This window comes from Oncorhynchus keta, chromosome 25 (genome assembly GCF_023373465.1).
Source record: "Oncorhynchus keta strain PuntledgeMale-10-30-2019 chromosome 25, Oket_V2, whole genome shotgun sequence".
NCBI lineage: Eukaryota > Metazoa > Chordata > Actinopteri > Salmoniformes > Salmonidae > Oncorhynchus > Oncorhynchus keta.
In genome coordinates, this window is record NC_068445.1 from 31,760,649 (window position 1) to 31,904,827 (window position 144,179).

At 43.9% G+C, this 144,179-nt stretch overlaps 4 protein-coding genes and 1 long non-coding RNA gene across 11 annotated transcripts; 2 read left to right on the forward strand and 3 right to left on the reverse strand.

The window, feature by feature from the left end:
• Positions 1-16,886: 16,886 nt before the first annotated feature.
• On the forward strand, positions 16,887-29,977 carry LOC118373261 (synaptobrevin homolog YKT6). 2 transcript variants are annotated; one of them, XM_052479117.1, is made up of 12 exons: positions 16,887-17,055; positions 17,504-17,713; positions 17,993-18,075; positions 18,701-18,801; positions 19,106-19,210; positions 19,337-19,402; positions 19,709-19,810; positions 20,693-24,527; positions 25,476-26,607; positions 26,658-27,246; positions 28,060-28,144; positions 28,564-29,977. In XM_052479117.1, the coding sequence occupies exons 2-8, from the start codon at positions 17,610-17,612 to the stop codon at positions 20,726-20,728; spliced, it is 597 nt and encodes a 198-aa protein (XP_052335077.1). In that variant the 5' UTR covers positions 16,887-17,055; positions 17,504-17,609; the 3' UTR covers positions 20,729-24,527; positions 25,476-26,607; positions 26,658-27,246; positions 28,060-28,144; positions 28,564-29,977. The 2 variants fall into 2 exon arrangements, with proteins under 2 accessions (XP_052335077.1, XP_052335078.1); XM_052479118.1 differs by having other exon boundaries at positions 16,890-17,055; positions 17,508-17,713.
• Positions 29,978-35,552: 5,575 nt separating this feature from the next.
• Positions 35,553-51,329, forward strand: pold2 (polymerase (DNA directed), delta 2, regulatory subunit). Its single transcript, XM_052479116.1, has 11 exons — positions 35,553-35,714; positions 36,057-36,297; positions 36,398-36,519; positions 36,639-36,762; positions 40,369-40,483; positions 40,843-41,041; positions 41,221-41,301; positions 41,422-41,579; positions 41,857-41,984; positions 47,249-47,350; positions 50,603-51,329. The coding sequence occupies exons 2-11, from the start codon at positions 36,063-36,065 to the stop codon at positions 50,761-50,763; spliced, it is 1,425 nt and encodes a 474-aa protein (XP_052335076.1). The 5' UTR covers positions 35,553-35,714; positions 36,057-36,062; the 3' UTR covers positions 50,764-51,329.
• On the reverse strand, positions 45,371-47,237 carry LOC127911723 (uncharacterized). Its single transcript, XR_008079104.1, has 3 exons — positions 46,426-47,237; positions 45,569-45,726; positions 45,371-45,525 (listed from the first exon to the last, which is right to left on the reverse strand). It is a non-coding gene; the product is annotated as an uncharacterized LOC127911723 (long non-coding RNA).
• LOC118373265 (inactive carboxypeptidase-like protein X2) lies at positions 51,127-90,693 on the reverse strand. 6 transcript variants are annotated; one of them, XM_052479115.1, is made up of 22 exons: positions 89,834-90,693; positions 74,418-74,618; positions 73,128-73,343; positions 70,523-70,606; positions 69,072-69,149; positions 68,433-68,498; positions 57,915-57,992; positions 57,593-57,702; positions 57,302-57,441; positions 57,139-57,223; positions 56,629-56,773; positions 56,469-56,560; positions 56,155-56,278; positions 55,848-56,044; positions 55,374-55,550; positions 55,026-55,198; positions 53,563-54,027; positions 53,328-53,458; positions 52,927-53,066; positions 52,728-52,827; positions 52,344-52,510; positions 51,127-52,254 (listed from the first exon to the last, which is right to left on the reverse strand). In XM_052479115.1, exons 1-22 carry the CDS (start codon positions 90,105-90,107, stop codon positions 51,883-51,885), a joined length of 3,615 nt encoding a protein of 1,204 aa, XP_052335075.1. In that variant the 5' UTR covers positions 90,108-90,693; the 3' UTR covers positions 51,127-51,882. The 6 variants fall into 6 exon arrangements, with proteins under 6 accessions (XP_052335075.1, XP_052335074.1, XP_052335073.1 ...); XM_052479114.1 differs by having other exon boundaries at positions 73,128-73,400; XM_052479113.1 differs by having other exon boundaries at positions 73,128-73,457.
• A 15,199-nt stretch (positions 90,694-105,892) lies between these two features.
• LOC118373259 (ELMO domain-containing protein 3-like) lies at positions 105,893-120,787 on the reverse strand. The gene is made up of 13 exons (XM_035759344.2): positions 120,655-120,787; positions 119,423-119,918; positions 118,598-118,672; positions 117,928-118,002; positions 117,721-117,790; positions 117,316-117,378; positions 114,961-115,049; positions 114,706-114,829; positions 114,476-114,598; positions 111,544-111,674; positions 111,332-111,408; positions 110,995-111,122; positions 105,893-110,895 (listed from the first exon to the last, which is right to left on the reverse strand). Exons 2-13 carry the CDS (start codon positions 119,456-119,458, stop codon positions 110,678-110,680), a joined length of 1,209 nt encoding a protein of 402 aa, XP_035615237.1. The 5' UTR covers positions 119,459-119,918; positions 120,655-120,787; the 3' UTR covers positions 105,893-110,677.
• Between the last annotated feature and the right edge of the window lie 23,392 nt (positions 120,788-144,179).

The following is a 144,179-nucleotide window of genomic DNA, read 5'->3' on the forward strand; positions in this document are numbered from 1 at the left end:
GACAACAATAGCACATTGGTAATAGTCAGTGACAAATATCAAAGCTAAGCAGGGCTTGGTTAAAACCTTGGATAGGAGACCAAAGGGATAGCTGTAGGTAGATTATTCAGTAGGAGGTGCTACCCACCACTTTTTTTCTGGTAGTGGATATAACATTGAAGATCTGACGTTGTTTTAAAGGCACAAATTTAAATTCTATGTTGAAAATCTGTAACCATGATGGCATAATCCTGTGGTTCAAATTTCATTCTCAAAACAACTTTTAGCAAATCCAATGTATTTTACATATAGATTCCACGTCACAATATGTTGACAAATTACGTTGAAACCAGGGGCGTCATGCATCAAGGGGCATGAAGTAGATGAGGATCGAGGGGGGAGGTACGAATTTATTTGAATCTTACATTTTTAAAACACTGGAAACAATTTTTTCTTGCAATCTAGAGCCATAATCATTATGCCTAATTCTATGTACAAATCTGTATATTTTTCTACGTAGGTTATCTAAGCATACTGTATATTTATAGAGAAAGACTGAACAGGCTACAAAGCTTGACCAAATTCATTTACAAACATAAAGGCCTGGGTTTTCTGCATGTTAACACTAGAAGCATATTACCTCAAATTGATCAATTGAAAGTGTGGGTTCACAGCTCCTATCCAGATGTGTTGGTCATTACTGAGACGTGGTTAAGTAAGAGTGTTTTGAACACTGATGTTAACCTTTCTGGTTATAACCTTGTTCAGCAAGCAGATCTTCCGAAAGTCCTAAAGCAACGGGACTCCCTCAATCTTTCTCAGATTATTACCAATCCCACAAGGTTTGAGTCCAAACATCCAGAAAAGGCTACTCTCCTTGATGTTATCCTCACAAATAATCCTGATAGGTATCAGTCTGATGTTTTCTTTACAGCCTGCGTTCGTAATGGTTGCTCAATTAAACAACCTGTCCTGATTTGTCATAGACGCTTGCTAAAAAACTTTAATGAGCAAGCCTTCCTTCAAGACCTGGCCTCTGTAAATTGGTATAGAGTCATATTGTCCCCTCTGTCAAAGACACTTGGACCTTCTTTTTTTATATTTTCACTGGTATTGTTATTAACAAGAAAATTACAATTAAAATGATAATTAAAAACAGGTTCAGCCCCTGGTTTGACCGTGATCTGGCAGAGTTACTCCACCTCAAGAATTCCATTTGGCGAAAGGCTCGGCACACTCATACTCAGGTTAACTGGCTCTCATTCAGGCAAATGAGAAACAAGTGCACTCAGGCTCTCTGGAAGGCCAAAGTTAGTTCGTTTAAGGAGCAGTTCTCTCTCTGTGGGTCTAACCCAAGACATTCTGGAAAACAGTTAAAGACCTGGAGAATAATCCCTCCTCCTCAAAGCTGCCCATGTCCCTTAATTTGGATGATGTGGTTATGACTGACAAGGAGCACATGGCTAAGCTCTTTAATCACCACTTCATTAAGTCATGATTCCTATTTGACTCAGCAGTGCCTCCTTGCCCGTCCAAACTTTCCTCATCTCCCACCCCTTCTAGTGTGACTAGCCCAGTTGCTCCTCCCTCTTTTCCCCCTGCCCCGCTACAAAGTTTCTCCCTGCAGGCAGTCACTGAGTCTAAGGTACTGAAGGACTTTCTTAAACTGACTGGATTTCTTGATGTCTATTGTATTCTCTCTGATATGCAGTCCAGAATCCACTGAGTTTAAACATTTTTTAAACTATGTAAGTCAGTTAAGAACAAATTCTTAATTACAATGACAGCCTACAAACAGTGGGTTAACTGCCTTGTTCAGGGGCAGAACAACATATTTTTACCTTGTCAGCTCAGGAATTTGATCTTGCAAACTTACAGTTACTGGCCCAACGCTCTAACCACTAGGCTACCTGCCATTATGGATGTGTTGCTGCAAACTTAAAGGTCCTAAATGATGTCACCATTGCCCTAAGCAATGTGCTGCTATTTTTATTGACATGGCCAAAGCTTTTGAAACGGTAGACCATTCCATTTTTGTGGGCCGGCTAAGGAGTATTGGTGTCTCTGAGGTGTCTTTGGCCTCTCAACGAATGCAGTGTATAAAGTCAGAACATCTGCTGTCTTAACCACTGCCTGTCATAAAGGGAGTACCCAAATGCTCAATCCTAGGTCCCACGCTCTTCTCAATTTACATCAACAACATAGCTCAGACAGTAGGAAGTTCTCTCATCCATTTATATGCAGATGATACAGTCTTATACTCAGCTGGCCCCCACCCGGATTTTGTGATACGCTTTACAACAAATCTTTCTTAGTGTCCAACAAGATTTTATGCCCTTAACCTTGTTCTGGACACCTCCAAAGCAAAGGTCATGTGATTCGGTAAGAAGAATGCCCCTCTCCCCACCGGTGTGATTACTACCTATGAGCATTTAGAGCTTGAGGTTTTCACCTCATACAAGTACTTGGGAATATGGTTAGACACTACACTGTCCTTCTCTCAGCACATATCCAAGCTGTATTCTAAGATTAAATCTACACTTGGTTTCCTCTATCGTAATCGCTCCTCTTTCACCCCAGCTGCCAAACGAACCTTGATTCAGATGACCATCCTACCCATGCTAGATTACAGAGGCGTAATTTATAGATCATCAGGTAAGGGTGCTCTCGAGCGGCTAGATGTTCTTTACTATTCGGCCATCTTATAGGACCCATCACTGCACTCTATTCTCCTCTTTAAATGGGTCATTTCTGTATACCCATCGCAAAAACCACTGGTTGATGCTTATTTATAAAACAATTTTAGGCCTCACTCCCCCCCATCTGAGATACCTACTGCAGCCCTCATCCTCCACATACAACATGTTTTTGTCATGTTGTGTGTTGCTGCCATGCTGTGTTGTTGTCTTAGGTCTCTCTTTATGTAGTGTTGTGGTGTCTCTCTTGTTGTGATGTTTGTTTTGTCCTACATATTTATTTCTAATCCCAGCCCACTTTTGGAAGGCCGTCATTGTAAGTAAATAAGGATTTGTTCTTAACTGACTTGCCTAGTTAAATAAAAGTTCAATTAAAAAAACATTAAAAAAGGGATATTCAACGTCTGCTTTTTTACTCATCTAACAATAAGTGCACTTCTTTGCGAGGCATTGGAAAACCTCCCTGGTCTTTGTTGTTTAATCTGTGTTTGAAATGCACTTCTCGACTGAGGGACCTTACAGATAATTGTATGTGGGGTAGAGAGATGAAGTAGTCATTCAAAAATCATGTCAAACACTTATTGCACACAGAGTGAGTCCATGAAACGTATTATGTGACTAGTTAAGCATATTTTTACTCCTGAATTTATTTAGGCTTGACATAACAAAGGGGTTGAATATTGACTCAAGACATTTCAGATTTTTGACATTATGGAGTATTGTGTGTAGACCAGTGACAAATACATCTCAATGTAATCCATTTTAAATTCAGGCTGTAACACAACAAAATGTGGAAAAAGTCAAGGGGTATCAATACTTTTTGATGGCATTGTATAACCCAAAGTATACAAGGATGTACCCTTATTCTCTTGGGACATTCATTTGGGACTTCTTCATCTGCAGACAGGGTTTCACAGCTCTCTGAATCTGATATGTTGAAACCCTACATCCCAACCGGAGCACTCCGTTCTATTACCTACGGTCTCTTGGAGGGCAGCTCCCGCTCAGCCCAGTCAAAGCTCTTCTCAGTCCTGGCACCCCAATGGTGGTACAAGCTTCCCTCTAGCCCTTGATAATGACTCTCAGTTCCATTACGTTACACATAAGAGTCTTTCGATAAAGATGTCTTTTGTACAGGGGAGTTTTGTTAAGAGCCCCGATGCTCGGTCTAAACATCAACAAGCATTGCTTGTGGTACGGTTTTGGAAGCATAATGATCTTATCTTTTAAATCAGCGCAAAATTATTATTTTTAAACACAAGGTTGATATGAACCTTTATAGGGTTAGGGTTCCCACATGACCATATTTCCATGTTACTGCGCTTGTTTACAGAAAACAGCCTGAAGACTGAATGTACTATCTGTATTAATTAGCTATCTGCGTCTCCGAAACACCCGTGTGTAAAAGGAAGATGGATGCCACAAACGTGTTGTCACTGAAAAATACTGTTGACTGCAACTGTGTTAAAACTGGTTAAGGATTAGCCCCTTTTTTCAATTTTCGTCTAAAATGACATACCTAAATATCACTGCTATTCAGCTCAGGCCCTAAAGCAGGGATATGCATATTCTTGGTACCATTTGAAAGGAAACACTTTGAAGGTTATGGAAATGTGAAAGGAATGTAGTAGAATATAACACAATAGATCTGGTAAAAGATAATACAAAGACAAAACCAACTGCTCTTTTGTATTTTGTTTGTGCCATCATCTTTGACATGCAAGAGAAAGGCCATAATGTATTATTCCAACCCAGGTGCAATTTAGGTTTTGGCCACTAGATGGCATAAGTATATGTGTAAAGTTGTAGACTGATCCAATGAACCATTTAATTTCTGTTCAAAAGTTTGTATCAAGACTGCCTAAATATGGCTAATTTGTTTGTTAATAACTTTTCACGTTCAAAATTGTGCACTCTCCTCAAACAATAGCATGGTATTCTTTCACTATAATAGTTACTGTAAATTCCACAGTGCAGTTAGATTAACAAGAATTTAAGCTTTCTGCCAATATCAGATATGTTTATGTCCTTGGAAATGTTCTTGTTACTTACAACCTCATGCTAATCACATTAGCCTGCGTTAGCTCAACTGTCCTGTGGAAGGGACACTAATACCGAAGAAGTTAAAACGGTGTACAGTTGTGTATTTTGTGTTTGTGAAATAATTTTGTTGTGATATGAAAGTAGAGGGATCTAGGTTTCTAGAACTGTACCCGCAATTGAGAATCGATTAACGATTAGATGGAGTATTTGGCTGTTTTGGCTTCCAGAGCCAATTCGCCTTTAAACAGAACATGTCAGGTCCTGGGACAATAAGGAGTAATATTAGGCTCCTTTAGTCCATTATTGGGCTAGCTTCCCTCTAAAGTCAGAACAGCAGAGTCCCTGCCCATCTTTCAAAAACGTCTGAAACCCTACCTCTTTGACGTGCAGTCGTGCACCAGACCCCTCCCCCACCCCCCCAAAAAGGCACTTCTCTTTTCCCAACTTGCACTTACTTTGCTGATAAATACTTTTTGAAGGGAAAATGTACTTGAATAAGATGTGTTGTTCCACCTAGCTATCTTAAGATGAATGGAATAATTGTATGTCGCTCTGGATAAGAATTCTGCTAAATGACAAAAATTTTAAAATGTAAAATGTAGGACAGAAAACATCACAAAGAAACAGGCTTGATTATACTCAAATGAGACAGGATTGAATATGGTGTTGCCATATCTCTCTGTTCTCATAGTTTTCCTTGCTGACTAGAACTGGAAAATATTTTCACATAGGTACCTGCCCTATCCAGAGTAATGTTAGCCTACCCTATTCTCTCCCTTCTCTGACAGCTGGAGCTGCTAATCTTTTCACCCTCTTCCATGGTTGTCAATCAGCTAGCTACAAATGCATTTGGAGTTTGTGTTTTTAGTTACCAATGATATATACATCAAGATATCTAGCTAATATGATGCTTGCTATGAAATTTAATTCACTAAAAGGTGTGACACCTAGAATTTCTACGAAATCCTCCCCTGTGTGGAAGCTAGGTTAATTGCAACAGCAGGAGGCTGCTTTCAAAACCAATCTCCCCCTCCCCCACGTCCCATTTACCTGTAACATGGCCAATACTCCCGCTTGAGCCTTTTACTTTCATTTCTGTCCACCAGCTTCAAACACCTGTAAAAACAGTGTTCTATGTTTGTGAAAATATATTTCACAGCGACTTAGATGTCACAATCATTCCCTACACTAGTGATTGTTTTACCACATAAACTCAAGTAGAGCGAACAGAGTAGAATCTTATCAACCAGGTGGAGTGATTTCTACATTGGCCGCCTGACCCGATTTCCACTAGATTAATACTAGATTAATAAAATACAATTGTATTTGGCACATGCACATGCAATTCTTACATCATGCTCTGATCCAAACAGAGCATGATATCAATTGCACATCACAAATAGCCTACAGCACTTCGGACAAAACGTTTTCAATACCTGGTTTGCCTACCCATTGTTGCCTTAGTTAGCATTTACTGTTAGATATCATAGATTGAAAGTCTTTCCTACTCTACCGGCTACATTCTTACGTGAGCTGCTCCATGCTAAGGATCAAGACAAGAGACCGAGGACAACCATCATCCGGTTCACCAACAGATCTACAAGGGATCTTCTTTGGAGGCGAGCGAAGAATTGTGAATTCCCCATCAAGCAATAATTGAGGTTCACGGAGGATCTGACCTCAGCAGACAATGTGACAAGAAAGAAACTGTGGGCGATGGTGGCTGCAGCTAGAAAGGCAGGGTAAACTGTATTTTTTATCAGTGCAAGAGTGATCATCGTCGGGGAAGAAATGCGGCCAAATCAGAAGATTTGAGTGAGAGCCAGAGTCTAACTTGGACAGAACTGTCAGGCCAAAAAACTGATTACCAGGTGAAAAGCAGCCTTTTATTATAAAAATGTACACAAACACTTGAATAAGAAAAGGCTGACCTGAGAACTGGTACACTAAACACTAACTATAGGTGAATAACTGCTTATTGTAAAGTCTACACAATGTCTCCCCCTTGTGGGAGTAAGAATACTTTGGTAACTTTATGACCAATATTAGATTTTTGTTGGAGAGGTTAATAATGGGATGGAAATCCTTTTGAGTTACATATCCTTAGGAAAAGCTTATATTAGCATAACAAGGTTGTTGGTTGAAGTTTGTCTTTATCTCTTTGTTCAATTAATGTCAGGGGTATTCGTAATTTACTCGAGTGTAAGGCTATTTTCCTGTATTGAAAACGGTTTAATGCAGACTTTTACTTTTTACAAGAGACTGCTTGTTCTTCCGATCTATCTTTTTAGGAAAATCTATGGGGTAACGATATCTGGTTATCATATGGCAACAACCACTCTGCAGGTGTAGCAATTTTAAGAGGTGCATTTAATTAAAGGGACGGTCATCAGTAGTAAGACTCACCACTCGGGACGTTTTGTTCATTTTAACAGTAAATTTTGACAGTGAAATGTTTTTATTCGGGAATATTTATGCATCCAACAACAAACAAAACAACTGGATATTATTTAAAGAATTTGAAGAAGAAATTATTAGAGTTATAGGTGTATTTCAGGTTATCAAAATTATCTTAGGTGGAGATTTTAATTCTGTATCTAATGTGATGATTGACAGATATCCCCCTCCTAACAGATCCAGCATAGTTCATCCTGAGTTTAATAACCGCCGTCTTGGTCTTGGATTAGTCGATATTTGGAGATGTAAATATCCTGATAAAAAGGAATTCACTTGGAGTAACAAGGACGTGTCCAGACAGTCAAAAATTGACATCTGGTTGATTTCTAATTCATTAGATAATTCTGTAGTCGAGGTATCAATTGAACCATCAATAAAGTTAATAAAGTTATAGTCTTATCTTTAAATATTAATGGATCTGAAGTTAAACTGAATCGGAGGTATTGGAAACTCAATAGTAGACTGTTGGAAGATGATCATTTCAAGATGGATGCCAAAGATATTATACAAGACAATTGGAGGAAAGCCCAACTATTTAAGTCTTATGGGAAATATTGGGAATTAATGAAGTATGAAATAAGACAAACAGCCATGAAGAGAGGTAAAGAAATCGCTGAACTTAAAAGACTGAAGGAAGATAAACTTGTTAAGGAAATACTTTCTCTAATCTCTATAGAGGACCTTGATGAAGAAAGAAAGGCTCAGTTATTCTCTTTACAACTAGAAATGGACCGGATGTATGAAGTGAGAGCAAAAGGGGCATTTGTAAGATAAAGAAGGAGATGGTTGGAGGAAGGTGAAAAACATACAAAATACTTTTACAATTTAGAAAGAAAGAATTCTGAATTTACATCAATTCATAAGTTGTCCTACTAGTGACATATCTGCCTTTCTGTCAAAGACTGTGCAATATTGATAGATGAAGACTTCCAAAAGTAAATAAATAAATAAATAACAAAAGTCTTGTGAGGAAATAATCTATTAATGAAATAATAAAAATGTATCGGCAAGTTAAAAGAGAACAAATCTCCAGGGAATAATGGCATTATCAGTGAATTCTATAAATATTTTCAGGAGGATATTATTGAATTTATATTTAATGTTTTTTATTATTATTTTTTTTTTTACCCCAATTTCATGGTATCCAATTGTTTAGGAGCTACTATCTTGTCTCATCACTACAACTCCCGTACGGGCTCGGGAGAGACAAAGGTCAACCCAACCAAGCCACACTGCTTAACACAGTGCGCATCCAACCTGGAAGCCAGCCGCACCAATGTGTCGGAGGAAACACTGTGCACCTGGCAACCTCAGTTAGTGTGCACTGCACCCAGCCACAGGAGTCGCTGGTGAGACAAAGATTTCCCTACCGGCCAAACCATCCCTAAACCAGACAACGCTAGGCCAATTGTGCATCATCCCACTGACCTCCCGGTCAGGGCCAGTTATGACAGAGCCTGGGCGTGAACCCAGAGTCTCTGGTAGCACAGCTGGCGCTGCAGTACAGCACCCTTAACCACTGTGCCACCCAGGAGGTATATTTCTGTAATACCCAAACCAAACAAAGATTCTATGATGTTAGAGAATTGGAGACCAATCACATTAATGAACAATTATGGAAAGATACTTGCATCCATCTTTGCAGAAAGACTTAAAAAAGGTATTGACCAAATCATTGGCGATACCCAGTCTGGTTTTATGAAAGGCAGACATATATGTAATAATATTCGACTAGTATTGGACTTGATAGACAACAATGAGCACATTATGGAAGATAGCTTTATTCTATTTGTATACTTTTACAAGGCATTTGATACAGTTGAACATTATTTTATTTGTAGAATTTTACAAGGCATTTGACACAGTTTTTTTTGAGAGAGATTCTTCGATTTTTTTTGGTTTTGGTCAATATTTTCAAAGTGTAATTAAGACACTTTACAATAATAGTAACAACTCTGTTAAATTATCCCATGGAACTTCACAAAGATTTGACATTAGACATGGAATTAAACAAGGATGCCCAATTTCTCCTTTCTTATTTTTATTGGTGACACAAGGTATGGCACTTCATATAAGTAAGGATAGTTTTAGGGGTATTCAGATACAAGACAAAGGGATAAAATGTTCACAATTGGCTGATGACACCAGCAATTTTTTGAAAGATCATAATGAAGTCAAGAAAGCTATTGAGTTTATTAATGCCTTCTCACATGTAGCAGGTTTATCTCTGAATATTAGGAAATGTGAATTACTTGCGTTGAAAAGATGTGACTTATTATGTAATATCCCTGTAACAGATGTGATCACATATCTTGGTATTACAGTTAGTGAAGATCAGAAAGAAAGGGCCAACTTAAATTTCTCTCCCATTGTAGAGAACATTGGAAAGAGGTTTAACTCCTGGTTATTAAGAGATCTTTCTTTATCTGGACGAGTACTTTTATCAATCTGAAGGTCCAGATGAGTTTATACCTCCCTTGCCTTGGATGTTCCTCTGTCAGTAACTAAAATGGTTGATACTAAATTATTTAACTTCATATGGAGGAATAAACCTCATTATTTTAGAAAAGCGGTAATATGTAGCACCCAAGGTGAGGGAGGGTTGAATGCTCTGGATTTTAAAACCTCTAATATAATATTAAGATTAAATGGATACAAAACTATTTAAGAAATAAGGATTGCATCTGGAATATCCTCCCTAATTTAATATTCCAACAAATTGGTGGTCTAGAATTCTTACTCAAATGCAACTTTGATATGGGTAAAATCCCTATTAAACTTGCAAACTTTCATAAACAAGTACTTCTAACTTGGAACCTCATGTACAAACACAATTTTCCCCGACATAGATATACAATCTGGAATAATAAAGACATAAGATACAAAAACACATCTTTGTTTTTCCAGAACTGGTTTGACAACAACAGTATTTGGGTTAAACAATTATTGAATAATGATGGACAACTATATGATTATCCAAAACTTATTAGAACACACAATGTTACATTCACTCCTGAGGAGTATCAAATTGTTGTTAGAGCTGTTCCCAAAGGTGCTATTCTTCTTTTAGGAGAATATAACAATACTCCAAGTGCAACTGTTGAGGATTTTGTAACCTCAATACAACTAGAAGGAATTTACATTTTAAACTATAAATGTAATAACATGTATATAAGGAAACTATGTCAATATGTTACTATTTTCTCTGTTAAAATGTACTGGAATGCAGCCCTAGGACAAGTGAAATGGAACAAAGTTTCGTTGTTATCTGGTAAATATTATATCTAATAAGGTGAAAGAATTATCATACAAACTCATTCATAGAATCTACCCTGTAAAGACCTTTATTATACATAGATTTAAAATAGCTATTGATAACAAGTGTATATTTTGTGATTGTGACCCAGAGACTCTTGACCATTTATTTTGGGACTGTTCTTATATGATTTTGCTGTGAGTTAGAAGATTTTATTTTAAAATAAACAACTATTAATGTTAATTTGAAAGACTGTCATGCCCTGGCCATAGAGGGGCTTTTATTCTCTATTTTGATTAGACCAGGGTGTGACTAGGGTGGGCATTCTATGTTAATTTTCTATGTTTTGGATTTCTTTGTTGTTTGGCCGGGTGTGGTTCTCAATCAGAGGCAGCTGTCTATCGTTGTCTCTGATTGAGAGCCATACTTAGGTAGCCTTGTCCCACATGGGTTTTGTGGGTTGTTGTTTTGTGTTGAGTGTTTGTACGCCTGGCAGAACTATTTCGGTTATTCCCTTTGTTATTTTGTATTTAGTGTTCAGTTTCTAATAAATAATATGAACACGTACCACGCTGCACCTTGGTCCTCACCTTCTTCCTCTAAATGCCTTTACAGAACTACCCACCACCAAAGGACCGAGCAGCGTGGAGAAGAGGACTGGACATGGGAACAGGCGGAGGCAGCAGGAGAAGGGAACCGGAGATGCGAGGGAAGCCCGAGAGGCAGCCCCCCCGGCCCGGTCTATCCTGTGCCTCCTCCAAGGACCAGGCTCTCTCCGTCTCCTCCCTCCAGGTTCGCCCGCCTGTCCAGCGCTGCCAGAGTCGCCCGCTGCAAGGGCCCCCAGTCCGGGGACTCTGATATTATGTTTTATTTTGAACCAAATGATATGGACCTTGATTTAACTTTCATTGTTAATTTGTTTATCTTTCATGGAAGATTCTTTGTCCATAAAATGTAGTGGGCAGAGAACAAACCATTTTCACATTATTTAAATATTATTTTGAAATGATCAGTAAATGTAAAAACAAAAAAGCAATACGCAACATGAAAGTATTTAACAAATGGAAAATGAATGTTGATATGTAATACCCCTCCTGTCTGTTAGGTTTATGTCCTCTTGTTTGTATATTTCTGTTTTGTATTTGTTGTGTTCATAATAAAATAAATAATAATACAAAATAAAAAAAAATATTTTTTTAAAGACTGACTCTGGTCTTCCAACATGGGACCTGGTGATTTGTGACGCAACTGCAACCCCTCTACACAGATTGTGATGAGCTGTACTGTCTCTGATAAGGCGGTGTGTGGCAAGGGAGGGAAAGATGGCGGAAGTGGATGCTGAGTTAGAATCAAGCAGCGCGTCGACAAGTTGGTGAGGACAAATGTTCTGAATGGACAACAGTGGTATCGAAAACTGGAGTGGATGATACATGTATGAAAAATGAATCGCTTCTTGTTGGGATGCATTTGTTGAGTAAGGATGCATATGTGGGAGACCTGTTTGAGATGTCAAAATTGAAGTATGCACTGGGACAAGTGGAGTCTGTCAGTGACCACTAGTGGTCTTATTTTGATTAATTGTATTTCTGAAGAACATAGGAAGATTGCAGTGAGCCTCAAAAGAATCCGAACAACAGAAGTTTTAAACTTCGGAGTAGATCAACTGTCAAAGGAGTCTCAGGGGTGACTATGGATGTTCAGGTTGAATCCCTGAAGAGTATTCCTGGTGTGGTTGGTGCCCCTGTGTCTTACCCGATGGGTGAATGGAGAAAAATAAAAAAGTCTGTCGGTCCTGTTGTGTTTTGATAAATAGCAAATACCTACGCATGTGAAGCTTGGTTAAGCAAGATACGCTGTTAGAGCTTTCATCCCCAAACCATTGCAGTGTAAGAATTGCAGAGCATTTGGCCATGTTTCAAGTGTTTGCAGACGGACATAATATACTGAAAAACGGTGTGTAGAAGGACTTTGGTGTTGCAATTGTGGTGGGGATCATGATCCCGAGTTCCTGGAGTGCCCTGTAAGGGTGAAAGAGATTGAGGTGGCAAAGGTTAGAAAGGTCATATGAATCTCCTATTCAGAAGGCGATTAAAATAATTGAGAAGACAAGTGATGCTTGTGAAGATATGGTAGTGGACACACCACAGCCTGTAGTTTTAGTTTGATTTATTTCACCTTCATTTAACCAGGTAGGCGGTGACCTGGCCAAGAATAAAGCAAAGCAGTTCGACACATACAACAACACAGAGTTAGACATGGAATAAACAAACATACAGTCAATAATACAGTATTAAAAGTCTATATACAGTTTGTGCAAATGAGGTAAGATAAGGGAGGTAAATGCAATAAATAGGCCATAGTGGCGAAGTAATTACAATATACCAATTAAACACTGGAGTGACAGATGTGCAGAAGGTGAATGTGCAAGTAGAGATACTGGGGTGCAAAGAAGCAAGATAAATATATAAATACAGTATGGAGATGAGGTAGTTGGATGGGCTATTTCCAGATGGGCTGTGTACAGGTGCAGTGATCTGTGAGCTGCTCTGACAACTGGTGCTTAAAGCTAGTGAGGGAGATATGAGTCTCCAGCTTCAGTGATTTTTGATATTCATTCCAGTCATTGGCAGCAGAGAACTGGAAGGAGAGGCGGTCAAAGGAGGAATTGGCTTTGGGGGTGACTGGGGAGATACACCTGCTGGAGCGCTTGCTACGTGTAGGTGCTGCTATGGTTACCAGTGAGCTGAGAAAAGGCAGGGATTTACCTAGCAGAGACTTGTAAATGACCTGGAGCCAGTGGGTTTGGGGACGGATATGAAGCAAGGGCCAGCCAACGGGAGTGTACAGGTCGCAATTGTGGGTAGTACATCGCCTAAGGATCGGCAGGATGGTCAGTTTTACGAGGGTATGTTTGGCAGCGTGAGTGAAGGATGCTTTGTTGCGAAAAAGGAAGCCATTTCTAGATTGAATTTTGGATTGGAGATGCTTAATATGGGTCTGGAAGGAGAGTTTACAGTCTAACCAGACACCTAGGTATTTTGTAGCTGTCCACATATTTTAAGTCAGAACAGTCCAGAGTAGTGATGCTGGACAGGGGGGCAGGTGCAGGCAGCGATCGGTTGAAGAGCATGCATTTAGTTTTACTTGCATTTAAGAGCAGTTGGAGGCAACGGAGGGAGAGTTGTATGGCATTGAAGCTCGTCTGGAGGTTAGTTAACACAATGTCCCAAGAAGGGCCAGAAGTATACAGAATAGTGTCATCTGCGTAGAGGTGGATCAGAGAATCACCAGCAGCAAGAGCGACATCATTGATGTGTACAGAGAAGAGAGTCAGCCCGAGAATTGAACCCTGTGGCACCCCCATAGAGAGTGCCACAGGTCCAGACAACAGGCCAATTTGACACACTGAACTTTAACAGAGAAGTAGTTGGTGAACCATGCGAGGCAGTCATTTGAGAAACCAAGGCTGTTAAGTCTGCCAATAAGAATGTGGTGATTGACAGAGTCGAAAGCCTTGGGCAGGTCGATGAATACGGCTGCACAGTACTGTCTCTTATTAATGGCGGTTATGATATCATTTAGGACCTTAAGCGTGGCTGAGGTGCACCCGTGACCAGCTCTGAAACTGGATTGCATAGCGTTGAAGGTACGGTGGGATTCAAAATGGTTGGTAATCTGTTTGTTAATTTGGCTTTTGAATACCTTAGAAAGGCAGGGTAGGATAGATATAGGTCTGTAGCAGTTTGAGTCTAGAGTGTCTCCCCCTTTTGAGGTGGGGGATGATCGCAGCAGCTTTCCAATCTTTGGGAATCTCAGACGATACGAAAGAGAGATTTAATAGGCTAGTGATAGGGGTTGCAACAATTTTGGCAGATCATTTTAGAAAGAGAAGGTCCAGATTATCTAGCTCGGCTGATTTGTAGGGGTTCAGATTTTGCATATCTTTCAGAACATCAGCTATCTGGATTTGGGTGAAGGAGAAATGGGGGGGGGCTTGAGTAAGTTGCTGTGGGGGGTGCCAGGCAGTTGACCAGGGTAGGAGTAGCCAGATGGATAGCATGGCCAGCCGTAGAAAAATGCTTATTAAAATTCTCAATTATAGTGGATTTATCGGTGGTGACAGTATTTACTAGCCTCAGTGCAGTGGGCAGCTGGGAGGATGTGCTCTTATTCTCAATGGACTTTAAAGTGTCCCAGAACGTTTTTGAGTTTGTGCTACAGGATGCAAATTTGTGTTTGAAAAAGCTAGCCTTAGCTTTCCTAACTGCCTGTGTATATTTGTTCATAACTTCCCTGAAAAGTTGCACGGGGGGCGATTCAATGCTAATGAGGTACACCACAGGATGTTTTTGTGCTGTTCAAGGGCAGTCAGGTCTGGAGAGAACCAAGGGCTATATCTGTTCCTGGTTCTACATTTTTTGAATGGAGCATGCTTATTTAAGATGGTGAGGAAGGCATTCTTAAAGAATAATAAGAATGTTTGTTGCCAGTAAAAAGATACTTTGTGTATTAAAAAGGATTTTGCTGCGTTCTTTGCCACAGTTATAAACTGTATGACACAAGTCTCAAAGAAGTCTTAGAAACTGGATGTTATTGTGGCTGCGGCAGAAAGGTTTTAGGGACCTAAGGATTTTACATCTGAAGACTTGCAAGGGGTACTGACACCAGAGGACCCATCCTGCCAGGTTCCTTCCCCTTGAGCCTGTGTAGGGATTAGATGTTTTATTTTTTTAACAGAAAAGTTGTTTGATTTAAAAATGTATTTATTTTTGGAAGTTTGTTCAGTTTTTTGGGAATCCTGATTCCATCCCGCACAGTAGGTGGCAGGTTGGACATTAAATTGTGCGATCGCCAATATACCATAGAAGAAGAAGATGAGGCGGTAGAGCAATCACTCCGTTGATGTTCTTCTCATAGCACCACCTTACCATTCTTAAATCTCTGATTTATGCATGTGTGGAAAAAAGAGTGCATTTTTCTAACAGGGAGAAGGTGGATCAGCAGTGCAGGTCACCGATTGTTTGACCACAAGTGAGAGTTGTTTGATATCGTTGAAACTTGTTTTGCTATTGCAGAAATGTGGTAAGAGGTTAATGGGAAATGACGGCGAGTAGTGTGGACTAAATGGAGAAAAAGTTTGAGAAGCAACAGCTGTGCTGGAATGCGAACAACATGGGTGTCCGTTCTGATGGTATGGAGCGGGAGGATGAGGGTCAAGGGCCGATCATTGTAGGAAGCAAGAGTAGTGATTGTTGGAGTGGAAAGTGGTGATAGTGTTTGATGAGACCACAGAGCCTCACACCCTGTCCGACTAACTAATGCTGTAGAGAAAGAGGTAGGTGAAGTGAAATTAGCCGGGTTCATTGGAAATGGTAGATTGTTAATATTTTGTGGTTGCCAGGCTCAGCAAGAGAATATTTTGAACATGGAAAAGCTTAATGGGAAGAAGATTAAAAGCCATTTCCCTGGTGCTTATGCTAGGTTGAGGGGAGTCATCACTGGTGTCCCAATATCTATGTCCACAGATGATATTAAAGAAAATGTGAAGGGAGGCAGAGAGATTGAGGCCAAAAGGTTGATCGGTAGGAAAGAGGGTCAAATAAGTGAAAGCTTATCAGTGATGCTGAGGTTTGAGAGTTTTGCTGGGAAAAGTAGAGAAAGGATTCCTTAGTTTCAACATTAGAGAATTTGTATTATTTGCAGTGCAGTGTTTTAAATCCCAAAGAATGGGACATGCAGCTGCTCAATGTAAAGGAAAGAAAATGTGTGCCAAGTATGGAGGGGCACATGATTACAGTGAATGTGGAAGCAATGTGAAGGTTAAGTACACTAATTGTGAGGAGAACACAGTGCAGAATTTGGTGGATGCCAGGTACCGAGGGAGGCTCAGCGATATAGGATCAATCATGATGTGTCGTATGCAGAGGCCATAAAACATGTTGGTAGAACTACACTGGGGACTGATGGAGCTTAAATGAATGTACCTGTAGTAAGTGGACCTACTGTCAGGACTGGTGCTTCTGTTGGTCCTGGCAGGGTTTTGAGGCCTGTTCAGAAATCTTATACTCATGAATGTGCGGTGTCAAATGACACTTTAATAATGAATAAAGTTTACTTCATAGGTTTTATTGGTAAGGTTATCAATGTAACTTTGGTTGTGGAAAGCAGAAATGCCAGGTTGAAGGTTATTGTGGAGACTCCAAAAGAGATATTGTGGGTAACATAAGTTACTGTTGAAATGGTTGACATGCTGAACAATCCTTAGGGTGGAGTGTTTCAACATGATATAGATCTAGTTCTATGGGGTTGGGGAGGGTGTGGTAGAAGTTATGATTTATTTGGTTTTGAATTTTATTTTCATGGTAGTACATAATTGGGCAGATCATTCCAGCACAGTAGGTGACGGCATGCACTTTAACGATTGTTTGCGGACTGCCATGATATCATAGAAGAAGAAGATGAGGCGGTGTTGCATTCCGGAACAATTATCCTGTGGGACATAGCTGATATCGTGACGTGGTTGGAGTGATAGAAATAAACTACATTAGTGAACGATCTGTAGTTATGGACTAATTCAGTTGGTATTTTACTCTCAACATATGTCAAACAGTGCAGTCTTGTCTGGTAAGTACGACAAATTAACTTTAGCTAACTCCGTCGTCGAAAGAACACGAGTTGTTGTTGTAACGTCAGCCAGCTCTCTATGAAGTGGGATCGCATTTAGATTCATTCATCCAGTGTCAAATTGCTCTTCATCTCGCCAGGAAACTAAAATAAATAATTTAGCTATCGAGCTAGCAATCGGTGTGAGCTAACTAACTAACCAGCAATATTGATGAAAATCCAGTATATGACAAAGCGGTGCATGTCGACTTATTTCAAAGATATGTTTAACTAACCCTTGTTCCGTCTGTGATTCTATCGTGGTAATGTTCACTAGTTTAGCAGTCGTTTAGATTGTAGAATATGTGGCACTGTGTGTAGTAGGCTATCTTACAGAGTATGTCCTTTGTGGCTATATGCTTGGTTTGCTTTGGCTCATGTGATTTGAATTGTTTCCCTTTCTTGGCAGGCAGGCATTGAGACCTCTTGGCATTGTGGTTGTTGTTGATTTGAGGCTTCTGCGCGGGGACACGCCTTTCATCCCTAGCGCGGTGACTCTCTGTCCCTGCGTCATCATGAAGCTGTACAGCCTCAGCGTCCTCCACAAAGGAGCGACAAAATCCAACCTCCTTAAATCTGCCTATGACCTATCCTCCTTTAGCTTCTTCCAACGCTCCAGGTGGGTCTTCCTCTTGGCACCTGGGTGCATTTTAATAGTCTAAAGGGGATTCCCCTCAATCTCCACTGATCTGAAGACAGGATATATGAAAGCACTGTGCGATGGACTCCGACTGGGAATATTCTGTCACCTGTCCAGTTCTTGTACATCAGTGCAGATGAAGGAGGAGATGACTTCCCTGTCATTAATAGTATCCTGTCATGGTTTAACAGAATTCATTAGAATTGACAAGAACACCAACACTGTTTTCACCATTGTCTGTGTGTTTGGTTTTGGCAGTGTCCAAGAGTTCATGACCTTCACCAGCGCCTTGATTGTGGAGCGTTCTGCACACGGCAGCCGAGCCTCAGTCAAAGAACAAGGTGAACTCCTGACACACTGGGCCATAGCATTTGGCGGTGTTCTGATTTTTTTAATTTAATAAATGTATTTAACATTAATTTAACTAGGCAAGTCAGTTAAGAACAAATTCTTATTTACAATGATGGCCTACCAAAAGGCAAAAGGCCTCATGCGGGGCTGGGATTGAAAATAAAATAAAATATATAGGACAAAACACACATCACTACAATAGAGACAACACAACACTACACAAAGAGAGACCTAAGACAACAACATAGCAAGGTAGCAACACATGACAACAACATGGCAGCAGCACAACATGGTACAAACATTGTTGGGCAAAGGGCAAGAAGGTAGAGACAACAATACATCACACAAAGCAACCACAACTGTCAGTAAGAGTATCCATGACTGAGTCTTTGAATGAAGAGATTGAGATAAAACTGACCAGTTAGAAGTTTCTTCTACTTGTTGCTGAAGCGATTGTTCTGCACTTGGGCTGTGGAAGAACCCCGCGTCCATGTTATAAGTTAAGAAAGATGTAAAAGTGGGTGATGGTGGAGCCTGGAGAAAAACCTGCTCACAGTGCTGTCTTCGACCTGCTCACAGGAGGTTATTCCTATAATTCCTACCCTCTCCCTCCAGAGTACCTGTGCCACGTGTATGTGAGGAATGACAGTCTGAGTGCAGTGGTGATAGCAGACAGCGAGTACCCTCAAAGGGTCGCCTTCACACTACTAGACAAGGTGGGTAGAGATGATGTGCAGAGAGATACATTATTCCCTTAGCAACAAGTGGAGAATATTACTCTCTGGTCTGGGTCTTGTTCGTCTCAAGTTGTCTTCCAGAGTTATTGTTCCTCACCAGGCCCTTTCGGTATCTGTTACAGCATTTAATGCAGGGATCCTCCGAACTAAGAAGAAATGGTGTATGATTATAGATGTATTTTCAAAATTTGCAACCCACCTCTCACTTGACCAGGACCCACTTTGGGTCTCGACCCATAGTTTAAGAAATCCTGATTGAATGGTTTGATGTTTGATCATGCAGGTGCTAGAGGAGTTCTCCAGACAAGTGGACAGCATAGACTGGCCATCTGGAAGCCCTGAAACCATCAACTACAAAGCTCTGGACATCCACCTGGCCAAGTACCAGGTACACATGGCATCCTGTCTCTAAAATGACACACAACAAACATTACACATACAATTAAATAACTTTGAAGAACACTTGAATATCCACGATTGTGATAGTTTGACGGAGTCTGTGTTTTCTCCTCAGAACCCCAGAGAGGCAGATGCTATGACCAAAGTGCAGGCTGAACTGGACGAGACAAAGATCATTCTGGTAAGTCTCTTCAGTCGACACTCCCTGACATAACCACATCTCTGAGAATCTCTCACATAATGGGCAAACTTGAGATAAGCTAATATAATTGCCTCTAGCGTAAATCAACTGTTTATGCCAGTTGGAGATTTGTGTGAAAAACTGTCTCTATTCTGGATTCTCAACCTTACTTTCTTTTGCTATGGACTCTTAACATGATTTTCCCCATATAGGACACTGAAACGTGCACTACTGCATGTCTAACACTGCTAGTGCCTGTGGTTGGTGTGATGCTGTATATGAAGTGTGGTGTGATTGTCTTTGCAGCACAACACCATGGAGTCTCTGTTGGAAAGAGGGGAGAAGCTGGATGATCTGGTGCAGAAGTCTGAACACCTGGGGAACCAGTCTAAAGCCTTTTATAAGACTGTAAGTACTGTAGTGACTGTGGACTGAGCTCTCCGGTTCAAACTGTCATTGCATTTTAGATGAAACTTGGGCTATTTTTAGGCTTTATAAAAACGGAGTGGCTGCTGGTCCGACTTTTCTTGACAGTTTAGAAGCTTCTGCATGTGAAGGATTCTCTACTCTACTTTCTACTGATCTATTCGTTCGGTAGCTCAGAGAACATGCTACTCTAACGAATGGTGCGCTGTTAATAGTTATATCAAAGCGGAATCAATGTCTACAAGATCACAATGATAGTATCCTACATAACAGAACCAAATATAATTGCATAGTATAACATTACTGTAACAACGCCTCATTTCTTTGGATTTTAGGATGATTGTGCGAATCGTTGCATTTTTCTCTCGTGGCCTAAAACTCAAGGCAAAGTTTTAGGCCACGAGGCAAAGTAGGTGCGCTGATTGAAACTAAACACAGGTATGCTACAGTTGAATACCATTTGCTCTAATATTTGCTCACTGTACATAATTCAAAACAACAATCTAGGCTAATTTGAAACAACACTGTGGAACTCAAGATCTAAATTAATTTCCTTATGAAACTGATTGTGATCAAATAGTTGGTGTGCAGAAGCTGAATGGATGTTTCACCTGTAAAACTTGAAAAATTATAATTCCAGATCGACAGTCAGAAATGTGAAGGGAGGGTGACCACAAATTTGTGTGCGCAGAACGTGATTCGGATCGTCAGCTGTGATGAAAAGTGATCCGGGACGGGGTTACTTACAGATCTGCCTTTTTAAAACTCTTTATTAAGACTCATTTTCTTCACGGCGGTAGCCGCCTCAGTGTGCAATTGATGTAGTAATTGCTAATCAATCACTCTCTGTTTTCTATCCCACAGGCACGGAAGCAGAACTCATGCTGCGAGGTCATGTAATGACTGTGAACTGTCCTCTTAAACACAGCTCTTGGCCTTTCTGCTCATCCTACAACTCCCATCATGCCCCAGCCTCCAGGAGATAGAATGGCCTCCGCTCAGTCACTGGGAGGGCACAGAGGCAGTTGAGTGGGGGGGTTGGCAGGGGAAATTATTATATTTATTTGCTTCATTGTAACCTCTCAAAAGGCATTGAGGTGGTTCATAGCCAGCCAGGATGTGGTCCATCAATAACGTGTTGTTTGTATCTTTGGTGGTTTGTTCTTTGAAAAAAGTCTTAAAGCGTTTCCTGAATTTCAGACTGTATCAGAATCTTGTGTTTTGAAGGAGGAGAGATTAAGTTCTCATGCTTGGCTTTAAAGCAACCCTGACAATCTCGCTCTGTTCTATGTAGTAACTCACAGCTAACTTTAAAACAAGAGATTTCTGGAACCCAGGATCTGCTGGTGTTCTCGTAAAGGTCTTGTAGTGTCGTCATATTTTATTTTCCCACTAGATGGTGCTGTTTCCTCACATTCGTAGTTCAGGTATATTCAGTTACATATTTAAAGGGCCTCTGTATCCTGGAGGAATTATATTATATGTATTGTGATTTGGGGGAGCAGTGGCTGTTTGTAACTGGGACTGAGACATCAGAACTCCATGATCAAATTGCTCATTTCCACAGAATGTTTTACCGTAGTGATTTAATCGTATTGAATCATGTTTTTTTTTTGTGGAGGCATGTGAAAAATGTCTGAGTTTTTGATTGGTATTGCTCGTGCGGATGGGCTTGTTAAACTAAATTGGGTAGCCTGTACTTAGAAAGCAGTGTGTAGGGATGTCTATAGACTCGTCTTATTGAGCCTTATTGAATTATGGGTTACATTGAAGTCCTGCTGTGTATGTGGTATGAAAGGCAGGTCTTGCAGTGTCCTACTGGAGTTACGCTGTAATCCCTCCAAAGCTTTTTAAAATGTTGTGTTTCACAGAGTAGGCTAAAAAAAAGTGTTTGTTGTCCGGACCATTGATGTATATAAAAACTGGATTGTTGACACTATGTATTGACTATTGAGAGGTTTTGAAGCCACTGGTTGGCCATATTGGTACTCCCCAGTAGGAATAGTCCTCCATAGGAATTATTGAAATTCTACAGTATTTCAATTACATTTTTCAAGGACAAAGTTACATATATTGAAATGTTTTTGTTGTAAGATTAGTAATCTCTAAAAAATGATACTTTAAAGAAATGTTTGTTTTTTTTCATTTTGTATTTTTATGTTTTGCTCACATAATTTAAAAGTATGCATTTAAGGTGTCTGTAGTAGAATAAATGCGGCAAAAACAAATGTAGACATTAATAAATTAATTTCTATAGATTCCAAAATATTTTTTATAATGCTGGGTGGGGAGTGCCAAGATGGAGACATGCTGGCTTTAACACAGTGCCCCCTATTAGTCATGTAGTGTTTATCTAAATCATTGGTCTGTCTGGATGCAGTCTTAAGACGGCTCTCACAATGAATCAGCCATCACCCACCCACCAATGGGTTCTGATCATAGAGCTAGATATAGGACACCTTTTTTAGCTGTGCCATTATAGAGCATGTCACAGCATAGGCAGCGCCACTGAGGCTGCAACCCGTAGGAATACTCACCCAGTTGACTATTTTAAAATGGCGGAAGTATGGTGGAAGCCCTCAATGACGCTGCCAATGCTAAAATTGCATTTTGGCCACTAGAGGCCTTCATCATTCTCTATAGTTATGAGAGGTAATTTATGCTTGATCAGAAAGTGTGGTCGGAAACTCCGTATGGAGGTGTGACATAATTGCAGAGCATCCGGAGGCACGCTGAGGCCAAATTGAGTCCTGTACCACGTTGCTGTGGGCCTCCCAAATGTTTGAACAATGTGAAGGGGATTGAGGTGGCAGGTAGCCTAGTGGTTAGAGTGTTGGACCAGTAACTGAAAGGTTGCTAGATTGAATCCCTGAGCTGACAAGGTAAAAAGCTTTTGTTCTGCGCCTGAACAAGGCAGTTAACCACTGTTCCTAGGCCGTCATTGTAAATAAGAATTTGTTCTTAACTGACTTGCCTAGTTCAATAAGAATATCTCTGCATTGACATGATTGGTTGATGCTAGGTAGTGATGGAGGTCCTGTATAAACACAAACTCACTTCTTTCACAACCGCTCTGTGAAGCGCAAGTCTGAATTGCAAGGTTTCTGCAGAGGCTGTATCACTGTAAATGCTGCATGGCCTTTACAGATGACGGATTGACCATGCAGCGCCTTTTAAGCTCTGACCCGTTATAAGCGTACTTGCTCAGCTGTTACATTGTTGCAACTTGATTGACGAGGGACTATTTGTAAAGATCAGTATAGAACAGACAAGATTCCCCTTTCAGCATAACATAGGTGTGTTCAACAAACATTTCTATCAAAGAATTCTGTTTCTTTTAACTGGCTCAGTTTTGTGTGAAAAACACACTCCTCACAAGCCAACATCCCAGATAACACTCCTTGTAATCAGCACCGTAACACTTATTTGGCTTTGGATGGTTTTTCATTGTGTTCCCAGACTTCAGAGGACGAGTTGTTGGACAATGCGAGATGGAGAGAGGCCTTTGATATTTTAGATGTAGTTTATCTTGCTGCTTTGTTTTGTGTCTTATGACCTGATTGTGTGTGTGTGTTTGTGAACGTCTGTGTGCAAATACATAATTAGTCTGTGACCTGAACTGCTCTTATTGCTTTATGGCACAACTTCTGTGTAACTTGTAGAAGCTGACTACCCTCTCCATAATGTTCGATGTGGGGCAAACAGATAGTTAACTTGACACCAGTGTTTCCAATGAAGGACACTTTGATGACTCTTGTACACTTATGATCAACTCCCCAAATGAAGTAAGCCATGGGTGAACAAAAAAACATTTTCTCTGAGGAATTTTGTTCTGTAAATGTTTAAGTTGTGCTGAAAACTTAAATACTGTTACAAATGCTATTAAAGTTAAGCTGTAGCTATTTAGTGATTTGTTTCTCCACTTTAAATATCATGTCTTAATTAGGAGAGAGATGTTCTGTAATTTATTTAGTTAAATAGCACATCATGGAATTGGAAGCAAACATTGAAGATGTTGTATTAATACATATTTTGGACATTTATTTAGCTGAAACACTGTTTACAGAAGTTGTAATATTGCCTAGATAAAAAACAAAAGGCCTTGAACAGATGTGTCCTGTAAATTCATTGTTTTAAAGTGTAGTGTTATAACCAACCTGTGGGAATCATTTTGTAATAAACCAATCAAGCAAACCACCTAGACAAGATATATCAACTAATAGTAATGGTAATCATGATAGTATATTTAAAACCAAATACTTTTAGACTTTTACTCAAGTAGTATTCTACTGGGTGACTTTCACTTTTACTCAAGTATGACAATTGGGTAGTTTTTCCACCCGTGTGGATAGGGTACGCCTATTAATACAACAACTAGAGAAACAGAAATGATTAAATTATTTGTACACATCACAATAGGTATTTTTATCAGACGAATCAAGGCTGTACGTCCCATGAACCCTACTCTCTCCGCCCTCCTGAAGATCGCAGTCAGCTGATGTAAAGTGTGTTGTGAAAGTTCGCTGGTGGAGCAAAGCTACGAAGCGACAGAGGGTTTCCTGGTGAGCTCGCAACCGACCAGCGGCGAACGAGAGGAGCGTCATCACTCCCTTTAATTTCACAACACACGCGTGCAAAAATGTGGACGGAGGTGAAAAACCAGACCAAAATTGTATTTAGCGATGGAAACACCTCGGAGGTAAGCGTTAGACAAACTCATCGTAGGCGAATAAACAAATAAAAACAGGTGGGTCATCCAGTATATTTACATTCGATATTTTTAAAGAGACATTTGTTGCCTGCATGTTTTCGTGGACGTGCTTGCTCAGCTGTTACATTGTTGCAACTTGATTGACGAGGGAATATTTGTAAAGAATAAAAGTAATTTACTGAACCAATTTTTTTTTCCTACGAGCATCCCTGCATATATTAAAGTGTTTAGTATTGGTCTGCAAACTGCCTATGCGATTATTCGTATTTCTTGATGGGAGACTTTCATGCAGGCTGTGAAAAACCATACAGATGTTTTGGAAACTGTCGCTGGCTCAGTTCTTATCTTGGACAAACAATCATGGCGCGCCTTTGGCCTAGTTTAATTTTCCATTCTGCAAGACTTCCTCCAATGTTTTTGCTGAAACCCGATTTTATGTGTTTTACTGTGTCTTGTTATTAAAAAGAGGCCAAGGACAGTTTTTGTCATTTTTCTCCAGGGAAGGGGGAATGCAAGCTGACTCAAAATCACACATTTTTTAGTGTTACATGAGTTGAAGTAGGCCTCTGAGTTGGATCAGAGTGCAACTGTCAACAGGAGATGAGTCTGACGACATGCACAGACAAGCTGATGCTACTGAACGCCTCTGGCAGGATTTTTTTCCCCAGGAACTTTTGTCTCCAATCTCCAGCACAGGAGGCTGCTGAAGGGAGGACGGCTCATAATAATGGCCAGAACAGAGGTAATGGAATGGCATCAAACACCTGGAAACCATGTTTAATGTATTTGATACCATTCCACTGCTTCCGCTCCAGTCATTGTCTGGAGCCCGTTCTCCCCAATTAAGGTGCCACCAACCTCCTGTGCTCACCAGTACTGTGTTTTCGTTGGGATTGTGTGTGTCCTGTATGTTTTCAGTCTGTCTCTGTCTTTCAGAGAGCTGTTCCAATGCACACATGGGTCCTCGCTTCATATGAACAGCGCAATGGTGAGTGTGTATCAGTCAGGTTTGGGGTCAATTTAATTAAAATTCCAGTCAATTCAGAAGGTAAACCACATTTAAATTCCAATTTGTCCTAATTGAAAAGCTTTGACGAGACTTGGAATTTCAGTGTACTTCCTGAATTGACTAGAATTGGGACCAGGTGCGGTGTCAATCTCCAACACACACAGTAGAAATGTGCATGACCCGCCCACTTTGGAAACTGTCCCTTTCAGCTATCTATTTCCTGTGTCTGAGGGGTCCACAAAATCCACTTGTCACTTAAATATTGCTGGCTTGATTGCTTACGTTTTACTCCTGCGACTCATTCCTACTCTTATTGTGTCTAATTCTTTTTAAACGTTATGATCGCGTGAATGTTTGTAGGGACCTGTCGAACACCCTGGTAATGGCTGAAATGGGCTCAGTGGAAAACATTGGTTTTCCATTGCATCTATAAAAAACGCTAAGTCTTTGTCTGGGATTTAACACATCTTCTCGACACTTACATCACAAGAAAGATAACTTTATTTTGTTTGGTGTTCATTTTTTTGTGGAATTTAAATTAATTTAATACATTTTGAAATGAAAGTAACTTCCGAAAATAAACACTTGGATTATATTTATATGTCTGATCCCACAAATAATTTAAAGTACGTATAGATGGGTATAATCTAGAGCCAAGCGTGTTGATTTTAAATCTGAGGGTATCCTGCTATTGAAACACATGTTGAATTATGCAAGAGAACAGGACAACAGTCATTTAATGCAGTCAAGACGGCACAGGTGAGTGCAGGTGGGCCACGACACAGCAGGTGAGTGCAGGTGGGCCACGACACAGCAGGTGAGTGCAGGTGGGCCACGACACAGCAGGTGAGTGCAGGTGGGCCACGACACAGCAGGTGAGTGCAGGTGGGCCACGACACAGCAGGTGAGTGCAGGTGGGCCACGACACAGCAGGTGAGTGCAGGTGGGCCACGACACAGCAGGTGAGTGCAGGTGGGCCACGACACAGCAGGTGAGTGCAGGTGGGCCACGACACAGCAGGTGAGTGCAGGTGGGCCACGACACAGCAGGTGAGTGCAGGTGGGCCACGACACAGCAGGTGAGTGCAGGTGGGCACAGGGTGAGTGCAGGTGGGCCACGACACAGCAGGTGAGTGCAGGTGGGCCACGACACAGCAGGTGAGTGCAGGTGGGCCACGACACAGCAGGTGAGTGCAGGTGGGCCACGACACAGCAGGTGAGTGCAGGTGGGCCACGACACAGCAGGTGAGTGCAGGTGGGCCTAGAAGACAGAGTGTGTTTTTGGTGGTTACAGCCCTGTTCCACTCATTTATGTTAATGTATACATATATGCAAAGTAATTTAGCCATATGCAAATTAGGCACACACAATTAAACAAAATATGGCATTTTAAATTGAATAACTGAATTCCCACAAATCCCTGAATTCATTATTTGTCCGTGCCAGTAAAATGTTTCATGTGCTATAATTCTGTCAATATCTAAGGGATTTTACCAATTCTAAAAGTTCGGGGTATCTTCATCCCTTGTCCAACTGATACATTTATTAGAAACAAACAAACAACCTTTTAACAATTTTGATGACAGTTGCTACACACAGCAAATCTCATTCAAGAGTTGTTTTTTTTAAGAGTCAACGGCCATCCCTCGCCCCTCATACACAGAAGACCCCCAGGCCAGAGGCAGTGGCATCATCCCAGGTGAGACTCATCACTTGTTTGCATTGACAAAGGCTAGTCTGTTACCTTGGTACATTGATGTGTCAGGCAGATTAAATAAGCTGTAGCTCAGTTCACCTCTCCCTTCATCTCTTCTTTGGTATATCTGGATCCCTCTAGACATAGACGATCCAGATAAATGCCGGCCAAATGTAAACCTCTGACCAGTCAAATAACGACCAGGCTGAGGTGTCCTCATTGTCACCATGGCTCCTGGCTTTTTAACTGTGTTTTTATTCTAAATTGGGTAAAGTTTAGCATTCCTCTGTCTCTCTTTTCCTTTTTTGTTGTTGAGAAAAACATTATTTGGGGTGGGTCATGACATCATTCTCTTGCTATCCTCTTATCTGATTTTAAGGTTTCAGTTGGAACATGCTCAATGTTTGTTTCCATGGTGGAAAAGAAAAAGACTTAATCAGACACGTGTCAGGTGGCCAGACCCAGGCAGGCCAGAGGTTTGGAAGACAGCGTGACATTCCGCTAGCCACGGTAATGGTCAGTAATAGTTCATGGTCTGCCAAGGGGCAGTGCAGTTGGCATTGTACTGCTAAGTGTCGTCTCTGTACTGCTGCAAACAGTTACATGTCCTGTAGATGAGTTTGAGCAGCTCTGTTAAGACGCCTTTTCCGTTTGAAGTTGCAGGACGTGACAGGGTAGTGTGAGGGTAGCATATTGTATGTGATGGAATTTCACTGAATTTAGTTTATTGTTGACACTCAAAGTCTTCGGTGACAATGTGTATACTTCCTAAATGTGTGAACAATGATTTCTCTCCGTAAATCTGTCTGTGTGTAGGAGCCATTGCAGCTGCAGTATTCATTGGTTTCGTATTGGGTCTCTATGCAGTTCTGTGGAAGTGTATGGTCTCACCACCCCAAAGGTAAGGAGCAAGAAACCAATCCAAACAGCATTCTCATGTGACATTGGTTTGAAAAGGAATACTTGTCCAGGCTTGATAAGATCGTGATGTCACATCCTATCTCCAGTGGGTCAGGTTTTGGATCTAGTCCGACATTGCCACCATAATAATCTTTATTTCTCAAATAGTAACCAGTAATGTCAGTTTATTTGAAGTGAACTCTAATTACTCTGAGGTAATCATCTCTGTTTAAACACAGAATTGTTTATTTACGTATTTGGATACCATAGTTTAAGATTAAAGTGGATCATTTTACCCGAAATGACATGTATAATCATTTTTTTTCAATCTCAAGTGATTCAGAAATGATTAACATTTTATACTTAACCTATAGCGCATTATGAGTTAGTGACTAAGTAACAGCTGAACACTCAACATAGGAAGAAGAGGAGGGTGAGGGTTCGAGACAAGAGGAGCCAAGTATGCTGACTGACAATCAGGATCTCATCTAGGCCATCTGGCCAGAGGATCCAATGGATCCAACTCCTGCATCAAACGAACCCGAAAAGATCCACTCATACTGACTTGAGTCTCTCATCAGGATGTTCCTGGACATCAGAGAGGAAATGGAGATTCAGAAACATTTGCATGGAGCTAGGGGATGGCATAATTATGGATCTAGCTTATCATGGTCAGAGGATGGACCGGAATCTAAGGATCCGGTCAAATGGATCTAAAAGGATCTTCTAAATTGCCTTAAGAGGATCCACTCAAATGGCTAATGGATCCAACTGAAATGCATCAGAGAGCATGAACAAACAATCCAAATCAGTTAAGCTGGGGTCTGCAGACCCATCAAACTTGTAAACATTTTTGTATGTAAAAAAAAAATCTGAATATTACTAACCGGTCAAACACATTTTTGCCAAGAGATCTGTTGAATTAGTTTAGAGTGTAAATACAATAAAATGTCATATTATTAATATACAATTTATGTTCTTAAACCCTGGACAACGTGGGCCTGGGAGGCTCACAGGGATATTGGCATCTACACTACTCACCAATTTATATATTTTTCAACTCAATAACCCATAATGTGTGTATTTTAAACTGCAGTTTTCTTTCCGTCTCATGGGAAAATGTGTAGAATTGCAGAATATTAGTGCTAAAGCTGCAACAACACAAACTCTTTGCCCCATGACAAAATATCTCAAGAGGCTGGCCTTTTAAAATGTTCCTCCCCAGGACCGAGCCTTGGTTCGTCCGGTCATACACTGAAGTCATAGTAAAACACCGTGTATGCTATTTTTCTCACTCGAGTTGTTCTGATTGAGGGGGTCCCTTTATATATTTGCTATCACAAGAGGTGCCGGACCCCAATAGTTTGAGAGAGCCTGATTTAAATGATTCTAGGATCTACTGTATGCCACAGTGCTATGCCTGCGTGAGATGCTGACTTTAACTGAAGCGTAGCTATACTGTTGTCTGCGGGTCACTGACAGTTGACAGTGAAATCTGTACTACTGAGGAAGGAGGCAGCACAGGTCACTGTTCTTCCTATCGGTCAACAAGCCTACTGGCCTGGCAAACATGTGGGTATGTTTTTTTCTCTCTCTGGGTGAAAATGTGTGTAGATTTTGATTAGGTTTGACTACATGTGTTGCAAAGGAAAGTGATAATGAATGGGAAATTTGCTAATACTTCATATATTTGGTTGTGCATGTGATATGATGGCTTTAGGTGAATGATTGAGCTGGAGTTAATGGCCTTATGATATCCAGGTTTTGTCATGTTACTTTTCCTCAGGATGTGACTTACTGTTCCTTTCATTAAACTGTGATTTGTGTTCTTGTACTTTTACTGAGTTTTCCCTTTTTTTTTACCTTTATCAGAGTTAAATCTGAATTTACATCCAAGTTACTACTTAGTGTTGGGATGAATGTACATTCATCCTGATTAATGAACAATGCAAATTATGCAACAGAACACTAGGAAAGGAGGTTTAAAATGAGCTCAAAATTGGCTCTATCAAATACTAACAAAATTGCGTTATTGGGAGGTCTTGAAGTTATACAAAATTAGATTCTAAGGAATTCAGGTCTTAAGTCCTTTGGGTTTTATGTAACTAATAAACTTGTAAAATTTTCAAACTGTCCTGTTGTAATTTTAATGTAGCCTAGCCCTCGACCACAAAAAGGTCTATTTGATCTCTGCTGTGTTTAGTGCACGGGGTGAGAGGTTCCTGCAGGGCAGTGGGGGATTCATCATGGTCTGGTGTGGAATTTAGTGGTGTGGTGTTCTTGTTGCTCTCTCCTGTCCATCCAGACTCCGCTTCTGAAACAGACTAATAAAGAACAGGAAAAGCTCTATCTTGGCCAGACACATGCTAACCTAGGAATGACACACACCCTCTTTCAGTGAGATTAAGATTATCTGCAGAGAAGACCATGAATGCATCCCGCCTACTAAAGTGTCCCTCAGCATCCAGGAAGTGTTGTGGGTTGAAGATGTCTGGTGTCTCCCAGTCAGCCTGATCAAACAGCACTGAGTTCAGGGTAAGCATCAACGCTGTGCTCTAGACGCAACAACTATATGAACAGTAACACACGACTGCCCTACACACAACACTGAGAACACACACACCTTTGGTATGAGGTACCATCCAGCATAGTGTCTCTGTAGGCCATCCAGGGTGCGTTGAGAGATCGAATGATGACATCTTCCGTGTAGGGAATACTGGCTCTGGTAGACATGTTAGACAGTGTTGGGCTGGCAGGAGGGATCTATCTAAGCTGGACCTTGTGTCAGTGTGTCACAAGAGGGTTTAACACCAATTGTCAACAGATCCAATAATTGTTAACATTAACTCATCTTTCATGAGGGAGGCACATACTAGTTTTAAAATGCCTATCCATGTTGTCACAGGCTCACCGTGTGTGTGTGATTATGCAGAGCAGGGAGGTGGAGGTAGTATCAGAGCAGGTCTCAGAGCAGGGAGGTGGAGGTGGACTCAGAGCAGGGAGGTGGAGGTAGTCTCAGAGCAGAGTAGTGGAGGTAGTCTCAGAGCAGGTCTCAGAGCAGGGTAGTGGAGGTAGTCTCAGAGCAGGGAGGTGGAGGTAGTCTCAGAGCAGGGTAGTGGAGGTAGTCTCAGAGCAGGTCTCAGAGCAGGGTAGTGGAGGTAGTCTCAGAGCAGGGAGGTGGAGGTAGTCTCAGAGCAGGTCTCAGAGCAGGGTAGTGGAGGTGGTCTCAGAGCAGGGAGGGAGAGGTGGTCTCAGAGCAGGTCTCAGAGCAGGGTAGTCGAGGTGGTCTCAGAGCAGGTCTCAGAGCAGGGTAGTGGAGGTAGTCTCAGAGCAGGGTAGTGGAGGTAGTCTCAGAGCAGAGTAGTGGAGGTAGTCTCAGAGCAGAGTAGTGGAGGTAGTCTCAGAGCAGAGTAGTGGAGGTAGTCTCAGAGCAGAGTAGTGGAGGTAGTCTCAGAGCAGAGTAGTGGAGGTAGTCTCAGAGCAGAGTAGTGGAGGTAGTCTCAGAGCAGGTCTCAGAGCAGGGTAGTGGAGGTGGTCTCAGAGCAGGGAGGTGGAGGTAGTATCAGAGCAGGGTAGTGGAGGTAGTCTCAGAGCAGGTCTCAGAGCAGGGTAGTGGAGGTAGTCTCAGAGCAGGGTAGTGGAGGTAGTCTCAGAGCAGGGTAGTGGAGGTAGTCTCAGAGCAGGTCTCAGAGCAGGGTAGTGGAGGTGGTCTCAGAGCAGGGTAGTGGAGGTGGTCTCAGAGCAGGGTAGTGGAGGTGGTCTCAGAGCAGGGAGGTGGAGGTGGTCTCAGAGCAGGGAGGTGGAGGTAGTCTCAGAGCAGGGAGGTGGTCTCAGAGCAGGTCTCAGAGCATGGAGGTGGGGGTGGTCTCAGAGCAGGGAGGTGGTCTCAGAGCAGGTCTCAGAGCAGGCAGGTGGAGGTAGTCTCAGAGCAGGGTAGTGGAGGTAGTCTCAGAGCAGGGTAGTGGAGGTGGTTTCAGAGCAGGGTAGTGGTCTCAGAGCAGGTCTCAGAGCAGGGTAGTGGAGGTGGTCTCAGAGCAGGGTAGTGGAGGTGGTCTCAGAGCAGGGAGGTAGTCTCAGAGCAGGGAGGTGGTCTCAGAGCAGGTCTCAGAGCAGGGTAGTGGAGGTAGTCTCAGAGCAGAGTGGTGGAGGTAGTCTCAGAGCAGAGTGGTGGAGGTAGTCTCAGAGCAGGGAGGTGGAGGTGGTCTCAGAGCAGGGAGGTGGAGGTGGTCTCAGAGCAGGGAGGTGGAGGTGGTCTCAGAGCAGGGAGGTGGTCTCAGAGCAGGGAGGTGGTCTCAGAGCAGGTCTCAGAGCATGGAGGTGGGGGTGGTCTCAGAGCAGGGAGGTGGTCTCAGAGCAGGTCTCAGAGCAGGGTAGTGGAGGTAGTCTCAGAGCAGGGTAGTGGAGGTAGTCTCAGAGCAGGGTAGTGGAGGTAGTCTCAGAGCAGGGAGGTGGTCTCAGAGCAGGTCTCAGAGCAGGGTAGTGGAGGTGGTCTCAGAGCAGGGTAGTGGAGGTGGTCTCAGAGCAGGGAGGTGGTCTCAGAGCAGGTCTCAGAGCAGGGTAGTGGAGGTAGTCTCAGAGCAGGGAGGTGGAGGTAGTCTCAGAGCAGGGAGGTGGAGGTAGTCTCAGAGCAGGGAGGTGGAGGTAGTCTCAGAGCAGGGAGGTGGAGGTAGTCTCAGAGCAGGGAGGTGGAGGTAGTCTCAGAGCAGGGAGGTGGAGGTAGTCTCAGAGCAGGGAGGTGGAGGTAGTCTCAGAGCAGGGTGGTGGAGGTGGTCTCGGAGCAGGGTGGTGGAGGTGGTCTCGGAGCAGGGTGGTGGAGGTGGTCTCGGAGCAGGGTGGTGGAGGTGGTCTCGGAGCAGGGTGGTGGAGGTGGTCTCGGAGCAGGGTGGTGGAGGTGGTCTCGGAGCAGGGTGGTGGAGGTGGTCTCAGAGCAGGGTAGTGGAGGTGGTCTCAGAGCAGGGTAGTGGAGGTGGTCTCAGAGCAGGGTAGTGGAGGTGGTCTCAGAGCAGGGTAGTGGAGGTGGTCTCAGAGCAGGGTAGTGGAGGTGGTCTCAGAGCAGGTCTCAGCATGGAGGTGGTCTCAGAGCAGGGTAGTGGAGGTGGTCTCAGAGCAGGTCTCAGCATGGAGGTGGAGGTAGTCTCAGAGCAGGGTAGTGGAGGTAGTCTCAGAGCAGGTCTCAGAGCAGGGTAGTGGAGGTAGTCTCAGAGCAGGGTAGTGGAGCAGGTCTCAGAGCAGGGTAGTGGAGCAGGTCTCAGAGCAAGGAGGTGGAGGTGGTCTCAGAGCAGGGAGGTGGAGATGGTCTCAGAGCAGGGAGGTGGTCTCAGAGCAGGTCTCAGAGCAGGGAGGTGGAGGTGGTCTCAGAGCAAGTCTCAGAGCAGGGAGGTGGAGGTGGTCTCAGAGCAAGTCTCAGAGCAGGGAGGTGGAGGTGGTCTCAGAGCAAGTCTCAGAGCAGGGAGGTGGAGGTGGTCTCAGAGCAGGTCTCAGAGCATGAAGGTGGTCTCAGAGCAGGGAGGTGGACTCAGAGCAGGTCTCAGAGCAGGGAGGTGGAGGTGGTCTCAGAGCATGGAGGTGGAGGTGGTCTCAGAGCAGGGAGGTGGAGGTGGTCTCAGAGCAGGGAGGTGGAGGTGGTCTCAGAGCAGGGAGGTGGAGGTGGTCTCAGAGCAGGGAGGTGGAGGTGGTCTCAGAACAGGGAGGTGGAGGTGGTCTCAGAACAGGGAGGTGGAGGTGTTCTCAAAGCAGGGAGGTGGAGGTGGTCTCAGAGCAGGGAGGTGGTGGTCTCAGAGCAGGGAGGTAGAGGTGGTTTCAGAGCGTGGAGGTGGTCTCAGAACAGGGAGGTGGAGGTGGTCTCAGAGCAGGTCTCCGAGCAGGGTGGAGGAGGTGGTCTCAAAGCAGGGAGTTGGAGGTGGTCTCAAACCAGGGAGGTAGAGGTGGTCTCAGCAGGTCTCAGAGCAGGGTGGTGGAGGTGGTCTCAAAGCAGGTCTCAGAGCAGGGAGGTGGAGGTGGTCTCAGAGCAGGTCTCAGAGCAGAGAGGTGGAGGTGGTCTCAGAGCAGAGAGGTGGAGGTGGAGTCTCAGAGCAGGGCGGTGGAGGTGGTCTCAGAGCAGGGCGGTGGAGGTGGTCTCAGAGCAGGGTGGTGGAGGTGGTCTCAGAGCAGGGTGGTGGAGGTGGTCTCAGAGCAGGGCGGTGGAGGTGGTCTCAGAGCAGGGCGGTGGAGGTGGTCTCAGAGCAGGGTGGTGGAGGTGGTCTCAGAGCAGGGTGGTGGAGGTGGTCTCAGAGCAGGGCGGTGGAGGTGGTCTCAGAGCAGGGCGGTCTCAGAGCAGGGAGGTGGTCTCAGAACAGGGAGGTGGAGGTGGTCTCAGAGCAGGGCGGTCTCAGAGCAGGGAGGTGGTCTCAGAACAGGGAGGTGGAGGTGGTCTCAGAGCAGGGAGGTGGTCTCAGAGCAGGGAGGTGAGGGTGGTCTCAGAGCAGGGAGGTGGAGGTGGTCTCAGAGCAGGGAGGTGATCTCAGAGCAGGTCTCAGAGCAGGGATGTGGAGGTGGTCTCAGAGCAGGTCTCATAGCAGGGTGGTGGAGGTGGTCTCAGGTTGGCCAGGTCAAACCCTGTGCTGTCAGGGGAGGGGTTCATCAATCACAAATTAACATTTTCAAAACTCATTGGGGGTAAATAACGTCAGAGTAACAGAAAGAGCCGCTTACATTCTATGTCTCTGAGGAAGGTGCCTGGGGTCCAGGTCCTGCCTGTGTCCCTCCACCTCCTCCCTGATGAAGGCTTCCATGGCCTGGTAGTGGCTGAAGACGGCATTGTGAGGTCCTTGGAAGTGCTTCATCACGCCAGGGATTGTCTCATACAGCTACAGGGATTAACCATGGAGCTTCAGTGGGTTTGTACTGCTGGTGTCCTCCTGCTGGTGTCCTCCTGCTGGTGACTTACCTGGGTCTATAGGGATTCCTCTATCAGCATGGCCTCAGACAGGTAGCTCAACAGGGCCTGGAAGCTGGGGTCGCTATAGTCAAAACAGCTCCCAAACATCAGCTGGCAGATGATATTAAACAGAGCGTTGTTCAGTAGATGCAAATGCACAATCAAGAGCATCCTGCCGTGCTGTGTCACAGCCTGGTACAGCAACTGCACCGCCCTCAAACGCAACGCTCTCCAGCAAGTGGTGCGGTCTGCACTACGCATCACCGGGGGCAAACTACCTGCCCTCCAGGACACCTACACCACCCGAGGTCTACAGGAACAGGGTTGGAGTGAACACTTACAGGACAGTAGCTCTCCAGGAACAGGGTTGGAGTGAACACCTACAGGATGGTAGTTCTCTAGGAACAGGGTTGGAGAACCCTGGTTTAAGACGTCCAAGAACTCAAAACTCCGTTTTGACCTTACAAACATGTCTGACTGTTTTGTCTGTTACGTAAGATGTTGTGCAACGTCGACGTACGCGCCGGGTAACAGTCCAATTTCGCGGGAGATATCTAAGTAAGCTATGCTCTTTTGAAAGAACAAACTCCTCTCCAAAAGTAAACGTGCATTTCAACAAAATCGCATTTTTGTCACGAGTAAAAGGCCAATAAAGGTAATGTAAATACTTTATTTAACGCATTGACGTTTTTCTGTTTTCGCAGGACACTGCTTTTGTTGACAACAAGACGTTAGCAGCTAGCTTAGGTAGCTAACTAACGGAAGCTAAATTATTAGCGAGCTAACGTTAATAACCACACTCACATTTGCAGACCACGTTACAATCATTGTAACTATTTATGAGCTGAGTTGAGGTTTAGCTAGCAGTAGTGGAGATGGCATATGGACTGTGTTTAAGCACTGTTCAAATTACCTAAACTAGCAAGGATACCGTGTTCATTACAGCTGCAATGCAAGATCCCATATCATGTGTTTAACTTAATAACTGTCTCCCCAGGCAGCCATGTTCTCTGAGGTAAGCGCCCCTCAGGAGGGTTCCTGTTCTCTTCTGTTGTGTCGTCCTGGCTCAGAGGACCAGGAGCCCTCCGTGTTTGACAGGGTCAAGCCGGCATACTCACCCTGCTCTGAGCGTTTCAAGCTGGGGGAGCGCAGCTTCAACCGCCAGTATGCGCACATTTACGCCACACGACTCATGCAGATGAGCCCCCTGCTCACGGAGAGGGCCCAGCAGAAATGGGGTAAGTGCAGGGTTGACACCTAGCTCTCCAATTTGCTGCAACAGTTCATACACCAATACCTTGCTGAGAGTTAACTCTGTCCTGACTCCCTCCCTGTCAGGTGCAGATGTACGGATCAGGAAGTTGTGTGATCTGCAGATGGGTGAGCAGTGTTGCATTGTGGGGACCCTGTTCAAGCACATGGAACTGCAGCCATCCATTCTGAAGGAAATCAGTGAGGAAGTAAGAAGTTGCTAACATAAAATCAGACGTTGATTGTCATGAAACAAACAGGATCGTTTGCCAAAGTCTGTATACTGGTTCTGGTAGTTACTCTTCAACTACATCTCTCTCTCTCTTAGCACAATCTGCTGCCCCAGCCTCCGCGCACAAGGTACATCAGCGAATCAGATGAGTTGATACTGGAGGACGAGCTGCAGAGGATCAAACTAGAGGGCAATATTGATGTGGACAAGTTTGTCACAGGTTTCTGTCTCCTCTGTACCTTCTACCTAGTGTATCAGGATAGACAAGCTTGTAGCGGTATTTATTAGATGGGGGTAAAGAAAGATTTTGTTCGGGCGCCAGGCAGGTATTAACCATGCCGAAAGGAAAAGAGTAGAATAGAGAGACTACCACTACCAGACCCACACACATCAGCAGAAGAGACTGCCTAGAGTGTAGCCTGTTTACCAGATAGCCAGTGGAGAGAAAAGAGAATACACACCATATAAAACACACATCACAGCACAGGGGTAACCCAAACAAGAATACCTCATACAATAACACTAATACTAATGATGGCAGAGCAATTCAACAGCAACTTCATACAAGAACGAACCCAGTCATCAACATAGGATTTGCAATAATCTGTATTATTTTCTAGTGGATGATTGCAGAGGGTATGAATGTGGGGGGTGTTCATCGACACAAAGGCCTTAAAAATGCCCACAGTCTTCTCGGCCACATGTCATTAGTACACCCCACCTCAATACAGTTCACATAATATACAACTTGCAAGTAACCTACTAAAATGTCCATCCAAATACTTCTGGCAGGGAAATAATAGTCCAGCTCTAATGAACTTCAATGGGAAGTGCATTTAAAAAATAGAGAGTCTGTTGCAGGGTAAAGCACTGGAATGAGAGGGAAGAGAAAGAGAGAAAAATACATCTTAGCTGTGGTCTTCAGGCCTGCCGGTGTCTGACTGTCCGATGGTTTGTTTGTTAAAGCTTTGCAACAATGTTGCTACTAATCCATGCGATCCATAACGGGCGCGTTCCCAAACAAAAACAACCACGATCTAAAGCGATCACACCGATGATTGAGTTAAATACTTTATAAACTACAATACGCTGAAAACAAACAAAACTTCTACAGCACACACAATCAAACTGTCGCGCCACCCAAGAGTTCCTCCCCAAAGAGCTGAACGAGCTCTCTTTATTTCCTCCTTCCTTACTGCTCATGCGCTCTTAAAGTGGCAGCGCACGGTGAAGGCTCCGAGCAGATTTCGCCACACTCCTCCCCCCATGAAAAAACAATGCCTGTAGAAACAGAGAGGATGCAGGCTTTGACAGGTTCATGTTCCTGCTACACAAAACCAGGGAAGTCCTCCTCATCAGAGTCCTCCACGAAGAGGTCCTGCAGGTGTTGCTTTTGCCTGCGATCCAGCTCTTCTGCCGTAGGGTAGCAGGGCTTTAGGTCAACAACATGCACTGTCCTGACATCTTCCCCAGTGTCCTCCAAACAGACCAAGTAGTTCACTGGTCCCAACTGCTGCACTACATGGTATGGACCTTTCCATCTGGAAGCGAGCTTGGCAGTGAACTTCTTAGATGCCTTTGACAGATGATGTGAACGTACCCAGACACGAGACTGGGGTGGAAAACACACGTCTCGTCTATGTTTGTCATAGTTTCTCAGCTGTCGTTGTTTGGCTTTGGTTTTGCTGGCCTCCACTCTGGCTAGCAAGGTGTGGTGGTGTTGTACGGCATCAAACGCTGGGCAGTCAGGTGAAACATTCGAACTTTGCAAGATCCTGTCCATCGGACCTTTTCCCAAGTGGAGTTCGGCGGGAGTGACCCCAGAAGTCTCCTGCACGGCAGAGTTCAGTGCAAAGCGAAATTCAGGGAGATGCTGATCCCACCTTGTGTGCTGATCCTCCACGAATGAAGCAATCATCCCCTTCAGGGTTCGGTTTACCCTCTCGGTCAGGTTGGTCTGAGGATGATAGGCTGTGGTCAACTTGGCAATTACACCCCAGTAGGTACAGAGCTCTTGTGGATCGCCATGATGGCAGCATCCTTCTGCTGTGCTCTCCATACACTCTCATCATCCAGAGGAAAGGAATCATCCAGACATTTAGCGGTAGTATAAGTACTGCACAAGGGAGGACAAACATTGGCAGTCTGTAATCCGAGAAAGGGCATCTGGTACAACATTCAGTTTTCCTTTGCGATACTCAATGATGAAGTCAAACTTCTGCAGTCTGATAGACCAGCGAATAAGACGGCTGTTGGTCTTGCCTGATGCCAGAACCCACTGCAGAGAAGCATGGTCTGTGACAACGGTGAAGATCTTTGCCTCCAAGTAGTAGCTCCATTTCTCCAAAGCCCAGACCACAGCGAGGCACTCCCTTTCAGTCGTTGAATAATTCCTCTCGGCTGAATTAAGGGTGCGACTTGCATAGGCAAGAACTTCTTCTGTTCCAAGTCCTGTTTGTTGAGCCAAGGCTGCTCCAAGTCCTGTTTGACTTGCATCCGTGTACACAATGAAATGAGCATTCAGGTTAGGATGTCCAAGCACTGGAGGCGTAATTAGACTGTTTTTGAGTGCTTCAAATGCACCTTGGCATGCAGGGGTCCATTGGAATTTCACACCTTTCTTCTTAAGGTGGTTGAGGGGTTCAGCTACCTTTGAAAAATCAGGCACAAAACTGTGGTACCATCCAGCCATACCCAGAAACCGCTGAACAGCCTTGAGGGATGTGGGAATTGGGAATTCCTGCACGGCTGCAACTTTGGCTGGATCTGCATGGATACCTTCAGCATTAACCACATGACCAAGGAACTTGAGTTCTGGCAGACAGAAACGACACTTCTTCAAGTTCAAGGTCAAACCTGCAGCCTTTAGTCTGTCGAAGACGGACTGAATGTCTTGCAGATGATCCGCAACAGAGGAGGAGTAGATTATGATGTCATCCAGATACACAACACAATTTCTACCCCTCAGATCTCCCAGGACAGTCTCCATCAACCGTTGGAAGGTTGCTGGAGCATTCTTCAAACCAAAAGGCATGACTTTGAAGGAGTACAAACCAGCAGGGGTGACAAAGGCAGTCTTGTCCTGACTAGCGGGATCCATTGACATCTGCCAATAGCCACTGTTCAGATCCAGATTACTAAAGATGGATGCTCCTGCCAGAGATTCCAGTATGTCATTTATGTTTGGTAGAGGGTAGGCATCGCTTTCTGTTATGGCATTCGGCTTCCTGTAGTCCACACAGAATCAATGCCTACCCTCTACCAAACATAAATGTGATGTGGGTTTTATATGGTGTGTATTCTCTTTTCTCTCCACTGGCTATCTGGTAAACAGGCTACACTCTAGGCAGTCTCTTCTGCTGATGTGTGTGGGTCTGGTAGTGGTAGTCTCTCTATTCTACTCTTTTCCTTTCTGCATGGTTAATACCTGCCTGGCGCCTGAACAAAATCTTTTTTTACCCCTCTCTAATAAATACCGCTACAGAATTGGCACCCAAACAGGAACAACCACGATCTAAAGCGATCACACCGATGATTGAGTTAAATACTTTATAAACTACAATACGCTGAAAACAAACAAAACTTCTACAACACACACAATCAAACTGTCGCGCCACCCAAGAGTTCCTCCCCAAAGAGCTGAACGAGCTCTCTTTATTTCCTCCTTCCTTACTGCTCATGCGCTCTTAAAGTGGCAGCGCACGGTGGAGGCTCCGAGCAGATTTCGCCACAAGTTTGTCTCAGTTCTCATGTAGTAATTATGACCGCCTCCTTTGTTTTGTTGTTTTTATTATTTATGTTTCTCGCTCTCCTTTCTCACTCTTAGGTAGTGTTATTGCTATTTATGGTGCAGAAAAGAATGATGGGAAATTCACAGTGGATGATTTCTGTACTGCTGACCTCCCCCCGCAGGCCCCCAGAACCACTCTCAGCTCAGACAGGTACACACACACACACACACACACACACACACACACACACACACACACACACACACACACACACCATACCTAACCTTGTGAACTGTCAAACTTTAGAAGTGTACCAGTATCACAACACTGCAAAGGAAACTAAACAGGAAGCGGACCTAAATTCTAGAGGAAAACAGTCTTAATGTTGGATTAAACAGCCTTGTGTTGTCACCCAGAGTCACCCATTTGTTTATTTTACAAACTATAGCACACAATATTTAACAAAAGTAGGTTTTAAAGGACCAAAGCGTAGAGTCTGCTTTTTCTATTTTGCCATGGAAAATGTGGTATTGTGACAACACTAAACTAATATATTATGTTGTGTGTAGGTTTGTGCTGCTGTTGTCAGGTTTGGGTCTGGGCGGTAGACATGCAGACAGTATGCTGGCTTTACAGCTGCTTGTTGACATGGTAACGGGTCACCTAGGTGACCAGGGGGAGCAGAGTGGTGCATCAACAATCTCCAGGGTTCTACTGGCCGGGAACCTTCTGAGCCAAAGCACACAGGACAAGGACGCATCCACCAAGGTGAGGGGACTTATTTAGCTGTGACATCCATTCATTTCAGTTGATGAGAAAGTGAGCTATTACCGTAGCTTACACTTATCAAATCATTATAGTAGAATTGTCTTGACTTGATTTTGAACTGTCCAGTGTGTGCGGGTGCGTGCGTGCAATGTTTTCCTAACTGTGTATTGTCCCTCCAGGCTAAATACTTGACTAAGAAAACCCAGGCAGGCACTGTGGATGCCATGCGTCTGCTGGATGAGATGCTGATGCAGCTGGTGGTGAGTTCCAGAGATTCCTACCACCTACACCAGGGATGTCACAGCCTGGGCAGTATTTATCTAGTTTGCCATAGAATGTGCCATTCATTCAGTTATCTGAAGTGTGTCCTCCTCTCCTAGTCGTCAGTTCCAGTGGATGTGATGCCGGGCCAGTATGATCCTACTAACTATACCCTGCCCCAGCAGCCCCTACACCACTGTATGTTCCCCCTCTCCTCCTCCTACCCCACCCTGCAGTTGGCCTCCAACCCACACCAGGCCACCCTGGACGGGGTGAGGTGAGTCTCAACAACCCTGGGGCTTCTGGACTTAGGGCTTGGAAACATTTTGTTTGTTTTGACCAACTTCACAAAGCATTCTCTGTGGAAGAGTAATGTGGTCACTGTTTTCAAATGGGATTTTTTTATTGCCATAACCTTTTGCATTAAGCAAGCTAATGTATTTTCTGATGCCCTTTCTACTACAGATATGTGCTAGCTAGGTGTAAGTTGGGTTGTGTATGTCATGTGAAGTTGTCTGTAAGGAGCCAATGCAAAGGTCTTCCCTGTGTGCCAGGATCCTGGGGACGTCAGGGCAGAATGTGAAAGACATCCAGAAGTACAGCAGCATGGACAGTCACCTGGAGATACTGGAGAATACACTGAGGCTTAGACACCTCGCCCCTACTGCACCTGACACACTGGGTATGAACACACACCTCGCCCCTACTGCACCTGACACACTGGGTATGAACACACACCTCGCCCCTACTGCACCTGACACACTGGGTATGAACACACACCTCGCCCCTACTGCACCTGACACACTGGGTATGAACACACACCTCACCCCTACTGCATCTGATACACTGGGTATGAACACACACCTCACCCCTACTGCACCTGACACACTGGGTATGAACACACATCTCACACCTACTGCACCTGACACACTGGGTATGAAGACACACCTCGCCCCTACTGCACCTGATACACTGGGTATGAACACACACCTCACTCCTACTGTACCTGACACACTGGGTATGAACACACACCTCACCCCTACTGTACCTGACACACTGGGTATGAACACACACCTCGCCCCTACTGCACCTGATACACTGGGTATGAACACACACCTCACTCCTACTGTACCTGACACACTGGGTATGAACACACACCTCACCCCTACTGCACCTGATACACTGGGTATGAACACACACCTCACCCCTACTGTACCTGACACTGGGTATGAACACACACCTCACTCCTACTGTACCTGACACACTGGGTATGAACACACACCTCACCCCTACTGCACCTGATACACTGGGTATGAACACACACCTCACCCCTACTGTACCTGACACTGGGTATGAACACACACCTCACCCCTACTGTACCTGACACACTGGGTATGAACACACACCTCACTCCTACTGCACCTGATACACTGGGTATGAACACACACCTTGCCCCTACTGCACCTGACACACTGGGTATGAACACACACCTCGCCCCTACTGCACCTGACACACTGGGTATGAACACACACCTCACCCCTACTGCACCTGACACACTGGGTATGAACACACACCTCACTCCTACTGTACCTGACACTGGGTATGAACACACACCTCACTCCTACTGTACCTGACACTGGGTATGAACACAGACCTCGCCCCTACTGCACCTGATACACTGGGTATGAACACACACCTCACTCCTACTGTACCTGACACTGGGTATGAACACACACCTCACTCCTACTGTACCTGACACTGGGTATGAACACAGACCTCACCCCTACTGCACCTGACACACTGGGTATGAACACACACCTCACCCCTACTGTACCTGACACACTGGGTATGAACACACACCCTACTGTACCTGACACACTGGGTATGAACACACACCTCACCCCTACTGTACCTGACACACTGGGTATGAACACACACCTCACCCCTACTGCACCTGACACACTGGGTATGAACACACACCTCACCCCTACTGTACCTGACACACTGGGTATGAACACACACCTCACCCCTACTGCACCTGACACACTGGGTATGAACACACACCTCACCCCTACTGTACCTGATACACTGGGTATGAACACACACCTCACCCCTACTGTACCTGACACACTGGGTATGAACACACACCTCGCCCCTACTGCACCTGACACACTGGGTATGAACACACACCTCGCCCCTACTGCACCTGATACACTGGGTATGAACACACACCTCACCCCTACTGTACCTGACACTGGGTATGAACACACACCTCACTCCTACTGTACCTGACACTGGGTATGAACACACACCTCACCCCTACTGCACCTGACACTGGGTATGAACACACACCTCACTCCTACTGCACCTGACACACTGGGTATGAACACACACCTCACTCCTACTGTACCTGACACTGGGTATGAACACACACCTCACCCCTACTGCACCTGACACTGGGTATGAACACACACCTCACTCCTACTGCACCTGACACACTGGGTATGAACACACACCTCACTCCTACTGTACCTGACACACTGGGTATGAACACACACCTCACCCCTACTGTACCTGACACACTGGGTATGAACACACACCTCACCCCTACTGTACCTGACACACTGGGTATGAACACACACCTCACCCCTACTGTACCTGACACACTGGGTATGAACACACACCTCACCCCTACTGTACCTGACACACTGGGTATGAACACACACCTCACCCCTACTGCACCTGACACACTGGGTATGAACACACACCTCACCCCTACTGTACCTGACACTGGGTATGAACACACACCTCACCCCTACTGTACCTGACACACTGGGTATCAACACACATCTCACCCCTACTGCACCTGACACACTGGGTATGAACACACACCTCGCCCCCAGCTGCTCGGTGAAAAAAGTTTCTTCATAGTAGGTAACTTTGAAAGTATAAACCCAAACGGTCAAATTGACCCTGCCCTTCTGTTTATTTTCAACTGGTAAAATGTGTTTGAAGTACATATGATGCCTGCAGGGGAGTTGCATGAATGAAGCACAACAAATCGGTTGGGCATGACGGAGGGGGCAGATTGTGGGACAGAATTAGGGATACAAACAAAGAGGGCATTGCCACCTCGTGCGTGACCTGACCCACTGGATAAGAATACACACACACACCTCATACCTGACCCACTGGATAAGAATACACACACACACACACACACCTCATACCTGACCCACTGGATAAGAATACACACACACACACCTCATACCTGACCCACTGGATAAGAATACACACACACACACACCTCATACCTGACCCACTGGATAAGAACACACACACCTCATACCTGACCCACTGGATAAGAATACACACACACACACCTCATACCTGACCCACTGGATAAGAATACACACACACACACCTCATACCTGACCCACTGGATAAGAATACACACACACACACCTCATACCTGACCCACTGGATAAGAACACACACACACACACACACCTCATACCTGACCCACTGGATAAGAATACACACACACACACCTCATACCTGACCCACTGGATAAGAACACACACACACACACACACCTCATACCTGACCCACTGGATAAGAACACACACACACACACACACACACACACACACCTCATACCTGACCCACTGGATAAGAACACACACACACACACCTCATACCTGACCCACTGGATAAGAACACACACACACCTCATACCTGACCCACTGGATAAGAACACACACACACACCTCATACCTGACCCACTGGATAAGAACACACACACACACACCTCATACCTGACCCACTGGATGAGAACACACACACACACACCTCATACCTGACCCACTGGATGAGAACACACACACACACCTCATACCTGACCCACTGGATAAGAACACACACACACACACCTCATACCTGACCCACTGGATGAGAACACACACACACACCTCATACCTGACCCACTGGATAAGAACACACACACACACACCCTCATACCTGACCCACTGGATAAGAACACACACACACACACACACTCATACCTGACCCACTGGATAAGAGCACACACACACACACCTCATACCTGACCCACTGGGTAAGAACACACACACACACACAAACACCTCATACCTGACCCACTGGATAAGAACACACACACACACCTCATACCTGACCCACTGGATAAGAACACACACACACACCTCATACCTGACCCACTGGATAAGAACACACACACACACACACCTCATACCTGACCCACTGGATAAGAACACACACACACACACCTCATACCTGACCCACTGGATAAGAACACACACACACACCTCATACCTGACCCACTGGATAAGAACACACACACACACCTCATACCTGACCCACTGGATAAGAACACACACACACACCTCATACCTGACCCACTGGGTAAGAACACACACACCTCATACCTGACCCACTGGATAAGAACACACACACACACACCTCATACCTGACCCACTGGATAAGAACACACACACACACCTCATACCTGACCCACTGGATAAGAACACACACACACACACACACACCTCATACCTGACCCACTGGATAAGAACACACACACACACACCTCATACCTGACCCACTGGATAAGAACACACACACACCTCATACCTGACCCACTGGATAAGAACACACACACACACCTCATACCTGACCCACTGGATAAGAACACACACACACACACACACCTCATACCTGACCCACTGGATGAGAACACACACACACACACACCTCATACCTGACCCACTGGATGAGAACACACACACACACCTCATACCTGACCCACTGGATAAGAACACACACACACACACCTCATACCTGACCCACTGGATGAGAACACACACACACACCTCATACCTGACCCACTGGATAAGAACACACACACACACACACCTCATACCTGACCCACTGGATAAGAACACACACACACACACACACCTCATACCTGACCCACTGGATAAGAGCACACACACACACACCTCATACCTGACCCACTGGGTAAGAACACACACACACACACAAACACCTCATACCTGACCCACTGGATAAGAACACACACACACACCTCATACCTGACCCACTGGATAAGAACACACACACACACCTCATACCTGACCCACTGGATAAGAACACACACACACACACCTCATACCTGACCCACTGGATAAGAACACACACACACACCTCATACCTGACCCACTGGATAAGAACACACACACACACACCTCATACCTGACCCACTGGATAAGAACACACACACACACCTCATACCTGACCCACTGGGTAAGAACACACACACCTCATACATGACCCACTGGATAAGAACACACACACACACACCTCATACCTGACCCACTGGATAAGAACACACACACACACCTCATACCTGACCCACTGGATAAGAACACACACACACACACACACACACACACACACACACACACACACACCCTCATACCTGACCCACTGGATAAGAACACATACACACACACCTCATACCTGACCCACTGGATAAGAACACACACACACACACCTCATACCTGACCCATTGGGTAAGAACACACACACACACACACCTCATACCTGACCCACTGGGTAAGAACACACACACCTCATACCTGACCCATTGGGTAAGAACACACACACACACCTCATACCTGGCCCACTGGGTAAGAACACACACACCTCATACCTGACCCACTGGGTAAGAACACACACACACACCTCATACCTGACCCACTGGGTAAGAACACACACACACACCTCATACCTGACCCACTGGGTAAGAACACACACACCTCATACCTGACCCACTGGGTAAGAACACACACACATTCTCTCCGGTTGTGCAGACTAAGGTACATGTCTTATCTGGTGTTCTCTCAGGGTGTTATCCATTCTACCTGAAGGACCCTTTCATCCTGGAGGAATGTCCTCATGTCTACTTCAGTGGCAACGCCCCCTCCTACCAGGCCAAACGCATCACCGGTGAGTCCCCACTGTTACTGGAAACCTGACTGTTTATTCACATTGGAGCATTGCACTGTGCTGGTCCAGTATTACACACTGATAGTTGCCAGTCCTTTCTACACTGAACAAAAATATAAATGCAACATGCAACAATTTCAAAGATTTTACTGAGTTACAGTTAATATGAGGAAATCAGTCAATTGAAATAAGTAAATTAGTCCCTAATCTATGGATTTCAAATGACTGGGAATACAGATATGCATCTGTCGGTCACAGATAGGTTTTCTGATCCACGACCCAGTCAGTACCTGGTGTGACCACCATTTGCCTCATGAAGCACGACACATCGCCTTCACATAGAGTTGACCAGGCTGTTGATTGTGGCCTGTGAAATGTTGTCCCACATTAGGGCTGTGGCAGTCATCAAATTTTGTCAGCTGGTTATTGTCATGCAAAAGACTGCCCGTCTCACAGTAATTTACCGTGAATTAAGATAAGCACGTTCAGCATCTCCAGGCTTCCACACATACACGCCTGCTGATGCGTGCCTTAATAAAGTTGAATAAATTAGTTGAATGTTCACCATCACAATAAATCCTTGATTTATTTTGGTCAGGTCTAAAGAAACATTATGATATTATTATTATTTTTTACACTTTGGCATCCGCCAAACCAAGGTTAGTCCATCGGACTTCCAGTGTGTGATTTAAGTGTGATTTATCACTCAAACTTATTTTGACTGCTCCAGAGTCTAATGGTGGAAAGCTTTACCCCACTCCAGCCGACGCTTGGCATTGCGTATGGATGATCTTAGGCTTGTGTGCGGCTGCTCGGCAAAGGAAACCCATTTTATGAAGCTCCAGACGAACAGTTCTCGTGCTGACGTTGCTTCCAGAGGCAGTTTGGATCTCGGTAGTGAGTGTTACAACCGAGGACAGACTATTTTTACGCGCTTCTGCACTCAGCAGTCCTGCTCTGTAAGCTTGTGTGGCCTACCACTTCGCGGCCGAACCGTGGCCGAACATGTCAAAAATGTTATAAATTGATTAGTATTTTAATGAGGGAAATAAATATTTGACCCCTCTGCAAAACAGTCAAAACAGGTCAGACGTTTCTTGTAGTTGGCCACTAGGTTTGCACACATCTCAGGAGGGATTTTTGTCCCACTCCTATTTGCAGATCTTCTCCAAGTCATTAAGATTTTGAGGCTGACGTTTGGTCTTGGCCATGGTGGAGAGTTTGGAATCTGATTGATTGCTTCTGTGGACAGGTGTCTTTTATACAGGTAACAAGCTGAGATTAGGAGCACTCCCTTTTAGAGTGTGCTCCTAATCTCAGCTCGTTACCTGTATAAAAGACACCTGGGAGACAGAAACCTTTCTGGTTGAGAGGGGGTCAAATACTTATTTTCCTCATTAAAATGCAAGTCAAGTTATAACATTTTTGACATGTGTTTTTCTGGATTATTTTTGTTGTTATTCTGTCTCTCACTATTCAAATAAACCTCCCATTAAAATGATAGACTGATCATTTCTTTGTCAGTGGGCAAACGTACAAAATCAGCAGGGGATCAAATACTTTTTTCCCTCACTGTATGCTTGAATGTGTTTTGCATTAATCATCACCTTATAAAGCGCTGTCCATTTCGTTGAGTTTAGGCTTTGAAACAACATCCACAGCAACCATGTTTTTACAGTTTCAACCCCCTGTTGAACTTTTCTTCAAATTGATCATCATAGTGAGGTGAGTTTTAGAAGTATGATAGGCCTAAGTGTTGGATGTGATTTTTGATTGCATTTGCTTTGATGTGTGTGGTTCGAGGGACAATACAGTCCTGAGTACCAGGCCATTAAGACCTGATGGTAGTTAGCAGGTTGGGTACTACCAAAGCATGTCCAGAGTGCCTTAAAGGAGATTACCATGACTCAACGGGCACATGGAATTTTACTGCGGTCATGACTGGTAATACAGTCACTGCAACAGCCCATGTCCCACTGCTCTTCAATGGCTGTGTGAAGTTGCTGGACATTGGCGGGAACTGGAACATGCTGTTGTACATGTCAATCCAGAGCATCCCAAACAAGCTCAGTTGGTGACATGTCTGGTGAGTATGCAGGACATGAAAGGAACTGGTAAATGTTCCGTTTCCAGGAATTGTGTACAGATCCTTGCGACATGGGGCTGTGCATTATCATGCGAAACATGAGATGATGGCGGCAGATGAATGGCACGACAATGGGCCTCAGGATCTTATCATGGTATCTATGTAACTTCATTCAAATTGCCATCAATAAAATGAAATTGTTGTCCGTAGCTTAGGTCTGCCCATACCATAACCCCACCACCACCATGGGGAACACTGTTCACAACATTGATATCATTAACCGCTTGCCCACGCAACGCCATACATGTTGTTCTGCCATCTGCCCGGTACAGTTGAAACCGGGATTCACCTGTGAAGAGCACACTTCTCCAGCGTGCCAGTGACCATCGACGGTGAGCATTTGCCTACTGAAGTCGGTTACACCGCTGAACTGTAGTCAAGTCAAAACCCTGCTGAGGACGACGAGCATGCAGATGAGCTTCCCTGAGGCGGTTTCTGACAGTTTGTGCAACATTTCTTCAGTTGTTCAAACCCAGTTTCATCAGCTGTCCGGTTGGCTGGTCTCAGACACTCCCGCAGGTGAAGAAGCCGGATGTGGAGGTCCTGGACTGGTGTGGTTACATGTGGTCTGCGGTTGTGAGGCCGGTTGGACGTACTGCCAAATTCTCTAAAACATTGGAGATTGCTGGTTGATAGAGAAAAACATTAAATTATCAATTAGAAACAGCTCTGGGGGACATTCCTGCAGTCGGAATGCCAATTACACGCTCCCTCAAAACTTGACATCTGTGGCATTGTGTTGTGTGACACAACTGCACATTTTATAGGGGTATTTTATTGTCCCCAGCACAAGGTGCACCTGTGTAATGATCACGCCATTTAATCAGCTTCTTGATATGCCACACCTGTCAGATGGATGTATTATCTTGGTAAAGGAGAAAAGCTCACTAACAGGGACGTAAACGCTTTGTATGCAACATTTTCTGGCATCATTTATTTCAGCTCATGAAACATGGGAACAACACTTGTTCTGTTAACAAAATGTTCAGTGTACATTTTATGGGATCTTTTGCGATCTACATATGTTTTAGCAACTGGTGTACTGTAGTTGCATGGGTGACATGGGGTGTAATCTAATGACCAGTTACATGCCCCACCCTCCCTAGGTGCTGAAGGTCAGGAAGTCCTCCTGGTGGCTATTCCAGAGTTCAGCAGCACTCAGACAGCCTGCCTGGTCAACCTCCGGACTCTGGAGTGTGAGCCAATCCGCTTCTCTTCCTTCTCTGCTGGTGATGATGAGGAGAGTGAGATGAACATCAGCCACTGAAGGAGCAACACACAATCTTTGTCCTCAGCCCCTTCCCCTGGTCCTCAAATGGAATCAGGTTGTACACTATCAAACATGTTTTTAAAGTGTCTGCTGAAGTCTCATTGGTTTCTCTTGATCAGCAAAGATATCAGTCATTATATATATAGTAAATATGGAGGATCAATGATGCTGTGCAGTCATCCCAGTACTGTTTGAGTAGAAGGAAACATGTTGCTAATGAAAGGTGTGTGTGATGGAACGGACTGTCTAATGAAGTGCTTTGTTTGTGTACCGGTGCCCAGACTCCTGTATTTGTCAACACACATTGTTTCCATTTTAGTACGGTAGATGATGTCATGAAGAAGAACAAAACACAAATGCTGTACGTAAATGAGCCTTTATTCATTGAAAAAAGAACTTTCCTCAGCTACGTTATGAGGAACATTTCAGAAAATCTCTCGAGTTCTCTCAACCTTCAACTAACATTTTGTGAAGTTAACATTTTAATGTCTGTCGGTATTATGGTTTTGCTGTCATGGGTGAAAATAATGTAAATAAATCCTCACTTTTTTCAAAGAAATACATTTTGCTTCTTTGTTTTTACTCTTCAGGGGTGGAGGTGGTAAAAATACATGTAATTTACAACCAGCACATATACATGATCTCTGAAGCACATTCTCTAGGAAGGCCTTGAATTGGTGTAAAAGGACCTTCCCAGATATCGGTACTGACATTTTAATTTGTGTTGAACTTTGTATCAAACAACCTACTCAAGCAGTTATACAGAACACTTGACATTAGCGTGTGTGTCTGACTATTCAACATCATTGTTCCTTTTGAGTGTCTGTAAATATACCTAAACGCTTCTTGTGGCCCATTTGTAGATCTGAAAGAATGGATGGGTTCAGTAATATAGGAGGGAGAGAGTCAATCTATCCTATTTGAGATTAAGCCATATTGCTTAAACATATCCAGTCCACTCAGATTTTCAAGGGTTCACTTAATTGTCCAGGAATTGAGTTAACAGTCTGGGCTTGACTGACAAATTGGTCCTGTTCAACTTCGTCCTTCCCTACCTTGATTATTTTAAGGAAATGGGGAGAAAGGATGTATTGGAACACTGTCTTGGTGTTACCCTTAGTAATCGTCGATCTCGTAGTTGTAATCCAAGATGGAGTCTGTGAAACCTTCTGGCGCTGATGTTTGCCCCTCTCCTATGAGCCACGAGTCGTACCAGGCAGTGGTGGGCTCTGCCTCTGTTGTCGTGGGAACCGGCGTGGTTGTCGGGGGCAAAGTTGTTGTCGATCTCATCAGTTTCTGTTGTCGTAGACGACGGAGGCGGCCGAGCCTCCGATTTTGCTGGCGCATGCGACTCGTCTCAGGTTCATTGGCGGCAGCGCCATTGTTATGCACCACACGGCTGTTACCGTTGGAGGCGGTGTTCCGTCGTGTTCCACCGTTGCCGTGGCTGAGCAAGCGGATGGGCTTGTTGCCGTGCAGGGCCATGATCTGTTGATGAATTGATAGTATTTATATAGCGCTTCATTGGCTCTCAAAGGGCTAATGGGTAACCTCATTGTAGGTGTAGCAGTACCCACCTGTTTGATGCGGTCCCAGTTGGACTTGGCCAGGTTAAAGCTGCAGGTAGTTGCCCCTGGCTCGTAGCCCACCACACACAGCTTGGTCAGGGGGGTGAAGCCTTCTGCCCGCACCGTCACACGGTACTCACCTGGGTTCAACAAGCGCCAGTAGTCCCCTGTTACAGCTGTGGAGGGAGGAGAGGGGTTAGACTGCACATTCAGTGAGGATAGCAGGCTCCTGGAGTGCTTTCGGTTTGTTCAGGGGCAAAGGGACAGCAGGCTGTTACCAATAGTGCTCACCTGAGGTTTCATGAATCTGCCAATATGGCGGTGCATGGCAACACTGATTTGTTAAGCAGTAATGCAGGAGGCAGTATGGAGTATGGCTGACACTGTACCCACCTGTAGTGACATCATGGTTGACCCCCTCTACAGACACTGTGGCATTAGTGATGGGGTTCCCCTCATTGTCTTTCACCACGCCCCTGATCCCACGATGTACCTGGGTGAAGTGAAAACCAGGGGTCAAAGGGTCACGGTCACTATACAGCCACTCCATGACTAGGTGTGTTTGGTAAATTGTGCGTGTGTGTGTGATTACCTGCTCCATGAAGGTGAGCATGGCCTCTCTGTTCTTCTCCCACTCAATGACCAGCTCACTCTGATGGGGGAACTTATCACAGCCCAGGAACATTGACAGCTCCAGACAGTTAGTGTGCAGGTAGCTGAAATCATTCATACCTGAGGACGGAGGAGGATAGGGGGGAGGGAGAGATGGGAAGGAGAAAGGGGGGAGGGAGAGACAAAGGTAGCAATTATTGGCTACCAGAGAGTGGCATTGTCCTCAAAAGTGGGTACTTTACTCTGATGACTGATTCATGTTTCATTACACGGTTTAACCTTGTTGAACTACTGAATGTAATGTTGACTAACAAATTCCTTATTGAACAGCAGACAACAATGTAAGGGAAAGGGATGTTGTCGGTTTGACTGTGTACTCACTTCCTGTGATGGGCTTCCACTTGGCTCGGTTGATGATTCCGACGCCGCCAGTGATGTCATCGCCGTGACAGGAGCCGTGGGCAGTGTATGTCATGGACAGGTGAGTGGAGGCGTAGGAGATAGCCAACCACCTGATGGCCCCACACACACACACACACACACACACACACACTCAGATAGTCAGATATGTGGGATATTCTGATTGTTGACCTGTGGTTACCTTCAGGCTACACACCTGAAAAAGGAGGCGTCTGCCGTGGTCCTGGGTTCATCCTCAGGCTCTGCTTCCTGATGTCCCCCTCTGTCATCCTCTTCTTCCTCTTCTCTGTGGCCATAGCCATGCCCCCTCCACTCCTCCTCCAGCTCCCTGTTCTGCCGGTCCTCTTCCGGCTGCTGGTATCCCCTGTTCCAACGCTCCTCTTCTGGTTCCTGGTATCCCCTGTTCTGCCGGTCCTCTTCCGGCTGCTGGTATCCCCTGTTCCAACGCTCCTCTTCTGGTTCCTGGTATCCCCTGTTCCGCCGGTCCTCTTCTGGTTCCTGGTATCCCCTGTTCCGCCGGTCCTCTTCTGGATCCTGGTATCCCCTGTTCCAACGCTCTTCTTCTGGTTCCTGGTATCCCCTGTTTCTATCATCATCCTCTGGCTCCTCACGGTCGTAGCCTCTATCCCAATCTGCCCCTCTGTCATACTCATCCTCGAACCTTGAAGAATGATTTAGATTTCGTTGATAGTTTATTTGGTTTGCCATAAAGAGAGTGCAGGAAGAGAGATATTGGGAGAGAGCGAGAGAATGAGAGTGAGTGGGAGAGAGCGAGAGAATGAGAGTGAGTGGGAGAGAGCGAGAGAATGAGAGTGAGTGGGAGAGAGCGAGAGAGTGAGTGGGAGAGAGCGAGAGAGTGAGTGGGAGAGAGCGAGAGAGTGAGTGGGAGAGAGCGAGAGAGTGAGTGGGAGAGAGCGAGAGAATGAGAGTGAGTGGGAGAGAGCGAGAGAGAGAGTGAGTGGGAGAGAGCGAGAGAGTGAGTGGGAGAGAGCGAGAGAGTGAGTGGGAGAGAGCGAGAGAGAGCGAGAGAGTGAGTGGGAGAGAGCGAGAGAGTGAGTGGGAGAGAGCGAGAGAGTGAGTGGGAGAGAGCGAGAGAGTGAGTGGGAGAGCGAGAGAGTGAGTGGGAGAGAGCGAGAGAGTGAGAGTGAGTGGGAGAGAGCGAGAGAGTGAGAGTGAGTGGGAGAGAGCGAGAGAATGAGAGTGAGTGGGAGAGAGCGAGAGAATGAGAGTGAGTGGGAGAGAGCGAGAGAATGAGAGTGAGTGGGAGAGAGCGAGAGAATGAGAGTGAGTGGGAGAGAGCGAGAGAATGAGAGTGAGTGGGAGAGAGCGAGAGAATGAGAGTGAGTGGGAGAGAGCGAGAGAATGAGAGTGAGTGGGAGAGAGCGAGAGAATGAGAGTGAGTGGGAGAGAGCGAGAGAATGAGAGTGAGTGGGAGAGAGCGAGAGAATGAGAGTGAGTGGGAGAGAGCGAGAGAGTGAGAGTGAGTGGGAGAGAGCGAGAGAGTGAGTGGGAGAGAGCGAGAGAGTGAGTGGGAGAGAGCGAGAGAATGAGAGTGAGTGGGAGAGAGCGAGAGAATGAGAGTGAGTGGGAGAGAGAGAAAGAGGGAGAGAGAGAAAGAGGGTGGGAGTAGGCGAGAGAGGGAGAGTAAGTGCCTCGTACTGTCTCTTCTTGCGGCTGTGTGCCCGGTCTCTCTCGCTGGTGCTGGCGACCTTGGTTAGGCGGTGGTTGTCGTAGGGGTAGGCCACTACCCTCTCCCCTCCCTGGAAGTTGGCCCCCAGTACAAACGGGTGGCTCTCCATCCACGAGATGATGGCTTGAGTCTCCACAGCTATCTGCAGGACAAGAAAAACAAACAGCAGCTGTCATATTGAGGCGATAGACAGAGAAATAGGACTTACTCGTACTCTGCTCTTCACACATCTACATTTATTTTCTCCCTCCTCTCCTGTCTTCATCCCCTCTCTTCCGCCCCTTCCTCTTCCCCATCCCCTCCCTCCCTTCACACACCTTGTCGTCCCCCACTGTGTCAGCAGGGATCTTGACATGGTGATTGGGGGTCAGTTTGGGCACCATACCCTTGTCCTCTGCCTCCCACAGAACACTGTTCAGGTCGGGGAAGTTGTGGAAGATGTCATGGCCGTCCTCCGTCCAGTGGCCTGTGGTCCAACCACTCAACTCTGAACCCTGTGGTGGCAATGGGACACAATGTTATGGAGAGAACCTGAAAGAATATCCTTACAGAACGATTTGCTTGAATGTGTCTAGTATTGTCTTGTCTTGTTTAAAATATCTTCTCTTAGGAAAAATAAAGTTGGGTGCCAGACTGTTCCTGCATGCAACAATACTTGCCTACAGCAATTTGGCTAAATCAGAAACTGTCTGGCACCTAACTTTATTTTTCTTTAAAGAAAAAAACATTTGTACCCTGGAAGAGTAAAGGAGGTACAGCCGGTAATACCACGTATAGTGCCCAGTACTAACCACTATGAGGGCCTTCTCCTGTCCGTCAGGATTCAGAGAGGGCACCAGGTGGGTACGCATTCCCTCCACCAGGCGGCGCACTCTGGGGTTGCCGTCTCTGTACTCCTTACAAAGGTACTGCATCAGAAGAAGAACCATCTCCCGCCCTGTTGCCTCATTTCCATGGAGACCAGCCGTGTATCGGAACTCTGGCTCACCTAAGGGGGAAAAACCCAGATCGTCATAGTCTTTCCATACTAAAGAGGACACTAAAGAGGACACAAGTACAGAGCTTTCTGTGAAAAAGACAGTATTTTTTTCTTCCCACCTATCTCATGTTCTGTGGGGTTGCCTGATATCACCATGGCCACGATGTCTAGTCCATTGGAGCTGCGGCCCAGGCTGTACATACTGGTGATGTTGGGACACTCCTCAGACACAGACTTCATCAGCTACAGTAGAGACACAGTGGAAAGCAGAGGTCACCAACCCTGGTTCTGGAGACCTACAGTCTGTGCAGGACTTCGTTACAGTCAAACACATCTGATTTTAACCAATCATCAGTGTCAAGACCGTGTGGAAGTCATTTGTAACATTAGACCTGAATCCAGTTCATGAAGGTGGTAGTCATCACCATCTCACCGTGACCATATCTGAGTAGTTGTGATGTCTGAAGTCCAGGTACTGGACTGGAGTCACCTCATTCTGCAACCTCTGGTATGCACTGGTGGGGTCTGAGGAGACAGAAACACACAGCATGAGTGTTTGTGTGTGAGTGTGTTGGTGTGTGTGTGTGACTCACCAGGCAGTGGGCATCCCAGCACCTCCAGCCTCATACAGCAACTGCCGTTCCAGCTCTGAGGGATGACTCTGATGTAGCGAGCTAGTATGGGCTCAGCTAACTGATTCAGCACTGGGGTGTCCTTATCAGAGTTACCAAAGAACAACTGGAGAGAGAGAGAGAGAGAGAGGAGAAGAGAGAGATTGAGAGCGAGAGAAAGGAAGAGCGATAGCGAGAGGGAGAGGAGATAAGAGGTAAAGAGAGAAGAGAGAGTGGCGGTAAGAGATGGCGAGAGAGAGAAGGGAAGAGAGAGAGGGAGAGATAAGAAGAGAGAGAGAGGAGGTAAGAGGTAAAGGGAGAAGAGAGAGAGTGGCGGTAAGAGATGGAGAGAGAGAGAAATATAGGACTCAATGGCCAGACACAGTAAACATTTACACCCCATGAAGAGAGGATAAGAATGAACCCTGCATGGGAGCAAAGCTGACAAAAGCCTCATTTGAAACAGTGTAGCTGTGAGGCTAACAGACTCACCCAGTCAGAGTAACCGTCATTCATGGTTGTCCATTCTCTGCTGTCATTACTGAATTGCACATAGTACGATGTCACAAAGTCACTCCTGGAACACAAAGTTTAGTCACCATTTTATTTAAATCTCTGTAGATAAAACATGCGCTTACGTGTGTTTGTGTCTTACTCATTGCGTGAGTCTCGTCCTTGTGTTATGATCCCAGTAAACTCTGTTACTTTGCGAGCGTCAACCTCAAACCAGTGAATGTTGTCCTCTTGGTTAGGACACCATGCCCCACCATGCATGTCGTCCTCATCCTCTGAAGCCTGAAAACCATACCGTTTTAGAGATTAGGGGATGAGGGGTTACCCTCAGGTTTAATGTGTGAGGGGTTACCCTCAGGGTTAATGTGTGAGGGGCTACCCTCAGGGTTAATGTGTGAGGGGTTAGTGTGTATGGGTTAAGGATGAGGGTTACCTGCATGTTGAGCCGTGCCCTGCCCTGGCTGTAACGGTGGTGAGACATGGAGGAGGCCAGCAGCTGGTCTGATTCTATCCTGTGAGACTCCATACCCAGGGGAGGACACTCTGCCACCAGGGGAAAACATCTGTCACACACACTTCACAAACGTTCCTAACCACACTGGAAAACATCATGAGGTATGCTAATGGTTTCTGGAAACCGATTATCTCAAATAAATTGAAGTATTAAACTAGTCAGATTACAAAAACTGTGAATATGTAGATGACATTGAGATGATAAAGGTATTTTTGTAATTGGATGGTAGTAGTTGACTTACTTTTGGGCTCTTTGAATACGGGTGGTCTCTTCTTGGCTTTTTCCCTATCTTCCTCCTCCCTCCTCTGCTGAGCTCTCTCTGTTAAAGAGCACCCATAGTCAATCACTAACTACCATTCCAGTAATCGATTGTGTGTGTGTGTGCGTGCGTGCATGAGCTCGTTAAGAGTGTTGGGCCAGTAACTTAAAGGTTGCTTCTTCCCAGAGCCAAAGAAGCAACCTTTCAGTTAGGTAAATTCAGTATATCTGTCATCCCTTTACTGGTTAATCCCACACCCTGGAAATCCCACACTGAAAACACAGTATATCTGTCATCCCTTTACTGGTTAATCACACACCCTGGATATCCCACACTGAAAACACAGTATATCTGTCATTCCTTTACTGGTTAATCCCACACCCTGGATATCCCACACTGAAAACACAGTATATCTGTCATTCCTTTACTGGTTAATCCCACACCCTGGATATCCCACACTGAAAACACAGTATATCTGTCATCCCTTTACTGGTTAATCCCACACCCTGGATATCCCACACTGAAAACACAGTATATCTGTCATCCCTTTACTGGTTAATCCCTCCCTGGATATCCCACACTGAAAACGCAGTATATCTGTCATCCCTTTACTGGTTAATCCCACACCCTGGATATCCCACACTGAAAACGCAGTATATCTGTCATTCCTTTACTGGTTAATCCCACACCCTGGATATCCCACACTGAAAACACAGTATATCTGTCATCCCTTTACTGGTTAATCCCACACCCTGGATATCCCACACTGAAAACACAGTATATCTGTCATTGCTTTACTGGTTAATCCCACACCCTGGATATCCCACAATGAAAACACAGTATATTTGTCATTCCTTTACTGGTTAATCCCACACCCTGGATATCCCACACTGAAAACACAGTATATCTGTCATCCCTTTACTGGTTAATCCCACACTGAAAATGCAGTATATCTGTCATCCCTTTACTGGTTAATCCCACACTGAAAATGCAGTATATCTGTCATCCCTTTACTGGTTAATCCAACACTGAAAATGCAGTATATCTGTCATCCCTTTACTGGTTAATCCCACACTGAAACGCAGTATATCTGTCATCCCTTTACTGGTTAATCCCTCCCTGGATATCCCACACTGAAAACACAGTATATCTGGCATCCCTTTACTGGTTAATCCCTCCCTGGATATCCCACACTGAAAACGCAGTATATCTGTCATCACTTTACTGGTTAATCCCTCCCTGGATATCCCACACTGAAAACACAGTATATCTGGCATCCCTTTACTGGTTAATCCCACACTGAAAATGCAGTATATCTGTCATCCCTTTACTGGTTAATCCCACACTGAAAATGCAGTATATCTGTCATCCCTTTACTGGTTAATCCCACACTGAAACGCAGTATATCTGTCATCCCTTTACTGGTTAATCCCTCCCTGGATATACCACACTGAAAACACATTATATCTGTCATCCCTTTACTGGTTAATCCCTCCCTGGATATCCCACACTGAAAACACAGTATATCTGTCATTCCTTTACTGGTTAATCCCACACCCTGGATATCCCACACTGAAAACACAGTATATCTGTCATCCCTTTACTGGTTAATCCCACACTGAAAACGCAGTATATCTGTCATCCCTTTACTGGTTAATCCCTCCCTGGATATCCCACACTGAAAACACATTATATCTGTCATCCCTTTACTGGTTAATCCCTCCCTGGATATCCCACACTGAAAACACAGTATATCTGTCATCCCTTTACTGGTTAATCCCACACTGAAAATGCAGTATATCTGTCATCCCTTTACTGGTTACTCCCACACTGAAACGCAGTATATCTGTCATCCCTTTACTGGTTAATCCCTCCCTGGATATCCCACACTGAAAACACAGTATATCTGGCATCCCTTTACTGGTTAATCCCTCCCTGGATATCCCACACTGAAAACGCAGTATATCTGTCATCCCTTTACTGGTTAATCCCTCCCTGGATATCCCACACTGAAAACGCAGTATATCTGTCATCCCTTTACTGGTTAATCCCACACCCTGGATATCCCACACTGAAAACACAGTATATCTGTCATTCCTTTACTGGTTAATCCCACACCCTGGATATCCCACACTGAAAACACAGTATATCTGTCATTCCTTTACTGGTTAATCCCACACCCTGGATATCCCACACTGAAAACACAGTATATCTGTCATTCCTTTACTGGTTAATCCCACACCCTGGATATCCCACACTGAAAACACAGTATATCTGTCATCCCTTTACTGGTTAATCCCTCCCTGGATATCCCACACTGAAAACACATTATATCTGTCATCCCTTTACTGGTTAATCCCTCCCTGGATATCCCACACTGAAAACACAGTATATCTGTCATTCCTTTACTGGTTAATCCCACACCCTGGATATCCCACACTGAAAACACAGTATATCTGTCATTCCTTTACTGGTTAATCCCACACCCTGGATATCCCACACTGAAAACGCAGTATATCTGTCATCCCTTTACTGGTTAATCCCTCCCTGGATATCCCACACTGAAAACACATTATATCTGTCATCCCTTTACTGGTTAATCCCTCCCTGGATATCCCACACTGAAAACACAGTATATCTGTCATTCCTTTACTGGTTAATCCCACACCCTGGATATCCCACACTGAAAACACAGTATATCTGTCATCCCTTTACTGGTTAATCCCACACTGAAAATGCAGTATATCTGTCATCCCTTTACTGGTTACTCCCACACTGAAACGCAGTATATCTGTCATCCCTTTACTGGTTAATCCCTCCCTGGATATCCCACACTGAAAACACAGTATATCTGGCATCCCTTTACTGGTTAATCCCTCCCTGGATATCCCACACTGAAAACGCAGTATATCTGTCATCCCTTTACTGGTTAATCCCTCCCTGGATATCCCACACTGAAAACGCAGTATATCTGTCATCCCTTTACTGGTTAATCCCACACCCTGGATATCCCACACTGAAAACACAGTATATCTGTCATTCCTTTACTGGTTAATCCCACACCCTGGATATACTGTGTTTTCAGTGTGGGATATCCAGGGGTGGGGATTAACCAGTAAAGGAATGACAGATATACTGTGTTTTCAGTGTGGGATATCTGTCATTCCTTTACTGGTTAATCCCACACCCTGGATATCCCACACTGAAAACACAGTATATCTGTCATTCCTTTACTGGTTAATCCCACACCCTGGATATCCCACACTGAAAACACAGTATATCTGTCATCCCTTTACTGGTTAATCCCACACCCTGGATATCCCACACTGAAAACACAGTATATCTGTCATCCCTTTACTGGTTAATCCCTCCCTGGATATCCCACACTGAAAACGCAGTATATCTGTCATCCCTTTACTGGTTAATCCCACACCCTGGATATCCCACACTGAAAACGCAGTATATCTGTCATTCCTTTACTGGTTAATCCCACACCCTGGATATCCCACACTGAAAACACAGTATATCTGTCATCCCTTTACTGGTTAATCCCACACCCTGGATATCCCACACTGAAAACACAGTATATCTGTCATTGCTTTACTGGTTAATCCCACACTGAAAATGCAGTATATCTGTCATCCCTTTACTGGTTAATCCCACACTGAAAATGCAGTATATCTGTCATCCCTTTACTGGTTAATCCCACACTGAAACGCAGTATATCTGTCATCCCTTTACTGGTTAATCCCTCCCTGGATATACCACACTGAAAACACATTATATCTGTCATCCCTTTACTGGTTAATCCCACACTGAAAATGCAGTATATCTGTCATCCCTTTACTGGTTACTCCCACACTGAAACGCAGTATATCTGTCATCCCTTTACTGGTTAATCCCTCCCTGGATATCCCACACTGAAAACACAGTATATCTGGCATCCCTTTACTGGTTAATCCCTCCCTGGATATCCCACACTGAAAACGCAGTATATCTGTCATCCCTTTACTGGTTAATCCCTCCCTGGATATCCCACACTGAAAACGCAGTATATCTGTCATCCCTTTACTGGTTAATCCCACACCCTGGATATCCCACACTGAAAACACAGTATATCTGTCATTCCTTTACTGGTTAATCCCACACCCTGGATATCCCACACTGAAAACACAGTATATCTGTCATTCCTTTACTGGTTAATCCCACACCCTGGATATCCCACACTGAAAACACAGTATATCTGTCATTCCTTTACTGGTTAATCCCACACCCTGGATATCCCACACTGAAAACACAGTATATCTGTCATCCCTTTACTGGTTAATCCCTCCCTGGATATCCCACACTGAAAACACATTATATCTGTCATCCCTTTACTGGTTAATCCCTCCCTGGATATCCCACACTGAAAACACAGTATATCTGTCATTCCTTTACTGGTTAATCCCACACCCTGGATATCCCACACTGAAAACACAGTATATCTGTCATTCCTTTACTGGTTAATCCCACACCCTGGATATCCCACACTGAAAACGCAGTATATCTGTCATCCCTTTACTGGTTAATCCCTCCCTGGATATCCCACACTGAAAACACATTATATCTGTCATCCCTTTACTGGTTAATCCCTCCCTGGATATCCCACACTGAAAACACAGTATATCTGTCATTCCTTTACTGGTTAATCCCACACCCTGGATATCCCACACTGAAAACACAGTATATCTGTCATCCCTTTACTGGTTAATCCCACACTGAAAATGCAGTATATCTGTCATCCCTTTACTGGTTACTCCCACACTGAAACGCAGTATATCTGTCATCCCTTTACTGGTTAATCCCTCCCTGGATATCCCACACTGAAAACACAGTATATCTGGCATCCCTTTACTGGTTAATCCCTCCCTGGATATCCCACACTGAAAACGCAGTATATCTGTCATCCCTTTACTGGTTAATCCCTCCCTGGATATCCCACACTGAAAACGCAGTATATCTGTCATCCCTTTACTGGTTAATCCCACACCCTGGATATCCCACACTGAAAACACAGTATATCTGTCATTCCTTTACTGGTTAATCCCACACCCTGGATATACTGTGTTTTCAGTGTGGGATATCCAGGGTGTGGGATTAACCAGTAAAGGAATGACAGATATACTGTGTTTTCAGTGTGGGATATCTGTCATTCCTTTACTGGTTAATCCCACACCCTGGATATCCCACACTGAAAACACAGTATATCTGTCATTCCTTTACTGGTTAATCCCACACCCTGGATATCCCACACTGAAAACACAGTATATCTGTCATCCCTTTACTGGTTAATCCCACACCCTGGATATCCCACACTGAAAACACAGTATATCTGTCATCCCTTTACTGGTTAATCCCTCCCTGGATATCCCACACTGAAAACGCAGTATATCTGTCATCCCTTTACTGGTTAATCCCACACCCTGGATATCCCACACTGAAAACGCAGTATATCTGTCATTCCTTTACTGGTTAATCCCACACCCTGGATATCCCACACTGAAAACACAGTATATCTGTCATCCCTTTACTGGTTAATCCCACACCCTGGATATCCCACACTGAAAACACAGTATATCTGTCATTGCTTTACTGGTTAATCCCACACCCTGGATATCCCACAATGAAAACACAGTATATTTGTCATTCCTTTACTGGTTAATCCCACACCCTGGATATCCCACACTGAAAACACAGTATATCTGTCATCCCTTTACTGGTTAATCCCACACTGAAAATGCAGTATATCTGTCATCCCTTTACTGGTTAATCCCACACTGAAAATGCAGTATATCTGTCATCCCTTTACTGGTTAATCCAACACTGAAAATGCAGTATATCTGTCATCCCTTTACTGGTTAATCCCACACTGAAACGCAGTATATCTGTCATCCCTTTACTGGTTAATCCCTCCCTGGATATCCCACACTGAAAACACAGTATATCTGGCATCCCTTTACTGGTTAATCCCTCCCTGGATATCCCACACTGAAAACGCAGTATATCTGTCATCCCTTTACTGGTTAATCCCTCCCTGGATATCCCACACTGAAAACACAGTATATCTGGCATCCCTTTACTGGTTAATCCCACACTGAAAATGCAGTATATCTGTCATCCCTTTACTGGTTAATCCCACACTGAAACGCAGTATATCTGTCATCCCTTTACTGGTTAATCCCTCCCTGGATATACCACACTGAAAACACATTATATCTGTCATCCCTTTACTGGTTAATCCCTCCCTGGATATCCCACACTGAAAACACAGTATATCTGTCATTCCTTTACTGGTTAATCCCACACCCTGGATATCCCACACTGAAAACACAGTATATCTGTCATCCCTTTACTGGTTAATCCCACACTTAAAACGCAGTATATATGTCATCCCTTTACTGGTTAATCCCTCCCTGGATATCCCACACTGAAAACACAGTATATCTGTCATTCCTTTACTGGTTAATCCCACACCCTGGATATCCCACACTGAAAACACAGTATATCTGTCATCCCTTTACTGGTTAATCCCACACTTAAAACGCAGTATATATGTCATCCCTTTACTGGTTAATCCCTCCCCTGGATATCCCACACTGAAAACACATTATATCTGTCATCCCTTTACTGGTTAATCCCTCCCTGGATATCCCACACTGAAAACACAGTATATCTGTCATTCCTTTACTGGTTAATCCCACACCCTGGATATCCCACACTGAAAACACAGTATATCTGTCATCCCTTTACTGGTTAATCCCACACTGAAAATGCAGTATATCTGTCATCCCTTTACTGGTTACTCCCACACTGAAACGCAGTATATCTGTCATCCCTTTACTGGTTAATCCCTCCCTGGATATCCCACACTAAAAACACAGTATATCTGGCATCCCTTTACTGGTTAATCCCTCCCTGGATATCCCACACTGAAAACGCAGTATATCTGTCATCCCTTTACTGGTTAATCCCTCCCTGGATATCCCACACTGAAAACGCAGTATATCTGTCATCCCTTTACTGGTTAATCCCACACCCTGGATATCCCACACTGAAAACACAGTATATCTGTCATTCCTTTACTGGTTAATCCCACACCCTGGATATCCCACACTGAAAACACAGTATATCTGTCATTCCTTTACTGGTTAATCCCACACCCTGGATATCCCACACTGAAAACACAGTATATCTGTCATCCCTTTACTGGTTAATCCCACACCCTGGATATCCCACACTGAAAACACAGTATATCTGTCATCCCTTTACTGGTTAATCCCTCCCTGGATATCCCACACTGAAAACGCAGTATATCTGTCATCCCTTTACTGGTTAATCCCACACCCTGGATATCCCACACTGAAAACACAGTATATCTGTCATTCCTTTACTGGTTAATCCCACACCCTGGATATCCCACACTGAAAACACAGTATATCTGTCATTCCTTTACTGGTTAATCCCACACCCTGGATATCCCACACTGAAAACACAGTATATCTGTCATCCCTTTACTGGTTAATCCCACACCCTGGATATCCCACACTGAAAACACAGTATATCTGTCATCCCTTTACTGGTTAATCCCTCCCTGGATATCCCACACTGAAAACGCAGTATATCTGTCATCCCTTTACTGGTTAATCCCACACCCTGGATATCCCACACTGAAAACGCAGTATATCTGTCATTCCTTTACTGGTTAATCCCACACCCTGGATATCCCACATTGAAAACACAGTGTATCTGTCATCCCTTTACTGGTTAATCCCACACCCTGGATATCCCACACTGAAAACACAGTATATCTGTCATTGCTTTACTGGTTAATCCCACACCCTGGATATCCCACACTGAAAACACAGTATATCTGTCATCCCTTTACTGGTTAATCCCACACCCTGGATATCCCACAATGAAAACACAGTATATTTGTCATTCCTTTACTGGTTAATCCCACACCCTGGATATCCCACACTGAAAACACAGTATATCTGTCATCCCTTTACTGGTTAATCCCACACTGAAAATGCAGTATATCTGTCATCCCTTTACTGGTTAATCCCACACTGAAAATGCAGTATATCTGTCATCCCTTTACTGGTTAATCCAACACTGAAAATGCAGTATATCTGTCATCCCTTTACTGGTTAATCCCACACTGAAACGCAGTATATCTGTCATCCCTTTACTGGTTAATCCCTCCCTGGATATCCCACACTGAAAACACAGTATATCTGGCATCCCTTTACTGGTTAATCCCTCCCTGGATATCCCACACTGAAAACGCAGTATATCTGTCATCCCTTTACTGGTTAATCCCTCCCTGGATATCCCACACTGAAAACACAGTATATCTGGCATCCCTTTACTGGTTAATCCCACACTGAAAATGCAGTATATCTGTCATCCCTTTACTGGTTAATCCCACACTGAAAATGCAGTATATCTGTCATCCCTTTACTGGTTAATCCCACACTGAAACGCAGTATATCTGTCATCCCTTTACTGGTTAATCCCTCCCTGGATATACCACACTGAAAACACATTATATCTGTCATCCCTTTACTGGTTAATCCCTCCCTGGATATCCCACACTGAAAACACAGTATATCTGTCATTCCTTTACTGGTTAATCCCACACCCTGGATATCCCACACTGAAAACACAGTATATCTGTCATCCCTTTACTGGTTAATCCCACACTGAAAATGCAGTATATCTGTCATCCCTTTACTGGTTAATCCCACACTGAAAACGCAGTATATCTGTCATCCCTTTACTGGTTAATCCCTCCCTGGATATCCCACACTGAAAACACATTATATCTGTCATCCCTTTACTGGTTAATCCCTCCCTGGATATCCCACACTGAAAACACAGTATATCTGTCATTCCTTTACTGGTTAATCCCACACCCTGGATATCCCACACTGAAAACACAGTATATCTGTCATCCCTTTACTGGTTAATCCCACACTGAAAATGCAGTATATCTGTCATCCCTTTACTGGTTACTCCCACACTGAAACGCAGTATATCTGTCATCCCTTTACTGGTTAATCCCTCCCTGGATATCCCACACTGAAAACACAGTATATCTGGCATCCCTTTACTGGTTAATCCCTCCCTGGATATCCCACACTGAAAACGCAGTATATCTGTCATCCCTTTACTGGTTAATCCCTCCCTGTATATCCCACACTGAAAACACATTATATCTGTCATCCCTTTACTGGTTAATCCCTCCCTGGATATCCCACACTGAAAACACATTATATCTGTCATCCTTTACTGGTTAATCCCACACTGAAAACGCAGTATATCTGTCATCCCTTTACTGGTTAATCCCACACCCTGGCTATCCCACACTGAAAACACAGTATATCTGTCATCCCTTTACTGGTTAATCCCTCCCTGGATATCCCACACTGAAAACACAGTATATCTGTCATCCCTTTACTGGTTAATCCCACACTGAAAATGCAGTATATCTGTCATCCCTTTACTGGTTAATCCCACACTGAAAATGCAGTATATCTGTCATCCCTTTACTGGTTAATCCCTCCCTGGATATCCCACACTGAAAACACAGTATATCTGTCATCCCTTTACTGGTTAATCCCACACCCTGGCTATCCCACACAGACAAATGTTCCATATTATGATTATACAGTTCCTGTGGTTCTAACATGGTCACAGTGCACGAGGTACAGAAAGAGACCGGAACATGTGGCAACAGCTGTTGGTTAGATCTCTGCCTTCCTTCTCTAACCGGGACTCTATGCTCCTCTGTTTCTATCCCTTATCTTGTTTTTTTCATTCATCTTTCCTGTTAGTACTGTAACCTCTCTTGGCTGGCCCATCCCTCCCTCTTTCTTTGCTCCACTCCAGCTCATAAATAATTCAAACCGTACAGGTTACCACTATACCCCAGGCCTTTCTTCCCTGTCATCCTTCCTTCACAACACATTTCTACGGTTGAGATTTCTGCAAGTCTTAGCAAGTGAAGCCCAGGCAGAGACTAACATCTGTGTTTTCGTTCTTTTTTATCTTTAATTGGAACCATGAACCACATGGGACTGATAAACCTCCTGTACATGAATCTGTGAGTAACATGACATGTTCTATCTGTGTTTCATATGTTCTTCTGATTGTCTGAGAGCTTTGACAGTACAACGCTTGGCATTGCAGTGTTACTAAGTTTTACTTGTTGCAATGTGTGGATGTTTTACCTCCCTTAATTGAATGCACTGATTGTTAGCCGCTCTGCATAAGAATTACCAAAGATATTTAGTCTTACGGCTTAAATGACCAAAATGTAAACGTAGTGTCAAATATTACTGTATGATGGGAAGTATCCACAACCTAGGACAGATGGACGGACAGACGGACAGATAGATCACAGTCATTCAGATCATAATGGAACAGACAGACAGACCACAGATCAGATCATACCTCTGTCCTCTCTCTCCTTTTCTTTCCTTTGTCTTTCCCTCTCCTCCTCCTCCTCCTGTTTTTTTGCTGTAGTAAACAAAGGAGTGAAAAACTTCAATGGGTGAATCTATTTTCCCCACCTCCCCATGTTTCAGATGTGAAACATTCAAAACGTTGCAGATAGAATCCCAACAGCTGTCATGATTCCCTATTCTATCTGACAGATAATCCATCACAACAGGTGTGAACAAAGCATTCTTCAACTTTTTCCCCTCTTCCCTTTCTTCATGTTTGCCACATAACCATAAACATACGTGTTTGAAGAAAGGATCAATTCCATTACTTAGCTCATTTTGCAGTTTGTAACTTCAACTGGCAAAGTCTCGCTAAACCCAAATTTATGAAGAAGATAACAGACCATGTAATTGAAACAGTCTGACAATTATACACGTCTCTTGTTCATTCTTGTGGGGAATGAGAGAGTGTAGGCTCATTACTTTGACTCTGTGGTAGCGGTCCAATTCTTTATGGTGTCTATCTAATCTTTAATTTACTGCAGGGTCCCAATGAAATGAAAAACAGATTTCTATTGGAGATTTAGCCATGGGTTAATGTTAGTTCATTTCATGTGTGTGTGTGTGTGTGTGTGTGTGTACATACTCTCTCCACCACTATATCCATAGTCATACTCCTCGTACCATGGGCTTTCATGGGTAGGTGGTGGTGTAATAGAATCCTCTGTATCAGAGGGAGAAACACAATGTTAGAACAGTCTTAGTATACTGTATCAGAGGGAGAAACACAACGCTAGAACAGTCTTAGTATACTGTATCAGAGGGAGAAACACAACGTTAGAACAGCATTAGTATACTGTATCAGAGGGAGAAACACAACGTTAGAACAGCCTTAGTATACTGTATCAGAGGGAGAAACACAATGCTAGAACAGTCTTAGTATACTGTATCAGAGGGGGAAACACAACGTTAGAACAGTCTTAGTATACTGTATCAGAGGGAGAAACACAACGCTAGAACAGTCTTAGTATACTGTATCAGAGGGAGAAACACAACGCTAGAACAGTCTTAGTATACTGTATCAGAGGGAGAAACACAACGTTAGAACAGTCTTAGTATACTGTATCAGAGGGAGAAACACAATGTTAGAACAGTCTTAGTATACTGTATCAGAGGGAGAAACACAACGTTAGAACAGTCTTAGTATACTGTAGCCTGGGTAACACATTGTTTCTGCATTGATTCAACAGGACTACCCCACTGGGCATAAACTGGTTGAATCAATGTTGTTTCCACGTCATTTCAACAGTGGAAAACTGATTGAATTTGCAAAAAGTCATCAACTTAAGACATTTTGAGAATCTTTTAACCTACTATAAATCAAATGACATTGTTTTATTGATTTCACGTTGAATTAACGTTAGTTGACAACTCATTCAAATGCAAATTAAAACTAGACGTTGAACTGACACATGTGCACAGTGGGACATAACTGCCCTGGCAAAACCACAAGTTGACTCCAGCAGAAACCTGTTTGGTAGTACTGTTCTCTTTTTACTTAACAACATGACACAGACTCTCTTTGGTTTTATGTGTGCTTTCCAACGCTCTCTGTAGCTACGGTTATTTAACTAAAGGCCTTGATAATACAGTAATCTTCCAATACAGTGATGTTCAAATTTCTGCAGCCACAACAGACGCTCTCTGTTTGGACCAACGTAAAGCTAGTGTAACTCACTGCTTGTTATTTGCCTAGTTAAATGTTTAATTTACATTTACAAGGAATATAACAGAGCGACCATCTTGTGAAAGGCTTCTCGATCAAAAACAAAACCATGAAAAGCCTTTGATTGTGTGGAACTAAACTCTCACCCACTCACTCTCATTTAAAAGAACAGCTATGATCTAGCTAGCCTGATGTGATTCCCTGGAGTTAGAGGACGGTTGATCATATCCCACACTAAAACACGGGTTGTCTTTCATTCTTAGAAAAGAGGAACACCAGGATACACTGTGGCTCTCTAAGCAGTGACTGACTGACTGAGATATATTTACAGTACGTATTGATTGATCGATTGATTTAATTATGTAAGTTACCTGTGACAGCGTAGCTCAAGTCATCTTTCTCTGTGGGGACGACCTCTTTACCGTCAGGGAAAGGAAGATTCTCGGGCACCTCATCTGTTATTGGAGAACAGAGAGAGTGAGAGTTAGAGAATGAGAGAGTGCGATAGTGAGTGAGAGAATGAGAGAGTAAGAGATTGAGAGAGCGAGATACTGAGAGAATGAGAGCGAAAGAGAGAGTGAAAGCGTGAGAGAATGAAAGAGAAGAGAGAAAGAAAGGACTGCAAGATTGAAGAGAGTGAGATAGAAGAGGAAGATGAGTCAGGAAGAAAGGAAGGAGATGGATGATGAAGTACGAGTAGAGCGCAAGAAGAGAAATGAGAACGGAGAGAGATGGAGTGATATGGTGAGAGAAATAGAGGATGAGAACGGAGAGATACGATGGAGTGATATGGTGAGAGAAATAGAGGATGAGAACGGAGAGAGACGGAGTGATATGGTGAGAGAAATAGAGGATGAGAACGGAGAGAGACGATGGAGTGATATGGTGAGAGAAATAGAGGATGAGAACGGAGAGAGATGGTGAGAGAAATAGAGGATGAGAACGGAGAGAGACGATGGAGTGAGATGGTGAGAGAAATAGAGGATGAGAACGGAGAGAGACGATGGAGTGATATGGTGAGAGAAATAGAGGTTGAGAATGGAGAGAGACAATAGAGTGATATGGTGAGAGAAATATAGGATGAGAACGGAGAGAGATGGTGAGAGAAATAGAGGATGAGAACAGAGAGAAACTATGGAGTGATATGGGGAGAGAAATAGAGGATGAGAACGGAAAGAGATGGTGGAGTGATATGGTGAGAGAAATAGAGGATGAGAACGGAGAGAGACGATGGAGTGATATGGTGAGAGAAATAGAGGATGAGAACAGAGAGAGACGATGGAGTGATATGGTGAGAGAAATAGAGGATGAGAACAGAGAGAGACGATGGAGTGATATGGTGAGAGAAATAGAGGATGAGAACAGAGAGAGACGATGGAGTGATATGGTGAGAGAAATAGAGGATGAGAACAGAGAGAGACGATGGAGTGATATGGTGAGAGAAATAGAGGATGAGAACGGAGAGATACGATGGAGTGATATGGTGAGAGAAATAAAGGATGAGAACGGAAAGAGATGGTGGAGTGATATGGTGAGAGAAATAGAGGATGAGAACGGAGAGAGACGATGGAGTGATATGGTGAGAGAAATAGAGGATGAGAACAGAGAGAGACGATGGAGTGATATGGTGAGAGAAATAGAGGATGAGAACAGAGAGAGACGATGGAGTGATATGGTGAGAGAAATAGAGGATGAGAACAGAGAGAGACGATGGAGAGAAATGATATGGTGAGAGAGAAATAGAGGATGAGAACAGAGAGAGACGATGGAGTGATATGGTGAGAGAAATAGAGGATGAGAACAGAGAGAGACGATGGAGTGATATGGTGAGAGAAATAGAGGATGAGAACAGAGAGAGACGATGGAGTGATATGGTGAGAGAAATGATGAGAACAGAAATAGAGGATGAGAACAGAGAGAGACGATGGAGTGATATGGTGAGAGAAATAGAGGATGAGAACAGAGAGAGACGATGGAGTGATATGGTGAGAGAAATAGAGGATGAGAACAGAGAGAGACGATGGAGTGATATGGTGAGAGAAATAGAGGATGAGAACAGAGAGAGACGATGGAGTGATATGGTGAGAGAAATAGAGGATGAGAACAGAGAGAGACGATGGAGTGATATGGTGAGAGAAATAGAGGATGAGAACAGAGAGAGACGATGGAGTGATATGGTGAGAGAAATAGAGGATGAGAACGGAGAGAGACGATGGAGTGATATGGTGAGAGAAATAAAGGATGAGAACGGAAAGAGATGGTGAGAGAAATAGAGGGGTACTGGAGAGTAAGATACTGTAGGAGTGGAAATATGGAGCAATGGTAGAGTAAAACAGTAGTGGAAATATGGACACAGTAACGTAATGAAAACTTGTAACTTTCACACAAAGTACAGATGAGCTGAGCTTAGCTATGAATGTCACTGACAGACCTTCATATGAGATGATCTTTCCATCATCTGATTTAAAACTCATTGGTTAAAGCAGCATTTCTCAAACTCGGTACTCTGGACTCCAAGGGGCAGAAGTTTTGGTTTTTGCCCTAATACCACACAGCTGATTCAAACGATCAAATCTGGATGATTAGTTCATTATTTTAACTAGCTGCGTAGTGCTGGGGCAAAAACCAAAACGTGCTCACCTTGGGGTCCCGAGGACCGAGTTTGGGAAACCCTGGGTTAAAGACTCCAGGTGGTTTGATATAGAGAGGAGCTGGAGAAGAAATGTACAAGTCCAAATAGTTCAGTATGTGCTGTTATAAACTTATAAACGAATAGCTAGTATGTAAAATACTTTACTAACTACTTGGAAATTACTATTCAAGTTATTTCAAAATGACATTTTACAGTTGTTGGTACCTTTATCCCATTCATCCATCTAGTCAGTCAGTCAGTCAGTCAGTCAGTCAGTCAGTCAGTCAGTCAGTCAGTCAGTCAGTCATTGTCAGTCGTTTTAGGAAACTGAGGTTTAAACATACATTTGGCTTCCCAGTAGTCTTCATCTTCCGTGTCCACCTCTCCATCCACCACAAGAGGGGGGGATGTGGCCGTCGGGTCCTCTCCCTTCCAATAGTCATCTTCTGGGTCGACCACTGGGCCTGCAGGCTCCTCCTCCTCTCCCTTCCAGTAGTCATCCTCTGAGTCAGTCTCTGGGGTGGCTGGCTTATCATCATCAGGGTTCCAGTACTCATCCTCTGAGTCAGTCTCTGGGGTGGCTGGCTTATCATCATCAGGGTTCCAGTACTCATCCTCTGAGTCAGTCTCTGGGGTGGCTGGCTTATCATCATCAGGGTTCCAGTACTCATCCTCTGAGTCAGTCTCTGGGGTGGCTGGCTTATCATCATCAGGGTTCCAGTACTCATCCTCTGAGTCAGTCTCTGGGGTGGCTGGCTTATCATCATCAGGGTTCCAGTAGTCATCCTCTGAGTCAGTCTCTGGGGTGGCTGGCTTATCATCATCAGGGTTCCAGTACTCATCCTCTGAGTCAGTCTCTGGGGTGGCTGGCTTATCATCATCAGGGTTCCAGTAGTCATCCTCTGAGTCAGTCTCTGGGGTGGCTGGCTTATCATCATCAGGGTTCCAGTACTCATCCTCTGTCAGAGGGACACAGGACAGTAGATTTAACATTATTATTGTGGAGAAAATCCATATACTTTTCAATAGTACAAATAAGATCAACATTTTGATTGGTATTAGAACACTGAGGCACCAGCTCAGCCCAAACAACTTAGCACTCACAAATGACAAATCATTATATGGTTAATTTACCAATTCTAGTCTGTCTTAAAGAACCAGTGAGGTCAAAAACGAGATTTTCTGTGTTTCATATATACAGTATTTACACACTGAAGTTGGAATAATACGGTGAAATTGTGAAAATTACAATAATACCCTTTAGCGTTAGAGCTGTTTATAAAGATAGCCTGAAATGTTTGCCTGTTTAGGTGGGATGGAGTTTTGGCTTGCCTGGTGACATCACCAGGCTGCAAATGAGTTAATAAACCAATAAGAGTTCCAAACCTCTCTGCCAATAACAGCTAATCGGCAGTTTTCCCCTCTCCACTCAGAACACTCCCAGGCAGTCCTAGCAAAATTCTTGCTTGAGAAATTGCTCTTTACTTAAGAAGCTGTTTTTTGTTAATTTTTTTCAAAAAATTTTATGAAAATAATCACAGTAAGGTACTTAATTGTTAACCAGAAATGATTTGATACTGAGATGAAAACAGCTGCATTGGACCTTTAACTAGAGTGGTGTGTAACTAAATTACCTGGCTCTGTGTACACCTCTGTGGTAGTGGTCGGTGGTAGTGTGGTAGTGGTCGGTGGTGGAGTTGTTGGTGCTTTGCCGCGGCGGCCTCCCTTGTCCTTCAGCTTTTTGTCTGCTTTAGACTCCTTGTTCTTCTTGTCCTTCTTACCCTTTTTTTTCTTCCCTTTGCCCTCCTCCTCCTCTGGGGCTCTCCTGACCCGGGCTTGGAGATGGACGAAGAAGCAAAGGAAAGTGAATAAACTCGATCATGTTGACCCCCGAGGGCCCAATAGGAGGCCTTACAGCTCCTACCGGATATGTATATCGCTCTGGATGAGAGCTTCTGCTAAATTACTCAATTGTAAATGTAATGTAAATGTTGAAATTGATAGGGCAATATGGCATTCAAACAACGGCTATAAATCAACACCAACTTTCTGCAATTGAAACAGAATGATGAGAGAGCGAGGGACGGAGAGAGAGAGACAGACAGAGATCCCGGTCCAGACATGTGTACCGGGAAGTGGGTCTGCCAGACAGCATCACTAGCAGGGGGCACCGCTGAGCTAACGTCTGGCAGACAGGCTGTGTATGTGTGTGTGGCCGGGGGGAGATGACGGTGTCCTGTGCAGAAGAAAGCCTCCTCTGTTCTATCTACAAAAAAGGTTTGGGGTAGTTTCCCCTTTTTTCCCCCAATTTCGTGATATCCAATTGGTAGTTAGTCTTGTCCCATCACTGAAACTCCCCTACTGACTTGGGCCAGGCAAAAGTCGAGAGCCATGCGTCCTCTGAAACACAACCCTGCCAAGCCGCATTGCTTCTTGACACGTTGCTCACTTAACCCGGAAGCCAGCCGCACCAATGTGTCGGAAGAATCACCATCCAGTTGGCGACCAAAGTCAGCTTGGAGTCGCTAGAGCATGATAAGACAAGGAAATCCCGGGCCAGCCAAACCCTGCCCTAACCCGGACAACGCTGGGCCGATTGTGCTCTGCTTCATGGGTCTCCCAGTCAGGGCCAGTTGTGACACATCCTGGGATCAAACCCGGGCCTGTAGTGACACCTCAAACACTGTAATGCAGTTCCTTAGACTGCTGCGCCACTCGGGAGGCCCAGGTCACACAAACACATACACGTACACACAGACACACCTCAAGAAGAGGAACTATAGCGACATCATCATACTCATGGTCAAGGAGATCTGGGCTTATCTAAGTGTTACCACATGATGTCCCATTTGAATATTCCAAAATCACATACTAGGACTGTAGGTTTCTATTTGATGTGGAATGGATAATGAAGCTGTTCTTCTTTCTGGCCTTTCCTCTGAATGAACATATTTACAGAATTTTGCATGTTATGAATAATATGTGGATGTAATTATCCTCTTGTGCTGCTTATGGTTCTGCCTCAATCGCCACTGGAAGGCATTGTATTGTATGGTATTGTAATGTAACATATTGGGAAGCAAAAAGTTGTGTAAATCCAGAAGTCAGTGGAGCCTCATTGGCATTTCACTATCTCTCTTCATGGCTGTCTGAATATCAGTGCCAGTGACATAACTGTGGAACGGCGATGTCTTCATGGAAAATATTCCTCTCCATTAGTAAACTAAGTCAAACTGTAATGACATGCTGTTAGGGCATTATCAACATTGTCCCGTCTGACTCTGTGTGGTTGGTCATTCTCATATCTTCTCAATGGTGGACAAATAGGTATAACAGTAGTAGCAACTATCCCATAGCACACTACAAACTATGTAACAATGTCTACCTACTGTAAAACATACACTGAACAAAAAAATGGACGCAACATGTTAAGTGTTGGTTCCATGTTTCATGAGCTTAAATAAAGATTTCCATACGCACAAAAAGCTTATTTCTCTAAAATGTTGTGCACAAATTTGTTTACGTCCTTGCTAGTAAGCAATTGTCCTTTGCCAATATAATCCATCCATATGGCATATTAAGCTGATTAAACAGCATGATCACTACACAGGTGTAACTTGTGCTGGGGACAATAAAAGGCCACTCTAATTTTTTTTTTTTACCTAACAATAAAAATTGAAATTTTAACCCATGGGTTAACTGCCTTGTTCAGGGGCAGAAGAACAGATTATTTACCTTGTCTGCTTGGGATCCGATCTTGCAATCTTTCAGTTACTAGTCCAACACTCTAACCACTAGGCTACCTGCCGACCCAGTTTTGTCACACAACACAATGACACAGATGTCTCAAGTTTTGCGAGAGCGTGCAATTGGCATGCTGACTGCAGGAATGTCCACCAGAGCTGTTGCCAGAGACTTGAATGTTAATGTCTCTACCATAAGCTGCCTCCAACGTTGTTTTAGAGAATTTGGCAGTGTCCAACTGCAGACCACGTATTCCCAGGGCCGGTCCCGGCCATTCTGCCGCCCTAGGCAAGCCTAAAAAAATTGCCTTCCCATGCAAAACTAGAACAGTCCCAGTAAACAAAATAACATTGAAAAGACATCTAAAATAGTATTTTCCAGACATTGAAGTTAGGTTCAATTTACTTTCTGAATGAAAGGTGAAAATGTTTTTTTTTTCCGGACATTGAAAATATGCATTTTCCAGACGTTGAAATCAACATAATTTTTGGTTCTGAATAAAAGTTGAAAAGACGTCATTTAGAAACGTCTATGTTTGGACCAAATCAAGGCCGGTCCAGACAGGACCAAGTCTGAACCAAACATAGACGTCAATGTTTGGGCCAAATCAATGCCGGTTGATACCAGACAAAATCTGAACCAACGTCCATGGACATGGAATGCAAGGCCAGTCCGGATTGCACCAAAAAAAGACATCCAGTCCGGACAGAGCAACAACAACAAAAAAGACATCCAGTCCAGACAGAGCAACAACAACAAAAAGACATCCAGTCTGGACAGAGCAACAACAACAAAAAAGACATCCAGTCTGGACAGAGCAACAACAACAAAAAAGACATCCAGTCCGGACAGAGCAACAACAACAAAAAGACATCCAGTCTGGACAGAGCAACAACAACAAAAAAGACATCCAGTCTGGACAGAGCAACAACAACAAAAAGACATCCAGTCCGGACAGAGCAACAACAACAAAAAGACATCCAGTCTGGACAGAGCAACAACAACAAAAAGACATCCAGTCCGGACAGAGCAACAACAACAAAAAGACATCCAGTCTGGACAGAGCAACAACAACAAAAAGACATCCAGTCTGGACAGAGCAACAACAACAAAAAAGACATCCAGTCTGGACAGAGCAACAACAACAAAAAGACATCCAGTCTGGACAGAGCAACAACAACAAAAAGACATCCAGTCTGGACAGAGCAACAACAAAAAAGACATCCAGTCTGGACAGAGCAACAACAACAAAAAGACATCCAGTCTGGACAGAGCAACAACAACAAAAAAGACATCCAGTCTGGACAGAGCAACAACAACAAAAAGACATCCAGTCTGGACAGAGCAACAACAACAAAAAGACATCCAGTCTGGACAGAGCAACAACAACAAAATACATCCAGTCTGGACAGAGCAACAACAACAAAAAGACATCCAGTCTGGACAGAGCAACAACAACAAAAAGACATCCAGTCTGGACAGAGCAACAACAACAAAAAAGACATCCAGTCTGGACAGAGCAACAACAACAAAAAAGACATCCAGTCTGGACAGAGCAACAACAACAAAAAAGACATCCAGTCTGGACAGAGCAACAACAACAAAAATACATCCAGTCTGGACAGAGCAACAACAACAAAAATACATCCAGTCTGGACAGAGCAACAACAACAAAAGACATCCAGTCTGGACAGAGCAACAACAACAAAAAGACATCCAGTCTGGACAGAGCAACAACAACAAAAAGACATCCAGTCTGGACAGAGCAACAACAACAAAAAGACATCCAGTCCGGACAGAGCAACAACAACAAAAAGACATCCAGTCTGGACAGAGCAACAACAACAAAAGACATCCAGTCTGGACAGAGCAACAACAACAAAAAAGACATCCATTCTGGACAGAGCAACAACAACAAAAAGACATCCAGTCTGGACAGAGCAACAACAACAAAAAGACATCCAGTCTGGACAGAGCAACAACAACAAAAAGACATCCAGTCTGGACAGAGCAACAACAACAAAAAGACATCCAGTCTGGACAGAGCAACAACAACAAAAGACATCCAGTCTGGACAGAGCAACAACAACAAAAGACATCCAGTCTGGACAGAGCAACAACAAAAAGACATCCAGTCTGGACAGAGCAACAACAACAAAAAGACATCCAGTCTGGACAGAGCAACAACAACAAAAGACATCCAGTCTGGACAGAGCAACAACAACAAAAAGACATCCAGTCTGGACAGAGCAACAACAACAAAAAGACATCCAGTCCGGACAGAGCAACAACAACAAAAAGACATCCAGTCTGGACAGAGCAACAACAACAAAAAGACATCCAGTCTGGACAGAGCAACAACAACAAAAAGACATCCAGTCTGGACAGAGCAACAACAACAAAAATACATCCAGTCTGGACAGAGCAACAACAACAAAAAGACATCCAGTCTGGACAGAGCAACAACAACAAAAAGACATCCAGTCTGGACAGAGCAACAACAACAAAAGACATCCAGTCTGGACAGAGCAACAACAACAAAAGACATCCAGTCTGGACAGAGCAACAACAACAAAAAGACATCCAGTCTGGACAGAGCAACAACAACAAAAAAGACATCCAGTCTGGACAGAGCAAAAAACAAAAAGACATCCAGTCTGGACAGAGCAACAACAACAAAAAGACATCCAGTCTGGACAGAGCAACAACAACAAAAGACATCCAGTCTGGACAGAGCAACAACAACAAAAAGACATCCAGTCTGGACAGAGCAACAACAACAAAAAAGACATCCAGTCTGGACAGAGCAACAACAACAAAAAGACATCCAGTCTGGACAGAGCAACAACAACAAAAGACATCCAGTCCGGACAGAGCAACAACAACAAAAAGACATCCAGTCCGGACAGAGCAACAACAACAAAAGACATCCAGTCCGGACAGAGCAACAACAACAAAAAGACATCCAGTCTGGACAGAGCAACAACAACAAAAAGACATCCAGTCTGGACAGAGCAACAACAACAAAAAGACATCCAGTCTGGACAGAGCAACAACAACATCCAGTCTGGACAGAGCAACAACAACAAAAGACATCCATTCTGGACAGAGCAACAACAACAAAAAGACATCCAGTCTGGACAGAGCAACAACAACAAAAAGACATCCAGTCTGGACAGAGCAACAACAACAAAAAGACATCCAGTCTGGACAGAGCAACAACAACAAAAAGACATCCAGTCTGGACAGAGCAACAACAACAAAAAGACATCCAGTCCGGACAGAGCAACAACAACAAAAAGACATCCAGTCTGGACAGAGCAACAACAACAAAAAGACATCCAGTCTGGACAGAGCAACAACAACAAAAGACATCCAGTCTGGACAGAGCAACAACAACAAAAAGACATCCAGTCTGGACAGAGCAACAACAACAAAAAGACATCCAGTCTGGACAGAGCAACAACAACAAAAAGACATCCAGTCTGGACAGAGCAACAACAACAAAAAGACATCCAGTCTGGACAGAGCAACAACAACAAAAAGACATCCAGTCTGGACAGAGCAACAACAACAAAAAAGACATCCAGTCTGGACAGAGCAACAACAACAAAAAGACATCCAGTCTGGACAGAGCAACAACAACAAAAAGACATCCAGTCTGGACAGAGCAACAACAACAAAAGACATCCAGTCTGGACAGAGCAACAACAACAAAAAGACATCCAGTCTGGACAGAGCAACAACAACAAAAAGACATCCAGTCTGGACAGAGCAACAACAACAAAAAGACATCCAGTCTGGACAGAGCAACAACAACAAAAAGACATCCAGTCTGGACAGAGCAACAACAACAAAAAGACATCCAGTCTGGACAGAGCAACAACAACAAAAAGACATCCAGTCTGGACAGAGCAACAACAACAAAAAGACATCCAGTCTGGACAGAGCAACAACAACAAAAGACATCCAGTCTGGACAGAGCAACAACAACAAAAATACATCCAGTCTGGACAGAGCAACAACAACAAAAAGACATCCAGTCTGGACAGAGCAACAACAACAAAAGACATCCAGTCTGGACAGAGCAACAACAACAAAAGACATCCAGTCTGGACAGAGCAACAACAACAAAAGACATCCAGTCTGGACAGAGCAACAACAACAAAAGACATCCAGTCTGGACAGAGCAACAACAACAAAAGACATCCAGTCTGGACAGAGCAACAACAACAAAAAGACATCCAGTCTGGACAGAGCAACAACAACAAAAAGACATCCAGTCTGGACAGAGCAACAACAACAAAAAGACATCCAGTCTGGACAGAGCAACAACAACAAAAAGACATCCAGTCTGGACAGAGCAACAACAACAAAAAGACATCCAGTCTGGACAGAGCAACAACAACAAAAAGACATCCAGTCTGGACAGAGCAACAACAACAAAAGACATCCAGTCTGGACAGAGCAACAACAACAAAAAGACATCCAGTCTGGACAGAGCAACAACAACAAAAGACATCCAGTCTGGACAGAGCAACAACAACAAAAAGACATCCAGTCTGGACAGAGCAACAACAACAAAAAGACATCCAGTCTGGACAGAGCAACAACAACAAAAAGACATCCAGTCTGGACAGAGCAACAACAACAAAAAGACATCCAGTCTGGACAGAGCAACAACAACAAAAAGACATCCAGTCTGGACAGAGCAACAACAACAAAAAGACATCCAGTCTGGACAGAGCAACAACAACAAAAAGACATCCAGTCTGGACAGAGCAACAACAACAAAAAGACATCCAGTCTGGACAGAGCAACAACAACAAAAAGACATCCAGTAGACGTCGGTGTCGGTCCTGACATTTTGTTTTAATTATTGTGAATGGGTTATGTTTTACCCTGGCTATATCTGCTAGATGATTCATGTTCGATTACTTTGTGGACGGAATGTTGGTAGCGCGTCGCAGCGATGCTTCTCTCCAACAGAGAGACGAGCTGGGAATAAACAATCCAAATATTTTGCAGCCTTACCTTTGACAAAGTGGGAGCTGCTTATCACAGGGCGGCATCAGTGCTCACCTAAAAAGCCCATATGCCACTGTTTAAGAGAAATTTACATTGTTTTTTGGCAGAATTATGTGAGATTTAATGTGTTGTTGGAGGTGCATCTTTATCAATTTAGTTCAGAAAATGATACCCTCGTCAATGTGCCGCCACAGGCCACAGCCTAAATCTGCCAAAATGAGCGGGCTGGCACCGTGTATTCCCAGTCATGTGAAATCCATAGATGTATTTCAATTGACTGATTTCCTTATATGAACTGTAACTCAGTGAAATCTTCAAAATTGAGGCATGTTGCATTTTATATTTTTCTTCAGTGTGGTTACACAGTACCTACTAACTAATATAATTACCATATAAATACAGTTTTAGTGCAACCAAATTGGGAAATTGGTCTGATTCAACCAACATATGTGTGTGCTGAAGTTTACTAGATTTTAAGCTGTGAAACTCAGAAACAAATGTACTTTATGATTAAAACTTCATCATCATCTCTGTCTCAGAGGGTGATTCCTTCCACTGTAGAGTGGGGTTCTGTGGTCACTGTTCACCCATGATTACAGCACAATCAGTGGAAAAGAAAAGTTGACTGTACAAATCTGTTTGCAAGATGCTCAGCTCAGAGCCCAGCCAGGTCTGTTACTGCAGCAGCAGACTAAATCTTCCCCAGTCTCAGTCCCAGTCCAAGTCCCAGTCCCAGTCTCAGTCCCAGTCTCAGTCCCAGTCCAAGTACCAGTCTAAGTCTACGTCCCAGTCCAAGTACCAGTCCCAGTCCTAGTCCAAGTACCAGTCTAAGTCCCAGTCCAAGTACCAGTCCCAGTCCAAGTACCAGTCTCAGTCTCAGTCCAAGTCCCAGTACAAGTACCAGTCTCAGTCTAAGTCCCAGTACCAGTCCCAGTCCCAGTCCAAGTACCAGTCTCAGTTCCAGTCCAAGTACCAGTCCCAGTCCCAGTCCCAGTCCAAGTACCAGTCTCAGTCCAAGTACCAGTCTCAATCTAAGTCCCAGTACCAGTCGCAGTCCCAGTCCCAGTCCCAGTCCCAGTCCAAGTACCAGTCTCAGTCTAAGCCCCAGTCCCAGTCCAAGTACCAGTCCCAGTCCCAGTCCAAGTACCAGTCCCAGTCTAAGTCCCAGTCCAAGTCCCAGTCCCAGTCCAAGTACCAGTCCCAGTCCCAGTACCAGTCCTAGTCCAAGTCTCAGTCTAAGTCCCAGTCCAAGTACCAGTCCCAGTCCAAGTACCAGCTCTGGTGCGTGCCAAGAGACACGGTCCAGATGGGTATGACAAAAGACAAAAGGAACACCTATGTGAGAATGCTGTTCATTGACTACAGCTCAGCGTTCAACACCATAGTGCCCTCCATATAATCACTAAGCTAAGGAACCTGGGATTATATTTTATTTGATTAGGATCTCTTTTCGTCCTCATTTGGACTGTTCTTCCAAGAGTTCTTAAAATACAATTTATAATATGATCATATTTTCACTTATAACACACTGTTACAAACAGACATAATATACTGACATGTTGACAAGATAAATACTCTAACAGTCTAAAAAGTATGATTCTTCATCTACCATAGTCCAGCACAGCTTTCCTATGTATTATATTTAAATGGTTTTAAAGTATTGTTTGAATTTATATATTGAAAAGTTTCTTGTATGCTCAGATAAATTATTCAATTTCTTTATTGCTCTAAATCGAAATGTTATTTAGCCTTCTCTTTTCTGTCTAGATAACACATAGATGGTGGACAATCTATTCCTAGTGTCACGACTTCTACCAAAAACGTTGCCTCTCCTTGTTCGGGCGGTGCTCGGCGTTCGACGTCACCGGTCTTCCAGCCATCATTGATCCATTTTTAATTTTCCATTGGTTTTGTCTTGTCTTCCCACACACCTGTTTTCAATACCATTCATTACCTGTTGTGTATTTAACCCTCTGTTTCCCCTCATGTCTTTGTCAGAGTTGTGTTTATTGTATAGGTGCGCGACGGGTCCTCGTACCCATGTTTGTTTATATTCTATTCTTATTAGTGTTATGGAGCATGTTACGTGGACATTTATTAAAAGACCTGCACCTGACTTCCCTGCCACCTATACACACGACTTTGACACCTAGTATTTACTGAATGTCTGTCTCTGAATACTGTTGTGAATAGAGTTTGGCTGAACTTGTGGATGCATTTCCCCAGACCACAGAACAGTAGATTACCTGACTCCCAATTAATGCTTGGGTTGTTTACTTAAGAATCTTTCCCGGTAAATATTTAGCTATCCTTCTGATCATGCATGCAGTTTAAATATTTTGTTTTACATAGATGAGTTGTTTGAGACGACAATGATAAGCAGTTGTCTAGCTGCACTCCTAGTAGTTTGGTTTCTGCCACTTCCTAAGTTTGTACTCCCCCCATACTTAATTGTATCCCATGCTGTGTTGGCCTTTTCCTAGTGGAACAGACCAACATAACTTTGGTTTTCTTAGTGTTTAAAACAAGTTTGTTCCAGCAAACCCACTCCCTGATATTTTCCAAATCTACTTGTACAGCTTGCTGTACGTGTTGAACCGATTGGAGAAAGAGGACCGAGCATGCCCCCATTCTCAGCGACAGGGCTGCAGTGGAGCAGGTTGAGAGCTTCAAGTTCCTTGGTGTTCACATCACCAACAAACTAACATGGTCCAAGCACACCAAGAGAGGGCACGACAAAACCTATTCCACCTGGTAGGTCGCTCCTACCAGGTGGCGTGGCGAGAATCTGTCTCCTCACCACGCGCTCTCACCACTGGTGTCCCCCAGGGCTCTGTTCTAGGCCCTCTCCTATTCTCGCTATACACCAAGTCACTTGGCTCTGTCATAACCTCACATGGTCTCTCCTATCATTGCTATGCAGACGACACACAATTAATCTTCTCCTTTCCCCCTTCTGATGACCAGGTGGCGAATCGCATCTCTGCATGTCTGGCAGACATATCAGTGTGGATGACGGATCACCACCTCAAGCTGAACCTCGGCAAGACGGAGCTGCTCTTCCTCCCAGGGAAGGACTGCCCGTTCCATGATCTCGCCATCACGGTTGACAACTCCATTGTGTCCTCCTCCCAGAGCGCTAAGAACCTTGGCGTGATCCTGGACAACACCCTGTCGTTCTCAACTAACATCAAGGCGGTGGCCCGTTCCTGTAGGTTCATGCTCTACAACATCCGCAGAGAACGACCCTGCCTCACACAGGAAGCGGCGCAGGTCCTAATCCAGGCACTTGTCATCTCCCGTCTGGATTACTGCAACTCGCTGTTGGCTGGGCTCCCTGCCTGTGCCATTAAACCCCTACAACTCATCCAGAACGCCGCAGCCCGTCTGGTGTTCAACCTTCCCAAGTTCTCTCACGTCACCCCGCTCCTCCGCTCTCTCCACTGGCTTCCAGTTGAAGCTCGCATCCGCTACAAGACCATGGTGCTTGCCTACGGAGCTGTGAGGGGAACGGCACCTCAGTACCTCCAGGCTCTGATCAGGCCCTACACACCCAAACAAGGGCACTGCGTTCATCCACCTCTGGCCTGCTCGCCTCCCTACCACTGAGGAAGTACAGTTCCCGCTCAGCCCAGTCAAAACTGTTCGCTGCTCTGGCCCCCAATGGTGGAACAAACTCCCTCGCGACGCCAGGACAGCGGAGTCAATCACCACCTTCCGGAGACACCTGAAACCCCACCTCTTTAAGGAATACCTAGGATAGGATAAGTAATCCTTCTCACCCCCCTTTAAGATTTAGATGCACTATTGTAAAGTGACTGTTCTACTGGATGTCATAAGGTGAATGCACCAATTTGTAAGTCGCTCTGGATAAGAGCGTCTGCTAAATGACTTAAATGTAATGTCTTAAATGTCGGGAGACTGAAAAGATTTGACATGGGTCTTCAAATCCTCAAAAGGTTCTACAGATGCACCATCGAGAGCATCCTGACTGGTTGTATCACTGCCTGGTACGGCAACTACTCGGCCTCCGACCGCAAGGCACTACAGAGGGTAGTGTGTACGGCCCAGTACATCACTGGGGCCAAACTTCCTGCCATCCAGGACCTCTATACCAGGCGGTGTCAGGAAGAAGGCCCTAAAAAATTTCAAAGACTCAAGCCATCCTTGTCATAGACTGTTCTCATTGCTACCGCACGGCAAGCGGTACCGGAGCACCAAGTCTAGGTCCAAGAAGCTTCTAAACAGCTTCTACCCCAAGCCATAAAACTCCTGAACACCTATTCAAATAGCTACCCAAACTATTTGCATTGCCCCCCTTATTCACCGCTGCTACTCTCTGTTGTTATCTCCTATGCATAGTCACTTTAATAAATCTACCTACATTTATATATTACCTCAACTAACTGGTGCCCCCACACATTGACCTTGTATTGGTAACCCCCTGTATATAGTCTTACAAGTGTTATTTTACTGCTGCTCTTTAATTACTTGTTACTTTTATTTCTTATTCTTATCCGTATAACTGCATTGTTGGTTAGGGGCTCGTAAGTAAGCGTTTCAATGTAATACCTGTTGTATTCGGCACATTTGACTAATACAAATTGATTTTATTTTATTGTCTTGCTGTATAAATTGTAGTATCATCTGAAAATGTAGTGGTTTGAGTTTCAGATAAGGCATAAGGAAGGTTGTTGGTATATATTAAGTAAAGAAGTGGACCAAGGCAGCTGCCCTGTGGTATTCCACAGTTTAAAGCATGAGGGGAAGAAAATTAACCATTGAAATACAGTGGGGAGAACAAGTATTTGATACACTGCCAATTTTGTAGGTTTTCCTACTTACAAAGCATGTAGTTGTCTGTCAACAAAAATCCAGAAAATCACATTGTATGATTTTTAAGTAATTCATTTGCATTTTATTGCATGACATAAGTATTTGATCACCTACCAACCAGTAAGAATTCTGGCTCTCACAGATCTGTTAGTTTTTCTTTAAGAGGCCCTCCTGTTCTCCACTCATTACCTGTATTAAATGCACCTGTTTGAACTCGTTACCTGTATAAAAGACACCTGTCCACACACTCAATCAAAATATATTTTAGATTTTAGATTCTTCAAAGTAGAGACCCTTTGCCTTGATGACAGCTTTGCACACTCTTGGCATTGAGTAGGTGTGTCCAAACTTTTGACTGGTGGTATACAGAAGACAGCCCTATTTGGTAAAAGACCAAGTCCATATTATGGCAAGAACAGCTCATATAAGCAAAGAGAAACAACAGTTCATCATTACTTTAAAACATGAAGGTCAGTCAATCCATACAATTTCAAGAACTTTGTGCAGTCGCAAAAACCATCAAGAAGTGCCATGATGAAACTGGCACTCATGAGGACTGCCACAGGACAGGAAGACCCAAAGTTACCTCTGCTACAGAGGATAAGTTCCTTAGAGTTACCATCCTCAGAATTTTCAGACCAAATAAATGCTTCAGAGTTCAAGTATCAAACACATCTCAACATCAACTGTTCAGAGGAGACCTTATGAATCAGGCCTTCATGGTCAAATTGCTGCAAAGAAACTACTACTAAAGGACACTAATAAGAATAAGAGACTTGCTTGGGCCAAGAAACACGAGCAATGGACTTTAGACCGTTGGAAATCTGTCCTTTGGTCTGATGAGTCCAGGTTTCAGATTTTTGGTTCTAATTGCCGTGTCTTTGTGAAACGCAGAGTAGGTGAAAGGATGATCTCCGCATGTGTGGTTCCCACCGTGAACCAGGAGTTGTGATGGTGTGGAGGTGCTTATCTGGTGACACTGTCTGTGATTTATTTAGAATTCAAGGCACACTTAACCAGTATGGCTACAACAGCATTCTGCAGCGATATGCCATCAAATCTGGTCTGCGCTTGGGCCTCCCGGGTGGTTAAGGGCGCTGTACTGCAGCGCCAGCTGTGCCATCAGACTCCCTGGGTTTGCGCCCAGGCTCCGTCGTAACCGGCCGCGACCGGGAGGTCCGTGGGGCGACGCACAATTGGCCTAGCGTCGCCCGGGTTAGGGAGGGCTTGGTCGATAGGGGCGGCCTTGTCTCATTGCGCACCAGCAACTCCTGTAGCGGGCTGGGCGCAGTGTGCGCTAGCCAAAGTGGCCAGGTGCACTGTGTTTCCTCCGGCGCATTGGTGCGGCTGGCTTCCGGGTTGGATGCGCACTGTGTTAAGAAGCAGTGCGGCTTGGTTGGGTTGTGTATCGGAGGACGCATGACTTTCAACCTTTGTCTCTCCCGAGCTCGTACGGGAGTTGTAGCTACTACAACAATTGGATACCACGAAATTGGGGAGAAAAAGGGGTAAAATTCAACAAAAAAATTAAAAATTAATAAAAATGTCTGGTTTGTGCTTAGAGGGACTATCATTTGCTTTCAACAGGACAATGACCCAACACATATCCAGGCTCGAGGGTGCCAGGCTGCTTTTCATTACGCACACCTGTCACCATGATTACTGGCAGCTGCACAATATTGGACTCACCTGGACTCCATTACTTTGTGGATTACCCCCTCTATATTTGTCTGCTCTTCAGTTTGTTCCCTGTGTCAGCATTGATGATGTTATCTTTCTCCTGTCCAGATGCTGTCCCTGTTCTGTTTCATGTCTGTGTTTCATTAAGTGTTCACTCCCTGTACCTGCTTCTCGTCTCCAGCGTTGATCCTCACAGTAAGGGGCAGTAGGTAGCCTAGTAGTTAAGAGCGTTGGGCCAGTAAGCGAAAGATTGCTACATTGAATCCCCGAGCTGACAAAGTACAAATCTGTCGTTCTGCCCCTGAACAAGTCCATCATTATAAATATGAATGTGTTCTTAACTGACGTGCCTAGTTAAATATATATATTTTTTTTAAAGTACATTTAAAAAAGTAAGGGCTATTTGACCAGAAGGAGAGTTATTGAGTGCTGCATCCAGTGACCTGGCCTCCACATTCACCCGACCTCAACCCAATTGAGATGGTTTGAGATGATTTGGACCACAGAGTGAAGGAAAAGCAGCAAACAAGTGCTAAGCATATGTGGGAACTCCTTCAAGACTGTTGGAAAAGCATTTCCAGGTGAAGCTCGTTGAGAAAATGCCAAGAGAGTGCAAAGTTGTCATCAAGGCAAAGGGTGGCTACTTTATAGAATCTAAAATATATTTGGATTTGTTTAACACTTCTCTGGTTACTACATGATTCCATATGTGTTATTTCATAGTTTGATGTCTTCAGAAAATTGTAAAAATAAAGAAAAACCATTGAGTAGGTGTGTCCAAATGTTTGTCTGGTACTGTACATAGTAATTCAATCAATCACCTAACCTAACCTAACCAAACCTACATGTACATAAAGTGCATTCGGAAAGTATTCAGTGTTATTGCGTGTAGATTTAATCTTTAGATTATACTGTAAGACTGTAACAACAAAATGTAGAAAAAGTCAATGGGTCTGAATACTTTCCGAATACACTGTATTACCTCAATCAATCACCCCAACTACCTCGTACCCAAGTACACTGACTTGGTACCGGTACTCCTTAAATATATCCTTGTTATTGTTATTTTATTGAGTTACTATTTTCTTTTATCTATTTGCTCATTTTCTTACTTTTTAACCACATTGTTGGGAAAAAGCTTGTAAGCATTTCACGGTAAAGTGTACACTTGTTGTATTCGGTGCATGTGTCAAATAAAATGTGATTTGATTTTGTGAGCTGGAGACAAACAGGTGAGAGTGGTGTGTGCAGGGTATGTGTGTGTATACTGTTGGACAGGTCATAGTGACTGAACAGTGCCTGGGTAATTCAGGAAACCGCCGGCTACTTTTGAAACCAATGCTCTCCATTCATCTTCCATGTTCTCTGTGCCTTATCCCCTGTCCTCTGTGCCCTGTCTTCTGTCTGACAATGTAACATAATGTTCTCCAGTCCTGCTCCTGGAAAGGAGGCATCTGTTCCAGCCCAACAACCAGACGATGTAGATGTTTTTTTTCTATTAATGGTTTGATCATTAGTTGATACAGTGTGTTATTGCTGGGCTGGAACAAAGTCCTGCACATCTTGTGAGTCTCCAAGACTAGGATCCAAGAACACTCGTGTAACACAAGCCAGGGGTTCCAAAACAGTTTTCTTCTTGAGCCCCATCAAGTAGATAAAACCATCCATGTTTCTAGCCACAACTCAATTGGGATCTACCAGTGGGTCCCAACTCTCCACTTAGTAACATGTATTATAATAGGTAGGTTGGCTTTGTTCTTACCTGGTGCGGCTTCTTCCTCTGTGGCTCTCTTTGCCTTGCCAGTCTGTCTTTGCGTCTCTGTGAGCTCCTGTTCTTTAGCCGGCTCATCCTGGGACTCCTCTCCATGTAGGGCCTCCATTCCTCCATCCATCCCTCTCTCCTCCACAGCCTGGCCTATAGAGACTATGCCTCCTGCGCTCTCCCCTCCTCTTAGCAGTAGCACACAGCATAGGGCCAGCAGAACCAAACACACCACTGCAGTATGACCCCCCATCCTCCCTACTCTACAGTACATACCTCAATGTTCCACAAAATACTTCTAACTCAGTATTCCGATCAAGTATTCCACCACAGTATTCTACTTCAGAATTAAAGTTATTGCTAAATTTCCAGCTCAGAACGCTACTCAGAAATTCTACCTCAGTGTTCTAAATCAGTATTCTACAAAATAATTCTACCTCACTGTTCTGTCTCAGTATTCTACTCCAGTGTTCCACACCTTCACTCTAGTGAGGAATATTCTGGAGCTCCACACGCACTGCAAGCCACAGACAAACCCACTCACTCAAAGCATGAGGCAGGGCTGAACACAGAGAGGAGGGAGGGAGGGAGGAAAAGAAGCCCCAAAACAATGGCTGAGGGAGACAGAGAAAGAATCACCTTCACCTGGCTGATGAGTTGGAACAGGTGCCCAGATCAAAAGGAGATCTCAGCACAGATTGAGCAGAGCAGCTCACTGGAGAAGCCAGGAGAGGGAAGGCAGAATCCAGGCTGGCTCTATATATTTGAAAATAGAGCTTAGTCCTGTAGCAGAGTGCTTCTACCAGCTCTTCCCTCCGCAGACTGCTCTTCCCTCCGCAGACTGCCACAGACAAGCACGAATGGAAAGGCTCCCAGGACGCAGGATTCCAGAGGAGGAGAGGGGGAGGGGAAAAGAGTGGAAAGATGGTGGGGGAGGACAGAATGTGTGTGTGCTAACAATACTGAACCCCACAACATCTGTGGACTCATGGAGTGGACTTAGTTCAAAGCAATTTAAAACAATAAAGAACATATTCCACCTCAAACTGGATTTCGTTTTTTAGGAATGTCCTGCTCTCCTTACCATCCAGATTTCAGGGGAACTGTAGCATTCTTTCCTTACGATGTAGCTTAGCAAAGTCTCCCATTAGTTTGAAGGAAAACTCATTCCCAGCCAAGAAGAAACACACACACACACACACACACACACACACACACACACACACACACACACACACACACACACACACACACACACACACACACACACACACACACACACACACACACACACACACACACACACACACACACACACAAAGGAATAACTATTTGAGCAGATGACAAAAGTTTGCCCTTTTCGGGGCTTTGTGTTTTCTTTGCTCTGCCCTGTCTGTGGCCTCCCCCAGAGAAGTAGTCTCCACTCCAGTACCTCGGGTTAACTGAGAGGAAGGAATTGGAAAACAAACTGAATTGGAAAAAGATATGCAGCTACTGGAAGAAGCTTAAATGGAAATGTGTTTTTCAGCACTAAATTATGGTGCTGCAAACAGAAACAGACAGAAGAACAGAAGAAAAGGAAACAGTGGGGGAAAAAAATCTGATTCTAAGCAGGATTGTTTAGATGGTGAGTAGTAGTAGTATCTCTTGACATTTGTCCAAAAGGGCTTATTTTTAAATGTGTTTAGAGTTATAACTCACAAATCAAATTATAAGCATCTGGTTGGAAATGACACAAAGTGAGTAAGAGGGTTTTGTCCAAAGTACTCTGATTCAAGTCTATCTTCCCGTACGCATCACAGATTGACATTTTTTACAGAGAGACAGTAGTTTTTCCATGACACACATTTTATAACCAACAAGCTGTGATGTTGGGGGATAAGGGTAGGTCAAACATTGTGTGTGTGTGTGTGTGTGTGTGTGTGTGTGTGTGTGTGTGTGTGTGTGTGTGTGTGTGTGTGTGTGTGTGTGTGTGTGTGTGTGTGTGTGTGTGTGTGTGTGTGTGTGTGTGTGTGTGTGTGTGTGTGTGTGTGTGTGTGTGTGTGTGTGTGTGCGTGCGCGTGCGTGGATGGATGGTGTCCTACTACAGTAGCATGTTTGAATAAACCATCTCATCTCTGCCATTTTTATACACAAACACATACCCTTACACACACAGAAACCTCCCTGCTTGATGAAGTAATTCACTTGGCTATGGAATTATAATGGTGACAGAACTACATGAGTTTGTGTTTAGAATTTTGTCGTCACACATTGAGATTCGTGGTTGCAAGTAGCTTCGCAAATGTGTAATTTAATTTTGAAGCTGCCCACGACAGTAGTTTGCTCATCATGTGAAACATAATGGTACATTTCAGACGAACTCCAGACCAGCCATTGCATTGACAGCCGCTATTGCGTTAGCTAGCTGGCCTCTGACATTCTTCCAAGTTTTACTACCAACAGGCTAGCTTTATCAGGCAGCTTTAGATGCAAGGGAAAACTAATATATTTTCTAGTTAGTTAACCATCTATTGATGAAGTTGATTGGAAAGGCCATTAGATAGTTAAATTGAAATAGCTGAGGGAAATCTAGCTAGCTAATTCCCATCATCATCATCACTGCAGCGTAGCTAATGTTAGCTAGGTTTCTAGAAAATATTAAATATATATTTGAAGCTATATTTTAAAGACTTGTTACTGACTTTTGAACACTTGTCAAACTACTTCATTCCACTGCTTGTTTATTGATTAATTGATGACTGAAAAAGTTGGCAATAATTAATTCCTAATTTTATTGCAAATAGATTAGCGATCTAAAAGTAAACTCGTGACAACTTGATCATGCTTATGAATATGTAAAACTGTCTACAAAACTATGGTACATTAAAGGTAGTTGGGGTTCTCAGCGACTTGAACCAGAACTGAAATTTGAGCAGTGAGGTTAATTTCCACCCCCCCCCCCTTCTCTTTTCTCAGGTTGAAGCACATCCCTAACACAGATGTAAAGAATTTGCTAACCTCCCAGCCACCAGGAAAATCATATTTTTCTTGGAGTTTATTCACAAGTTTAGATAGAAATAGATCCACATGTTATTTTCCTTTATGCAGAATTGTCGCTAAACTTTTAACTTGGAAAGCTCATTCAATAATACAGACGTGGGTGATTTCTGTCCCAGGGGACTGAACTGTGTGCACATTTTTGTTCAATTTAGACCACAATTAGTTGAATCAGGTGTTAGTGAAGTCCTGAAACAAAACTCGGTACACTCCTGTGTAAAGAACCTATGGCTGTCATGACTTAAATTGAATAAATGCAGTTACCATTTTCTTTTGTTAATCTATACAGATTTGTCAGGTGATTTCCAGGAGACTGGTGGAGATGGATACAACCATAACCCAATGCAGTACATTTTCCTGCAACCAGGTTGAGGCCTGCTAAATTTGTTTTATTCACTGCTTTAGCACTCTGCCAACCCGGATGTCCTAGCTGTGTCTGAATCCTGGCTTAGGAAGACCACCAAAATCCCGGAAATTTCCATCCCTAACTATAACTTTTTCCGACAAGACAGAACTGCCAAAGGGGGCGGTGTTGCAATCTACTGCAGGGATAGCCTGCAGAGTTCTGACTTACTATCCAGGTCTGTACCCAAATAATTCAAGATTCTACTTTTAAAAATCCACCTTTCCAGAAACAAGTCTCTCACCGTTGCCGCTTGCTATAGACCACCCTCTGCCCCCAGCTGTGCCCTGGACACCATATGTGAATTGATTGCCCCCCATCTATCTTCAGAGCTCGTGCTGCTAGATGACCTAAACTGGGACATGCTTAACACCCCAGCCATCCTACAATCTAAACTAGATGCCCTCAATCTCACACAAATTATCAATGAACACACAATGGTACAACCCTAAATCCGTAAACACAGGCACCCTCATAGATATCATCCTAACCAATTTGCCCTCCAAATACACCTCTGCTGTTTTCAACCAAGATCTCAGCGATCACTGCCTCATTGTCTGCATCTGTGATGGATCTGCGGTCAAACGACCATCCCTCATCGCTGTCAAAACACTTCAGTGAGCAGGCCTTTCTAATCGACCTGGCCCGGGTATCCTTGAAGGATATTGACCTCAATCCGTCAGTAGAGGATAACTGGTTATTCTTTAAAAGTGCCTTCCTCGCCAACTTAAATAAGCATGCCCCATTCAAAAAATGTAGAACCAGGAACAGATATAGCCCGTGGTTCTCTCCAGAGCTGACTGCCCTTGACCAGCACAAAAACACCCTGTGGCGTTCTGCATTAGCATCGAATAGCCCTCCTGATATGCAATTTTTCAGGGAAGTTAGGAACCAATATACACAGGCAGTTAGGAAAGCAACGGCTAGCTTTTTCAAGCAGAAATGTTCATCCTGTAGCACAAACTCCCCAAAATTCTGAGACACTGTAAAGTCCATGGAGAATAAGAGCACCTCCTCCCAGCTGCCCACTGCACTGAGGCTAGGAAACACTGTCACCACTGATAAATCCACTATAATTGAGAATTTCAATAAGCATTTTTCTCTATGGCTGGCCATGCTTTCCACCTGGCTACCCCTACCCCGATCAACAGCCCTGCACCCCCCACAGCAACTCGCCCAAGCCTCCCCCATTTCTCCTTCACCAAAATCCAAATAGCTGATGTTCTGAAAGAGCTGCCAAATCTGGACCCCTACAAATCAGCCGGGCTAGACAATCTGGACCCTCTCTTTCTAAAATGATCTGCCGAAATTGTTGCGACCCCTATTACTAGCCTGTTCAACCGCTCTTTCGTATCGTCTGAGATTCCCAAAGATTGGAAAGCTGCCGTGGTCATCTCCCTCTTCAAAGCGGGAGACACTCTAGACCCACTAGAGTAACTGCTATAGATCTATCCTACCCTGCCTTTCTAAGGTCTTCGAAAGCTAAGTTAACAAACAGATTACTGACAATTTTGAATCATCAAATCAAATTTATTTATATAGCCCTTCGTACTTCAGCTGATATCTCAAACAGAAACCCAGCCTAAAACCCCAAACAGCAAGCAATGCAGGTGTAGAAGCATGGTGGCTAGGAAAAACTCCCTAGAAAGGCCAAAACCTAGGAAGAAACCTAGAGAGGAACCAGGCTATGTGAGGTGGCCAGTCCTCTTCTGGCTGTGCCGGGTGGAGATTATAACAGAACATGGCCAAGATGTTCAAATGTTCATAAATGACCAGCATGGTCAAATAATAATAATCACAGGCAGAACAGTTGAAACAGTTGAATTCCACTGTACTTTCTACGCTATGCAATCTGGTTTCAGAGCTAGTCATGGGTGCACCTCAGTCACGCTCAAGGTCCTAAACGTTATCATAACCGCCATCGATAAGAGACATTACTGTGATGTCGCTCTTGCTGCTGTTGATTCTCTGATCCACCTCCACACAGACGACACCATTCTGTATACCTCTGGCCCTTCTTTGGACACTGTGTTAACTAACCTCGAGACGAGCTTCAATGCCATACACCTTTCCTTCCGTGGCCTCCAACTGCTCTTAAATGCAAGTAAAACTAAATGCATGCTATTGAACCGATCGCTGCCTGCACCTGCCCGCCCGTCCATCATCACTACTCTGGACGGCTCTGACTTAGAATACGTGGACAACAACAAATATCTACGTGTCTGGTTAGACTGTAAACTCTCCTTCCAGACTTACATTAAACATCTCCTATCCAAAATTAAATCTAGAATCGGCTTCCTATTTCGCAACACAGCTTCCTTCACTCATGCTGCCAAACATATGAGGGTCAAATTGACTATCCTACCGATCCTCGACTTTGGCGATGTCATTTACAAAATAGCCTCCAACACTCTACTAAACAAATTGGATGCAGTCTATCACAGTGCTATCCGTTTTGTCACCAAAGCCCCATGTACTACCCACCACTGCGTCCTGTACGGGAGGTTGGCTGGCCCTCGCTTCATACTCACCGCCAAACCCACTGGCTCCAGGTCATCTACAAGTCTCTGCTAGGTAAAGCCCCGCCTTATCTCAGCTCACTGGTCACCATAGCAGCACCCACCTGTAGCATGCGCTCCAGCAGGTATATCTCACTGGTCACCCCCAAAACCAATTCTTCCTTTGGCCGCCTTTCCTTCCAGTTCTCTGCTTTCAATGACTGGAACGAACTGCAAAAATCACTGAAGCTGGAGACTCATATCTCCCTCACTAGCTTTAAACACCAGCTGTCAGAGCAGCTCACAGATTACTGCACCTGTACATAGCCCATCTGTAAATAGCCCATCCAACTACCTCATCCCCATACTGTATTTATTTATTTATCTTGCTCCTTTGCACCCTAGTATCTCTACTTGCACATTCATCTTCTGCACATCTACCATTCCAGTGTTTAATTGCTTATTGTAATTACTTTGCTACCATGGCCTATTTATTGCCTTTGCTCCCTTATCCTACTGTATTATTGACTGTATGTTTGTTTATTCCATGTGTAACTGTGTTGTTGTGTCGAACTGCTTTGCTTTATCTTGGCCAGGTCGCAGTTGTAAATGAGAACTTGTTCTCAAGTAGCCTACCTAGTTAAATAAAGGTGAAATAAAAAATAAATAAAATTGATTATGGTGGGAGTTGGCGAGCTAGCTAACTATCTTTCCCCCAGCAGTTTCAATGTATCTATCTAGCTAGCTAATGGCATTTATAATCAACCCCATCAATCAGGTGGATAACTAACCATCAAATATATTCGTTTTCCCCTCACATTTAAAGCTGCCTGATAAAGCTAGCCAGTTGATAGTAAAGCTAGAATGAACGTCAGTGGCTGTAGGTAATGCAATAGCGGTTGTCAATGCAATGGCTGGCAAACTACTGTAATTCCTTTTCACAAAAAATATTGAGCACAGACAAAAGAGATTATTACTTTCAAGTAGATCGTTTTCGTTTAATTTACTTCATCCTCTCTTTCGCATGTGGGGTGGTAATTCCTGAGATTTTATTGATGGAACAATCCAGCCAATGTTTAGGCTGTTGTGGTTTTGGCAGAGGGAAATGATTGGTCAGGAGTAAAAGGTGCTGCCCCCACAGTGCTAATCATATTTTCACTAGCAAATATCTTTCCACAAAACTGCAAGTGTATTTTTGATTCACAGCAGAATATTCATACTCGGAAATAGATTTGTAATAATTCTGAAAATAAATTATACTTGCAAATCTTATTGAATGTCTTCAAATGTCAAATTACACATTTGCGAATCAGATTTACAACCACAAATCACAATTTGCGACCACGAAATTCAAAATACAAACTCACGTAGTTCTGTCATAATAATCCCATACTTTGCACGCCACTGGAGAGAAAAGCAGAAAAAAATGCCAATATGCAAATACTGAAAACCTGGCAGACAATAGATAAACATGTAATGGAAAGTTAGATTTCAGAGAGGGCTCTGCTAACTGCAGTTGATGGGGATTCAGTCTGTGTCCAGGGATGACGTTCCAGCCAAAGAATGCTGCAGATTTCGGTTCAGACTACATTAAACTCAAACTGAGAAGCCAGTTTATTAGTAAAACTCCAGTGACTGGAGTTTTACTCATTTCACAAGAGAGCAGAAACAAAACGTCAAACCCCAGGAAAGGTGGGCCCTAGTGAGTGTATGTGGTTTTCCTATGCTCTCATGTCCTACCCATCACAAGGATTTCACTGGGGGCCCAATGCAGAGATTATAAATATAAATCAAACTATCTGAGATTGCTGAAAAACCCCCATAAAAACTAGCTGTTCTTATTCTACCAAGGTACACACAGCATCCCATTTTCTCTCAAAACATTCCTTCCAACTTTGCAAATGGGATCATTACTGTATCTGACTCAGTGTAGTTTCCATCTCTCTGTCCCCTCACTCCCTCCCATTCTATCTCTTCCTACTGTCTGTAAAAGCATCATGTCATGGTTTTCTTGAATTTCTCTCCAAGTGGGAGTATTGACTACATGGCATGATACTGATTAGACCAAAATGGACGTCAGCCAAAAACAACTTCCACCATTATAAACTCATTATCATAATGTGCTTAACCTGTGAAAACAGTGAATGAAGTAAACTTCCCATCGTTTGTGATGAAATATAAATTAGATAGTGGGCACTGGGCATTCAAATATCTATTTTGCGCTAAGAATAATTTGTGAAGTGGAAAGAGTTTGTGGGCTGGATTGCAGTTGCAATCACTCACCACTCACCACGAATGAAACACACTCCTTTGTTCAACTTGCAAGTTTTTATAAACCTAATCAGAGAATGGGACACAGACGGCCATTGTAGAGTAGCGATACCTTCCAAGGCCAAGTTCGAAAAGCATATTCACCGATTCATCCTCATGTCACTACCAAATCAAATCAAAATCAAATCAAATGTATTTGTCACATACACATGGTTAGCAGATGTTAATGCGAGTGTAGCGAAATGCTTGTGCTTCCAGTTCCGACAATGCAGTAATAACCAACAAGTAATCTAACTAACAATTCCTAAACTACTGTCTTATACACAGTGTAAGGGGATAAAGAATATGTACATAAGGATATATGAATGAGTGATGGTACAGAGCAGCATAGGCAAGATACAGTAGATGGTATCGAGTACAGTATATGCATACAAAATGAGTATGTAAACAAAGTGGCATAGTTAAAGTGGCTAGTGATACATGTATTACATAAGGATGCAGTCGATGATATAGAGTACAGTATATACGTATGCATATGAGATGAATAATGTAGGGGAAGTAACATTATATAAGGTAGCATTGTTTAAAGTGGCTAGTGATATATTTACATCATTCCCATCAATTCCCATTATTAAAGTGGCTGGAGTTGAGTCAGTGTGTTGGCAGCGGCCACTCAATGTTAGTGGTGGCTGTTTAACAGTCTGATGGCCTTGAGATAGAAGCTGTTTTTCAGTCTCTCGGTCCCAGCTTCGATGCACCTGTACTGACCTCGCCTTCTGGATGATAGCGGGGTGAACAGGCAGTGGCTCGGGTGGTTGATGTCCTTGATGATCTTTATGGCCTTCCTGTAACATCGGGTGGTGTAGGTGTCCTGGAGAGCAGGTAGTTTGCCCCCGGTGATGCGTTGTGCAGACCTCACTACCCTCTGGAGAGCCTTACGGTTGAGGGCGGAGCAGTTGCCGTACCAGGCGGTGATACAGCCCGCCGGGATGCTCTCGATTGTGCATCTGTAGAAGTTTGTGAGTGCTTTTGGTGACAAGCCGAATTTCTTCAGCCTCCTGAGGTTGAAGAGGCGCTGCTGCGCCTTCTTCACGACGCTGTCTGTGTGAGTGGACCAATTCAGTTTGTCTGTGATGTGTATGCCGAGGAACTTAAAACTTGCTACCCTCTCCACTACTGTTCCATCGATGTGGATAGGGGGGTGTTCCCTCTGCTGTTTCCTGAAGTCCACAATCATCTCCTTAGTTTTGTTGACGTTGAGTGTGAGGTTATTTTCCTGACACCACACTCCGAGGGCCCTCACCTCCTCCCTGTAGGCCGACTCGTCGTTGTTGGTAATCAAGCCTACCATTGTTGTGTCGTCCGCAAACTTGATGATTGAGTTGGAGGCGTGCGTGGCCACGCAGTCGTGGGTGAACAGGGAGTACAGGAGAGGGCTCAGAACGCACCCTTGTGGGGCCCCAGTGTTGAGGATCAGAGGGGAGGAGATGTTGTTACCTACCCTCACCACCTGGGGGCGGCCCGTCAGGAAGTCCAGTACCCAGTTGCACAGGGCGGGGTCGAGACCCAGGGTCTCGAGCTTGATGACGAGCTCGGAGGGTACTATGGTGTTGAATGCCGAGCTGTAGTCGATGAACAGCATTCTCACATAGGTATTCCTCTTGTACAGATGGGTTAGGGCAGTGTGCAGTGTGGTTGAGATTGCATCGTCTGTGGACCTATTTGGGCGGTAAGCAAATTGGAGTGGGTCTAGGGTGTCAGGTAGGGTGGAGGTGATATGGTCCTTGACTAGTCTCTCAAAGCACTTCATGATGACGGAAGTGAGTGCTCCGGGGCGGTAGTCGTTTAGCTCAGTTACCTTAGCTTTCTTGGGAACAGGAACAATGGTGGCCCTCTTGAAGCATGTGGGAACAGCAGACTGGTATAGGGATTGATTGAATATGTCCGTAAACACACCGGCCAGCTGGTCTGCGCATGCTCTGAGGGCGCGGCTGGGGATGCCGTCTGGGCCTGCAGCCTTGCGAGGGTTAACACGTTTAAATGTCTTACTCACCTCGGCTGCAGTGAAGGAGAGATCATTGCTGATTGCTGACTGACTCAGCATGTTGTCCATCACAGGATAATATGAGTTGGCATGGCTTCCTTCCGTTAGGTCTGCTCCTTGAACATGTCACTTCATCTGCATGTATGTAACACTTCTAATTCTAAAAGTATGTACAGTTGAAGTCGGAAGTTTACATACACTTAGGTTGGAGTCATTAAAACTTGTTTTTCAACCACTCCACACATTTCTTGTTAACAATCTATAGTTTTGGCAAGTCGGTTAGGATATCTACTTTGCATGACAAGTAATTTTTCCAACAATTGTTTACAGACATATTATTTCATTTATAATTCACTGTATCACAATTCCAGTGGGTCAGAAGTTTACATACACTAAGTTGACTGTGCCTTTAAACAGCTAGGAAAATTCCAGAAAATGATGTCATGGCGTTAGAAGCTTCTGATAGGCTAAGTGACATCATTTGAGTCAATTGGAGGTGTACCTGTGGATGTATTTTCAAAACGCCTGAAGGTACCACATCCATCTGTACAAACAATAGTACGCAAGTATAAACACCACGTGACCATGCAGCCATTATACCGCTCAGGAAGGAGACACGTTCTGTCTCCTAGAGATGAACGTACTTTGGTGCGAAAAATGCAAATCAATCCCAGAACAACAGCAAAGGACCTGCTGGAGGAAACAGGTACAAAAGTATCTATATCCACAGTAAAACGAGTCCTATTTCGATATAACCTGAAAGGCCGCTCAGCAAGGAAGAAGCCAGTGCTCCAAAACCGCCATAAAAAAGCCAGACTACGGTTTGCAACTGCACATGGGGACAAAGATCGTACTTTTTGGAGAAATGTCCTCTGGTCTGATGGGAAAAAATTGAACTGTTTTCAATTCACAAATTAGATAGCATCATGAGGAAGGACAATTATTTGGATATATTGAAGCAACATCTCAAGACATCAGTCAGTAAGTTAAAGCTAAAGTCTTCTAAATGGACAATGACCCCAAGCAAACTTCCAAAGTTGTGGCAAAATGGCTTAAGGACAACAAAGTCAAAGTATTGGAGTGGCCATCACAAAGCCCTGACCTCAATCCCATAGAAAATTTGTGGGCAGAACTGAAAAAGCATGTGCGAGCAAGGAGGCCTCCAAACCTGACTGTTACACCAGCTCTGTCTGGAGGAATGGGCCAAAATTCACCCAACTTATTGTGGGAAGCTTGTAGAAGGGTACCTGAAACATTTAACCCAAGTTAAACCATTTAAAGGCAATGCTAACAAATACTAATTGAGCATATGTAAACTTCTGACCCACTGGGAATGTGATGAAAGAAATAAAAGCTGAAATAAATAATTATCTTGACTATTATTCTGACATTTCACATTCTTAAAATAAAGTGGTGATGCTAACTGAATTAAGACAGGGAATGTTTACTAGGATTAAATGGTGAAAAACTGAGTATAAATGTATTTGGCTAAGGTGTAAGTAAACTTCCGACTTCAACTGTATATCTGTGGTTCTGTTGATGTCTAGTCCATGACGTCAACTTCTATGTCATGCTTTTGACTGCAGCAGTACCTCAGCAAACAGTCCTGAGCTCAGCGTCTACAGGGGCAGGAGAGAGAGAGAGAGAGAGAGAGAGAGAGAGAGAAAAAGGGGGTGAGTAAGAGAGGAGAATGTGTCAGTGTGTATGTCAGAGAGAGAGAGAGAGAGAGAGAGAGAGAGAGAGAGAGAGAGAGAGAGAGAGAGAGAGAGAAAAAAAGGGGGTGAGTAAGAGAGAGAATGTGTCAGTGTGTATGTCAGAGAGAGAGAGAGAGAGAGAGAAATGCTGTGTTCCAGAAGGCTCTCTAGGTACACATGGAAACAGATCTTTAAACTACACCCAGCTTCATGCCTTCATTCTCCCGCTCTTCCTTTAGACTTGTAACATTCTGAACCCCTCCTAAACCTTCTTAGATGTCTAGCATACACAGCTACAGTCTGGAAGCTAGGAAATAAATCACTTTTGCATGCTTTAAAATACTTTTATCATCTCAAATTTACAGTAGGTGGAGACTGCATTGCCATTTATTTAAAAAATGTGTATGGGTAGGCGAAAGGGGGAGGGAAAGAGGTGGAGAGACACTAAGACAGTGAGAGTAGCCTACCCAGCCTTTATTGCCCCAGGACCTCTGAAGAGTAATGCATTCCAAACAAGCAATCACAGTATGTTTTTATAAGATGCATTTCCTGTGGTCTGAGCATGTTGGTGTTGGCCAACTGTCCTATTATAATAACAGTGTGTCGCCTGTGTAAAGTGATTTCCCATAACCACAATGACAATGATGACTGTGTATAGTGCAGAGTTTTAGGGGTGTTGGGAACTAGCTTTTAAACTTGAAAATATGAAATATCCTTATTCATGGTACCGAAGGAGAGGGGAATGTATGATGTTTACATTCTACCAGGATATGTTATTGTCACACATCAGGGATCCTATGGGAGGAGAAGAGACACAGTCTGGTACGTGTCAACATGACAGCCGTGAGTTGGGGAGGAGTGAGCACTTTGGGGCAGAGGTCAAGTTAGATGAAGTGAGGAAGAACATATACCACTAATCTTCTGGTTAGCAACAGGGGTGTATTGGCTGTTCAGATGTGTAGGAGGGGCTCAGCATGGGAGAAAGGGTTAAATACCCGAGCTTGTGTGAAAATGTTCCTTGTCTTATGCAACTGTATGACCAATGAGTGAATAGAGTTGGTTTAAACTATACTAATTGTCCGTGAGGTTCATTTAGAAGTGGGACTTGAACCAGTGACCATGTGGTTATAGCAAATGCAAACGCCTGTACCATAGAAGTCCAGCAGATCTCGTTTTGTAGGTTCCTACAGTACCTTCACTCTGTCAGGGCAGGTTGGCCTCTCTGTGGCATATGGATCATATCACTATCACCAGCTGCAAACAGGCTGCAATAGACATTAGGCTTAAAGAAAGTGTTCTCCTTTTCGGTCTAAAGGTAGCAAACCTGTGACATTTAGAATAAATACTACTATAGCATTTGGGAACTATGGAGTAACCAATCTGGCTTTGGTTGGCCAATGACTGCTGGTACAACCCTCTGACCTGATCTTAAAAACTGCAGTGTTAGGGGTGTATGCTATGCTGTATGCACAGTTTACAAGGAGTGTGGGAGAAGTTTAAAACATTACTTTGCAAAAGCACCTCCAATTGCTTGTTAAGGGTAATTTGTCTACCCTTTTGAAAAGGTAAACTAATATGCTCAGAGGCCTCAGGGTTAAACATGTTTTTATTTTTTAGTATTATTCATTTTTTTTAACCTTTATTTAACTAGGCAAGTCAGTTAAGAGCAATTTCTTATTTACAATGACAGCCTACCCCGGCCAAACCCGGACGATGCTGGGCCAATTGTGTGCCGCCCTATGGGACTGAGATCCAGTGCCTTAGACCGCTACGCCACTCGGGAGCCCACGGTTTTAATAGTGCCTGCCTCGCTCTACTCCACCCTAATAGAGGTCTCCTTTCAGGACTACAGACAGACAGAACTGGTGGAGGCCCAATTCTTTCCCCATAAATGAATTGACGTTTGTTACAGTACCAGTGGAATGCATATCAAGCCAAATATAGTAACAAAAACAAAAAACTCTCATTGCTTGAAAATGAAGTCAACACTATAAAAAATATTGATGAGAAACCATTGTGTCTGGCTCTACTGTAGATAGAAGCAACAGGTGCTGTCTGGTTGGATCTCAGACCGGTCTCTCTTGTCCTCCACTCTGGCTTGGCTCGAGGACGCCAAAGCCTCTTTATTAGAAAAAACACGTGAGCGTGACGAATGGGTTGGCGCGCTCTGCATCTGTCTTTATTTTCTTTGAAAACACATCCAGACAGATCTGTTAGTAGCGAAAGAGCGAGACATGGTGCACCTGGAAAGAAAAATGACGAAAACAACAGTCAACATTTCAGTCATTTAGCAGACACTCTTATCCAGAGCAACTTACAGTCGTGAGTGTTTACATTTTCAGACTTTTTTCAAACCCACAACCCTGGCGTTGCAAACTGAGGCACAGATGGTCTTCAGCCTAACGGATGTGAACGGGCCTGATGTCAAAGGTGTTAAGGTGCTCCATAGCAGACACTCTCTCTAACCTGCCTGGCTTCTCTCCTCTCTATTACCTCTCCTTCTCCGGCAGAGGAGAGGTTTGAGCCACACTACAGCTCCATCTGTTTGTCTGGTCTACCCATGTGCATGACTGAGTCACATATTCCTGAACTGAAGGAAAGACACCCTCACAACAGGTCAATAAACTAGAGCGGCATTGACACATCTGGCAAACAAGCCAATACACTGGAGTTGTGCTTACGGATGTAATAGTGGAGGACTGGCAACACTCAGGTCTTCATACACTGTGTCCATATTTAGCCACACAGATGCTGGTTTGGAGCTGTGAATCTGAAGTGAAGCAGAGAACCCGGCCTCCCTTCAGAGCGTGAAACACAAATGGCTCAAATATGCAGAACTGGAGGAGATATTTACTTATTTCATCACACTTTGTATAACCCACAGGCCATCACATGGAAGCCATCACATGAAGGGACAATGGGGAGTGTAAAGTAGAATGACAACAATGATATGTGTAGAAATCAGGGTTGGGTTCAAATCCATTTCACCTCCATCAGTTCAGGAGATAATTTTAGCCTCTTTAGTAAGTGTGAAGAGACAGGACAGGTCAGCTATGTGTGATTCACTGATGTGGGGTTGAAATACACACGCAATGGCTAAATGTCTCATCTTTCCACTGTACAAAATGTGCAGCGTTGGGGTTAATTTAGGAACTGCACTGTTCTAGTGTGAAGAATAAATTCCAATTTAACAGACTGGAATTGAACCTGGCACCCTGAACCCTTGTACAAGTCTTAATTACACTGTGAAAGGCCGCCCTCAAGTGGTAAAGCTATAAAACTACGAGATAAACCCCATCACTGCTGAAGCTTTAGGGCAGGGTTCCCCAACTGACAGCCCCGTGGGTGGTTTCATTTGGCCACAAAGTTTTCGGAGCAAAAATAAATACAAAAGAAAAATCGTATATTTTTTTTAATTGTTGGACATGACTGTAAAAACGGAAATCAGCTCCAAGTGATTTTAATTTAAGAAAATTGTTCGCAAGTATTTCCACGTATAAGACACGTGATCAACAAATGTAAGCAAGGTTTGAAATGGTGTTTTAGTCAAATATTATATCCATTTGGGATTCTTGTGGTCAATTTGCAGTCTACAAATGATTTGTATTTATGTTCCGGGCCCCCTGACCATGCGCTCAAGAAAATAAAAAAAGTCTCTCTGAATCTGGTTGAATGTCTGGTGTCTATGTGAGCACAGACGTTGGCGTCCTCTAGCCGAGTCCTGCTAGGAGAAAACTGAACCTGTTTGTGGACGCCTTAACAATCCATTTCTGTTGTTGAAGCGTGAATAGGCCTAGAATCAGTAGTATCTCCACAAAACCGGGGAACAGTCTAGACCAGAGGTTCTTAAACCGTTTCAGCTCCAGATCCAAATGAAAAATGTACTGGCCTTGAATGACCCAAATGAAGAGGAAATGGTGTGTGATTTTAAATGTTTACTCATAACTCACTATCCACCTATCACATGCTCAGGCCCACTTTGGGTCCCAACCCAAGCTTAAGAGACCCTGGTCTACGCAGGTCACTTAAGTGTTTCTAAAAAATAGCATTGAAAAAGGCAAACTGAGAATAATAAATCACAGCACAGAGACAAAATAACAAGCAAATGGCTGTGTTTTAAATGGCATTTATTTAAGTTTCTCCATACAATACAGTACTGTACATCAGCACATTTTTCTGAAACAACTCATTATAAAATAGGGCTTCTACAATCAAGGTACAGTCATAGAATGCTTTCGGGGACAAATGACGACAACAGCAACAGCAGAACACCTTCATATAAAGCGCAAGAGATTAAGGAAGTGATTTGTTATATTCAGTACCATGCATGCTGCCTAAAGGCCCGTTTTCTATTGGTTCTGAACTGAGATCTAACCGGTGAAAATAAAATAGGACCTAACGGGTGGAAACTTATGCAAGGAATTCAAGCCAAAACCTTGATTTGGGAATGCAAATCCAATTTGGAGGAGCAGCACAATGTTCCTGTATGATCCTGACATGGTCAAAGGTGGGAACAATCACCAATACAACAGCGAAAGTGGATACTGTCGCAGCCACAAGAACATTTGCTTATCATTAACATAGTCAACATGGAGTGGATCTGCAGTCAGGCTGATATAAAGCCATGTGGATCAAGCATGTGTCATTTGAAATAGAATACATAGCCTACCAGCTTCAGCATTAGTTCACCAGTGTTTCAGGTGTGGAATACACAGGGAGTATGTGTCTAACAACGGAAAGAGAAAAGATAAAGGCCTGCAGTTATATGAAGTGAGAAGCCATTGTCCTTGTCAACAGACATCCAAAAGAAGAGAAAGAGAAGAATTGTCTCAAATCTTGAGGTAAGCAATGTTTTTCTTATCCACTCTACCCAGCACAGCCAGAAGAGGACTGGCCACCCCTCAGAGCCTGGTTCCTCTCTACCCAGCACAGCCAGAAGAGGACTGGCCACCCCTCAGAGCCTGGTTCCTCTCTACCCAGCACAGCCAGGAGAGGACTGGCCACCCCTCAGAGCCTGGTTCCTCTCTACCCAGCACAGCCAGGAGAGGACAGGCCACCCCTCAGAGCCTGGTTCCTCTCTACCCAGCACAGCCAGGAGAGGACAGGCCACCCCTCAGAGCCTGGTTCCTCTCTACCCAGCACAGCCAGGAGAGGACTGGCCACCCCTCAGAGCCTGGTTCCTCTCTACCCAGCACAGCCAGGAGAGGACTGACCACCCCTCAGAGCCTGGTTCCTCTCTACCCAGCACAGCCAGAAGAGGACTGGCCACCCCTCAGAGCCTGGTTCCTCTCTACCCAGCACAGCCAGGAGAGGACAGGCCACCCCTCAGAGCCTGGTTCCTCTCTACCCAGCACAGCCAGGAGATGACTGGCCACCCCTCAGAGCCTGGTTCCACTTTAGGTTTCTTCCTAGGTTCCTGCCTTTCTAGGGAGTTTTTCCTAGCCATTGTGCTTCTACATCTACATTACTTGCTGTTTGGGGTTTTAGGCTGGGTTTCTGTATAGCACTTTGTGACATCTGCTGATGTAAAAATTGCTTTATTTCTAAATAAATCTGACTGATTTCAATAGAATACCCTACTAACAATCACACAGTAACAATCACCTTTTGTACTTCACGATTCACACACTAAACTGGAACAAGCACTTCTGCTAAAATAAAATAACTTGGTGTATCTTCAAATCTGAAATACAGGTTCAGTTAAATTACATTACTTTAGTAAATGTTTCAGATTAACAAGGGCTATGATGAGATTATAGCTGCAGAGATAGAGGCCCTGTTCTTTCGAGGTCGGTTAAAAATACAACACAGACAAAGCCTAATAGTCACCTAGCAACACTCACACTGTACACACCTCCAGCATTCTAGAAGAGTGCACATTTAGCTGACTAACAAAAATACTTACACTTGGCAAAAAAAACAGCACGTATTCCTTTTTTGAAAATGGGGGGTATATGTGGATAGTGATGTGCTTGTAAATAACCCAATAAGACAAGATAAACTACATATTGTAGCTGATCATGTCCACACCTATAGATGTTTATATCATGTTTCTAGATGTGTACACTTTAACCCCTGACCCAGTGATACATTCAACCTGATGATCTGCTCTTAGAGAGAGGATCCTCCTGCTTGTTCTGCTTTCATCCCAGAAGACAAATATCATATTTAAAAACCGGCTACTGAAGATCTACAAGTACCTCACAAAACATGGATCCACTGAGTAGCTCTACTAACTACATGTCTGTTGTAGAGGGGATGTTGTGAATGTACTGTACTAACAGCACCGACGCTAAAGACTGTAAATCAGACCACATGACCAAGAGAAACAAGCTTTACAAGGAAGGTATAACAACAAGGAAGCTACAGTACCGGTGCTACCTGAACATGCTACTGATTGTGACTGCAGAGGTATGCTCCCCTGTCGTACTGTACCATCACACACACACAAACACCAGTATTATTGTGATCTCTGACAGAGTTGGGATTGCTTACTTTGCACCTTCATAGAGACACACCTTTCACTGTTATCATCACTATCAATTCATCATTTAGAAAAAGATCATCTCTGGACACTAACCTTTAGTTAGGCACGTGTGTAATTTGTGTGCACTATCGATCGAGTCAGATAACACACACGACTGACATTATTCTGGCACTGGTCAATCAACTCCAGTTGGATGCTCTGTAACGGAATGCATGTAGAAAACCTCCCAGACGACTTCTATCACTGGTCAGACTAAACCAGCCAATAGCTGTTGGCTTGACTGACCAGTTTAAATGCTCATCTCAAATGAAACCCTATTCACTACGCGAAACCCTATTCACTACGCGAAACCCTATTCACTACGCGAAACCCTATTCACTACGCGAAACCCTATTCACTACGTAAAACCCTATTCACTACGTAAAACCCTATTCACTACGTGAAACCCTATTCACTACGTAAAACCCTATTCACTACGTGAAACCCTATTCACTACGTAAAACCCTATTCACTACGTGAAACCCTATTCACTACGTAAAACCCTATTCACTACGTAAAACCCTATTCACTACGTAAAACCCTATTCACTACGTGAAACCCTATTCACTACGTGAAACCCTATTCACTACGTAAAACCCTATTCACTACGTAAAACCCTATTCACTACGTAAAACCCTATTCACTACGTGAAACCCTATTCACTACGTAAAACCCTATTCACTACGTGAAACCCTATTCACTACGTGAAACCCTATTCACTACGTAAAACCGTATTTACTACGTAAAACCCTATTCACTACGTGAAACCCTATTCACTACGTAAAACCCTATTCACTACGTAAAACCCTATTCACTACGTGAAACCCTATTCACTACGTGAAACCCTATTCACTACGTAAAACCCTATTCACTACGTGAAACCCTATTCACTACGTGAAACCCTATTCACTACGTAAAACCCTATTCACTACGTAAAACCCTATTCACTACGTAAAACCCTATTCACTACGTGAACCCCTATTCACTACGTGAACCCCTATTCACTACGTGAACCCCTATTCACTACGTGAACCCCTATTCACTACGTAAAACCCTATTCACTACGTGAACCCCTATTCACTACGTGAAACCCTATTCACTACGTGAACCCCTATTCACTACGTTAAACCCTATTCACTAAGTAAAACCCTATTCACTACAGGGAAGATGGTCAACAGTAGAACTCTATACAGGGAACAGGGAATCATTTGAACAGTCTTCCTGAGTTTCTTAGCAGAAGTCCCTCTCATTCTGCCACTATCATCAAGTGCTATATCCATAATATAATATATCATTTTCATATACAGTATCATTTTATGTATTGTTATGGCATCTATCCCTTAGGAAAGGACTAAAATAGTTTTTCAATTATTAAAAAATATATCCCCCAAACAACTAGGGGCTCTGGGCCTATTTAACCTGCACTGGGACAGACAGGAACCATCCGAGCCCAGACACACACACACATCAGCCTATTTAACCTGCACTGGGACAGACAGGAACCATCCGAGCCCAGACACACACACATCAGACTATTTAACCTGCACTGGGACAGACAGGAACCATCCGAGCCCAGACACACACACATCAGACTATTTAACCTGCACTGGGACAGACAGGAACCATCCGAGCCCAGACACACACACATCAGCCTATTTAACCTGCACTGGGACAGACAGGAACCATCCGAGCCCAGACACACGCACATCAGCCTATTTAACCTGCACTGCGACAGACAGGAACCATCCGAGCCCAGACACACACACCTATTTAACCTGCACTGGGACAAGAACCATCTGAACCCAGACACACACATATCGACCTGACAACATACAGAAACACAGGCCTCACTGTTCCAACTATAGCCAACACACACCGTAATCTCCATACCTAGTGCACGCACACACAGTTCTGCTGACAGTAGAAGACAGTCAATGACCCTACACCCTTCCAAAACTCTACTAGGGCTGCAGACAGATAGAAGCCCTGGGGTTTGGAAGCTTCTGATTTGGCCTCAATAAACCAACTATGATTGGATGATTAGTAGAATCAGGTGTGCTACTTCTTGTCTGAAGAAAAGCCTGCACCCACACCAGTCCTTGAAAATCTCACCTTTCATTCTCTCTCTCTCTATTTAATGACATCTTCTATTCATCCATCAGTCCCATGCCACACCGACAAGTACTTCTGTTGGGAGAGGAGTCAGTGACTCAATACAAACTGTTCTGACAGCAGTTTTACAGCATCAATGGGAAAGGACCGCAGGGAGTGGGTCAAAGCTTGGTGGGGTCCCTACACACACAACTGACACAAACACACCCTCTTTCTAGCTCAGACTAGTCGAGCCGTACACACAGACTCTCTGTGTGTCAGATGAGCCTGGCCTCTCCCTCCATGTTTAGTGGTAGCTCACACACTCCAGTGAAGTGCATCTCCTTGCCCCTGGTTCCCTCAGACCTGGCCCCTCTCCCCCCCAGGCAGGGTGAGGGTCGCTGGGCCGTGGGGTCCGGGTACCTCCTCTCCCTCAAGAAGACGTCCAGTCGACGCAGCATCTGCTTGGGGTTCTTTTTGGCAAACAGCTCCACTTCTGGAGGGGAGCAGAGACACAGTGGGGAAGTGATTGTGTTCCAGAGGGATGTTAACAACTGGACTCGGTTAAGCCTGGAGTACAAACAAAGTGAGTTACCTTTCAGGACGAAGCCAGAGTCAGAGATGGTCTTCTGCTGGCTCTTCCACAGCTGGTAGAGGTGCAGGAACGTGGCAACGTAGAACTCATTCAACACCCCCACTACCTGCTGTCGACGGTTACACTCCCTGAAGCACCACACAAAGAAGAACACACAAACAAATTAGGATTTCGCTCTTGTGAGTGACAGTCAAGCCAATGTCTGTCTGTCTGTCTGTCTGTCTGTCTGTCTGTCTGTCTGTCTGTCTGTCTGTCTGTCTGTCTGTCTGTCTGTCTGTCTGTCTGTCTGTCTGTCTGTCTGTCTCTCTGTCGTAGAGGAGTAGGGCAGGACACTTACTTGGAGAGGGCCTCTTCTCTGAGTGCATGCAGGGCGATACAGGTCATATTGATGGACATCACACAGAAGGGAAAGTTCTAGAGAAAGATTGAGCAGAAAGAGTAGAGGTTTGTAAATAGACTATTAAATGTGTGATTGCGTACTTGAATAATGTCCCCACTTCTTTGAAATTTCCCTCACCTGAACAGTTTGTGGCCCGTGTGTGTATGTACCTGTGTGGGGTGCTGGGACAGCTTGAAGATGTCTCTGGCTAAAGGCAGCGTCTCAGGGTCCATTACCAGGTACAAGGCATGCATCAGCCCCAGGAAACCTGTACCACGCAGGTCTGTGGCTGGGTCCGTACCTACACAGAAAACACACACACACACAAATACACAGACACACACGTTATAATTTCAGTGTTTTGTTAATTTCTTTACAAAATATTAATCTCTTCAACTGTAATCAATAATGATTTAGTCTAAAACGTTGGGGTTGAAGGTGGGGTGCTAAGCTGACATATGGAATTGTTTTAAGATGGTCATACTAGATCATTTAGCTATTTGATTTGGAATTTTAGGACCCCTTTAGATTTAAAAAATGATTTTTTATAAAATATTGATTTTGGCCTTTACTATTAAAGCCTGTAGAAACATTGAATAACATTCATTAATGGCAAAAAAGGACAGTACAAAAATGTATCATAAGAAACTTTATACGTTTTGAAGTGTCTGCCCTAAATCAAGGATATAAAAAATATATATTTAACCCCTTTTTTGGGTAGGCACAAAACTCCCTTCATACATCCATTTGTTTTTTAAAACCTCTACCAGTTACCTTCAGACACGTCACCGGTGACACTTGTGGGGGTTGTAGAGCAAAACGGAGAACATCATGTTCATGAAAGTCTCATCTTTCCATTGGCTGGGCATAATAGTTTTCTACGCCAAACCGTTCAGACGCTACAGACTTTATGTGAGAAGACAGATTTTCAGGATGTCTCACGGTCTGACGAACACCGCTCTAGCTCTGCCACCTTTCACCACAGATGTCTCACGGTCTGACGAACACCGCTCTAGCTCTGCCACCTTTCACCACAGATGTCTCACGGTCTGACGAACACTGCTCTAGCTCTGCCACCTTTCACCACAGATGTCTCACGGTCTGACGAACACCGCTCTAGTTCTGCCACCTTTCACCACAGATGTCTCACGGCCTGACGAACACCGCTCTAGCTCTGCCACCTTTCACCACAGATGTCTCACGGTCTGACGAACACCGCTCTAGTTCTGCCACCTTTCACCACAGATGTCTCACGGTCTGACGAACACCGCTCTAGCTCTGCCACCTTTCACCACAGATGTCTCACGGTCTGACGAACACCGCTCTAGCTCTGCCACCTTTCACCACAGATGTCTCACGGTCTGACGAACACCGCTCTAGTTCTGCCACCTTTCACCACAGATGTCTCACGGCCTGACGAACACCGCTCTAGCTCTGCCACCTTTCACCACAGATGTCTCACGGTCTGACGAACACCGCTCTAGTTCTGCCACCTTTCACCACAGATGTCTCACGGCCTGACGAACACCGCTCTAGCTCTGCCACCTTTCACCACAGATGTCTCACGGTCTGACGAACACCGCTCTAGCTCTGCCACCTTTCACCACAGATGTCTCATGGCCTGACGAACACCGCTCTAGTTCTGCCATTTTTCACCACAGATGCGAAAGTGCGACACTGGCAGATGTTGAGGATTGAAACGCATCCAATACAAAACAGATATATCTCTTAAATGGAAAGATTTTTGATGGAGATGTTTTTTTTAACGTTTAATTTAAATTGATGTGCCGGTGCGTCAATCGACTCTAGAGGGTTTTCATCTCTGTGTGAGCGTGGCATCTAGTAAAGCAGTGGTCACCCACTGGTCGATTGACAAGGCATTCCTATTCGATTACCAAACATTTCTGTAAAAAACCTAACGATAAAGCCTTATGTTGCTATTTTTTTTATTAGCTTTGCGCTGACGGCAGTAGGTGCAATTGATTCAACAGCCCTCTGCAGTTTCCTCACACCATAGACTGTAAAAAGAAGCCTTGAGCGCACAGCAAAGTTGATACTATGAGATATCAAAACCATGACTAGAGACAGACTCAACGAAAACAGCCAAGAGCTGCTGTTTTTATGAGTGAGTTCATGTTTAAGTTGTTATTATTCAGCACTGTCAACACCTTGTTCCAACACTTTTATAAGATAAAATGTGCATTCTCCCTACTTCTACTCATGCTACAACCAGCACTGTAGCTGCAATGAATGAAGTGTTCCGATAAGCTTACGCTGTTATTATTAGCGGCTGGAGTCTTGGAATAGCCTTCATTTCTCAGAACAAGTATAGACTGACGAGTTTCAGAAGAAAGTTCTTTGTTTCTGCCATTTTAAGCCTGTAATCGAACCCACAAATGCTGATGCTCCATATACTCAACTAGTCTAAAGAAGGACAGTTTTATTGCTTATTTAATCAGGACAACAGTTTTCAGCTGTGCTAACATAATTGCAAAATGGTTTTCTAATGGTCAATTAGCCTTTTAAAATTATAAACTTGGATTAGCTAACACAACGTGCCACTGGAACACAGGAGTGATGGTTGCTGATAATGGGCCTCTGTAAGCCTATGTAGATATTCCATTAAAAATCAGCCGTTTCCAGCTACAATAGTCATTAACAATGTCTACACTGTATTTCTGATCAATTTGATGTTTTTTAATGGACAAAAAATGTGCTTTTCTTTAAAAAACAAGGACATTTCTGAGTGATCCCAAACTTTTGAACGGTAGTGTCAATATATGTATATACAACAAATTATTTATTACCAGTGTGATCATACCAAAAATGTTGAAGTATAATTTCTAAATGGTCTGAGAAGTACAACATTGGCAAGCCAATATGCAGTGATAATATATTGGGCCTATAGCTTACTGGACAATCCTCATTGCTACAGAACTGTTTTTCATTGGTTATTGTTGCGTAGGCTTACATTTTTTAAGTCATGTTAAAAGATAATCTGAGCGGTAGATCTCGGCTTGCATTTTGACTAAGAAAGTGATCTCGACTCAGAAAAGGTTTGTGACCTCTGAAATAAGGGATGATGCAGGAGACATCTCTCACCCTGAAAGCCCACATTCTCCCAGTGTGTCCCGAACCGAGGAGAATCCAGCTTACTGCCTGTCAGCCTCTTATAGATGGTCTGTAGAACACGCAGATGTACAGCCTGACTGTTATCCAGAGAACCTACAGAGGAACACACACACACACAATCAATCTCTTATTGTCTGCAAATCTCATCTCTCGCCCTTGCTCTTAAACACACACACACTCTCTCTCTCTCTCTCTCTTACACTGTGCGATGGCAAAGACCAGGTCCCTCTCCTCCAGTAGTTCCCGCTGAAGTCGCGGCGGGCCGAACAGGAAGTGTGTGAAAGTGGCAAGACCCGTCCTGCGAATGGTGGGCTGGATCTTCTTCTACAGAGAGAGATATGGGACAAAATACAAACTGAAACTGAAAAATGTTCTCAATTGATGGTGAGCGAGAGAATCTACAATGTAGTCCTCAAACCCCCATACAGACAGACAGACAGACAGACAGACCTTACCAGCAGCTCTCCAAGGTCTGTAGTCTGGAAGTGCTGCAGCGCCTCGTTAAAGGAGATGAGAGGGGTGGGACTGGACTCCTCACTGACCACTGGATACACACAGGTCAATAACAGACTCATATACAACATAGAATGGAGGATTTATGATCATGGGGTTGGAACCAACATTATTTTCCAATCATTTCGTTATGAAGTCCAGTCCCACACATTCCAGGGATTTTCTTTCTTTTTTATTATTTTCTACATTGTAGAATAATAGTGAAGACATCAAAACTATGAAATAACACATATGAAATCATGTCGTAACCAAAATATATTTTAGATTCTTCAAAGTAGCCACCCTTTGCCTTGATGACAGCTTTGCACACTTAGCCTTCTTTCAAGAAGCTTCACCTGAAATGCTTTTCCAACAGTCTTGAAGGAGTTCCCACATATGCTGAGCACTTGTTGGCTGCTTTTCCTTCACTCTGTGGTACAACTCATCGCAAACCATCTCAACTGAGTTGAGGTCAGGTGATTGTGGAGGCCTGTCCATCTGATGCAGCACTCCATCACTCTCCTTCTTAGTCAAATAGAACTTACACAGCCTGGAGGTGTGTTGGGTCATTGTCCTGTTGAAAAACAAATGACAGTCCCACTAAGCGCAAACCAGATGGGATGGCGTATCGCTGCAGAATGCTGTGGTAGCCATGCTGGTTAAGTGTGCCTTGAATTCTAAATAAATCACAGACAGTGTCAACAGCAAAGCACCCCCACGCCATCACACCTCCGCCTCCATGCTTCACGGTGGCAACCACATGCAGAGATCATCTGTTCACCTACTCTGCATCTCATAAAGACACAGTGGTTGGAACCAAAAATCTCAAATTTGGACTGATCAATCCAAAGGACAGATTTCCACGGATTTCCATGTCCATTGCTCATGTTTCTTGGCCCAAGCAAGTCTCTTCTTCTTCTTGGTGACCTTTAGGAGTGTGTTCTTTGCAGCAATTCGACCATGAAGGCCTGATTCACGCAGTCTCCTCTGAACAGCTGATGTTGAGATGTGTCTGTTACTTGAACTTAGGCTGCAATTTCTGGTGCTGGTAACTTTAATGAATTTATCCTCTGCAACAGAGGTAAGTCTGGGTCTTTCTGTCCTGTGGCGGTCTTTATGAGAGACAGTTTCATCATAGCACTTGATGATTTTTGCAACTGCACTTGAAGAAACTTTTAAAGTTCTTGAAATGTTCCAGATTGGCTGACCTTTATGTCTTAAAGTAATGATGGACTGTTGTTTCTCTTTGCTTATTTGAGCTGTTCTTGCTTTAATATGGACTTGTTTTTTTTAACCAAATAGGGCCATCTTCTGTATACCACCCCTACCTTGTCACAACACAACTGATTGGCTCAAATACATTGAGGAAAGAAATTACACAAATGTACTTTTAATAAGACACACCTGTTAATTGAAATTCATTCCAGGTGACTACCTCGTGAAGTTGGTTGAGAGAATGCCAAGAGTGTACAAAGTGCTCACCAAGGGAAAGGGTGGCTACTATGAAGAATCTCAAACAAAATATATGTTGATTTGTTGAACACTTTTTTGGTTTCTACATGATTCCATGTGTTATTTCATAGTTTTGATGTCTTCCCTATTATTCTACAATGTAGAAAACAATACAAATGAAGAAAAACCCTGGAATGAGTAGGTGTGTATTTTTTACAAACATTTAGCTCAACATTAAATTACTTCAGATAGAGAAGCATGCTATGGAGCAGGCAAGCTATTTACATAAATTGGACAAACCAGTGTAGAGCGCGAGATGCAATGGAAATGTTGCAGGTGGGGAGAGATAGAGAGAGGGTGGAGCCAAGCTTCCTCCTCCACCCTCTCTCCCCATGTGCAACCATTTACATTGCATCTTGCTCCCTACACTTGTCTGTCCACCACGCATGGAAACAACTAACTTGAACGCAGCATAGCAAGCTGCTCTATCCGCACTGATTGGTGAAATCATTTAATGAGCTAAATGTAAAATAAATATGGATTTTACAAGTTAAAATAGGAACGACAAACATTTTTGGGGTTCGAACCGGTTCAAAACTTTATTTCGCAGGTCAGAATAGTGGAATAGAACGAAATAAATTATGGTTCTGTTCAGAACGAATGATTCGGAAATTATTTAGGTTCCAACCCATTAAGAGACAAAAATACTTTACAATTTACATTTAAAACATGAACAAAGACATTACAGACTTATGTATAAAAATAAAACACGAATACAGACATACAAATGACAGGGGAAGAGAAATACAGGTACAGCTTTCAGGCAGCCAGGGAGTAGGGAGATGTTGCCCCTAACAACAACTCACCTGGTTGGATACTCTCTAGAGCCTCCCACTCCTCTCTAGCCTGCTCCACATCCGCACTCTCCCCTGAAAACACCCACAGGTGAGGAGAACACAACACAGACACAGCTAACCTGCAACAACATACACAGGTGAGGAGTAATCGTTCAGCCATGTTGATATGCTGACCCCCTCTAGCACTACACAGCCGATTCAAATAATCAGCTGGATGAGGAGTTTGTTATTTGAATCAGCTGTGTAGTCGTGGGGGGGTAGACCCGAGCTTTGGGGGAAACCCTGTTCTAGACCATGACATATAATATATAACCATATAATATACTGCCCCCCCTCATCTCTCCAACCTCGCTCCTGAGGGGACGTGCTAGGGAGGCCTGGTAGCTAGGATATATGATTGTTCCTTTGTCTTACTTTCGGTCTTGGGTTGCTTTCCTCCTGCTGCCAGGGACTGCAGAATGCCATTCTGCTTCAGAGCTGAAATCTAGACGAATCACAATAAAATATATAATATATGTAAACACAGACACTCTAATAGAAAGAGAACAGTGACAGTGGTGCTGTGATGGATGGTTTCGGGCACATTTTTTACATCATGAAGGCCAGTATAGAGCAACTCACTGGCAGAGATTTGAGCACTGAACTACCGTTGCCGTGCTCTTTCACACTATGACCTGGCATCAGTCCATTCATCACCTGGGAATACAGAAACACAACAGGTTACATAACACAAAACAACAGGTTTACTAACAGGTTACACAATGCAATAGTGATGGGGGGGTTCATAGTTACATATCACAATAGTATATGTGACTCCAAGTATCAATTTGTTAAAAACAAACTGTAGGTAGCGTTAGATAGCACAAGTCGGCTGTACCGGCGCCAAAACTCCCTTATTTTTCATCCAATAGCTTATTCTCCATCTTCTTCTTAAATAGTGAGTCAACATGTTTTCAGCACTTTTATTTCTATGACTGATCAAAACTAGTTTTCTCACGCTCTCTCGTCTCTCTGCAGCAGACATATAGTTAGCAATATGTTTGGAACATCAAATCGCAATACATAGAGAATCTCAATACATATTGTATCGGCACCTAAGTATTGTGATAATATCGTATGGTGAGGTCTCCGGTAATTCCCAGCCCTATAATGCAGCATAGAACAGTAGGACTAAAAAACTACCAGTCCATAACGCTGACAACACAAGAGGTATATACAACAATTCCTTCTTAATAAACATTGTAAAAAACACATCTCTAAATGGGATCCTCTGGTCAGTTGTTGTACTCACAGGTTTGTGGTTGGAGTGGCCATTGGTTAGCTCCTCTGTCTCTTTACATTCATGATGGAACACACCATTCAGACCCTGAGGAGGGGGCAGCACAGAACAAGAGGCATCATCAGACACAGATTCAGATACACACACATCACCAGAGAAAAGAGTGCAGGACCGTCTCTGTGGAATTAGATGCAGCAGAGGATCAGCCGGTAGCCTTCTCACCTGGGCAGGGTGGCACAGTGCCAGGGCAGACAGACAGGTAGACACTGCAGGGAGATTATTGCTAAGCAGAGAGCGAACTGTTAGTGGACACCTTTTTATTTCCCCATGTAAACACTCTAGAGGGGAAGCTGCTTCATTACTTCCTCCTTCACTCACTAAAACAAAGGGGATTAAAAACAGAAGGGAGAGGGAAAGTCCCCTAAACAACACACATTTTAAGGATGTGTCAATAGATAGACACAGAGATACCTGCAGTTAATTAGGTCCCCCAAAAAGGGAACTCAGCCATGCGCACCTGAGAAATAGATGTGTATACAGTACTAGGAGGTTTTACTGTGAAGCAGATGGAAACTTGCTGCAGTAACAGGTCTATGTGCAATCTGATCGAATACCACCACACCCAAACCGTCTACACCTGTGATGGTATCACACAGCCAGTATCCAGGTAACGTGAACAGATCAAACAGACTGCAACCAAAGCCAAAATGTTGATTTGGAATTTGACTTATACTGTTCCATTTCATTGTATACAGCTGGTGAGACTGCCAATCACATAGTTTACACACAGTTTAAACTCATTTAAAAGGTTAGGCTATGCAAGGTTAAACCACCTACCTCTGTGTGTGCTGTGACACCACTGTCCCCTTCCATGGCATGAGTGTGTGTGTCTGTGTGTGACTGTGTAATCCCTGTTCTACCCTTTAAAGCCTTTCCCCCCAGAATGAGGCAGTCAGAAGAGGTATTGGGAAGACCCCCATGTCTGCTGTGTCTCTTTCCACAAATACTACTTGTCAAACGTCCCCTTCCTTCCTCTCGCTCTCTCGGTCCAGAGTAGTCAACAGGTAGATCTCATTGAATACATTTTGCTTTGCATCCTGCCCCATTAGAGGGGCTGTAGAGCTGGGTATGGACACTGCTGATCTAGGGTGGCCTCTCTCTTTCCCAGCTGCTTCATTGCTTTGACACTCAGTGTTGGCACCTCACATCCACAATATAACAATGCTCAAACCAAGGTGGGGTGAGTCTGGGTGAAGTGTGTCTTCTCCTTGACAAGATCCAACCAATAGGGGGCACTCATGACATGGTATGTCAAACTGGTTGTCATGGATATCTGCAATTTGGGGCAGAAAAAAATAAGGTGGTTAGCTCATAAATATAATGCCAAAAGCGAAATTATAATTGTTCATAAACACTGATCAATGACGTTCTATTTTCTTGGGAAAAGTAGCCACATTCATTGAATGATTATCTCGCTATAGTACATAGAATCGTTATCCAACTTATGGCCAACGTGAGCTACTGTAGCTAGTGCCAAAGATCAACTCACACCCTACACAAAAAAAGTGGTTAGTTTAAGAAAAACGTTAAGGTACAATCTGAAACTTGGTTAACGTTCCCAGTAACTGACATAGCTAAGCTAACTACCGGTATGCTGTAGGAAGCTACGTGGGCTGACCACTGAGCGGGGCTGGCAGGCTATCTACTAGATAGTCTACAGAACATTAACTGTTAACATATCCCAGCATTGTTTTTAATGTCAGGTCAACCTTGTTATTTATCTACATACATCATGAATGCATGTCTTCTTTTGGTTGCATATAATTTATGCGAAGACAGGCAACTGGCTATTATCTAACTCAACATCAGTGGTTCACAACTGTCATCCAGCTAGCCTTTTTCCACAATCATGCAATCTGTTTCCACAAGCATATCACTAACTACAGTAGCTACTGGTCTTCTGGAGACTAAAAAAACGTTTTTTGATATTTTAGATTTCCCTCAGTTTCTTAAACATTCATCTAACAACAGCGATGGTCTATATCATAGTTTAATACTATTGATTTTACCTCAGTTTCTCTCCCTCCAATCTCAGTTTCCCTTCCCCCTTTCCACAGTTAACGTCAAGTGCATTCTGGGAATTGTGGTTTCCTGCCCTGCCTGTGCTGGTTCCTTTTCGATTACGTCATGGTTAAAGCTAACCCAGGGATACGTTTCCCAGAATGGACCTTGATTGTACTGGACAATGCAAATAGGTGGTATTGTTAGCAATTTATGGTAATATAAAAACGTATATAACCATAATGCACCTGTCCTGTAAAGTGGCCCGAAATAAAGTGTGTGTGTGTGATAATATATATGGGTGCTTATATTTGTCTTGTTTCACACATGTACAAGTGTGTATAATACACATCAGATTTTTTTTTTTGCATATCACAATAACCCCTGAGACACACACAGAGAGTCATAGCCAGGGTCTACCATTATCAATGGCAACCCTGGAGTATTTACAGTTAGGTGCCTTCCTCAAGGACACATAAACAGATTTGTTCCACCTTACTGGCCCAACGCTCTAACCGCTAGGCTACCTGCCACGTGTTTGTGTGTGTACTGAGGCCCTTTTTGTGATATAGCAGGATGCTGTATGGTAGACCTACTGAAGGTCTACAGGTCAAAATGAAGTGACCTTCATTTCATATTGTCCATCCTTCAAACCCCTCAAAAACATCTGTCATTTAAAATAAATTAACCCTACAAATAGCACTGTTGGGCGATCTGGAAAGTCATAGTCAATCAACAACATAATAATACACTTAGCAAAACAATTAAACTTACAATCTGTTGATGATATGTGATTAGAAAGATTCAGAATCTATGTATGACATCACAGCACAGTTAAACATTATATGGGTCAAGGACATCAAGAGAGGGTGGTCTATGGAGATAGGTGGGATGGGATGAGAGCAATTGAGGAGTGGATTTAATCTGTAATAGTTGTGACTGAAAATAATATATATTCTGTGTACTGGACATGTCTGAGCACTATGTATCCAAATGTTTTTTTTTAAATCCTATGAATCCAAATGTTTGTTTTTTGGATTGGCCAGTAATAAAAAATTACAATAAAAATGGACCATTTCACATTGTCACAGATCTAGGTTGCGTTCCCCTGCTCAGATGTTGCATGCATCAACCAATGATTGCGTGCCACGTCATCGACTGACAGATTGCTTTGACAAATTATTTGGTTAGCTGATAAGTAAAATACCTATCCAGGCCTTGTAAGATCTGGCAGGCGTCAGCAGCGCCTAGGCAGAGGAACACGCCCCTAGACTCAGGTTAACCCCACCCAATCATAACTTTAAGGGAATATCACAAAACTGTCCAACACTTGGACCAAGTCACATTGTATTAGTTGACTAACTTAGCACATTCACATGCTGTTCTGCTTTTAAATACATATTAAGGGGTAGAAATACCTCAAATGGAATATATTTCAACATTTCGCCCAAACTTTTACGATAAGCTCTACATGCGGTTAGTTCACCAATGTGTTAACAGTTATCCAATGGCGAAGGGCAACTGCTGGTAGGAAAGCAGCTATTCCTGGTGATTGACTGTCCCTGGCTGTGTGGTCAGCTCACAGGGCTCAGCGTGGACATGTACTCTGAGAAATAACATCTCTCTGACCAGATCCCGCCTGGCATGCCAGCTATGTAAACCTTTGACATCATTGTGGTAGAACATGGGTGGGCTGGAGTGACGTACACTAGATAGTTAGACTGGTGCTCTCCATCCCATCCAGCATCAGGGTTGGCCGGCCAGGCGGCCACAGAGAAACAGACTGAGGCATGGGAGCTACGTTACCATTGAGGACATAAAAAGGCTTTTTCAGAAGAGGGAATTGAACCATGGTTGTCATCTTTGTCATGGAGTGTACTTGATAGTCAGATCGTTGTTTTTTGTCTATTTTGTTTAGTTACTTCACTTATCATCACTTGGCTGTGTTGTGAGGTCATACATTCCCTTCTCTCTTTACTCATGAAATAGGTTTAGTCTCTTATTCTCTTCCCATGTATCATGTGAACAGTACCAGGGCTGTCCAACCCTGTTCCTGGAGAGCTACCCTCCTGTAGGTTTTCACTACAATCCCAGTTGTATTGTTAGGTGTTACTGCACTGCTGGAGCATCAACAACATATGTGTCCACAACCAACAACATTTGATTTGATTTCCTTTGAACTAACCTCATTCATCTTATCAATCAGCTAATTATTAGAAGTGGGAGCGCTAGATTAGAGTTGGAGTGAAAACTTACAAACTACAATACAGGAACAAAGTGGAGTCGCAATTCAACGGCTCAGACATGAGACTTATGTGGCAGGGACTCCAGACAATCACGGAATATAAAGGGAAAGCCAGCCACGCTGCGGACACCGACGCCTCGCTCCCAGAATAGCCAAACACCTTATTTGCCCGCTTTGTGGCCCTGGGTCTGAACCCCGCCCTGGACTTCTTGAAGGGCCGACCCCAGGTGGTGAAGGTAGGCAACAACACCTCCGCCACGCTGATCCTCAACACGGGGGGCCCACAAGGGTGCATGCTCAGACCCTCCTGTACTTTCTGTTCACCCATGACTCTGTGGCCACTTATGTCTCCAACACCATCATTAAGTTTGCTGACGACACAACAGACCTGATTACCAACAATGACGAGAGCCTACAGGGAGGTGGTGAGGAACCTGGAGGAGTGGCGCCAGGAAAACAACCTCTACCTCAATGTCAACAAAACAAAGGATCTGATCATGGACTTCAGGAGACAGCAGAGAGCTCCCATCCAGTGGAGAGGGTGAAAAGCTTCAAGTTCCTCGGCGTGCACATCACTGACAACCTGAAATGGTCCATTCACACAGACAGTGTGGTGAAGAAGACCCTCACAAACTTCTACAGATGCACCATTGACAGCTTCCTGTCAGGCAGTATCATCACCTGGTATGGCAATTGTATCACCCACAACCACAGGGCTCTCCATAGGGTGATGCGATCAGCGCAACGCATCACCAGGGGCAAACTGCTTGCCTTGCAGGACATCTAGAGCACCCGGTGTCACAGGAAGGCCAAGAAGATTTTTTATTTTACCTTTATTTACCTATGCAAGTCAGTTAAGAACAAATTCTTATTTTCAATGACGGCCTAGGAACAGTGAACTTCCTGGCAGAACGACAGATTTGTACCTTGTCAGTTCGGGGGTTTGAACTTGCAACCTTCCAGTTACTAGTCCAACGCTCTAACCACTAGGCTACCCTGCCGCCCAAGATCATCAACAACCTCAGCCAACTGAGTCACAGCCTGTTCAACCCCGTTACCATCTAGAAGGTGGAGACAGTACAGCTGCATCAAACCTGAGAACGAGAGGCTGAAAAACAGCTTCTACTATCTCCAGGCCATGAGACTGTTAAATAGTCACCACTAGCTGGCTTCCACTCAGTACCCTGCCCTGAACCTTAGTTACTGTTCCTAGCCGGCTTCCACCCAGTACTCAACCCTGCACCGTAGAGACTGCTGCCCTATGTACATAGTCATTAAAAACTGGTTGCTTTAATAATATTTACATACTGTTTTACCCACTTCATATGTATATACTGTATTCTAGTCAAGGCCCATCCTACATAACTACTGCTGTGCACACCTTTTCCATTCATATACACAAAGTGCACAAAACATTGACACCTTCCAGTATTGAGTTGTGCCACCCTCTTTTGCCCTCAGAACTGGCTCAATTCGTTGTTCATTCTACAAAGTATCAAAAGCGTTCCACAGAGATGCTGGCGCATGTTGAATCCTTTGGGTGGTGGACCATTCTTGATACACATGGGAAACTGTTCAGTGTTAAAAACCAAACAGTGTTGCAGTTCTTGACACACTCAAACCGGTGTGCCTGGCACCTACTGCCATAACCTGTTTAAAGGCACTTAAATATTTTGTGTTACTCATTCACCCTCTGAATGGCACACATACCTAATCCATGTCTTTAACCTGTCTCGTCACCTTCATCTACACGGATTGAAGTGGATTCAACAAGTATCATCAATAAGAGATCATAGCTTTCACCTGGTCAGTCCATATCATGGAAAGAGCAGGTGTTCTTAATGTTTTGTACGCTCAGTGTTTTTACAGTGCATTTGGAAAGTAATTCAGTCCCCTTGACTATTTCCACATTTTGTTACGTTAAAATCAAATTGTATTGGTCACATACACATGGTTAGCAGATGTTATTGCGAGTGTAGCGAAATACTTCTAGTTCCGACACTGCAACAATATCAAGAAATAATCTAACAATTCCACAACTACAGTTGAAGTCGGAGGTTTACATACACCTTAGCCAAATACATTTAATCTCAGTTTTTCACAATTCCTGACATTTAATCCTAGTAAAAAGTATTTGTCTTAGGTCAGTTACCACTTTATTTTAAGAATGTGAAATGTCAGAATAATAGTAGAGAGAATGATTTATTTCAGCTTTTATTTTTTTCATCACATTCCCAGTGGGTCAGAAGTTTACACACACTCAAATAGTATTTGGTAGCATTGCCTTAAAATTGCTTAAATTGGGTCAAATGTTTCGGGTGGCCTTCCACAAGCTTCCCACAATAAGTTGGGTGAATTTTGGCCCATTCCTCCTGACAGAGCTGGTGTAATTGAGTCAGGTTCGTAGGCCTCCTCGCTCGCACACACTTTTTCAGTTCTGCCCACAAATGTTCTATAGGATTAAGGTCAGGGCTTTGTGATGGCCACTCCAATACCTTGACTTTGTTGTCCTTAAGCCATTTTGCCACAACTTTGGAAGTTTGCTTGGGGTCATTGTTCATTTGGAAGACCCATTTGCGAGCAAGCTTTAACTTCCTGACTGATGTCTTGAGATGTTGCTTCAATATATCCATATAATTTTAATTCCTCATGATGCCATCTATTTTGTGAAGTGCACCAGTCCCTCCTGCAGCAAAGCACCCCCACAACATGATGCTGCCACCCCCATGCTTCACGGTTGGGATGGTGTTCTTCAGCTTGCAAGCCTCCCCCTTTTCCTCCAAACATAACAATGGTCATTATGGTCTAACAGTTCTATTTTTGTTTCAGCAGACCAGAGTACAATCTTTGTCCTCATGTGCAGTTGCAAACCATAGTCTGGCCTTTTTTATGGCAGTTTTGGAGCAGTGGCATAGTCTTTGCTGAGCGGCCTTTCAGGTTATGTCGATATAGGACTTGTTTCACGGGGCGGCAGTGTAGCCTAGTGGTTAGAGTGTTGGACTAGTAACCGGAAGGTTGCAAGTTCAAACCCCTGAGCTGACAAGGTACAAATCTGTCGTTCTGCCCCTGAACAGGCAGTTAACCTGAGAATGATGTCACGGCTTTAGATAGGCAAAAAAAATATATATATATTTTATTTTTTTACCTTTATTTAACTAGGCAAGTCAGTTAAGAACAAATTCTTATTTTCAATGACGGCCTAGGAATTCCTAAAAAAAAATGTTTTGCCTATCTAAAGCCATGACATCATTCTCTGGAATTTTCCAAGCTATTTAAAGACACAGCCAACTCATTGTATGTAAAGTTCTGACCCACTGGAATTGTGATACAGTGAATTATAAGTGAAATACTCTGTCTGGAAACAATTGTTGGAAAATAACTTGTGTCATGCACAAAGTAGATGTCCTAACTGACTTGCCAAAACTATAGTTTGTTAACAAGATATTTGTGGAGTGGTTGAAAAACGAGTTTTAATGACTCCAAGCTAAGTGTATATAAACTTCCGACTTCAACTGTACCTAATACACACAAATCTAAGTAAAGGGATGGAATAAGAATATGTCCGTACATATAAATTTATGGATGAGCGATGACCGAGCGACATAGGCAAGATGCAATAGATGTTATAAAATACAGTATATACAGCGACAAGAAAAAGTATGTGAACCCTTTGGAAATACCTGGATTTCTGCATGAATTGGTCATCAAATTTGATCTGATCTTCATCTAGGTCACAACAATTGACAAACACAGTCTGCTTAACCTAATAACACAAATCAAATCAAAGTTTTTTTTGTCACGTGCGCCGAATACAACAGGTGTAGAGCTTACAGTGAAATGCTTACTTATAGTGCAAAAAAGGTATTAGATGAACAATAGGTAAGTAAAGAAATAAAACAACAGTAAAAAGACAGGCTATATACAGTAGCGAGACTATAAATGTAGCGAGGTTACATACAGACACCGGTTAGTCAGGCTGATTGAGGTTGTATGTACATGTAGATATGGTTAAAGTGACGATGCATATATGATGAACAGAGAGGAGCAGTAGCGTAAAAGACGGGTTTGTGGGTGGTGGGTGGTGGGTGGTGGGACACAATGCAGATAGCCCGGTCAGCCAATGTGCGGGAGCACTGGTTGGTAGGGCCAATTGAGGTAGTATGTACATGTAGATATGGTTAAAGTGACGATGCATATATGATAAACAGAGAGGAGCAGTAGCGTAAAAGAGGGGGTGGTGGGTGGCGGGTGGTGGGACACAATGCAGATAGCCCGGTTAGCCAATGTGCGGGAGCACTGGTTGGTAAAAACTGTTGAGAAGACGTTTTGTCCTAGACTTGGCACTCCGGTACCGCTTGCCATGCGGTAGCAGAGAAAACAGTCTATAACTGAGTCTCTGACAATTTTATGGGCTTTCCTGGTATATTAGTCCTGGATGGCAGGAAGCTTGGCCCCAGTGATGTACTGGGCCGTTCGCACTACCCTCTGTAGCACCTTACGGTCAGATGCCGAGCAGTTGCCATACCAGGAGTTGATACAACAGATCAGGATTCTCTCGATGGTGCAGTTGTAGAACCTGTTGAGGATCTGGGTGCCCATGCCAAATCTTTTCAGTCTCCTGAGGGGGAAAAGGCTTTGTCGTGCCCTCTTTACAACAATCTCAATACTTTGTTATATACCCATTGTAGGCAATGACAGAGGTCAAAAGTTTTCTGTAAGTCTTCACAAGGTTTCCACACACTGTTGGTATTTTGGCCCATTCCTCCATGCAGATCTCCTCTAGAGCAGTGATGTTTTGGGGCTGTTGCTGGGCAATAAGGACTTTCAACTCCCTCCAAAGATTTTCTATGGGGTTGAGATCTGGAGACTGGCTAGGCCACTCCAGGACCTTGAAATGCTTCTTACGAAGCCACTCCTTCGTTGCCCGGGCGGTGTGTTTGGGATCATTGGCATGCTGAAAGACCCAGCCACGTTTCATCCTCAATGCCCTTGCTGATGGAAGGATGTTTTCACTCAAAATCTCACGATACATGGTCCCATTCATGCTTTACTTTACACGGATCAGTCGTCCTGGTCCCTTTGCAGAAAAACAGCCCCAAAGCATGATGTTTCCACCTCCATGCTTCACAGTAGGTATGGTGTTCTTTGGATGCAACTCTCAATCTTTGTCCTCCAAACACAACGAGTTGAGTTTTTACCAAAAAGTTATATTTTGGTTTCATCTGACCATATGACATTCTCCCAATCTTCTTCTGGATCATCCAAATGCTCTCTAGCAAACTTCAGACGTGCCTGGACATGTACTGGCTTACGCAGGGGGAGACGTCTGGCACTGCAGGATTTGAGTCCCTGGCGGCGTAGTGTTTTACTGATGGTAGGCTTTGTTACTTTGGTCCCAGCTCTCTGCAGGTCATTCACTAGGTCCCCCCGTGTGGTTCTGGGATTTTTGCTCCCCGTTCTTGTGATCATTTTGACCCCATGGGGTGAGATCTTGCGTGGAGCCCCAGATCGAGGGAGATTATCAGTGGTCTTATATGTCTTCCATTTCCTAATAATTGCTCCCACAGTTGATTTATTCAAAACAAGCTGCTTACCTATTGCAGATTCAGACTTCTCAGCCTGGTGCAGGTCTACAATCTTGTTTCGGTGTCCTTTGACAGCTCTTTGGTCTTGGCCATAGTGGAGTTTGGAGTGTGACTGTTTGAGGTTGTGGACAGGTGTCTTTTATACTGATAACAAGTTCAAACAGGTGCCATTAATACAGGTAACGAGTGGAGGACAGAGGAGCCTCTTAAAGCAGAAGTTACAGGTCTGTGAGAGCCAGAATTCTTGCTTGTTTGTTGGTGACCAAATACTTATTTTCCACCATAATTTGCAAATAAATTCATTAAAAATCCTACAATGTGATTTTCTGGAATTTTATTCCTCATTTTGTCTGTCATAGTTGAAGTGTACCTATGATGAAAATTACAGGCCTCTCTCATCTTTTTAAGTGGGAGAACTTGCACAATTGGTGGCTGACTAAATACTTTTTTGCCCCACTGTATGTAGTGCTAGGGCAAAAACTAAAATGTGCACCCCTTTGGGTCCCCAGCACCAGGATTGAGAACCACTCAAATCAAAATCAAATCAAATGAAATGTATTTATATAGCCCTTCGTACATCAGCTGATATCTCAAAGTGCTGTACAGAAACCCAGCCTAAAACCCCAAACAGCAAGCAATGCAGGTGTAGAAGCACGGTGGCTAGGGAAAACTCCCTAGAAAGGCCAAAACCTAGGAAGAAACCTAGAGAGGAACCAGGCTATGTGGGGTGGCCAGTCCTCTTCTGGCTGTGCAGGGTGGAAATTATAACAGAACATGGCCAAGATGTTGATGACCAGCATGGTCGAATAATAATAAGGCAGAACAGTTGAAACTGGAGCAGCAGCACGGCCAGGTGGACTGGGGACAGCAAGGAGTCATCATGTCAGGTAGTCCTGAGGCATGGTCCTAGGGCTCAGGTCCACCGAGAGAGAGAAATAAAGAGAGAAGGAGAGAATTAGAGAGAGCACACTTAAATTCACACAGGACACCAAATAGGACAGGAGAAGTACTCCAGATATAACAAACTGACCCTAGCCCCCCGACACATAAACTACTGCAGCATAAATACTGGAGGCTGAGACAGGAGTGGTCAGGAGACACTGTGGCCCCATCCGAGGACACCCCCGGACAGGGCCAAACAGGAAGGATATAACCCCACCCACATTGCCAAAGCACAGCCCCCACACCACACCCAGATCCCCGATCTGTGTCCCCTTTTCCGGCGTCTTTTCTTCACGCAAAAGGTGTGGATCTGGGACTGTGCCAGTGAAAGCAGGATATCCTTCTCGTCCGACTCGTTAATGGAAAAAGTTTCTTCCAGTCCATGGTGAGTAATTGCTTTCGATCATAAGAGATGGTAGCAGCAACATTATGTAAACAATAAGTTAAAAAATAAGTTACATAAAATGCCAAAAAAAACAAAAAAACAATTGCACAATTGGTTGGGAGAATGTAAAACGTCAGCAATGTTCTTCGGCGCCATCTTGTAATTTATGCTTCACTGTAGGAAGTTGCTATTAAACACCAAGACCTGGCTGTTAGTCATCACATGTGATGTGAATGGGTGGATAGGGGGCTACAGAAACCAAATGGACACTTGGAAAGCATTGCAATTTAATATTTTGTTGTATCATTTTATTTCCTAATCATTTAAGCTCTTCAGATTTCTTCAGAGAATATTGTACCAAAACTGTTACACGTAGGTGATAGTGAGGGGGTGAGCTAAGCTAACGAGCCTGCTATCGAAACCCATACTAAAAGTGCCTTGTCTCAAATGTATTTATCATTGCTCTGACTGATTTTGGTTACGAGAGGGTTGCACTGGCATCCTCAGATTGACTTCTATCAAAAACTGAAACATTTAAAACAGGAGATTGGAGTTGGAGCTATATGCGCTCTGACGCACAGAATATTTGTACATTGGCAGGTCTGACCTTTGAGCAGTTCGCGTCAGTTTTCCTGATGAGAGTCAGTATGGAGAAATCAAATAATTTTCGAATCGATCATTAAACCATTTGTCATTGTTTTTCGATTTCTTTGTTCACACTTTCACTATTACAGTGGAACATTTTGTCCAGGAAGTTGTCTAAAAGGGATTGAATTTGTTGTTGCCTAATTGTTTTTTGGTAGGTTTCCAAACTACATTCCTTCCATCTATAGCATTTCTTAATATTACTCAGTTTCTGTGGCTTTGATGCCTCATGATTGAGTATTGCTCTTCTATGGTCTGATAGGGGTGTCAGTGGGCTGACTGTGAACGCTCTGAGAGACTCTGGATTAAGGTCAGTGATAAAGTAGTCTACAGTACTACTGCCAAGAGATGAGCTATAGGTGTACCTACCATATGTGTCCCCTCGAAGCCTACCATTGACTATGTACATACCCAGCGTGCGACAGAGCTGCAGGAGTTGTGACCCGTTTTTGTTGGTTATGTTGTCATAGTTGTGCCTAGGGGGGCATATGGGGGAGGGAATGCTGTCACCCACTGGCAGGTGTTTGTTCCCCTGTGTGCTGAGAGTGTCAGGTTCTTGTCCGGTTCTGACATTTAGGTCGCCACAGACTAGTACATGTCCCTGGGCCTGGAAATGATTGATTTCCCCCTCCAGGATGGAGAAGCTGTCTTCATTAAAGTGTGGGGATTCTAGTGGGGGATATAGGTAGCACACAGGAGGACATTTTTCCCTGTTTCACACCTGATAGTTTGGTGGATGGGACTACCAGCTCTCTGTAACCTAGAGGGCAACCAGTGGGTACATCTCCTATATTCCAGGTATCTTGTAGGATGACAATTTCTGTATTTCCCATTTCTTTGGTGAAGACCAGGTTTCTGGTCTTTAGGCCAAAGGCAGATGATCTCAGGCTTTGGATATTCCAGGATGAGTAAGTGAAGGCTTTGTGTTCCATAAAGTGTCCAATGTTGTTGCTCGTGTGGTTTGGCCTCAGGCCAGTAAGTGTGAGCAGAGCCTGCTGAGCTTCTGGTACATGCCATTGACTTGGGTTAGTGTAAGAGTGTGGGTTGTGCCTGTTTGCCCGCTCACAGTCTGGGCTTATGTGTGACTTCCATGTTGAGGCCCTCTTTGTGGGGGTGGGGTGCATGGAGTGGGCAGGAGGGGCATACGTCTGATCTGAGAGGTCCTAAATTGGGTGTGGGCATGGTTGACTTGGGGGATGTTGATTGGTTGGGGTGGGGGAGTGTATATGGCTGGTGGTGTTGTGGCCTGGATGTAGGTCCTCTCAGTGTGGGACCTCTATGTGTAGGTTCAGGGGGGGTCCAGCAGGTCTGGAAGAGTGTCTTGCTGGTCTGGGTGGGGTATCTATTGATCTGTTTCTTCCGTTCTGAAGTTTTGGGGCTGCGCTTGAGAACGATATCCTTTAGAGTCTGGGCAAAGGTGGGTACTGCTGCCTTGTACAGGTGGACCTGATCATAAAGGCTGTTCAAGTCCAGTGTGGAGTGGTGGGCCAGGAAAACATTTGGTTTTGAGGCACAGTCACGGGAAATACTTGTGTTTACCTACTGTATGGTAGCAGGGTGGAAGTCTTTTCGTGGTAGCAGGGTGGAGTTGTGCATTGGGAAAAGTAGAAGAAGCTTTTTCAATTACTCCCTTCAGTGCTATGGCCACTTTTCCTGCTGTGTTCTCAGGTCGTTTGTGCCTGTGTGTATTATTGTGTGGCTAGGTGAACCTAGTTGGTCCTCAGACAGAAGGTCTAGGGCGCGCTAGGTGCTTGGACACCAGATATAAAAAAAAAAGTGTATATATTTCCCATTTGAGTCCATAAGGAGTACAATCTGTGTCTTTTGTATGTCCTCAGTGGGTGTGGGGGGGTTGTCAGGAGGGCTATCAGGGTGGCTGACGCGGGGGGGTACTCAGAGGAGGTGAGATCCCCTGGGCTTTGGATTCTTTATTTGTCTGTTCTGCTGTAATGTCGAGGCTATGGTCAGGGTCTGGTGTGGGCTGTTCTACTGTGGTGTCAAGACTTTTGTTGGGAGCTGAGGTGAGCTGTGCTGCTGGCTTCTCTGTGGGGGTGGCCACCTCTCTAGTGGGTTGTTCTCTGTCACACACCATCCCCCTCAACCTCTCCTCCAGCAGTCTGATCCTCTCCTCTAGTGCTCTGTTCTTCTCCTGCTCTTGCTTTTTATATTGTTGAAGTTGTCTCACCACAGTCCAGAGCGCAGATATGTCTCTCTCCACCTCCAGCTCTGGTTAAGGGGGTGTTGTTGCACAATAGTGCTGGACTGTTGTCTGGGTCTGTGCTAACTGGAGTGTGTTCACCCGCTGTTCCAGCTCCACCTGCCTTACCTCCAGCTGGGTAATTGTATCCTTCATTTCAATGAGGGGGTAGTTCTCTGTGCTGGAAGAATATGCTTCACCGTAGGGATGGTGCTAGGTTTCCCCCAGACGTGACTCTTGGCATTCAGGCCAAAGAGTTCAATCTTGGTTTCATCAGACCAGAGAATCTTGTTTCTCATGGCCTGAGAGTCCTTTACGTGCCTTTTGGCAAACTCCAAGCGAATGTATTGTGCATTTTACTGAGGAGTGGCTTCCATCCACTCTACCATAACGGCCTGATTGGTGGAGTGCTGCAGAGATGGTTGTCCTTCTGGAAGGTTTGGTTGTCCTTCTGGAAAGTTCTCCCACCTCCACGGAGGAACTCTGGAGCTCTGTCAGAGTGACCATCGGGTTCTTGGTCACCTTCCTGACCAAGGCCCTTCTCACCTGATTTCTCAGTTTGGCCAGGTGGCCAGCTCTTGGAAGAGTCTTGGTGGTTCCAAACATATTCCATTTAAGAATGATGGAGGTCACTGTGTTCTTGGGGACCTTCAATGCTGAAGGTCAATTTAAAAAAAATGTTTAATACATTTGTTTAAAAAAATGTAACCTGTTTTTGCTTGGTCATTATGGATTATTGCGTGAGGGAACTGTTTAATTTTATAATAAGGCTGTAACGTAACAAAATGTGGAAAATGGGAAGGGGTCTGAATACTTTCCGAATGCACTGTATATATTCTGGAATCTGACATTACTTGTTATGAAATGTCTTAATTTTTAAAACATTTTTATATTTGTGTGTATTGTTTTGTTTTGTTAGGTATTACTGCAATGTTAGAGCTAGAAACATAAGCATTTCGCTGCACCTGCGATAACATCTGCAAAATATGTGTATGCAACCAATAAAATGTGATTTGACTTAAACTGATTAATCTTATCAACCAGATATTTATTAGAATCAGGTGCACTAGATTAGGGTTAGACTGAAAACCTAGGAAGTAGCTCTACAGGAACAGGGTTGGAGAGCTCTGGTATAGACCAAGGCCTTGGAGTGCCTTGAAGACTATTGTTCACATCTGCTTGTACACAACTGTGAAGGATTTCATGCAAACGTCAATTATTATGCCTCTAAACATGGTTCCAATACATTAATTTTACGAAACAGAAACCAGACCTCTTAACTATTCACAATCATCTAATAATTTGTGTATGCAACAGCCAACATTTCTGCTATGAGCTTAATTGCCTGAGAAGTGTTTACAGTTTAGAATTTAAACAGCTGCTAAGAATATCCCAATGTTAGCTGTGACAATCATGCACTGCACAGTAATTTTCATGTTAGATTTGGCTCATTACTTCGATGTTAGCTGTTACTCTAGTTCAGAAAACATCCTTTACCTATAAAAAACAGATTTCTCCATCCAAATGAAATTATTTTGTGTCTGCCTTTCATAGATTTGTGAGTGAGGCATGCTGTGCTGTGCAGCATGCTGTGCTATGCTTTGAAGAGTGCAATTAAAAAGACTGCATCTGTAGGCTAATCTGTAGGCGACTGCCGACTGGCTGATCTACAAAGAACCTTGCAACAATAATAACTACTCATTATTATTTGTAGATCAGTCAGTCACTCACAATTTACCCATGATACATTTCAAGTTTGATCCTCTCGAACACGGCCACTAACTTGTATTTAAAGAAAACCTGTCTCTCTGACGAACCCATTGCCCCCTTTTCTCCCCCGAAAGCCCTTTTCCCTCAGAGTGCAGTCACCATAGCCTAGAAAGTCACAGAGCTTTGTGGAACAATTAAAACTATACATCAGTGTATAAGCCTGTGTTTCAGACATAAGGAAGTGGATGGCTGCAAACTTTCTACTTTTAAACTCGGACAAAACAGAGATGCTTGTTCTAGGTCCCAAGAAACAAAGAGATCTTCTGTTGAATCTGACAATTAATCTTAATGGTTGTACAGTCGTCTCAAATAAAACTGTGAAGGACCTCGGCGTTACTCTGGACCCTGATCTCTCTTTTCAAGAACCTATCAAGACCATTTCAAGGACAGCTTTTTTCCATCTCCGTAACATTGCAAAAATCAGAAACTTTCTGTCCAAAAATGATGCAGAAAAATTTATCCATGCTTTTGTCACTTCTAGGTTAGACTACTGCAATGCTCTACTTTCTGGCTACCCGGATAAAGCACTAAATAAACTTCAGTTAGTGCTAAATACGGCTGCTAGAATCCTGACTAGAACCAAAAAATTTGATCATATTACTCCAGTGCTAGCCTCCCTACACTGGCTTCCTGTCAAAGCAAGGGCTGATTTCAAGGTTTTACGACTAAACTACAAAGCATTACATGGGCTTGCTCCTACCTAGCTCTCTGATTTGGTCCTGCCGTACATACCTACACGTACGCTACGGTCACAAGACACAGGCCTCCTAATTGTCCCTAGAATTTCTAAACAAACAGCTGGAGGCAGGGCTTTCTCCTATAGAGCTCCATTTTTATGGAACGGTCTGCCTACCCATGTCAGAGACGCAAACTCGGTCTCAACCTTTAAGTCTTTACTGAAGACTCATCTCTTCAGTGGGTCATATGATTGAGTGGAGTCTGGCCCAGGAGTGGGAAGGTGAACAGAAAGGCTCTGGAGCAACGAACCGCCCTTGCCGTCTCTGCCTGGCCGGTTCCCCTCTTTCCACTGGGATTCTCTGCCTCTAACCCTATTACAGGGGCTGAGTCACTGGCTTACTGGGGCTCTCTCATGCCGTCCCTGCAGGGGGTGCGTCACCTGAGTGGGTTGATTCACTGTTGTGGTCATCCTGTCTGGGTTGGCGCCCCCCCCCTTAGGTTGTGCCGTGGCGGAGATCTTTGTGGGCTATACTCAGCCTTGTCTCAGGATGGTAAGTTGGTGGTTGAAGATATCCCTCTAGTGGTGTGGGGGCTGTGCTTTGGCAAAGTGGGTGGGGTTATATCCTTCCTGTTTGGCCCTGTCCGGGGGTGTCCTCGGATGGGGCCACAGTGTCTCCTGACCCCTCCTGTCTCAGCCTCCAGTATTTATGCTGCAGTAGTTTGTGTTGGGGGCTAGGGTCAGTTTGTTATATCTGGAGTACTTCTCCTGTCCTATTCGGTGTCCTGTGTGAATCTAAGTGTGCGTTCTCTAATTCTCTCCTTCTTTCTTTCTCTCTCTCGGAGGACCTGAGCCCTAGGACCATGCCCCAGGACTACCTGACATGATGACTCCTTGCTGTCCCCAGTCCACCTGGCCATGCTGCTGCTCCAGTTTCAACTGTTCTGCCTTACTATTATTTGACCATGCTGGTCATTTATGAACATTTGAACATCTTGGCCATGTTCTGTTATAATCTCCACCCGGCACAGCCAGAAGAGGACTGGCCACCCCACATATGCTCTCTCTAATTCTCTCTTTCTTTCTCTCTCTCGGAGGACCTGAGCCCAAGGACCGTGCCCCAGGACTACCTGACATGATGACTCCTTGCTTGCTGTCCCCTGTCCACCTGACTGTGCTGCTGCTCCAGTTTCAACTGTTCTGCCTTATTATTATTGGACCATGCTGGTCATTTATGAACATTTGAACATCTTGGCCATGTTCTGTTATAATCTCCACCCGGCACAGCCAGAAGAGGACTGGCCACCCCACATAGCCTGGTTCCTCTCTAGGTTTCTTCCTAGGTTTTGGCCTTTCTGGGGAGTTTTTCCTAGCCACCGTGCTTCTACACCTGCATTGCTTGCTGTTTGGGGTTTTAGGCTGGGTTTCTGTACAGCACTTTGAGATATCAGCTGATGTACGAAGGGCTATATAAATAAATTTGATTTGATTTAGAATATCAGTGCTAGTGTATGTTGAAGTCCAACACAATATTACAAATATTATTTTTCTATGATGTATTGTTAGTGATTTATAGCCATCCATCCATCTTTTTGTCAGTCCCTTGAGTATATGAACAAGCCTACCTGACAACGCCCCTCTGTTCGGGCATGGTAGGGTGCTGAGTAGACATGCCTGCCAGGAAGCACATGGACCCCCGGCACTTGGCACAGCGAACACCAACGAAGTTCCGCGGCCCCACCATGTTACCAGGTGTGGTCCAGACACCTCGTGGGTCACCATGGTCTCCTGACCTATCTTCTGGAGAATCTAATGAAGGAGGAAGGGAGTCAAAAACCTGCACTGTACAAAAATATAGAAACACAACATGTAAAGTGTTGGTCCCATGTTTCATGAGCTGAAATAAAAGATCCAGAAATGTTCCATATGAACAAAAAGCTTAGTTCTCTCAAATGTTGTGCAAAAATGTGTTTACTTGCCTACTTAAATAAAGGTTAAATAAATAAAAAGTAAACATCCCTGTTAGTGACATCCCTGTTCTGATCTTGTTGCCAACTGATGCACATTCAGATGTTATAAATCAGCACTGCAGCGCTCTCCCTGTCCTCTGCCGTGCCCTGATTGTATTACTGTTGATATCTGGAAATGTGCATGTACACCCTGGCCCATTTACTGTTGCTAGCCCCAATTCTGACTTGTGCTCTGATATCTGCTTCACTGATTTCTGCTCTCGCAAAAGCCTGGGTTTTCTGCACGTTAACACCAGAAGCTTATTACATAAAATTGATAAATTGAAAGTGTGGGTTCACAGCTCCTATCCGGATGTGCAGGTCATTACTGAGTCGTAGTTAAGGAAGAGTGTTTTGAATACTGATGTTAACCTTTCTGGTTATAACATTTTTCGGCAAGACAGCTCTTCCAAAGGTGGGGGAGTGGCATCTTTACCAAGGACCACCTTCAGTGCTCGGCTGTCTCCACCAAGTCTGTCCCCAAACAATTTGATTTGCTCGTTTTAAGTATTAAACTTTCAAATGGCTCTTTGTTGACTGTTGCTGGGTGCCATCGTCCTCCATCTGCACCGGCCTGTACCCTACATGCCATAAGCTCTCTCCTGGCCCCTTGTCTGAATTTGTCCTGCTAGGTGACCTAAACTGGGACATGCTTAAACCACCTGACCAAGTCCTAAAGCAATGGGACTCCCTAAATCTTTCTCAGATTATTACCAATCCCACAAGGTATGACTCCAAACACCCAGAAAAGGCTACTCTTCTTGATATTATATTCACAAATAATCCTGATAGGTATCAGTCTGGTGTTTTCTGTAATGACCTTAGTGATCACTGTTTTACAGCCTGTGCTCGTAATGGCTGCTCAGTGAAACGACCTGTCCTGATTTGTCATAGACGCTTACAAAAAACTTTAATGTGCAAGCCTCCCTTCATGAGCTGTCCTCTGTAAAGCGGTCTAGAATCAGCTTTATCTCCTCTTTCCAAGATGCTTGGACCTTCTTTTTTTATATTTTCAGTGGTATTGTTAACAAACACGCTCCCATAAAGAAAATGAGGATTAAAAACAGGTTCAGCCTTTGGTGAAAGGCTCGTCACACGCATACTCAGGCTGACTGGATCTCGTTCAGGCAAATGAGAAATAATTGCACTCAGGTTATCTGGTAGGCCAATGTTAGTTACTTTAAGGAGCAGTTGATTCTCTGTGGGTGTAACCCCAAGAAATTCTGGAAAATGGTTAAAGACCTGGAGAATAAACCCTCCTCCTCACAGCTGCCCATGTCCCTTAAAGTTGATGATGTGGTTGTTACTGACAAGAAGCACATGGCTGAGCTCTTTAACCACCACTTCATTAACCTCTTGCTCCTACCTGGCACGCAGGCTTCCCATCTAGACATCTGGACATCTGGAAATGCAAATGCGCTACGCTAAATGCTAATAGTACTAGTTGAAACTCAAACGTTCATTAAAATACACATGCAGGGTATTGAATTAAAGCTACACTCGTTGTGAATCCAGGCAACAAGTCAGATTTTTAAAATGCTTCTCGGCGAAAGCATGAGAAGCTATTATCTGATAGCATGTAACACCCCAAAAGACCCGCAGGGGACGTAAACAAAATAATTAGCATAGTCGTCGCTACACAAACCGCACAAATAAAATATAAAACATTCATTACCTTTGACCATCTTCTTTGTTGGCACTCCTAGATGTCCCATAATCACTATTGGGTCTTTTTTTCGATTAAATCGGTCCATATATAGCCTAGATATCGATGTATGAAGACTGTGTGATAAATGGAAAAAAATAGCGTCTTATAACGTAACGTCATTTTTTTAAATGAAAAAAGTCGACGATAAACTTTCACAAAACACTTCGAAATACTTTTGTAATGCAACTTTAGGTATTAGTACACGTTAATAAGCGACCAAATTGATCACGAGGCGAAGTATATTCTTTAGCTGTCCGTCTGGAAATAATGTCCGGGTAAATCTCAACCAAAATATCCAGTCGGAGACCGGAAGAAATGCGCTGCCTTGCGTCTGTTTCACCAAGAAACAAATAGTAGACAAATGACAAGACTCCAGACAACGTGTGGAAGCTGTAGGTATTGCAACCTCAGCCCCATTAAATGTGGTTCACCTTTATCAATGGGTTCAAGTCGCGCATGGATATATTTTTCCATTTTCAGTGATCAGATTTTCCTGCACTTTTCGATGAAACGCACGTTCTGTTATAGTCACAGCCGTGATTTAACCAGTTTTATAAACGTCTGAGTGTTTTCTATCCACACATACTAATCATATGCATATACTATATTCCTGGCATGAGCAGCAGGGCGCTGAAATGTTGCGCGATTTTTAACAGAATGTTCGAAAAAGTAGGGGGTAGGAGTAACAGGTTAAGTCAGGATTCCTATTTGACTCAGACATACCTTCTTGCCATTCCAACATTTCCTCATCTCCCACCCCTTCTAATGTGACTATCCCCGATGCTTCTCCCTCTTTTTCCCCTGCCCCACTACAAAGTTTCTCCCTGCAGGCAGTCACTAAGTCTGAGGTGCTAAAGGAGCTCCTGAAACTTGACCCCCCAAAAACATCTGGGTCACATTGTTTAGACCCTTTCTTCTTTAAGGTTGCTGCCCCTATCAACGCCAAGCCTATCTCTGATCTTTTTAACCTCTCTCCTTTCTGAGGAGGTTCCCATTGCTTGGAAGGCAGCCACGGTTTGTCCTTTATTTAAATGGGGAGATCAAGTTGATCATAACTGTTATAGGCCTATTTATATTTTGCCCTGTTTATCATAACTGTTGGAAAAATTTGTCAATAATCAACTGACTGGCTTTCTTGATGTCTATAGTATTCTCTCTGGTTTCCGCTCAGGTTATGAATGTGTCACTGCAACCTTAAAGGTTCTCAATGATGTCACCATTGCCCTTGATTATAAGCAATGTTGTGCTGCTATGTTTATTGACTTGGACAAAGCTTTTGATACGGTAGACCATTCCATTCTTGTGGGCCGGCTAAGGAGTATTGTTGTCTCTCCGAGGGGACTTTGGCCTAGTTTGCTAATTACCTCTTTCAAAGAGTGCAGTGTATAAAGTCAGAAAACCTACTGTCTCAGCCACTGCCTGTCACCAAGGGAGTACCCCAAGGCTCAATCGTAGGCCCCACGCTCTTCATAATTTACAAATAGGAATCTTACAAATTCTTATAAAATAGACTGAGACCAGAGGGATTTGGACATAAATGATGGACATTATCAAACAAAACAAACATTTATTGTGGAACTAGGATTCCTGGGAGTGCATTCTGATGAAAATCATCAAAGGTAAGTGAATATTTATAATGCTATTTTATATAAATATCAACTTTATCGAAAAAAACATATATGTATTGTGTAACATGAAGTCCTATGAGTGTCATCTGATGAAGATCACCAAAGGTTAGTGATTCATTTTATCTATAGTCCTGCTTTTTGTGACTCCTCTCTTTGGCTGGAAAAATGGCTGTGTTTTTCTGTGACTTAGCTCTGACCTAACATAATCGTTTGGTTTGCTTTCGCTGTAAAGCCTTTTTGAAATAGGATTAACAAGAAGCGTATCTTTAAAATGGTGTAAAATACTTGTATGTTTGAGGAAATTTAATGTTGGGATTTCTGTTGTTTTGAATTTGGCCCCCTGCACTTTCACTGGCTGTTGTCATATCGATCCCGTTAGCGGGATCTCAGCCCAAAGAGGTTTTAACCACCTAACTGAGGAACTCAATTTAACCTTGCGCAATACCCTAGATACAGTTGCACCCCTAAAAACTAAAAACATTTGTCATAAGAAACTAGCTAGTACACAAAAAATACCAGAGCTCTGAAGCAAGCTTCCAGAAAATTGGAACGGAAATGGTGCCACATCAAACTGGAAGTCTTCCGACTAGCTTGGAAAGACAGTACCGTGCAGTATCGAAGAGCCCTCACTGCTGCTCAATCATCCTATTTTTCCAACTTAATTGAGAAAAATAAGAACAATCCTAAATTTATTTTTGACACTGTCGCAAAGCTAACTAAAAAGCAGCATTCCCAAAGAGAGGATGCCTTTCACTTCAGCAGTAAATAAATTCACGAACTTCTTTGAAGAAAAGATCACGATCATTAGAAAGCAAATTATGGACTCCTCTTTAAATCTGCGTATTCCTCCAAAACTCAGTTGTCCTGAGTCTGCACAACTCTGCCAGGACCTAGGATCAAGAGAGACACTCAAGTGTTTAGGTACTACATCTCTTGACACAATGATGAAAATAATCATGGCCTCTAAACCTTCAAGCTGCATACTGGACACTATTCCAACTAAACTACTGAAAGAGCTGCTTCCTGTGCTTGGCCCTCCTATGTTGAACATAATAAACGTCTCTCTATCCACCGGATGTGTACCAAACTCACTAAAAGTGGCAATGATTAACCTCTACATCACCAGAGAAACAGAGGATGAGTAGGATAAGGGTACGGCTAAAGGCTATAAGAACTGGTCGTCTCATACGTTCGGAACAGAGAGTAAAAGGAGCAGGTTTCTGGGCACGGTAGAATAGATTCAAGGCATAATGTACAGACAAAGGTATGGTAGGATGTGAATTCAATGGAGGTAAACCTATGCAGTTTGTGACGATGATAGAGATATTGTCTCTAGAAACATCATTTAAACCAGGTGAGGTCACCGCATGTGTGGGAGGTGGAACTGAAGGGTTAACTAAGGCGTACTGAGCAGGGCTAGAGGCTCTACAGTGACAAAAGACAATAATTACTAACCAAAACAACAATGGACAAGGCATATTAACATTAGGGAGAGGCATGCGTAGCCGAGTGATAATAGGGGTCAGGTGAGTGGCTCGGGCCGGAAACAAGTGATTCAGACAGCTAGCAGGCCAGGGCTAGCAAGCTAGCAGAAGGGCCTTAGAGGAATGTTGCAATGGAAGAAGTCTGTTGTAGCCCCCTCGTGCTGTTACTTCGGGAGACCAGTCGTCGTGGATCAGCAGGGCTCCGTGTGGCAAAAGGGGCCAGGCCAATTGACAAAATGGGTATAGTGGCCAAAGAATTTGTCTGATGGGCCTCTTAAGCTAACAGTCCGATATGCTTTAGACAGCTAGCCGGCCGCGGCTAGTAGGCTAGCAGATGGGCATTCAGGGGACGTCACGACAGAGGAGGCAGTTGAAAAAACCCCTCTGTGAATTACGTCGGTAGTCCATTCGTGATGGGTTGGCGGGGGTCCAGGCCAATTGGAAAAATAGGTATTGTAGCACAAGGAGTGGCTGATGGACCTCTTCGGCTAGCCGGGAGATGGGCCTAGCAAAGGCTAGCTCCAGGTTAATTGGTTCTTGCTTTGGGACAGAGACGTTAGCCAGGAGTGGCCACTCAGGTAGCAGCTAGCTAGCGGCGATGATCCAGGTGAATAGGTTCAGAGCTTGCGGTAGAAATCCGGAGATATGCAGAAAAATAAGTCCAATTTGCTCTGGTTTGAGTCGCGCTGTGCAGACTGGTGAGAGTTGTCTGGGCTAAAGGTAGCTGATGAGCAGTGGCTAGCTGACTACTAGCTAGCAGCTAGTTAGCTGGCTAGCTTCTGTTGGGGGTTCCAGTTCAAAAGTAAAGAAAATAGCAGATCCATACCACATTGGGTGAGGCGGATTGCAGGAGAGTATGTTGAAATTGAGATAAAAAAATATATGTGAAGAAAAAAGATATAAAAAGATTTATTCACGGGACAGGACAAGACGAGGACGAAAGACGTCTGACTGCTATGCCATCTTGGATAATGAGGGGAAAAGGGACCACATTATTAGGGTGAGGCACATGGGCAATTAACAGCTCATTACACAACATACACTTCGTATTACTTTCTTAGCTACAGTATACATATTTCCCTGGCATATTACATCATTTATGTAGCAACATATAAGACACTTTTGGACTCACCATTGTGCTGTGTTCACTTGAACAGGAAGGTGGCACATAACAGCCCGCTTGGAGTTTGCCAAAAGCCACCTAAAAGACTCAGACCATGAGAAACAAGAATCTTTGGTCTGATGTAATCAAAATCGAACTCTTTGGCCTGAATGTCAAGCATCACGTCTGGACAAAATCTGGCACCATCCCTATGGTGAAGCATGGTGGTGGTAGCATCATTCTGTGGGGATGTTTTTCAGCGACAGGGACTGGGAGACGAGTCAGGATCGCAACCTGTATGGTACAGATGTCAATTGTTTTGGTCCTTAAATTAAACTGGTATACTTTTTTATTTATCACAATTTTCTTTAGCCAATTCTGGTCTTTAATGCAAGGCCGATAGACAGGTCCCTTACCTTCTCCCCTTTCCACTTGCCTCCGACATTTTTGCGTATTGCTGCAATCAGTTTGTTGCAATTTTGGATAGAGCAGACATTTACGATATTTTTGTTAACTGCATGTGTGACATAACTCCACCAATCATATTTATGATATTATTTGCAAAGATTATACCGTTTAAAAAAAAAAAGGATTTTTTAAAAATAGGTATATTTCAGTTTAACTACAAAATTTGTTCTGTCTTTTCTGGTGGAATAAACTGAAATTGCAAACAGCTTTAATTACTGAACATAAGAGCAGCGTCAACTCACCATCAGTACGATCAAGAATATGACTTTCGCGAAGCGGATCCTGTGTACTGCCTTTCACCCAGGACAACGGAATGGATCCCAGCCGGCGACCCAAAAAAACTACTTCGTAAAAGGGGGAAGCGGAGTGGTCTTCTGGTCAGACTCCGGAGACGGGCACATCGTGCACCACTCCCTAGCATTCTTCTCGCCAATGTCCAGTCTATTGACAACAAGGTTGATGAAATCCGAGCACGGGTAGCATTCCAGAGGGACATCAGAGACTGTAACGTTCTTTGCTTCACGGAAACATGGCTCACTGGAGAGACGCTATCGGAATCGGTGCAGCCAGCGGGTTTCTCCACGCATCGCGCCGACAGAAACAAACACCTTTCTGGTAAGAAGAGGGGCGGGGGCGTATGCTTCATGGTTAACGTGACGTGGTGTGATCATAACAACATACAGGTACTC

Excerpts from the sequence above, each read along its gene's own strand:
- LOC118373261 (XM_052479117.1), top strand. The coding sequence starts at position 17,610 with ATGAAGCTGTACAGCCTCAGCGTCCTCCACAAAGGAGCGACAAAATCC. Across the intron at positions 17,714-17,992 it reads AGCTTCTTCCAACGCTCCAG|TGTCCAAGAGTTCATGACCT; the intron begins GTGGGTCTTCCT and ends TGGTTTTGGCAG. Across the intron at positions 18,802-19,105 it reads CCTTCACACTACTAGACAAG|GTGCTAGAGGAGTTCTCCAG; the intron begins GTGGGTAGAGAT and ends TTGATCATGCAG.
- pold2 (XM_052479116.1), top strand. The coding sequence starts at position 36,063 with ATGTTCTCTGAGGTAAGCGCCCCTCAGGAGGGTTCCTGTTCTCTTCTG. Across the intron at positions 40,484-40,842 it reads ACCACTCTCAGCTCAGACAG|GTTTGTGCTGCTGTTGTCAG; the intron begins GTACACACACAC and ends TGTTGTGTGTAG. Across the intron at positions 41,580-41,856 it reads GCCACCCTGGACGGGGTGAG|GATCCTGGGGACGTCAGGGC; the intron begins GTGAGTCTCAAC and ends CCTGTGTGCCAG.
- LOC118373265 (XM_052479110.1), bottom strand. The coding sequence starts at position 90,107 with ATGTACTGTAGAGTAGGGAGGATGGGGGGTCATACTGCAGTGGTGTGT. Across the intron at positions 56,774-57,138 it reads ATGACGGTTACTCTGACTGG|TTGTTCTTTGGTAACTCTGA; the intron begins GTGAGTCTGTTA and ends CTCTCTCTCCAG. Across the intron at positions 52,828-52,926 it reads TGCTCACCTTCATGGAGCAG|GTACATCGTGGGATCAGGGG; the intron begins GTAATCACACAC and ends CACTTCACCCAG.
- LOC118373259 (XM_035759344.2), bottom strand. The coding sequence starts at position 119,458 with ATGGAAGGGGACAGTGGTGTCACAGCACACACAGAG. Across the intron at positions 111,409-111,543 it reads TGTCCCAGCACCCCACACAG|AACTTTCCCTTCTGTGTGAT; the intron begins GTACATACACAC and ends ATCTTTCTCTAG. Across the intron at positions 110,896-110,994 it reads CTCTGGCTTCGTCCTGAAAG|AAGTGGAGCTGTTTGCCAAA; the intron begins GTAACTCACTTT and ends GCTCCCCTCCAG.